We start from the raw sequence: 121,896 nt of genomic DNA, 5'->3' as shown, positions 1-121,896 counted from the left end.
AACAATCGCAACATTTTGAAATGAGTAGCTGTGAATGAGCAGGTAATGGGCGTCCTTTAAATAGGTATGTGATGATGTCAGGTGACATAGTAAAATGCAAGGTGTTACATTAACATAATAAAGTACTTCTGTGCCAAGCTGTGTGCAGTTGTTCTTAGAAGTATTTGTTGTGTGTATTCTGCAGGGAATGATGATATTTGCCAATGATGTGACGTGAAGCTTTGTACAAAGATTGCTTGAAAATAAATAGTTGAATGTGCAATGCATGTAACACTTGTGAACGCAACAGTCAGTCATGTAATTAGACAAAAAGGCTGAGATTGACGTGGGAAAAGTTTGCTGTCACATGTGTAATTAGCCATGTTATTGTCACATGTTGACAACAATGAATAGTCGTGTGCATATGCATGCATTTTTGTAATGAGGATAGTTGCTATAGAATGAGTTTACAAGGTGTCACAATGATTAATTACTGTACATGTGTGTATAAGTTAGGTTGAAGTGCTTGTAATGCAACGGTTATAATGTAAACATGCAATGTGATTGAGCGTCCAATAAGTGACGTCATGAAAATAGGGAGGACCCAAAACTAGATGTCAACATGAGAATAAAGATGTACATGAACGTTTAAAGATGCGTCACACATTACAAGCATTGTGTAATGTAAAGGAACATGAGTATACGGTGTATGTGTGACATGTGTGACATCATGTAAACAATTGTCGCTCAATTCAGTAAAATGTGTGATATGATGTGAGGTTCTCCTTTAAGAGTTGAGTATAGTATTTTCCCTTGACACATCATCACATGATGAGTAATGTGACACGCAAATGCTGAAAACATGTAAAAGTACAATGTTGTGCAAATAATACACGTCAGCTGTGACACAATGCAGGGAATGCCCCCACACTGTAATGCAAATGACATTTGTATTGTGAGCAATGAAACGTAAACAGTACTATACTGTTATACGTCCCCGCTCCATAGACTCCATTGATGTACAGAAGATTTTTTTTTTCTAAGTGCCGTTCCGGCAGCCTTAGCGATCGTTCTCCCCTCCAACTTGCCAACTTTAGTTGGCGGGAGAAATTGGCCATAACATCTCAATTTCGTAGTGCCGATCAGCCCCGATAAGCTGATTTTGGTACTTGAATCCAGCCGATTTAAAAAAGTGGCGATCAGTGGCGAAAACAGGCTTATCGGCAGCCGACTGGCCATAACAAAATTATCGGCTACGAAACCTGCCGAAATCAAGCACTTATCGGCGCTTACTGAATCTCAAACCCAATTTTGGCTATAAAATGCCGAAAAATACCTTATCAACGCTTACTGCATGAGGCCCTTAATCCAGAGGGGTATGCAATGCATTGCTTTGCAGTGCCAACAAAGAGCCTAAGGGACAAATGTGAGGTTCCAGCCATAACACGATTTGAGATCTCATGTTGTTTGTTGCTAGGGAGTCAATGCAAGACTTTTTCAAGATCTTTATGTGACTCATTTACTTGTATTCATGTCTTTGACGTTAGATCATTCCATGGCTCGGAACACTACAAGGAGCACACTCGGTGCACCCCGAGCTGCCAGTGATTCTAATGCCAGCTGTATGACTGCTCTGAGCTCCTGCACAGCGACTGTCAGCACTTCCAGAAAGCAATTATTCACCCAGACTGGAAGATAGTAGGTTCTAATTAATCTTGTTTTCCTTTTTCTACTTCTCTGCTCAATTTCTTAAATTCCTTTCTTGTTGTACAGTTATTAGGCTTATTAAATCTGCGATCCCCTTCCTTTGGGGAATTATTGAATGTTAATATCTCGTTATTCTCTAATATAATATTAGATTGGTACTGCAACACTCTGTCTTCCACTTCTGTCCTTCACCTTATGGGGATATAAAACATATCAATGATTACCGGCGTGGTACTAATACGTGCACCACTTAATAAGGTCCGGTGCACAGCCTAATACACGTGATTATATAGGACACACAAAAGAAATACAACAAAGACCTTCTTAATCTTTGATTGTTCTTCATTAATATTCTGGGTACATCACAATTGAGGAACAAGGGGACCTGCAGCAAATTGACATAAGAAGATTGTTAAACACTGCTAGCAAAAGTAAAGAATTTATTATGCAGAGCGATGTGATACAAGGAGAAAAGTGCTAACCACTGTAATTAACAATACACTGGTTATTGCACAACTGCCCTAGCTCTGAATATTACCAAAATAACATGTTTTTTAATGCACACATACTGTGATATTATTAATGTTTTTTTAATTGAGAATTAAAAATGCAGTTTTATTTTTATTGATGGTACTGAGTGCAAGGTGTAGAGCAGGCCTGCCCAACTCGTAAAGTGAGAAGGGCCGAACTGCTCCAAGGAAAAAAAATTTGGGCCGCACGGGTTAAATCATCATCATCATCATCATCATCATCATCATCATCATCATCATCTCTCCTCCAGCACCCCTCATTATCATCATCATCATCATCATCATCATCCTCATATCTCCCCTAGAACCCCTCACTATCAATCTTTACGATACTCCCTATCTATCTCTCATACCCCCATCTCTCCCCCTCACCCACACAATACCCCCCTCCACATCAAACACACAATACCCCCCTCCACATCAAACACACAATACCCCCTCCACATCAAACACACAATACCCCCCTCCACATCAAACATACAATAACCACCCTCCACATCCCCCAAGCCCATTCCATGTCAGCATCCCCCCCACAAGTCAGCATCCCCCCATGTCTCTCTTCCCTCAATATGACACTCTCTCCCCCTCCCCTTAATGACACTCTCTCCCCCTCCCCTCAATATGACACTCTCCCCCTCCCCTTAATATGACACTCTCCCCCTCCCCTCAATATGACTCTCCCCCTCCCCTCAATATGACACTCTCCCCCTCCCCTCAATATGACACTCTTTCCCCCTCCCCTCAATATGACACTATCCCCCTCTCCTCAATATGACACTCTTTCCCCCTCCCCTCAATATGACACTCTTTCCCCCTCCCCTCAATATGGCAATCTTTCCCCCTCCCCTCAATATGACACTCTCTCACCCCCCTGTAACTCACATCACACCCTCCCCCTGCAACTCACATCACTCACCCTCCCCCTGCAACTCACATCACTCTCTCCCCCCCCTGCAACTCACATCACTCTCTCCCCCCCTGCACCTCACATCACTCTCTCCCCTCCCTGCACCTCACATCACTCTCTCCCCCCCCTGCACCTCACATCACTCTCTCCCCCCCCTGCACCTCACATAACTCCCCCCTGCCCCTCACATGTCAGCAGCCCAGACCCCCCCTCACATGTCAGCAGCCCACCCCCCCTCACGTGTCAGCAGCCCACCCCCCCTCACGTGTCAGCAGCCCACCCCCCACCAGCCTGTTTTTCACACCCACCACACACACACACACACACACACACACTCTCTCTCTTAGATCAGTTCAGCACATCCTCTCTCCCCGGTACTAAGCCCCGCCCCGGCATGCTCTGACCTCCCCGGCATCCTGCTATTGAAGACAAAAAACCACACGGCTGCCGCATCCTCCTCATGCTGCTGCTGCCCCCGCGCACCGCAAAACCTGGGGGCTGGGAGGGAGGGAGGAGGGATGAATCGCCGCCATTTTTTTAAACTTTTTTTTTTAATTTATTTAATTAACTGGCGCCCGGCCAGAGTCATCGCGGGCCGCACAGAGAGGCCAGCGGGCCGTATGTTGTACAGGCCTGGTGTAGAGACTATTTTCTCTTTTGGGTTGATATAGATCTAACATAAATGTGCAGTTCCATATGTGAGGAGTGTATATATAATAGGGTGCATAAAACACACATTTTAAATAGTCCATATTTATTAAGGCTTCTCTCCCATTACTGATTGACCTGGTGACCTTCCAATCACAATCCAGGAGCATAACGTTCAAGATTGTAACTTACCTCCTACTCTAGAATCATCTCCTCCCCACAAATAAGGGATGTGGAGCTTCTATTGTATCTTTTTCTCCCACATTGAAAACTCTCATGTACAATCCCTCTACACTCCCAATGGCCAATGAAACTCCCCTGCCTGTGATCTGCATAAACCTTGCTTTGTTCTTATTACAGTTACAGCCATTAGAAAGTGCCTGTATGTCTCCAAGAAGCCTGTATCTTACAGTCAATTCTACATTTTCTGCAGAAAGTTCTAAAACTAAAGTCCCTCTTTTGTCTCCTATGTGTTGCCTTTTCTCTTTGCCACTTAGGCTTTCTTCTGACTTTTCCCTGCTCCACCATATTCCTCCATCATGCTCCATTTTCCTATATCCCTGTTCAGCCAATCCTTGTTTATCCTTTTCCTACCACCACTAACACTGTTAATCAGGAGCTAAGCCCCACAATGATTTCATAAACCATTGCAGGACCATTACTCGTAGTCTGAGCTGGTCATGAAGTTAGGACATAAAATGAAGAGTTCTGACTGATGATGCAAATATATATTGTCAAGTGAAAGACAGTGATGGAAGAAATAAACAAATGCATTGTAACTGCTACATTAAAATGAATCAAAGGAAAATAAAAATCAAAGGGAGCAATGCTTTTCAAAATCACTGTATTTTTTTTCTTAGTGATGGTAGAATAGTGGCCATTAAGAAAATACAAAAGAAGACATTCAACCTCTCCAAAAGCATACGCAAGGAAGTCAAGCAAATAAGGTAATTATGCATGCATTAGCCATCAATGCTACATATCATTTAACCCATGAAAGATTTTCGAAACCTACTATGTTAAGACAACAGTTTATATTTTCAGTCTTGTAGATAAATTAAACTGCAGAAAAGATCAGTGTCGTTGATTCTTTTACTCATTCGTTATCATACTGAAATGTCAAACAAGGGATTTCAGTGCACAGATGAGGGATTTAGAATGTATCTGCTAACATCGTTTGGGGGTATTTATCAAATCTACCAGCTGCAAAACTGGTGCATGAAACAAGCACCCCATTCATCAAAAAAAGACAATTGAAAGTAATTTCACTGTGATAAACCGGTTACTGTTTTTTTTCCAGAGCTATTCTCGGTTTTGCAGCTGAGAAACTTGGGAGATAATGTGTATTATGATTTCAAATTGAAGGTGTAATGATAATCTCCAGTTATTGAGCAAATAACAGCATCTTCTACATTAATAGGACCAGGTTTATGACACAAACCTGTACGCCCACTTATAGCCACGGACCTCACATCTTGGGACCACTTTATAAACATAGCCCATGGTCTCTCATTTAGGTTACGTTACTTAGAGCAAGTGGTATGAGCGTATACAATTAATGAGTTAGTGAAGGATTTACTGGAGACACATTTGATTCTTGGGATGTATCTGTATTTAAACATTCTGCTACCATTTGTCCAGTTGTAACTGAGCCTCTAGTCCTTAACAGTAAATGTGCCTCACAATCCGTAATCCACACGTGATCATGTATGGGATTAAAATATGTCTTATTTACAGTAGGTACTTGATTGTCCATTTCCTTTCAAACTGAATGCATGAATAGTGAGAAGTGCCAAAATGAAGTGACAACAACATGTCTATTCACTATTAATTTTCTGCTATATAAGTTTTCAACGGAGCTTCTGATAGCACAGCACAATCGATAGTTCCCAATACTGCAGTTGTGGGGACAGGGGATTAAGAGCCAAGTTTAGCCAAGTTTAGCTAAACTTAGTTTAGCCAAGCAGTCTTCTGCAATATTGCACATTCCAGTGCCAGAAAGTGTTATATGACAGAAGACAGCTTAGTAAATATGAGCCTAAATGTTTGAATTGAGACATTTTTCTGGTTTTACCATGCGATCATTTCTTCCTACTATGTTTAGCTAGAAAATCTAAACATTACATTGTCTTTCACCTCGACAGGGAACTTGACCATCCAAATCTCTGCAAATTCATGGGAGGTTGCACTGAAGTGCCCAATGTGGCCATCATTACAGAGTATTGTCCAAAGGGGAGTTTGAATGATGTGTTGCTGAACGAAGACATCCCTCTGAATTGGGGCTTCAGGTAAGCTAGGGGTGGCATGCTGATGGGGACAGGCTCCCTCCCCCCACATTAGTTTGTTGTTGATTGGCTAGCATTTTGTGTTATTGTTGCTGTCCAAACACCGAGCACATAGGAGCAGGGTTCGCTCTGTGTATGTGCTATACACGACTTTGAGATAGATAGAGACTCAGTAGCCAGGCAGCCTTTTGGGGCTGATTGGGACAGCTGTTGCTGGACACGTCTGGGAAGCTATTGGGAAGATAGGGGGTACGCAATGCTTTTGGGGGGAGGATGGGATTTAAAGAGGGAGAAAGCAGTGGAAGGGTCAGCCAGAAACAAAAGGAATCGTCGACCAAATACACAGACAGACATGTTTTATACATGTATTTGTTCTTAATTGCTTCCTAAAATAATGAATGTTTAGTTTTTTGTATATACATGCAACTATATTATATAATATATTAGATATTATTTTGTGGTAATAGTGTTTGTCACAGCAGTAGGGAACTTTTCCAGATTTGAACAAATAAAATAAAAAGGCAATCACTTTTGAATTTGTTTATTGTCAAAGTCATCGTTTTTTCCCCAAGAAATTTGTGCCGTGGTCTTACCTCCATATATGTGTGTTGTGTCTTTATTTTGGAGGCTGGCTGTGTCATACGGCAGTCTTGATATCGGCAACTGTAACTGCAGTAAATGCAGCTTAAAAGGTTTTGATCCTTTAAGATTAGCTACAATACATGTGGGATCACACCATTTATGATTTAAAAAATGAGCAAAAAAAATAACACATGACTACTGTATGATGGGGAAATGTATCCAGGCAAATTTAGAGCAAAATTGATGCAAATTGTATAATCCTTTTGTTTTTGTTAGGCCATCAAAGTCCAATTTTTGCCTCATGCATCAGCTTATGATTAAGAGAGTGTGTATAGGAGGAGCACGGAGGAGCCGTATAATGCATCGATTAAAGGAGATGTATCAAATTCTACATCTCTGCTTATTACGTTTTTATCTGTTATTGTTTTTTGTTTTTTAAATCACAAGGTCTGGAAGTGAGGTTAACTAATCTAGGCCAGTAGTTTTCAACTATTTTTTGGTTAAAGAACCCTGGAATTATTTCGTGAAATTCTGGTGAACCGCAGCCCTATCTGCCCTCATCTCTCTCTTCTCGCCTCTCTTCCCCTCTTACACTCCTCATCCTCTCTTCCCCTCTTACACTCCCCTCTCTCTTTCCCTCTCTCTCTCTCCCCCTCTCACTCCTCATCGCTCTTCACTCCTTACACTCCCCCATCTCTCTCTTCCACTCTTACAATCCCCCCTCTCTCTTCCCCTCTTATACTCACCCTCTCACTCTTCTCCTCTTACACTCCCCCATCTCTCGCATTCCCCCTATCTCCCTTCTCCTCTTACATTCCCCCCCTCTTTCTTCTCCTCTTATACTCACTATCTCGCTCTTCTCCTCTTATACTCATCCATCTCTCTCTACCCCTCTTACTCTCCCCCATCTCTTTCCCTCTCACATTCCCCCATCTCTCTTGTCCCCCTATATTCCCCCCTCTCTCTATTCCCCTCTTACATTTCCCCTCTCTCCCTTCTCCTCTTACATTCCCCCCTCTTTCTTCTCCTCTTATACTCACCATCTCGCTCTTCTCCTCTTATACTCATCCATCTCTCTCTTCCCCTCTTACTCTCCCCCATCTCTTTCCCTCTCACATTCCCCCATCTCTCTTGTCCCCCCTATATTCCCCCCTCTCTCTATTCCCCTCTTACATTCCCCCCTCTCTATTTTCCTCTGTTACATTCCCCCTCTCTATTTTCCTCTCTTACACTCCCCCATCTCTCTCTTCCCCTCTGACACTCCCCCTCTCTCATCCGCTCTTACATCCCCCTCCGCTCTTCCCTTCCTCTTATACTCCTCCCTCTCACACCTTTCTTACACTCCCCCTGTCACAGCTCACCTCCTCCCTCTCTTGCTTACACTCTCTCCCCCATCCTTTCACACTCAATGCTCCCTGTTTTCACTGAATCCCACTCCCTCAATCACCCTCCCTCTCAAATACACACACACACACCTCTTCCCGCCCTAACAAGCTTACCTTGTGACCAGGAGGGCCTTTGGGTGAAAGCTGGATCCGACTTCCAGGGCTGACCAAAGGAGGGATGGGATTGCAGTGAATGCTAGTCCACCTCTGCTGATGCTGGGAAGCTGCTGGGGAATTGCAGGCCTGGGAAAGTTGATACAGTAGTCCCAGCTCTCCCCCCCCCCCCCTCCCCCATCTCCCCATGCCACCTGCGGAAGCCTTTAGGGATGAGGCAGAATGCTGGTTGAAAATGACTGCTCTAGACTCTGGCTAACCATTTTAAACGTAGCAAACTCTTTCTAACATCTGATGCAAACTGAACAGCAATACATTAAAACAAACGTTTTATTACACTCTCTAAACATTGATACGTCACCCCCATTGTCTCTACAGAGAGACTTCCATTGCCTATTTAATACTCCAATAATGGCTTCTAGTTCAAATGGGGCCCAGCAACACCGTGCTTTACAGAAAAAAAGGAATAATGCTGGCAAGTTCAGCATCTAACTACTTCCAAAATGAGTAACTGTTTATATTTCATATATTCTAAGCTTTTTTTTACTTTAGAATTTCAAATGTTCTTGTTGTTTCTTCCTTTTTTCCTTGGGTTTGATAATTTATGAAGGATTTTTACATTTGGTTGATTTCATTTCTAAGTTTGTTATTTTGTGAAGGATCGAGGCCCCACCGTTATCATACTGTTTATAATAACAGTAAATATTGCACAGCTAGCCATGAATCTCAAATGCCAAGTTTGTCCCAAGCAAAAAAATATACTAATTATACTGCATAATATTGTGTGTTTTAGGTTTTCCTTTGCCAATGATATTGCACAAGGAATGACATATCTCCACCAGCATAAAATGTACCATTCACGTCTTAAATCAACCAACTGTGTAATTGATGACCGCTGGGTTTGTAAAATTACAGGTAGGAACAGTTCATTAGAACCCCAGAAGCTGCTATTTATGCAATATTTGACCGAAAATTCCCCATACAGTAGGTTTCAGTGGGGATTTCCGGCTATAGAATTACCCCCTTAACGTGTAAATAATTTAGTGACTACTATAAAAGCAAGTGGTTTACCACTAAAATATTTCTCTTGTGGGAGCACAGATATGTACAAAGGGAATGGATTAGAAACGAAACAGATTCAGACTAAATTAATTTTGTTCTTCAATGATTGCTGTTTATTCCATGGGATGAAGTTTAGTTGAATTTTGATTACATACAAAACTGCATCTGGCATAAGGTTACTAATGAATAGAGACATTTTCATGAGCTCGTGAACCATGCCAAATGTGCCCTTTTTGAGTCGTGAAGATAGCCGCAGCTGAATCAGAGTTTGCCACAAATTCGCTAAGCATTAAATCAATGTGCATTGCAATTTCATTTAATATGCTCCCTTTAAAATTCTCTAAAATCACTAGATTCAACTATGCTGAGACTATAAATATCGCACACACTTTGTTTTGCTCAACGTCTGGCCGTATTTCACTTAACGGAGACATTATTAGCCCTTTGAGACTTGGCAAAATGTTTCACAGAGAATAAAGTTTGGGTGGGAAAACACTTCAACCTTGTGGTGTAAAAATGCCCAGCGAACTGATTTTGGACAGTTTTGCACATCTCTATTAATGAATATTGTAGGAGATGTGTGCAGAGGTGAAAACATGAGACTTGTTTTGTGGAAAATAACGTAGGTTTTTATTCGGCCGCAGTTTCAGCAACATAAAGTATAGGCTTTTACTTAGGCCAAAGTAAAGATTTCCTTGTGAAGTAAAGTGCATGTATGTCTGTCTATAGACATCTACATAGTTACCGGGTGACCCTATGCATCTGAAACATGTACAGTACATATGGCCTGCCCGCCCCAGGAAGCAAGGACACGCATGTGTGGTCAGTGCGCAGACCAGGGAGAGACAGAAAAACCGTTCCCTTTCCTGCTGGGCTCCTTAGTAGTCCTTCCTTCCGCCAGGCAGGGGTAAACCACTACCTGGCCGACCCCCAACGGCTCTAGCAACTGTAATAGGCTGTTACAAAGACCTGCAAAGATTACATTTTTTATCATTGTGCTGTGCTACCAAGACTAAAGTTGCTATAACATTTTTAACGAATTACTTTTATTTTTTTAACGATGTACATATGTAAAGAAAGGTAAATAGTTATGACACACTATAGATCATAAGGAATAGATCGGTGTCACGGGAGACCAGAACTTTTAACACCTTTACCACTGGGATCACGGTCACCAAACAGGACACAATAATTGAATAAACTAAAGTTTATTCTGGCAAGCCAGCAAACACACAAAATACATAAACACAGGGAAACACTCACCAACTGGGAGCCTGGGGCAAGAAACTAGTCTCAACTAGGTGCCGGCTTCAGTCTACTTGCCCTGAGTGTTTTCTTCCCTGGCTTCTCAGGGCCTTCTCAGTGCTATTTCACACCAATCACTTTTGAAACTCCCACCAGCCATGTCTCCAAAGTTGGTCTGGCATCCCTGGCTTCTCTGGCACTTCTCCGTCAAGTGCTATATCCCACAGAGCACATTTGAAAAGCCCGCCAGTCTCCAATCGACTCCAGAGATGTTCTGGTTGTCTGATCGGCCGCGCTCCTTACATAGGCCTCGGTGGCTATACTTATGTAGCCCTTTTTCTGACACTCTAAGCCATTGCGGGTAACTGCGCGCACCTGCGGCTCCAGGAGATTTGAGCCTCCGCTAGCTGGGAGCCTGTGGTAACACTTATTAGCGCAGCGCCTCCACTTACCCAGGATCCCCGTCATGTAAGATTCCCCTGGGCAAGAAACACACCGATACAATGCGTGCAACCAACTTTACTATGTGCAATAATAAACTTATACTCTATATGAACCGTGGCAATAACCCAATATGCATACACTTATCTTATAACACTATACTTATACTCTATCATACCCTAACACCGCTAACTGATAATGTCCTTCTAACATCAGTGGCTCGGCCACACCCCTAGGGAATATTGTCCTGTACAATAGTGGCTCAGCCACGCTCTTATGAGTATGTCTCTATCCCGTCACCGCGTGCCCCACACACCGTGTCCGTGTAATAGAATAGAACGATAGCGGCGTGTACTTAGGCCTTGGCCACTCGCTAGTGTCTCCAAATAGTTATGCCTAAGGCGGGATCATCACCTGTTGACCGGTGTTGGTGCACTTGACGTTTCTACTACCTTCCGGTCACGGCGGTGACCGGTAATACTTCGAAAAGGATCAGCCGAATCCTTGCTTGTCTTGGATGTCCGCAGTGCAGCTGCCTGGTCCCAAGCAGCTCACCAGCAAACCTGCTCCGCACGCTTGTCCCTAACTGTCTCCACAGTAAGATGATTGATCGCTAGCACTATGGGCGTCCCTGCAGCACAGCAGCCTACTGTGACTCAGGGGTTTCTCCTAAGGGCCTGCGGGGTAAAGCTAGCCTATGCAGGTGGGTCACGGACCCCCTGCACGCATACACCCTCCTCCTTTACCTTCCAGATCCCCTCTGACAAGAGTGGCCTCTCCCCCATGCTTCCCTTTCCTCCTCCCGTAATTCTAGCCTTCCGATTGGCTCCTCAAGTCAGGTGACTGCCCAGGAGCTCATGAGAGTTGTAGTTCCTCAACGGAGCCTCTCTGCCTTGAGCTGCACAGACTCAAAGCTATTGCATCAGCCTCTGCAACACTGTTGCAGACCTCCACATGCCTCTCCTGAACAGAGTCAAAACACCAATTGAACATACACTGAACACACATATGAGGTTCCTACCACATCCCTACACTTAAGATGAAGCAGGAGCTGCCGGCCAATCAGAGTGCGGATTGTGATGGTGCAGCCAATCGGAGGATGAGGGTTCGCCCAGCTGTACCCATCAGAGGAGGGGGCCGTCTTTGACATCCTGGATGGCCCACCGGGGAGTGAGATGCCGGCGAGCGGGAGATTTGAACTAGCTAATGGGAATCGTGCCTACGGGGCTAAGTCCCGGCAACAGTTCCCTTTGCCAGCCCAATACTTCCTGTGGAGTAGGTGCCACAATGTCTAAGGGGAACAATGACTCTGCTCCACCGAGAATCAGTTCCCCGAGCCTGCATCTCAGCCCTTCTCCGCTCACCATTGTCCTGATCCTCCGGCTGCCCCGGCCTCTGCAACGAGCCGGCATTTCTCTGCGTGCAGCCCAGCTAAGTGAATTAATGGTGATGCACACAGAGAAATGCCACAAACACCACTGACATTTTCCTTGCTTGCTAACTGTATGGGGGAATACATTCACAGGGAATAAAGTGCTTTTATACATATACAATTCCCGTCTCCAAAACATACAGTTTTTCCCCATCCAGACATCACACAGTGATTAGCTCTTTTCTGGAAGGAGTTACACAAAACATTACATATACTGGTCAAAATGAGCCCACGGTATTGGGGTAGCCAGCCGGGCTTCACCTTTGTTATGGGAGGCTTGCTACCCCTACCGTCACAATCAGCACTCAAAAATAATAATGAAGGACTTATGTGTTGCTTCTGGTCTCACCACGTTGCTTTATAGTGAACGTATAACAGTGTGTGTCTGCTAGAATTTCCTCTCCCTGTGTGTGCTGATTTTTTCTGTATTGCTGCTTTTTTGATACATTAAAGAAAAAACTTGGTAAGACCAAAAGCAAAACGCAAGTCCTTCATTATTATTTTTGAGCGCTGATCCAGTTAGTTTTTTGTATAGTTGATGGATTAATAAAGGATTATTTTTATCTACTTTGCTCGGGACCCACTGTTTTTGGCTGTGCGCCATTCATTCCAATTTTGTGACTTCTACATAATAAAGAAACCCACTAGAATTGGAGGAGAGACCCTTAACAACTGGAGGCAAAAAATAGAGAAAAAGGCTGGAATTCATCTGTCAGCGATGCAGGGTATACCAGCTTAAGGCCATATTTAGTAAGTCCGCTATGTCATTCATCACCCTACCGTCTCTCTACAAGTGAATGTGCCCTAACGTGTCCACAGCAGTACCGCTCAGTCGTTATAGTTAAATGGACATTATTCATTGTGCTGTGAAGACATATTTAACCATACTGGAGAATATTTTAATCCCATTTATTTGAATGAAGCTGATCTCTTCTCTAGTACGGGGAAGATCTCATCGCAGCATACTGAATAAGGTAAGTGAAGATTATATCATTGGTTGATTTAGCTATAATATTACTCAGCCGTTACCTAATATCAACATAAAAAGGATTGGAACCAGCACTAAATGGAAAAAGACTCGCTTTTCAACTGCAAAGAAGCTCTGGGTTTAATGTGATAGGGCAAAGGCATACAGTATGACTAATTCTTCCCACACATTTCGGCTGGACAACTGAGAAGCGGAAGTACTACATTTCAGGAAGCATTACAAATGATGAGTGCAGAACAATATGTTGCCTAATAGTGATACTCTGAAATGTTTACTAATTTTTAGAAGAATTTTTTTCTCCAAGAATTAGTCATACTGTATGCCTTTGTCCTATCACATTAAACCCAGAGCTTCTTTGCACTTGAAAAGTGAGTCTTTTTATATATATATATATTTCCCAGAATCCCTTGCTGCAGTGGAAATGCTGTGTGCTGGGCGATAATGAGGAAAGACAGGGTTGCAGACCTGTCTAAGACATGCAAATGAGCATACAGTAATATTTACAGTTGCTATATGCTTTACTGTGGAGGGTTTTTGTCACTTTTTTTACCCACCATAACCTTAATAATTGTGGTGAATACCTAGTCTAGTCTCAAACCAGCTTAGCCAGCAACCAACCTCACACTGATGATACCCATCAAGGTTGAAACATGTCTGTGAGTGGGTTTACTGGGTTTGCATCTCATCCCAGCCTCTGTCTAAAAGCTGTGTTTAAAACAGTATGCATTGGCTTGAGGATTTGCTTGTGTAATATGAGCTTGAGACAAAAGGTGGCACTGTGTACTCATTTGCATGTAATTTCCCAGAATCCCTTGCTGCAGTGGAAACAATGTGTGCTGGGCGATAATGGGGAAAGACAGGGTTGCATGTCTAAGACATGCAAATGAGCATACAGTAATATTTACAGTTGCTATATGCTTTACTGTGGAGGGTTTTTGTCACTTTTTTACCCACCATAACCTTAATAATTATGATATATATATATATATATATATATATATATATATATATATATATATATATATATTGTGACAGAAACCAGGGGATGGTAATAAATTCCGTATATAGGGCTCCCAGGATACTAGACAGTTTCTATCCTGTTTGGCCTGGGAGTGCAGCCTTATAATACATACACTCCATCCCACAGTTTGGCAAGCGCTGGAACTGAGGGATGAGAGATCCAGACCAGAGTTTGTCTGCTGCCTGATTTCTGTCACCTGTCATGCTAATTAGGAATCAGGTATGAAAGACTGATTTCCTGTTTGCTCTGGTCTCCCCACAAGAGCCAGGAGGCTGGAAGGCTGCTGAACTACAGAGGGGAGAAGCCTCTTCCCCAAACAGGTTCAATCTTTCTGTTCATTTGTGTAAGACTGCAAAAGTACCGTGTTTTGTTGTTGGAAGTGGAAAAGCCACTTCCAACCCTGAGTCAGGGATATCTAAGTTAAGTTATCGCTCAGGTGAGCAGCTTTTGTTTTGATCTGTTTTCTGTTGTATGCACTGTGGCAGTCTCAGTGCCTGGGACTGAATAAACCAGGCATAGCCTGTTTAAAGGAACAGTACGTGACGCCTCATCATTTAACCTACCCTAAAAGACCGTGTTCTAAACAGTCCCGGACAAACGACGGAGCCCCGGAGTAAGCCGTTTGTCACATATGGTGGAGAATGCGGGCAGAGCACTAGGGGGTCTGCGGGTTGAAGAACTTTGAAAAAAAAAAAAAAAAAAAAGTTTTTTTTCATCCTCTGCAAACAAGATGGAAGACGTGGTGGGTGCGCTGGTACGCAATGTCGCTGCCCAGAAAGACGCGAATGAAATCCAGCAACAGCTGTTAATAGCCCAGCAAGAAATTAATGCAAACCAGCAGCAGACGAATGCAGCCCAGCAACAGCTGCTAATAGCCCAGCAAGAGATTAATGCAAACCAGCAACAGGCGAATGCAAACCAGCAACAGGCGAATGCAAACCAGCAACAGACGAATGAAGCCCTGCAAAACGCGAATGCAAACCAGCAAGAGACAAACCGCTTGCTGAGAGAGGAGCAACAGCGGTTCGCTCAGGGCTTACAGCAGGAACTCGAGATCCTGAGGGGGACTATCAGTAACCTTCCACTGGCAGCGGCAGCCCCAGTTCCGAAAATGACCAGGGCAAGCCACTACCTTCAGAAGATGGGACCCTCGGATGATGTGGAAGCCTATCTTCTCACGTTTGAACGCACGGCGCAGAGAGAGGGATGGCCAGAAGCTGAGTGGGCTGGTCTAATCGCACCCTTCCTAAGCGGCGAACCCCAGAAGGCTTACTTTGATCTAGAGCCAGCCGAAGCTAACGTCTATGCAAAATTGAAGTTCGAGATCCTCGCCCGCCTCGGCGTAACCACGGCTGTTCGCGCCCAAAGGTTTCACGCATGGTCCTTCACGATGGATAAAGCCACCCGAAGCCAGATGTATGACCTCATCCACCTCGCCCGGAAGTGGCTACAACCCGAGATCAACTCAGCCAGCCACATCGTGGAACGGTTGGTCATGGACCAGTTCTTGAGGAAACTTCCCTCTGCCTTACGCCGTTGGGTCAGTCGGAGTGACCCCCACAATGCGGATGAGCTTGTGGCCCTCGTAGAAAGGTACAATGCAGCAGAAGAGCACCCGCAACCCGCAGTCGTGGAGCAACCCCACTACCCGAGGTTCCAGGACTCTTCCAGAGACGGTAAAAGGGTACCGGGGTTAAGGGGCGCTGAAGAGTGGCGACCACCTTCACGCAGCACCAGCAACAGTGGTTCGCACACTAAGGGCAATAGCCAACATGGGGAGCCGGGAAAAGGCTCTAAGTGGGACACAGACTATGTACCTAAATGTGTAAATTGTCATGAGAGGGGCCACACAGCAAAAATCTGCCCACTAAATGATGAGCCCATGCAATGCAACAGCGTGGAACATTATTCGCTGTTGTCCCAATGTATGGGCCCTAGCCCAGAGGACCCCTTGAATAACCATCTGTGGGCATTTGTAAAGGTTAATGGTAAGAGGGTTCGGGCACTTCTTGACTCTGGGAGCATGGTCACACTAGTGTCCGAATACCTCTTGCCCATTAAGAAGAAACAGGGAAACAGTTCGCAAAGAGTGGCAATTTGTTGTATACATGGGGATAATCATGAATATTCCACTGTTGATGTTTTTTTTGAAACAGAGTTTGGTTCTTTAGATTTCAAGGTGGGTATTGTACCCAAACTGGCACATGATGTGTTAATAGGGACCGACTTTCCCCATTTTCTAAAAATGTGGTCCCCCGCTCAGAATAGCGCCCAGAGTTCAATAGCGGACCATAACAAAGTATTAGAAGAAACAAATCCTTTCCCTTTTTCAGAAATGGAGGTTGACGAGGGCCCAAATAAGAAGGGGGAAAAGGAGGAGTGCTGTAAAATTCCCTTCCCCATCACTACTTTGGTAGGGAATACCCCAAATCAAGATGTTGAGCAGACACTTACCACCCCAGAACCGGATAAGACCCTCGCTGACCTAGAGGTCAGTCCTGGGAGTTTTAAGAAGGCCCAGTGGGAGGACCCCACATTAGCGGTAGCAAGGGGAAATATACGGGACCAGAATAGTACTCCTGGCCAACCAGATAGGTCACTTGCTTACCCCTACTTCGAGGTAGAGAACGACCTAGTATATCGGGTTGATAAAAGGAAATCAGTTACAACTAAACAATTGTTGGTACCACGGACATTCCGTAATGTAGTATTACACCTCGCACATAGTCATCCATTGGGGGGACACCTAGGGGTGGAAAAGACAAAAGAAAAGGTTCTCCGAAGCTTCTATTGGCCTGGGGTTCTGGCAGAAATTACGAATTATTGTTCCTCATGCCCAGAATGTCAGATCACCGCCCCGTTCAAGGCGTACCGCAGCCCATTTATACCCCTTCCCATAATAGAGGTACCATTTGACCGGATTGCTATGGATCTAGTAGGACCCCTAATAAAGTCTGCTAGGGGACATCAGCATATATTGGTAATATTAGATTATGCCACCCGATATCCGGAGGCAGTTCCCCTACGTAGCACCTCTGCTAAAAACATAGCAAAAGAGTTAGTAGTTCTGTTTTCCCGGGTCGGGATTCCTAAAGAGATTCTATCTGACCAGGGAACACCATTTATGTCCCAAGTAACAAAAGAGCTATGTAAACTCCTAAAAATCAAGCATCTCAGAACCTCAGTCTATCATCCACAAACAGATGGTTTAGTGGAAAGGTTCAATAAAACCTTAAAGAGCATGTTACGGCGGGCGGTTGATAAAGATGGGAAAAACTGGGATTGTTTGTTACCGTACCTGTTATTTGCCATTAGGGAAGTTCCCCAATCATCCACAGGCTTCTCCCCGTTTGAACTATTGTATGGCCGACACCCAAGGGGCTTACTGGATATAGCCAAAGAGACTTGGGAACACGAGGTTACCCCTTACAGAAGTGTAATAGAGCATGTTGCCCAGATGCAGGACCGCATTGCTGCAGTCCTACCCATAGTGAGGGAACACATGGAGAAAGCTCAAGAAGCACAGAGGAATACGTATAATAAGGGTGCTAGGGTCAGAATTTTTTTTCCAGGTGATAGGGTACTAGTTCTGGTTCCCACCGTGGAGAGTAAATTCCTTGCTAAATGGCATGGGCCATATGAGGTCTTGGAAAGAGTGGGAGAAGTAAATTATAAGGTAAGACAGCCAGGTAGGAGGAAACCTGAGCAAATTTACCATATAAACCTACTCAAGCCCTGGAAAGATAGAGAAGTCTTGTTAACCCTAGTACCCCCAGGTCCGTCAGAGAATCAAGAAACTGACCCAGAGGTTAGCATAGCTGAAACCCTGTCTGTTCATCAGAAACGAGAGGTTCAGAATTTAGTGAGAAGAAACAAAGAAATCTTCTCTATACGGCCAGGTAGAACTAGCGTAATTGAACATGACCTAGTCTCTGAACCGGGGGTTCGAGTTAACCTTAAACCGTACCGAATCCCAGAGGCCAAAAGAAAGGCTATAAGTTTAGAGGTTAAAAAAATGCTAAAACTAGGTGTAATTGAGGAATCCCAAAGTGGGTGGAACAGCCCTATAGTCTTAGTCCCAAAGCCAGATGGTACAACAAGGTTTTGTAATGACTACCGTAAACTAAACGCGGTGTCAAAATTTGATACTTATCCTATGCCCAGGGTAGATGAACTTGTAGAGAGACTGGGCAAAGCCCGATATCTCACAACCCTAGACCTAACAAAAGGGTACTGGCAGGTTCCCCTCACAGAAAGGGCAAAAGAAAAGACAGCCTTCTCAACCCCAGACGGCCTCTTTCAGTATAAGGTGTTGCCTTTTGGCTTACATGGAGCTCCCGCCACATTCCAAAGAATGATGGATAAAATTTTAAAACCACATGCTCGGTATGCTGCCGCCTACCTGGATGATGTGGTAATCCATAGTGAAGATTGGCAATCCCACCTTCCAAAGGTCCAAGCTGTGCTTGACGCAGTCCGGTCTGCTGGACTAACTGCTTACCCCGCTAAATGCACTATTGGTCTGGAGGAGGCCAAGTATCTGGGATATTCTATTGGCAGAGGTTTACTCAAACCCCCAAACACTCAAAGTGGAGGCGATACAAAATTGGCCAAGGCCAGTTACAAAAAAACAAGTAAGGACCTTTTTGGGGTTAATTGGGTACTATAGAAGGTTTATTCCCAATTTTGCAACTAAGGCAACCCCACTAACTGACCTCACAAAAGCAAGAGGACCGCTAATGGTAAAGTGGTCCCCCGAAACCGAACAGGCCTTTAGAAGCCTGAAAGAAGCTCTCTGTGCCCAACCAGTGTTGGTCACACCTGACTTCTCCAAAGAGTTCGTAGTCCAAACCGACGCATCTGAGGTAGGGCTGGGGGCGGTACTCTCCCAGGAGTCTCAAGGTGAGGAGCACCCCATCCTTTATTTAAGTAGGAAACTAAATCCCCAGGAGAAAAATTACTCCATAGTAGAGAAAGAGTGTCTCGCAATAAAGTGGGCTGTAGAGACGCTCAAATACTACCTGTTGGGGAGAAAATTCCGGTTGGTCACAGATCATGCACCCCTTACCTGGATGTGTCAAAACAGGGAAAAGAATGCTAGAGTGACCAGGTGGTTCCTAAGCCTACAACCCTTTAAATTTTCTGTGGAACACAGGTCAGGGCACAAACATGGCAATGCTGACGGGTTGTCAAGGATGCACTCCCTAATATCCATGGTCGCTCATCCCTCGAGGTCTGAGCTGGGGGGGAGGATATGTGACAGAAACCAGGGGATGGTAATAAATTCCGTATATAGGGCTCCCAGGATACTAGACAGTTTCTATCCTGTTTGGCCTGGGAGTGCAGCCTTATAATACATACACTCCATCCCACAGTTTGGCAAGCGCTGGAACTGAGGGATGAGAGATCCAGACCAGAGTTTGTCTGCTGCCTGATTTCTGTCACCTGTCATGCTAATTAGGAATCAGGTATGAAAGACTGATTTCCTGTTTGCTCTGGTCTCCCCACAAGAGCCAGGAGGCTGGAAGGCTGCTGAACTACAGAGGGGAGAAGCCTCTTCCCCAAACAGGTTCAATCTTTCTGTTCATTTGTGTAAGACTGCAAAAGTACCGTGTTTTGTTGTTGGAAGTGGAAAAGCCACTTCCAACCCTGAGTCAGGGATATCTAAGTTAAGTTATCGCTCAGGTGAGCAGCTTTTGTTTTGATCTGTTTTCTGTTGTATGCACTGTGGCAGTCTCAGTGCCTGGGACTGAATAAACCAGGCATAGCCTGTTTAAAGGAACAGTACGTGACGCCTCATCATTTAACCTACCCTAAAAGACCGTGTTCTAAACAGTCCCGGACAAACGACGGAGCCCCGGAGTAAGCCGTTTGTCACATATGGTGGAGAATGCGGGCAGAGCACTAGGGGGTCTGCGGGTTGAAGAACTTTGAAAAAAAAAAAAAAAAGTTTTTTTTCATCCTCTGCAAACAAGATGGAAGACGTGGTGGGTGCGCTGGTACGCAATGTCGCTGCCCAGAAAGACGCGAATGAAATCCAGCAACAGCTGTTAATAGCCCAGCAAGAAATTAATGCAAACCAGCAGCAGACGAATGCAGCCCAGCAACAGCTGCTAATAGCCCAGCAAGAGATTAATGCAAACCAGCAACAGGCGAATGCAAACCAGCAACAGGCGAATGCAAACCAGCAACAGACGAATGAAGCCCTGCAAAACGCGAATGCAAACCAGCAAGAGACAAACCGCTTGCTGAGAGAGGAGCAACAGCGGTTCGCTCAGGGCTTACAGCAGGAACTCGAGATCCTGAGGGGGACTATCAGTAACCTTCCACTGGCAGCGGCAGCCCCAGTTCCGAAAATGACCAGGGCAAGCCACTACCTTCAGAAGATGGGACCCTCGGATGATGTGGAAGCCTATCTTCTCACGTTTGAACGCACGGCGCAGAGAGAGGGATGGCCAGAAGCTGAGTGGGCTGGTCTAATCGCACCCTTCCTAAGCGGCGAACCCCAGAAGGCTTACTTTGATCTAGAGCCAGCCGAAGCTAACGTCTATGCAAAATTGAAGTTCGAGATCCTCGCCCGCCTCGGCGTAACCACGGCTGTTCGCGCCCAAAGGTTTCACGCATGGTCCTTCACGATGGATAAAGCCACCCGAAGCCAGATGTATGACCTCATCCACCTCGCCCGGAAGTGGCTACAACCCGAGATCAACTCAGCCAGCCACATCGTGGAACGGTTGGTCATGGACCAGTTCTTGAGGAAACTTCCCTCTGCCTTACGCCGTTGGGTCAGTCGGAGTGACCCCCACAATGCGGATGAGCTTGTGGCCCTCGTAGAAAGGTACAATGCAGCAGAAGAGCACCCGCAACCCGCAGTCGTGGAGCAACCCCACTACCCGAGGTTCCAGGACTCTTCCAGAGACGGTAAAAGGGTACCGGGGTTAAGGGGCGCTGAAGAGTGGCGACCACCTTCACGCAGCACCAGCAACAGTGGTTCGCACACTAAGGGCAATAGCCAACATGGGGAGCCGGGAAAAGGCTCTAAGTGGGACACAGACTATGTACCTAAATGTGTAAATTGTCATGAGAGGGGCCACACAGCAAAAATCTGCCCACTAAATGATGAGCCCATGCAATGCAACAGCGTGGAACATTATTCGCTGTTGTCCCAATGTATGGGCCCTAGCCCAGAGGACCCCTTGAATAACCATCTGTGGGCATTTGTAAAGGTTAATGGTAAGAGGGTTCGGGCACTTCTTGACTCTGGGAGCATGGTCACACTAGTGTCCGAATACCTCTTGCCCATTAAGAAGAAACAGGGAAACAGTTCGCAAAGAGTGGCAATTTGTTGTATACATGGGGATAATCATGAATATTCCACTGTTGATGTTTTTTTTGAAACAGAGTTTGGTTCTTTAGATTTCAAGGTGGGTATTGTACCCAAACTGGCACATGATGTGTTAATAGGGACCGACTTTCCCCATTTTCTAAAAATGTGGTCCCCCGCTCAGAATAGCGCCCAGAGTTCAATAGCGGACCATAACAAAGTATTAGAAGAAACAAATCCTTTCCCTTTTTCAGAAATGGAGGTTGACGAGGGCCCAAATAAGAAGGGGGAAAAGGAGGAGTGCTGTAAAATTCCCTTCCCCATCACTACTTTGGTAGGGAATACCCCAAATCAAGATGTTGAGCAGACACTTACCACCCCAGAACCGGATAAGACCCTCGCTGACCTAGAGGTCAGTCCTGGGAGTTTTAAGAAGGCCCAGTGGGAGGACCCCACATTAGCGGTAGCAAGGGGAAATATACGGGACCAGAATAGTACTCCTGGCCAACCAGATAGGTCACTTGCTTACCCCTACTTCGAGGTAGAGAACGACCTAGTATATCGGGTTGATAAAAGGAAATCAGTTACAACTAAACAATTGTTGGTACCACGGACATTCCGTAATGTAGTATTACACCTCGCACATAGTCATCCATTGGGGGGACACCTAGGGGTGGAAAAGACAAAAGAAAAGGTTCTCCGAAGCTTCTATTGGCCTGGGGTTCTGGCAGAAATTACGAATTATTGTTCCTCATGCCCAGAATGTCAGATCACCGCCCCGTTCAAGGCGTACCGCAGCCCATTTATACCCCTTCCCATAATAGAGGTACCATTTGACCGGATTGCTATGGATCTAGTAGGACCCCTAATAAAGTCTGCTAGGGGACATCAGCATATATTGGTAATATTAGATTATGCCACCCGATATCCGGAGGCAGTTCCCCTACGTAGCACCTCTGCTAAAAACATAGCAAAAGAGTTAGTAGTTCTGTTTTCCCGGGTCGGGATTCCTAAAGAGATTCTATCTGACCAGGGAACACCATTTATGTCCCAAGTAACAAAAGAGCTATGTAAACTCCTAAAAATCAAGCATCTCAGAACCTCAGTCTATCATCCACAAACAGATGGTTTAGTGGAAAGGTTCAATAAAACCTTAAAGAGCATGTTACGGCGGGCGGTTGATAAAGATGGGAAAAACTGGGATTGTTTGTTACCGTACCTGTTATTTGCCATTAGGGAAGTTCCCCAATCATCCACAGGCTTCTCCCCGTTTGAACTATTGTATGGCCGACACCCAAGGGGCTTACTGGATATAGCCAAAGAGACTTGGGAACACGAGGTTACCCCTTACAGAAGTGTAATAGAGCATGTTGCCCAGATGCAGGACCGCATTGCTGCAGTCCTACCCATAGTGAGGGAACACATGGAGAAAGCTCAAGAAGCACAGAGGAATACGTATAATAAGGGTGCTAGGGTCAGAATTTTTTTTCCAGGTGATAGGGTACTAGTTCTGGTTCCCACCGTGGAGAGTAAATTCCTTGCTAAATGGCATGGGCCATATGAGGTCTTGGAAAGAGTGGGAGAAGTAAATTATAAGGTAAGACAGCCAGGTAGGAGGAAACCTGAGCAAATTTACCATATAAACCTACTCAAGCCCTGGAAAGATAGAGAAGTCTTGTTAACCCTAGTACCCCCAGGTCCGTCAGAGAATCAAGAAACTGACCCAGAGGTTAGCATAGCTGAAACCCTGTCTGTTCATCAGAAACGAGAGGTTCAGAATTTAGTGAGAAGAAACAAAGAAATCTTCTCTATACGGCCAGGTAGAACTAGCGTAATTGAACATGACCTAGTCTCTGAACCGGGGGTTCGAGTTAACCTTAAACCGTACCGAATCCCAGAGGCCAAAAGAAAGGCTATAAGTTTAGAGGTTAAAAAAATGCTAAAACTAGGTGTAATTGAGGAATCCCAAAGTGGGTGGAACAGCCCTATAGTCTTAGTCCCAAAGCCAGATGGTACAACAAGGTTTTGTAATGACTACCGTAAACTAAACGCGGTGTCAAAATTTGATACTTATCCTATGCCCAGGGTAGATGAACTTGTAGAGAGACTGGGCAAAGCCCGATATCTCACAACCCTAGACCTAACAAAAGGGTACTGGCAGGTTCCCCTCACAGAAAGGGCAAAAGAAAAGACAGCCTTCTCAACCCCAGACGGCCTCTTTCAGTATAAGGTGTTGCCTTTTGGCTTACATGGAGCTCCCGCCACATTCCAAAGAATGATGGATAAAATTTTAAAACCACATGCTCGGTATGCTGCCGCCTACCTGGATGATGTGGTAATCCATAGTGAAGATTGGCAATCCCACCTTCCAAAGGTCCAAGCTGTGCTTGACGCAGTCCGGTCTGCTGGACTAACTGCTTACCCCGCTAAATGCACTATTGGTCTGGAGGAGGCCAAGTATCTGGGATATTCTATTGGCAGAGGTTTACTCAAACCCCCAAACACTCAAAGTGGAGGCGATACAAAATTGGCCAAGGCCAGTTACAAAAAAACAAGTAAGGACCTTTTTGGGGTTAATTGGGTACTATAGAAGGTTTATTCCCAATTTTGCAACTAAGGCAACCCCACTAACTGACCTCACAAAAGCAAGAGGACCGCTAATGGTAAAGTGGTCCCCCGAAACCGAACAGGCCTTTAGAAGCCTGAAAGAAGCTCTCTGTGCCCAACCAGTGTTGGTCACACCTGACTTCTCCAAAGAGTTCGTAGTCCAAACCGACGCATCTGAGGTAGGGCTGGGGGCGGTACTCTCCCAGGAGTCTCAAGGTGAGGAGCACCCCATCCTTTATTTAAGTAGGAAACTAAATCCCCAGGAGAAAAATTACTCCATAGTAGAGAAAGAGTGTCTCGCAATAAAGTGGGCTGTAGAGACGCTCAAATACTACCTGTTGGGGAGAAAATTCCGGTTGGTCACAGATCATGCACCCCTTACCTGGATGTGTCAAAACAGGGAAAAGAATGCTAGAGTGACCAGGTGGTTCCTAAGCCTACAACCCTTTAAATTTTCTGTGGAACACAGGTCAGGGCACAAACATGGCAATGCTGACGGGTTGTCAAGGATGCACTCCCTAATATCCATGGTCGCTCATCCCTCGAGGTCTGAGCTGGGGGGGAGGATATGTGACAGAAACCAGGGGATGGTAATAAATTCCGTATATAGGGCTCCCAGGATACTAGACAGTTTCTATCCTGTTTGGCCTGGGAGTGCAGCCTTATAATACATACACTCCATCCCACAGTTTGGCAAGCGCTGGAACTGAGGGATGAGAGATCCAGACCAGAGTTTGTCTGCTGCCTGATTTCTGTCACCTGTCATGCTAATTAGGAATCAGGTATGAAAGACTGATTTCCTGTTTGCTCTGGTCTCCCCACAAGAGCCAGGAGGCTGGAAGGCTGCTGAACTACAGAGGGGAGAAGCCTCTTCCCCAAACAGGTTCAATCTTTCTGTTCATTTGTGTAAGACTGCAAAAGTACCGTGTTTTGTTGTTGGAAGTGGAAAAGCCACTTCCAACCCTGAGTCAGGGATATCTAAGTTAAGTTATCGCTCAGGTGAGCAGCTTTTGTTTTGATCTGTTTTCTGTTGTATGCACTGTGGCAGTCTCAGTGCCTGGGACTGAATAAACCAGGCATAGCCTGTTTAAAGGAACAGTACGTGACGCCTCATCATTTAACCTACCCTAAAAGACCGTGTTCTAAACAGTCCCGGACAAACGACGGAGCCCCGGAGTAAGCCGTTTGTCACATATGGTGGAGAATGCGGGCAGAGCACTAGGGGGTCTGCGGGTTGAAGAACTTTGAAAAAAAAAAAAAAAAGTTTTTTTTCATCCTCTGCAAACAAGATGGAAGACGTGGTGGGTGCGCTGGTACGCAATGTCGCTGCCCAGAAAGACGCGAATGAAATCCAGCAACAGCTGTTAATAGCCCAGCAAGAAATTAATGCAAACCAGCAGCAGACGAATGCAGCCCAGCAACAGCTGCTAATAGCCCAGCAAGAGATTAATGCAAACCAGCAACAGGCGAATGCAAACCAGCAACAGGCGAATGCAAACCAGCAACAGACGAATGAAGCCCTGCAAAACGCGAATGCAAACCAGCAAGAGACAAACCGCTTGCTGAGAGAGGAGCAACAGCGGTTCGCTCAGGGCTTACAGCAGGAACTCGAGATCCTGAGGGGGACTATCAGTAACCTTCCACTGGCAGCGGCAGCCCCAGTTCCGAAAATGACCAGGGCAAGCCACTACCTTCAGAAGATGGGACCCTCGGATGATGTGGAAGCCTATCTTCTCACGTTTGAACGCACGGCGCAGAGAGAGGGATGGCCAGAAGCTGAGTGGGCTGGTCTAATCGCACCCTTCCTAAGCGGCGAACCCCAGAAGGCTTACTTTGATCTAGAGCCAGCCGAAGCTAACGTCTATGCAAAATTGAAGTTCGAGATCCTCGCCCGCCTCGGCGTAACCACGGCTGTTCGCGCCCAAAGGTTTCACGCATGGTCCTTCACGATGGATAAAGCCACCCGAAGCCAGATGTATGACCTCATCCACCTCACCCGGAAGTGGCTACAACCCGAGATCAACTCAGCCAGCCACATCGTGGAACGGTTGGTCATGGACCAGTTCTTGAGGAAACTTCCCTCTGCCTTACGCCGTTGGGTCAGTCGGAGTGACCCCCACAATGCGGATGAGCTTGTGGCCCTCGTAGAAAGGTACAATGCAGCAGAAGAGCATCCGCAACCCGCAGTCGTGGAGCAACCCCACTACCCGAGGTTCCAGGACTCTTCCAGAGACGGTAAAAGGGTACCGGGGTTAAGGGGCGCTGAAGAGTGGCGACCACCTTCACGCAGCACCAGCAACAGTGGTTCGCACACTAAGGGCAATAGCCAACATGGGGAGCCGGGAAAAGGCTCTAAGTGGGACACAGACTATGTACCTAAATGTGTAAATTGTCATGAGAGGGGCCACACAGCAAAAATCTGCCCACTAAATGATGAGCCCATGCAATGCAACAGCGTGGAACATTATTCGCTGTTGTCCCAATGTATGGGCCCTAGCCCAGAGGACCCCTTGAATAACCATCTGTGGGCATTTGTAAAGGTTAATGGTAAGAGGGTTCGGGCACTTCTTGACTCTGGGAGCATGGTCACACTAGTGTCCGAATACCTCTTGCCCATTAAGAAGAAACAGGGAAACAGTTCGCAAAGAGTGGCAATTTGTTGTATACATGGGGATAATCATGAATATTCCACTGTTGATGTTTTTTTTGAAACAGAGTTTGGTTCTTTAGATTTCAAGGTGGGTATTGTACCCAAACTGGCACATGATGTGTTAATAGGGACCGACTTTCCCCATTTTCTAAAAATGTGGTCCCCCGCTCAGAATAGCGCCCAGAGTTCAATAGCGGACCATAACAAAGTATTAGAAGAAACAAATCCTTTCCCTTTTTCAGAAATGGAGGTTGACGAGGGCCCAAATAAGAAGGGGGAAAAGGAGGAGTGCTGTAAAATTCCCTTCCCCATCACTACTTTGGTAGGGAATACCCCAAATCAAGATGTTGAGCAGACACTTACCACCCCAGAACCGGATAAGACCCTCGCTGACCTAGAGGTCAGTCCTGGGAGTTTTAAGAAGGCCCAGTGGGAGGACCCCACATTAGCGGTAGCAAGGGGAAATATACGGGACCAGAATAGTACTCCTGGCCAACCAGATAGGTCACTTGCTTACCCCTACTTCGAGGTAGAGAACGACCTAGTATATCGGGTTGATAAAAGGAAATCAGTTACAACTAAACAATTGTTGGTACCACGGACATTCCGTAATGTAGTATTACACCTCGCACATAGTCATCCATTGGGGGGACACCTAGGGTGGAAAAGACAAAAGAAAAGGTTCTCCGAAGCTTCTATTGGCCTGGGGTTCTGGCAGAAATTACGAATTATTGTTCCTCATGCCCAGAATGTCAGATCACCGCCCCGTTCAAGGCGTACCGCAGCCCATTGGTACCCCTTCCCATAATAGAGGTACCATTTGACCGGATTGCTATGGATCTAGTAGGACCCCTAATAAAGTCTGCTAGGGGACATCAGCATATATTGGTAATATTAGATTATGCCACCCGATATCCGGAGGCAGTTCCCCTACGTAGCACCTCTGCTAAAAACATAGCAAAAGAGTTAGTAGTTCTGTTTTCCCGGGTCGGGATTCCTAAAGAGATTCTATCTGACCAGGGAACACCATTTATGTCCCAAGTAACAAAAGAGCTATGTAAACTCCTAAAAATCAAGCATCTCAGAACCTCAGTCTATCATCCACAAACAGATGGTTTAGTGGAAAGGTTCAATAAAACCTTAAAGAGCATGTTACGGCGGGCGGTTGATAAAGATGGGAAAAACTGGGATTGTTTGTTACCGTACCTGTTATTTGCCATTAGGGAAGTTCCCCAATCATCCACAGGCTTCTCCCCGTTTGAACTATTGTATGGCCGACACCCAAGGGGCTTACTGGATATAGCCAAAGAGACTTGGGAACACGAGGTTACCCCTTACAGAAGTGTAATAGAGCATGTTGCCCAGATGCAGGACCGCATTGCTGCAGTCCTACCCATAGTGAGGGAACACATGGAGAAAGCTCAAGAAGCACAGAGGAATACGTATAATAAGGGTGCTAGGGTCAGAATTTTTTTTCCAGGTGATAGGGTACTAGTTCTGGTTCCCACCGTGGAGAGTAAATTCCTTGCTAAATGGCATGGGCCATATGAGGTCTTGGAAAGAGTGGGAGAAGTAAATTATAAGGTAAGACAGCCAGGTAGGAGGAAACCTGAGCAAATTTACCATATAAACCTACTCAAGCCCTGGAAAGATAGAGAAGTCTTGTTAACCCTAGTACCCCCAGGTCCGTCAGAGAATCAAGAAACTGACCCAGAGGTTAGCATAGCTGAAACCCTGTCTGTTCATCAGAAACGAGAGGTTCAGAATTTAGTGAGAAGAAACAAAGAAATCTTCTCTATACGGCCAGGTAGAACTAGCGTAATTGAACATGACCTAGTCTCTGAACCGGGGGTTCGAGTTAACCTTAAACCGCACCGAATCCCAGAGGCCAAAAGAAAGGCTATAAGTTTAGAGGTTAAAAAAATGCTAAAACTAGGTGTAATTGAGGAATCCCAAAGTGGGTGGAACAGCCCTATAGTCTTAGTCCCAAAGCCAGATGGTACAACAAGGTTTTGTAATGACTACCGTAAACTAAACGCGGTGTCAAAATTTGATACTTATCCTATGCCCAGGGTAGATGAACTTGTAGAGAGACTGGGCAAAGCCCGATATCTCACAACCCTAGACCTAACAAAAGGGTACTGGCAGGTTCCCCTCACAGAAAGGGCAAAAGAAAAGACAGCCTTCTCAACCCCAGACGGCCTCTTTCAGTATAAGGTGTTGCCTTTTGGCTTACATGGAGCTCCCGCCACATTCCAAAGAATGATGGATAAAATTTTAAAACCACATGCTCGGTATGCTGCCGCCTACCTGGATGATGTGGTAATCCATAGTGAAGATTGGCAATCCCACCTTCCAAAGGTCCAAGCTGTGCTTGACGCAGTCCGGTCTGCTGGACTAACTGCTTACCCCGCTAAATGCACTATTGGTCTGGAGGAGGCCAAGTATCTGGGATATTCTATTGGCAGAGGTTTACTCAAACCCCAAACACTCAAAGTGGAGGCGATACAAAATTGGCCAAGGCCAGTTACAAAAAAACAAGTAAGGACCTTTTTGGGGTTAATTGGGTACTATAGAAGGTTTATTCCCAATTTTGCAACTAAGGCAACCCCACTAACTGACCTCACAAAAGCAAGAGGACCGCTAATGGTAAAGTGGTCCCCCGAAACCGAACAGGCCTTTAGAAGCCTGAAAGAAGCTCTCTGTGCCCAACCAGTGTTGGTCACACCTGACTTCTCCAAAGAGTTCGTAGTCCAAACCGACGCATCTGAGGTAGGGCTGGGGGCGGTACTCTCCCAGGAGTCTCAAGGTGAGGAGCACCCCATCCTTTATTTAAGTAGGAAACTAAATCCCCAGGAGAAAAATTACTCCATAGTAGAGAAAGAGTGTCTCGCAATAAAGTGGGCTGTAGAGACGCTCAAATACTACCTGTTGGGGAGAAAATTCCGGTTGGTCACAGATCATGCACCCCTTACCTGGATGTGTCAAAACAGGGAAAATAATGCTAGAGTTACCAGGTGGTTCCTAAGCCTACAACCCTTTAAATTTTCTGTGGAACACAGGTCAGGGCACAAACATGGCAATGCTGACGGGTTGTCAAGGATGCACTCCCTAATATCCATGGTCGCTCATCCCTCGAGGTCTGAGCTGGGGGGGAGGATATGTGACAGAAACCAGGGGATGGTAATAAATTCCGTATATAGGGCTCCCAGGATACTAGACAGTTTCTATCCTGTTTGGCCTGGGAGTGCAGCCTTATAATACATACACTCCATCCCACAGTTTGGCAAGCGCTGGAACTGAGGGATGAGAGATCCAGACCAGAGTTTGTCTGCTGCCTGATTTCTGTCACCTGTCATGCTAATTAGGAATCAGGTATGAAAGACTGATTTCCTGTTTGCTCTGGTCTCCCCTCAAGGGCCAGGAGGCTGGAAGGCTGCTGAACTACAGAGGGGAGAAGCCTCTTCCCCAAACAGGTTCAATCTTTCTGTTCATTTGTGTAAGACTGCAAAAGTACCGTGTTTTGTTGTTGGAAGTGGAAAAGCCACTTCCAACCCTGAGTCAGGGATATCTAAGTTAAGTTATCGCTCAGGTGAGCAGCTTTTGTTTTGATCTGTTTTCTGTTGTATGCACTGTGGCAGTCTCAGTGCCTGGGACTGAATAAACCAGGCATAGCCTGTTTAAAGGAACAGTACGTGACGCCTCATCATTTAACTTACCCTAAAAGACCGTGTTCTAAACAGTCCCGGACAAACGACGGAGCCCCGGAGTAAGCCGTTTGTCACAAAATATATATATATATATATATATATATATATATATATCGTAAAAGTGGCCTAATATATAATTCTATAGAAGGCACTTCTGCACAGCACTGAGTCACAATAGACTTACTTAATGAGATGGGACATTTACAGATGTTCTTGTAAAAGTACTTTGTATGAAGCAAGACATTTCAAACTTCAATACTACTCCTAACCTGGGATGGTTTACTAAACTTTCCTCAATATGTTATTCCTGTTTTATTTCAGATTATGGCTTGGATGCGTACCGAAAAGATTCCACTGATTCTAACGCCTATCAAGAGCGTCTCATGCAAGTCTACATGCCCCCAGAGGGTCATCCAGTGCCCAGTTCCGAGCCATCTTCAGCGGGGGATATGTATAGGTATTCTATGAGTTGTATTATATTGGGATTAAATAAATATGTCATCTTAAAGAAACACTCCGTGACCATTGATGGGAGTTTCCACATGATAGTACCCTGATCAACACTATTGCAGTTTAATTAATAAACCATATTGTTTGGTACATGTTTCTATCATTACGAACATTAAATAAATTAAAACTACATTAAAAAACTAAAAGTTTTCCCTTTAAAACTTAGAAACTGGAAAAAAAAGTGTCTCTAGTAAAGAAGTGTCAGCCATTAAGAGCATCAAAAACTGGTACAACCTATTATTTATTTTTTTAAACATCCAATAATATTTAGACCTGCAGCAAACATACCTATCACATTGTAAGTCAAACGTTATTGGTAATAGAAAAAAAGTATAGCACAACCTGGACGACGTGGTGGTATATTTTATACGTATTGGGGAGGTAGGAGTATATTTAATATATATGGGGGTAGTGGGGGTATATTTTATATGTATTGGGGAGGTAGGAGTATATTTAATATATATGGGGTGGTGGGGGTATATTTTATATGTATTGGGGTGGTAGGAATATATTTAATATATATGGGGGTGGTGGGGGTATATTTTATATGTATTGGGGTGGTGGGGGTATATTTTATATGTATTGGGGTGGTGGGGTATATTTTATATGTATTGGGGTGGTGAGGTATATTTTATATGTATTGGGGTGGTGGGGTATATTTTATATGAATTGAGGAGGTGGGGGGATATTTTATATGTTTTGGGTTGGTGGGGGGGATATTTTATATATATATATATATGGGGGTGGTGGGGGGATATTTAATATATATATGGGGGTAGCAGGGGTATATTTAATATATGGGGGTGGTAGGGGTATATTTTATATGTATTGGGGAGGTGGGGCTATATTTTATATGTATTCGGGAGCTTTTTTAAAAAAATGTATATATATATATATATATGTATTGGGGGCGTCGCAACTTTTACCATTGTGTCTAGTATTTTTGGACAAGCCATCTGGAAACCCTACCCACCAATGCTAAAAATGTAAAATCTCCATTCTAAGTCTAGCTAGGAGGGCTCGCTCTCCCCCCGCCACGGCGCCTGGCACCCCAGCTCGCTCTCCCCCCACCCGGCATCGCTCACTCTCCCCCGCCCGGACATGGAACCCCGGCTCCGCTCGCTCTACGCCCGCCCGGCACCCAGGCTTGCGTCACAACCGCTCGCAGCCTAGCAGTGCAGCACTTCCGGTGCCTGCTGCTGCTAGTGAGCGCGTGGGAGGCTGGGAGCGACAGTCTGCATAGGTTTGAACAGTGGTTCCCAAACTGTGCGCCGCGGTGCCCTGGTGCGTCGTGGCTTGGCTAGAGGGGCGCCGCGATCAGGGCCACCAGCAGCGGGGAACAAGGGCCAGTTAATTTAAAGAAAAAAAAAACGCTTCACCCGGCGCCGGGTCTTCCTGTTGGCAGCGCCGGAAGTAGGTTGGGTTAGCTTCCGGCGCGAGAGGGAGGCCCGGCGCACGCTGGATAAGCAGCATCGGGAGACAGATGTCTCCCAGCAGCACTGCCACCCCCCCTCCCCCGGGCCAAAACCGCCACCCCCCGGCAGCATCAGTGCACCATAACCCCCCTTCCCCCCCCCCCCCCCGCAGCCAACCGGCCGTCCCGCCACCCCCACCCCTCCCTTACATAGGGCTAGCACCGCCGCACCCGCAGCATCGGCCCTCCTCCCCCCCTCCCCCCCGCAGCACACCGCCCATCCCGCAGCACACGGGCCCTTGCCCCCTGCCCTCCGCAGCACACCGGCCCTCCCCCCACCCCCCGCAGCACACTGGCCTCCCCCCTCCCACCAGCCACAGCACACTGGCCCTCCCCCCCACGTGGCACAGGCCCCCGCAGCACTGACCCCTCCCCGTGCAAGGACCGGGCTGTTCAGCCACCCCACGCAGCACTGGAGGGGGTATTGGGGTCATTTTTAAATGTATTGGGGGTGTTGGGGTAATTTTTAAATGTATTGGGGGTATTGGGATCATTTTTAAATGTATTAGGGGTGTTTAGGTAATTTTTAAATGTTTGTGTGTATATATGTGTGTGTATATATATATATATATATATATATCTACACGTTTTTTTGTATGCATTTGGGGGGGTTTTATATATATTTGGGGGGTGGGGATTTTTTTGTATGTATTTGGGGGTGGGAAGTTTTTTGGTATATATCTTGTGGGGGGAATTGTGTGAGGGCAGGATGGAATGAGTGAGCGTGGGGTAATAGACTGAGGGAGACTAGAGAGGGGGTTTGTGAGAAGTAGGGGAGAGAAATACATGCAAGGTGGGAGGGTGGGACGGAAAGGAGAGAAATACATGGGAAGGGGGGGAAAGAGATGGGGGCTTGTGAGGTGTGAAATGGGGGGGGGGGGCGGCGGGCAATACCGCTTTCAAGGGGTGGGGCGGCCCTGCTAAAAATGTTTGTCCAGGGCCCCACGATTTCTGTTCGTGGCCCTGCCAGATGGTACTGGATTTAGTGCGCTTGCAATGCGCCAGGCAGCACGTGCGTCTCTGCAAAAGAAAAAAAAAACCTCCCCCCTCTCCTGATTGGCTGGCGCGTGTTGGTGCGCTGGCAGGATTTTTTTTGGCCCGCAGCAAGCTCTATACGAGCTTGCAAAGCGAGGCCCACCCCTTCCTGCATGGAGCACGTGGTGAGTACTGCTCCATGTCTTTCTTGCTTCCCCCTTACCCCCCTGCTCCGATCCCCCCCCTGCTCTGATTCCCCCCCCCCCCCCCCATCTCCGATTTCCACCCCTGGCTCCGATTCACCCCCCTTGCTGTATGTGAAAGTGTCTGAGTGTGTGTGTCTGAGTGTGTGTGTGTGTCTGTGTGTGTGTGTGTCTGTGTGTGTGTGTGTGTGTCTGTGTGTGTCTGAGTGTGTATGTGTCTGAGGGTGTGTGTGTGTCGGTGTGTGTGTGTCGGTGTGTGTGTGTCGGTGTGTGTGTGAGAGAGTGAGGTTGTGTGTCTGAAATAGTGAGAGTGTGTGTCTGAGAGAGAGTGAGGGTGTGTCTGAGAGAGAGTGAGGGTGTGTCTGAGAGAGTGAGGGTGTGTGTCTGAGAGAGTGCGGGTGTGTGTCTGAGAGAGTGAGGGTGTGTGTCTGAGAGAGTGAGGGTGTGTGTTTGAGAGAGTGAGGGTGTGTGTCTGAGAGAGTGAGGGTGTGTGTCTGAGAGAGTGAGGGTGTGTGTCAGAGAGTGAGTGAGAGTGTGTGTCAGAGTGAGTGAGAGTGTGTGTCTGAGAGAGAGCATGTGTGTCTGAGAGAGAGTGAGTGTGTGTCTGAGAGAGAGTGAGAGTGTGTGTCTGAGAGAGAGTGAGAGTGTGTGTCTGAGAGAGAGTGAGAGTGTGTGTCTGAGAGAGAGTGAGAGTGGGTGTCTGAGAGAGAGTGAGAGTGGGTGTCTGAGAGAGTCTGAGAGCGGGTGTCTGAGAGAGTCTGAGAGTGGGTGTCTGAGAGAGTCTGAGAGAGTGAGAGTGGGTGTCTGAGAGAGTGAGGGTGTGTGTTTGAGAGAGTGAGGGTGTGTGTCTGAGAGAGTGAGGGTGTGTGTCTGAGAGAGTGAGGGTGTGTGTCTGAGAGAGTGAGTGTGTGTCTGAGAGAGAGTGAGTGTGTGTGTCTGAGAGAGAGTGAGTGTGTGTGTCTGAGAGAGAGTGAGAGTGTGTGTCTGAGAGAGAGTGAGAGTGTGTGTCTGAGAGAGAGTGAGAGTGTGTGTCTGAGAGAGAGTGAGAGTGTGTGTCTGAGAGAGAGTGAGTGTGTATCTGAGAGAGAGTGAGAGTGGGTGTCTGAGAGAGAGTGAGAGTGGGTGTCTGAGAGAGAGTGAGAGTGGGTGTCTGAGATAGTCTGAGAGTGGGTGTCTGAGAGAGTCTGAGAGTGGGTGTCTGAGAGAGTCTGAGAGTGGGTGTCTGAGAGAGTCTGAGAGAATGAGAGTGGGTGTCTGAGAGAGTGAGAGTGAGTGTCTGAGGGAGTGAGAGAGGGTGTCTGAGAGAGTGAGTGGGTGTCTGAGAGAGTCTGAGAGAGTGAGAGTGGGTGTCTGAGAGAGTCTGATAGAGTGAGAGTGGGTGTTTTAGAGAGTCTGAGAGAGTGAGAGTGGGTATCTGAGAGAGTCTGAGAGTCTGAGAGAGTGAGAGATGGTGTCTGAGAGAGAGTGGGTGTCTGAGAGAGACACCAACTGCGCACTGCAACTGTTAGGTATGTATATACACCTTTGTTTTCACTTTGGGCGCCATGGAAAAATCCTGATCGCCTTGGGGAGCCTTGAACCGAAAAAGTTTGGGAACCACTGGGTTAGAAGTATATACCAGTGACTGTATATTTATTTTGATATTTCTTCAGATAAAAAAGGGGGTACAGGTTGACTTTTTTCACTGTACTGCAGTTATAGCTTGTAAAGTGATGTTTCTCCTGTGAGGTATTGTAAAAGATATATAAAAGATTGTTTTATGAATAACACTGTAACAGTAAGATGTTAGAATAAATTGTAAACTAGATATTCAGGGGATATTAACCATTCGTTAGCAAATCGTTAATTTACATTTTTATTCATGTGAGTGATTGTGTAGCAGGGCCCCGTGCACTGCTTTGCCCGGGGGCCCCTAATGTTGTTAAGATGGCCCTGCCCCCACCACCCCCATATATATTAAATATACTCCTACCACCCCAATACATATAAAATATACCCCCCACCACCCTCATATATATAAAATATACTCCTACCTCCCCAATACATATAAAATATACCCCCCCACATTGTACTTTACCTATCTCCTACAGGACACAGACAGCACAGGAATATGTTTCTGGCCCGCCGGGGTGTGGGCTCCGCCCCCGCTGTCCTCTGATTGGCTGTCCTCTAGTCCAATCAAGGACAGCACACTGGTCCTCCTTGCTCTGCCCAGCCACCGTCCCGGCCCTCCCTCTCTCTGCCTCCGCCCGCCCTCTCAGCACTTGACGCTCGCCTGCCCTTGCCACTGACCATGCCAGCCCTCGCACTGCCACTGCCGCAACAATTTTATACCGGATGACAGGCAGCAGAATTATCGGGTGAAAACCGGACATCTGGCAACTCTATGGTGGGCATGCATGGGCCGGGCGCGTGGGGCCACCCTCTGCTGTGGGGCCCCCGGGCAACTGCCCAGCGTGCCCATATGTTAAGACGGCCCTGGACGGAGGTGATGATTAGTGTAAAATAAACCAGAAATGGATCAATGCAATGAAAAAAGTGAATAAAATGCAAAAATAGGTGATCAAGTGCACCAAAATGGTGATGGATTGAACTCACATATGGTCTTTAGTGATCTGTGTACTGTATATGTATTGATAAATCAAGTATCTATTTCAATAAATTCACCAATTATACTCTGGTCTAATATATGTGTTTTTCAGCTTGCGCTCTTTTCTGTGTTGCAAAAGTTATGGGTATCTGAAAATGTAGCTTTATAAATACCCCAGAAGGCCCAAAGCCTGCATTAGAGTGTTTACATGGCAATACTGCAATTTACTATCGCTTACTTCCCCTCACCTTGCAGACTACAAAGGGCTTTATCAGAAAAAGAAAATATATCGTAATCTTCTCAAATAAGGTTCTTTGAGGTCTAGGCGTGTCACCAAGTGAGAGGGGATTAGCAGCAATATTAATTTAGGTTTTGGACAATGGCCAGTCAAAGCTGACATCCTAATTAACAATATTGTTAAGCAATAGCATTGCTAACAATTTGTCATAAAGTGCTGAGGTTCGACGTGTCGTATTCTTAAAATCCAAACTCGCTCATCTACATTAATACAAGTAATCGCACTGCCATTCCGCGCTAACTACCATTGACTGGAATGGACGTTAGCACGAGATCACAGTGCGATAAGCCATATCGGAGCTAATTGAATCTCCCCCTTAGAAATCTAACTGATACAAGGATTCCTGTGTTTTTGCAGATACGCCATTATTTTACTGGAAATAGCTACAAGAAATGATCTGATGCAGGTAAGCTATGATATTGAATATTCAATGGAACAAAATACTATCTCACATAATGAGACACCTGTAGTTTTGGCAAAAACATTATGCAACTTTTATCAAGGGTTCTAGGTTATTGCCACATTTGTTAAAAAAAATCAGACACATATTTTTTTTTTTAAAGTTAGTTTGTAAATTTACTTAATGAAGATAATAACATTGTTATGTTATTCACAAAATGCTGTTTCATAAACTAGTAGAATTGGTGACATTAATGAGTGTTCGGCTACAGTGGAACACTTTATCTCTACTGATAAAACCACTACAGATTATCCAGTGGTTCCTTTCTTTAATATGTTTGTATATGTCTGAGACTCTGCTCACTTGTTCTTTAAGGGGACAGTGCGTTTATGCAAATAAATGTTTGCACCAATTTTGCTTGTAGTTGCATCAAATAAGGTCTTGTTATATTTAGTTTCTTATTCCAGTGTAGACTGTTAATCAATGAGGTTTGTGCTAGCTCAAACCTGGCAAATATTTTGGTGCAAAAAAAAGGGAGACAGCATGATACCGGGACACATAATTTGATGCATACAGTAACTTTATAATATTTGAACCCAAAAACTCCTCCCTAGTTCACTTGATCCCCAAATTGCAAGTGGGAGTACAAAAGGTAAATTTGAAGCCAAGATTGCAGAGAAAAGGTAAAAAAAAAGCAAAAAGCCTCACTTAACCTGTGTTTAATTAAAAATGTCATTGATAAGTACAGAAGTGAATTTCCAGTGGTTTCTGCGAAGCCGAATTTGCTCTACAGCTGCAGCTCACAGGGATAGCACATACTTTGCTTCTGGCAAATCCCGGCTGCAAGGAAAGTAAGAAACATAGAAATTGACGGCAGATACAAAACATTTTGCACATTTAGTCAGACCATTAACTTGGGTAACATCGGTACATTACTAAAATAACACACAAAGTGTACCAATATAATGTATACCCTGTTCATTTATGTAACTGTATGTATTTGTAACCATGTGTTATTTGTCATTTTAACTCTATGCGCAGGACATACTTGAAAACGAGAGGTAACTCTCAATGTATTACTTCCTGGTAAAACATTAAATAAATAAATAAATAATATAGATAATACTATGGAAATGCTCTTGAATAAAATATGCAATTAATTTCCTGGTGAATGTGAACCCCACACATTTTGTTGATTTGTAGTCCTGGATTCATTTTCACATTCACAGCTGAAACAAAATACACAAGGGTTTTTTTTTATTAAGAAGTTTTCTGTCAAAATCTGTGATTTTTTTTTTTATCCTCCAAGTATAGGACAGCAGATTGGACTTTTCTGCTCTATATTAAGTATTTCAGGCTGTTAAACATCCACAACACGATTGCAGTTCAAAAGGTGTCCAGTCTAAATAAGAAGATTAGAGCATAAAGCAAGTTACAGCACATAAGATAGTGTATATGATGTCAGGTCACATTATACTGGAAGGTGCTGGGGAAATCCGCATACAATTCTTTACTGAAGAGTGACAAGGAATGAGCCAATGAGGAGGCACTGACCTTGAAACCATTTCAAGGTGTCACCAATCCCAAACATACATGCAAAAGCAGGGAGGGTTCTAAATATCAGAGCAAGAGAGTAATTGACACTGTGTCAAAGATGAAAGAAACTGAATGTGGTATTGATATGAAAGTTTGCAGAACGTTAGAAAGATAAGATGGGGATAGACTGGGTGATGACACACAAAAATAAAAACAAAGCCATGAGTCACGCAGCCGGTTACATGGAGATAAACTAATAATAGATGACCGAATATTGTTTTCCAATTTAAAGAATGTGTTATGAGCTCACCCGGGAAGTGTTTGAGGCGACTGGATTAAGAGGATATAATATGGGGTCTTGGGTATCCTTCAGATGATTAGAAGATGAAAAGAACAACATGTAATGAGTAATGAGTAATCGTGATAATTCAGCAGTGGTAAGTGGAGATGAGATACTGACAGCCTATCAGATTCAGTATGTTATATCCAATTATTCATACGTGCCACCAGAGACTTGCTCACAAAATCACAATTGACTCTAGGCTAATATTAGTACTCTTGCTTATAGTTAATACAGGGCGGAATGTAATAAAACTTGAAGAAATCAGTGCAAATCAGCGGTAAACAAAAGAAAACCCAGCAACCAGGAGTTTAAATAAATAAATAAATAATAATTTGCATTGAGTGAGATTAAATCACCAGTAATAGGCATAATGTGACCGCCTGCGATCCAACGCATTTCGCACCTGCCGTGGTATGTAATCAAAGATCAATGAATTACGATAACAAGTCTTCAAACTGATTATAACCTCTGTGTCACTGGTTTGCTTGCATATAATATATACAGTACGTATATGTATATACTCTTGATCATGTCAACGTAAAATAAAACTACAAATACCTAATGCTTTTTTTTTTATTCAAACCAAATTTTTTCCAATTTACTTTTATATGGTATTGTTCTTCTTTGTAGAAAGATGAAACCAGTTCGGCAGAACATTGCTGCCTCCCTTTGCCGGAGTTAATTAAAGGGAAATCAGACAATTCCTGTCCTTGCCCATCAGAGTATGTAGAGGTAAGTCACTGACAGCCCAATTTAATGAATGGTGTGGTGCCTTGGTGCACATTGAGATCCATCCATGTAACTAGGAAAAGTGATCACCATTGCAAATTTTCTAATAAGTGCCCTTATGATTGCAACTTTGAAATCCCTCAAACATTCTTAAGATATGAGAATCAAACAAAAAATGTATGCAAAGAAAGTGATTGCAAACAACAGACCTTTCTGGTGCTTGGACAGCAGAGAAGAAAAAGTTATTTCCAGTGTATCTAAATTCCTTTGGATCAACTGGAGACCTTGATACAACATGTAACTAGGACAAAAGCCTTGGTTTAGTGTTTAGCACTGTGCTTCTGGTTTGAGATCAGTCAGGGTTCTTAGCGTTCATCTGATAAGCCGCACAGCTCTGACTCATCCGATTCGCAGCCGACCGGCCTCTTCCAATGACATCACCACAATGTTCTTCCAGGTACGGTGTCTGCGCTGTGCCACCAATCCTGCGCGTTTCGAGACACTGAATTGCGGGTCTCTTCCTCGGGGTATAAAGAGAGTGATGATGCAGATGTAGCGCCCCCCCTTACCCCCCTACTGTTCGGACACTAAGAGGTTAATTATTGGTATGTCCCCAATTTTGTCTCCTTCCATCCTCCATAGCTAGTGTCATTAAGAAAGAGGGAGGTGTTTTGTCCTTCTATCTAAATACAGTAGCTCTAGCCCTTCTTCCATTTTTAGTTCTTAGGTTCTCAGTTCAGTTCAAAATATGTTTAAGTTTTAGTTTAAAAAAAACTGCTAATAGTCATAGGACAGGATGGGAAGTTATCCCACCCAGGAAGGTGCCAACGAGCAGGAAAGCACTATGCCTAGAAGGATCTCAGGCTTTCAGTGTCTAGGTAAAAAGGGTGCTGCCTCCGCCTGGCTGACTGTACAGCAATAGCTCCTGTCACGTTGAGCATATATACATAATATAATATATATATATATGTAGCCCTAAGAGCCCCCCCCCCCCCGGTCGCAGATCGGACCCCCTAGGGTGTACTAAGGTCTGGCTACATATGTCTAGGTGGTGCATACCTGTGGGCAACAGGAGGGCCTGAGTCTCCCGCGATGGTGTGGGGGAGTATAGGACCAGGTTTCTGGGGTTCTTGCCTTCATCTGATCTCAATGGTGCAACGCCTCCATCTCTGTGAAGCCCCAGGGATAAGGGGTGGAACCCTTACAGAGAATTCCAACTCAGGGATGAGAGAGTCCAGTCTCAGTCTTTGTTAAAAGTAGCAGCAGCTCTTTATTGTTCACAGCAGCACACAGCACACAGCAGCAGCAATCACAGCAACACGCTAGTATCAGGTACAGAGTCTTCTCTCCCCAGACTGCACACCCTCAGGATGGTCTCAGGGTGCTCACTGTATCCCTGCCACCACCCCAAGCTGCGGGCCCTCAGGGTGGGGCTAGCTCTTCCCTCACCCCCTAGGCAGGGTGAGAGGCATTGGTCCACCGTAGCTCTATCGGCTCTACTCAGGGCCTGCCTGATCTCCTCCAACTGTATCACACTGACAGGAACTCGCTCTCTCAGAACTGACACAGACTGACACTGACTCCCTAAATAGACTGTGCACTGCCCTTTATGACTTTGGCAGGCCCCTCCTCTATGTCTCTTGCCTTAGACACAGAGTCAGGTGGCCTACCTCCACCACTCAGGGCAGGGCTTGAAGTGGGGGAAACCCATGATAACTACTGGCAGCCTGCCCTTAGCAGGGCTTTACCAGTAGGAGGATAGACGTATAGCCCTATTTCTTACCAGGGCTACATATATATATATATATATATATATATATATATATATATATATCAGTTACTAGCTGCAATTGTGGTTAGTGGTTTCTAAACACCACATAGATTGAACCTGATCTGCTGTGAGTATCTCAATTTAGCAAGACAAGTTTAGGAGCCTGCAATTGATTTACTAGATTGGGAGCACCCTGAACCACTGCCTTTGTTATACAAGCAGTGTGGGGTCTGGATGTATATCTGATCTCCTATCCAGATACCTTTCCTGGATATTTTAGTGTGAATACCTGCATCATACCTGTACCTGTATTTTGTACTTGCATAGTATAATCACCTACAACAACTAGGGGTTATATTACCAAACCAGCACACATTATTTTGCTGCAAGCTCATAAGCTTATAAACCGATTACAGCAATTGACTTGTACGAGAAACACCTCACTTACTTTTGGCATTTACCTTTCAGTGGATTATAATGTAGGTATGACAGGGTTCCAATATACCTATACACACATTGCTATAGGGTGATATATATATATATATATATATATATATATATATATATATATATATATATATATATATATATATATATATATATATATATATATGTAGCCATGTGTAAAATTGGTGTACAGATCTCTCTCATGCTGGCAGTAATCCTGGTAAGAAGGCAGGGTTGCCAGTAACTATCATGGAGGTTTGCCCTCAAACCCTGGTGAAGTGTCATATGTGGCAAAGGAAGTGACAGCATGCTTTGTGTCCACTGTTAGTGACATAGAGGTGGGTCTTTCTGGAGTCTATATATTACAGAGCACTGCCTAAAGTTAGTGTGTTATGTTCATCCTGAGTGAAGTGTCTGCAGCAGTTCAAGTCTGTTTGTCAGAGAGTCAAGTGCAAGCTGATTACACACTGTGTCCAGGGACCTGGCACAGCTGGTGGTCTCCCTTAGGGGAGAGGTGGAGAGCAACTAAATTAAGAGAAGAGGAACCTTCTGCATGGAGTACCTCAACGAAATGAGCAGCTAAGTACGACCGCTATGATGGGCAGTCTGCCACGTAACATGCCCTGGTTCAAGAGATCCTTCCTGAGTGAGTCTGGAGTTATTCCCCAGGAAGATGCACCAAGGAGTTCCCTGTCAGATACTCTTCCCTGCTGCCGTAGGGATCCTGATGGGGTGGAGGCGCTGTACCAAATGTGAGTAGGACTCAGAACACTACCAACCAGCGGGAGACTCAGGAGTCCTGTTGCCAGCAGGTGCACCACAACACACATACATGTGATTGGGAGCAGATTACACCCACAGGGGACAATATGAGATTGGGTGGGGGTCTGACCATTATATTTTTGGAGGCGTTGCTGAGAGACCTTTCAACAGGACAGGCTTTTGCTAGGCACACTGGGAAACAGGAGAGTGTATGCTGCCAGTCAGTGCTGTTGGATGGGACGGGAGCCTAGGGGTAGTCAGGAAAGGTCTGGACGACTCGCAAAGCACACCCTAGGGCCTTGAAAGGAGTAAAGTGGGTCTGGAGACAGGGCTATAGCTGTTCTAGTCACCTTGAGGCAGCTAGTCGTAGGATGCCTGAGGGGATAGCCTGGTTAACATGGGTCAGGAATTCCTGAGAGGATCTGCGTTAGTGATAGCCAACAGTAGGTGGACGCCCTAGAACTGCATGGGAGAAGCCAGAGTACTCTAGCCAGTAGCCAGAACACTTACCACAGAGCACATACTGGAGGAAGGTAGACACAGCATACAGTGAGAGAGTGAGCCTAGCCTGAGGTAGTAACATGAGTCAGACATACATGGGATACATGTAGGGTGGTGCACTGGCATTCTTTATTGCATCGAAATGGTGGCTGCCAAGCAGAGAGGAGCACCATGTGCGATAGCAAGTATCAAGTAAAGATGGCGACCGCAAGTAGTGAAGTTCCGCGCGGTGCAGAGAATCTAAGATGGCGGCCAGCGCCTGATGGAGAGCGCGCACGTGGTGTGTGTACCACAGAAGAACAGACTACCGAAGTGACTTTGGCTAGTTTGCAGAGGTATTGCCAAATTGCGGATAGTGATGCCGCATCGCCAGCACAAGTCCCCTTTTGTTCTGCCCTCGCCCATAGCCCAAACCCCTGCCCCTGTCACCTCGTCATCCGGGTCCCTATCAAGCCAAGGATTGTCTGGGGAGTCCCGGGATACCTCCGAGGAACGGACTGGGGGGAATGTTTTACTTCTGATGAAGGATCGGGAAAGGAAACGATTGCTTCTGGGGTGTCGTCGAGAACTAATTTGATTGATTGCAATGCCAATGTGAGGGCTAGGCCGAGACGCTTAGGGTCAGCCTCTAGGTCCACAGGGATCAGGAATGTCTTCTGGGGGAAAACCGGAGGAAAGTGAGATAACAGTGGCAGTAAAAGAGCAGGCTGTGGAGAAAGAAACCAGATGGTGGGCTCCTATGTTTGAGGGGTATGAGGCCTGGTTGGATCGTACGCGATTCATATTAATAAGGAGTGACATAGTGGACCACTGGTGGGATGAGGGTCAGTACTCAGATGAGGAGCGCCTAGAAGAATTAAGGAAAAGATGGTACGATATTCAAAAGGGCCTAGTTACTCCCCGAGGGTCTTCCATACTATATGACGTGGTTGCTCCCGAAGAACCATTGTCGTTGGTGCTGCCAGGCAGGGCAGGTAATAAGAAGCTTATCCGCATCAGCAGGGCTGAGAGAGCAATAGTTGCCAGATACAAAAGGTCTCATGGTCTGGAATATCCGTATGTGCCTGGACCTCTCATGCAGGAGATAGAGGATAACAGGGATACGTGGCTGAGGGAGACTGTTGAGGATTACATTATGTCTAAATCGGGTGGTCATGCACCGTACAAGACTGAGGAGAGGATATCTTACCTTATGAGGGTATGGAGTGTTGGGCGCAACATCTTCATGCATAAGATGGAGTATAGGCCAAAGAATGGGCTGCCCAGATCTTACAGCATTACAGTGAAGGATGCCAATGGGAGGGAGGTGCAGAAACCAGACCCTAGGCAGTATTGCTAAATTAGATTCTCCTTAGGAGCAGTACAGTCTTGCAGGTCAGGATGTGTTCTGTGATAATGTATTCCTATTCTAACGTATACTGATGTGTGTTGCAGTGCTACCTGAAGGAAGGTTCCGCAAATTTAGATCCCAGCCGGGTCGTTGGGTTCCACCAGGGGGACATTGTAGCCATGTATAAAATTGGTGTACAGATCTCTCTCATGCTGGCAGTAATCCTGGTAAGAAGGCAGGGTTGCCAGTAACTATCATGGAGGTTTGCCCTCAAACCCTGGTGAAGTGTCATATGTGGCAAAGGAAGTGACAGCATGCTTTGTGTCCACTGTTAGTGACATAGAGGTGGGTCTTTCTGGAGTCTATTTATTACACAGCACTGCCTAAAGTTAGTGTGTTATGTTCATCCTGAGTGAAGTGTCTGCAGCAGTTCAAGTCTGTCTGTCAGAGAGTCAAGTGCAAGCTGATTACACACTGTGTCCAGGGACCTGGCACAGCTGGTGGTCTCCCTTAGGGGAGAGGTGGAGAGCAACTAAATTAAGAGAGGGGGAACCTTCTGCATGGAGTACCTCAATGAAATGAGCGGCTAAGTACGACCGCTATGATGGGCAGTCTGCCATGTAACATGCCCTGGTTCAAGAGATCCTTCCTGAGTGAGTCTGGAGTTATTCCCCAGGAAGATGCACCAAGGAGTTCCCTGTCAGATACTCTTCCCTGCTGCCGTAGGGATCCTGATGGGGTGGAGGCGCTGTACCAAATGTGAGTAGGACTCAGAACACTACCTCAGACGCCTGTCATGGTGATATTCCCCATTACCAACCAGCGGGAGACTCAGGAGTCCTGTTGCCAGCAGGTGCACCACAACACACATACATGTGATTGGGAGCAGATTACACCCACAGGGGCCAATATGAGATTGGGTGGGGGTCTGACCGTTACATAACAAAATAATAACTAAATGTTTCAGGACTTGATTGTAAAACTGCTCAATCTATGGCATCAGAACCATTACCAACAAGCGGGAGACTCAGGAGTCCTGTTGCCAGCAGGTGCACCACAACACACATACATGTGATTGGGAGCAGATTACACCCACAGGGGCCAATATGAGATTGGGTGGGGGTCTGACCGTTACATAACAAAATAATAACTAAATGTTTCAGGACTTGATTGTAAAACTGCTCAATCTATGGCATCAGAATTTAACAGCAGCTTTTGTCTATCCTTAATCATTAGACTGCATTTAATAAAGAAGGTTTTGGTTCGGTAAATAAAGTCTTTGCAAACCATTGCTCTGCATTTGACGCAGAGGAGCCAAGTTCAACTTTTGTGTGGTCATTTTTTTTAAAGAAATAAGTTATTAATAAAATATTAATTTCAACATGTATTTTTCCAAGACTTATCAAACAAGCGAACACATACATGTGAGGTGTATCTCTATGTATCTTTGCTTATCTGTTTAATATGCCAGAGTGTGTTAAGAACAAAGTGACACACATCTTGTGATATCCCAGTCAAGGATGAGAGACCGGTGTGTGCACAGTTGTTAGTAAAATGCAGCATGTACTTTGTACTGAATGTACAGTACAATTTGTGTTCACATCTCCCATGCTATCAAGAATGGTTCTGCAATTCCAGTCCGATTAAATTACTTCTCCTTAAATTATGAAGCCCTGAAATGTTATAGTTTGCATAAGGCTGCTAATTGCTCAGTTGATTCAATTGCCTTATAATACCTCTACATATCAACAGTGCAGGGTTCTAATGTAGATGAATGTTAAAAGTTAAAAGTCATTAGTGGTGAATATCAACACACAAATACATTTGGGAGACCTGGCAAGATCTGAATATGTGATTATTGCTCTGTGATCTGTGAGAATTAGAAGCTCTAGCTAAGTGTACATATAAAAATGTAGCAAGCGTTACTTTTTTCCCACATCCCCTGTTAACATGGGTTAATGCAAAAATAACGGCAATCGGCTGAGCAGAGGTTACCATTCCCTTCTCCCCCTTCCCTATCTGTATTCAGCCAAATATCGGCAGACAGTGACTAAAACTGCAGCTTAAAAGGTTCACTGAGCCAGATAGCGAATTGTCACGTAACTGCAACATTTCGATTAAAAAAAATAAGTATATAAGGGCTCATGTGGCCTGCTGCATTTGCTTCTAACTCTTGAGTATTGGTGTGTGCAGAAGCAGGAGGTCGAAAGGAAAGACGCAGAGCGATTCCGAGTAAGATTGTTTAGTGGTGCGATGAGTGTCAGTGTTAGATTGTGGGAGTGTATTGAGTGTTAGTGTGTGTTAATAGTAAGTGTGTGATTGTATTTGTATTGAGTGTTATTATATATACAGATACAGTGCTACTTAAGTTCCCTTTGGGTAAGAAGAAACTACTTTTGTATGGAGATTGAAAATAATATTAGTGAACCCTATAGCTCAGCGCAAACAATATATAAATGTGTAAATACAATAGGTGAATATTAAGCTTACTGCTAAGTCAAAGCTGCCAAGGGGGTCTCTGCCTAACAAGTTTCTCACAAACGCATTTACAGATAATAATACACAAAATGCAGTGACCCGGCGCTCCAGGCAACAACAACAATACCCCAGTCCAATGATTAGTCCAGATGGATGAGGAAAGTTCTTTACAATGTTCCAGCTGATGGGGAGATGATGATCCAATTTCTGGCTGTTGGTTCTAGACTCCTCCTAGTGTATAATAGACAAAAAGGGGAAAGACCATTGCGCAGCTACAAGAACCAATGAATTACTCCACAACAGAATAAAAGTATTGAACTTACAAACATTCTGTGTCGTTGTAACCTTTGAGACAATCTGTGCTTTAAACCTCTTCTCTTTCAGATATCACGAATCCCCCATGTTGTCTGTCATTCATCCAAGTTTTCTATCTGTTCACAGCATTACCACTTAGACATGGTTCCCCAGTGTTCCCAGAAAGGAGATGACATAAAAGATGCGCAATGGTCTTTTCCCTTTTTGTCTATTATACACTAGGAGGAGTCTAGAACCAACAGCCAGAAATTGGATCATCATCTCCCCATCAGCTGGAACATTGTAAAGAACTTTCCTCATCCATATGGACTAATCATTGGACTGGGGTATTGTTGTTGCCTGGAGCGCCGGGTCACTGCATTTTGTGTATTATTATCTGCTTTTGTATGGAGTCCGATCGCGGCCCGATCGCAGCTTCCCCGCGCACAAAAGCTTAGTAATGCTGGCTGCCCTGAAGGGATTAACGCAGTGGGGGATCCTGCTTCTGAATGGGACTTCCTCTGCGTTAATCCTACTGCTCCGCCACCATCTGTAAAATGTAAGTCCCCCTCTCTGTGTCTCCCCGAGCAGCTCTTACAGCAGATCGCACTATTTTTATTTTTAGTACACAGTATTGAAGCAGGGGGTCTCTGGAGCCGAACGGTATTCATTTCAGGTCTAGGAATCCCCTGCTTCCCGAAGTACAGTCCTCTGTATGGGGTGCCGGTATCGCCTGCAAGTTTATATAAATGCAGTTTGGCTCCTTAGACCTCCTGCTTCAAATCCTATGTACTTAAAATACAAATAAACTAAAAGCAGAGCTTCATTACTTCAGTGGCTAACGCTAAGGTAATGAAGAGGTTTAACCCTCTCGCAAAATCCCTCCCCCCCAGGTAGTCTAACCACTCACCAACCCCCCCTCCACTCTCTCTAGACTGATGCCCAATTTCCCTATTAGCCAGATGGGTTAAATCTGGCTAATAGTGTTTTTTCAGCATTAACAAAAATAAAATACACATACTGTAGTACAGTAATTACCCAAAAAAATTAATTATACATTTGACACATAAAACCATTGATTGTCACCAAGGATAACTAGAACCTCTTAATGGGAGAGTGTAGATAGCCACATTGGCAATCAATATTAAGCTTTTAATTAAAAACATACATTAACAGTTAAAATACATCAATAACACCCCTTCATTACCTTAGTGGCTAGCCGCTAAGGTAATGAAGGGGTTTACCCGCCCACTACATACACACCCCTTGGGAGGCCTAACCACCCTCCCACAGGCAACAAAACCCATCACCCATCCCCTCAACTCCCGTAAAACCACTTCTCCCCTCCCCCAACCACCACTACCACACGCAGTAATGTAGTAGTCAGATCTGGCTAATAGCACTTTTGCCAATTGAGAAGCGTAAAAAATACACATTACAAAATACAATAAAATATACATTACAATAAAATCAATGGACACCCTATATTACATAAAAGTAGTACTTGCCCCTGCCAGGATGAAGGTCGTCATCCTCCTCCTCCTCAGTGGCACCAACATCCAATAAAGGGCTGATGCTAAACCATTGAAACACTGTCTATTGGCCAGTAACACCTTGATCACCTTAGCGGGTAATAATCGCTATTATAATAAAGGGGTTAACCCCTCTAGCTACCCCCCTGGGAGGCCTAACCACCCTCCCCAGGGCAAATATCCCCCTCACCCACCGCCTCTACCCCCAACAAAACACCCGACCCCACCTCACACAGTAACGGGCAATAGCCAAATATGGCTTATAGCGCTTTTGCACGAGTAGCATAAAAAACCACAATAAAATAAAATACAAATTACAAAAGCACTAGCCATTAAATCCATTGACTGTCACTGTGGTTACCTATGCTCTCAACAATGGCACAGATAGAGACATTGGCAATGAATGGGTACCGTACAGGCAAAAAATGTGTTTCTTACCTTTGCCGGGATGAAGGCTCACCCACCTCATCCAACTGCGGCACCAATCACCTCACTTGACCCACAAAGCAATGAATCTCACTTGTCCCACGAAGTAATGATCCTCACTTGACACACAAACTTTTGTAAAACATAAAAGGTGCTTTATTTGACATCTGTCTATAAGGCTCCACAATTATTGGCATACATCTCGTCATGCACATAAAAGTGTGTCTTTCCTGGCTTATGGGAGACAGCTTCCCATGAGACTGCAGCACTGTTTGCAGCTGCTCCTTTTGGGTGGTATTGAGCTGTTCCCCCATGCCTATCTATTCTAGTTCCTCTGGCTCGGCCCCCCTGATTACATCTGGGAGAGCCTCACTCTCCTGATCTTCGGCTAGTGGGCTGCAAACGGCCAACAGTTCCGCTCCACGCTCGCGGTAGGCCTTCAACATGTTGAAATGGTAGATCTGCTGCTTCCTGCCCTTAGTTTTGCACATGTTTTTCATACAGTATCTCTCGGGGCTGAATGGGGCTACGCAGAATTCCCCTGTTGTGAGATATTTTAGTTTACTGTTCATTTGAACTGGTGTTAATGTGTACTAAGGCTTAGCACCATTTAGAAAAATCTGGCTAGGAGTCCTTTACTAAAGTCACCGTTTTTCAGAATAAACCCTGAACACTGAGGCACTTAATTAAAGCAGGAAATATATAATGGTACCATCCTAACCAAATAAAGGCAGTTTATAGCATGAACCACTTTGTATGCAGCTTTTGTCATTTGGTCATACCAGTTGATTAAAGTGTGCTTCAGTGATCAGAGAGCCAAGTTATAAAGCAGTTATTAGACAATGTACTATGGTGACCCTTTTAATAATCCATATATTATTTAGCAGAATTGAAATCTGCTGGATCACGTCATACTGTAAAATCATGATGGAAAATAAAAGCTAATATGGATGTGAAAATAGAATAGTATGCACTCGTTTTGTTTAAATGTACACTAACTATTACATACAAATATTTACTGTGGACTGAATACACATAAAGAAGTTAGTATATATGTGCACATGCTGTTTAATAAACCCTTTCAGTGCTAAAGATACCAGAAAGGCCCATCCAACATTAAAAAGATCACGTAGTTACACTCACAGTGAGGTTTTAACTGAAATAAATATATAGAAGAAAGCACAAATGGCTTGCTTAGATCATGCAGAATGCCTGACATTTCCTTAGAGCGGCACCCATGCACTGTCTAATACCTAGATCGCTTTATGCCAGCCAGTGTATTATATTAATCCAAGGTGACCTGTCTGAATAAAAACACACCAGACAGCTCAAGCTACACGTGGAAGTTGTAATATATCTGTGCTTTGCTGGTATTGCTACAAGTCAAGCAGGAAAAGGCCCTGGATTTTCTCTTTCTTTAATTTCAACCACAGCTGATCAGGAGGTGCAGGAGCCAAAACCCAACCCACAGGCCTACATTTGAGCAGGTCAAGAAACAGCTATACAAGATGAATCCTAACAAGGTCAGCCCTGTGGATATGATGATGACTCTGGTAAGTCCAACTTCTTCCTTCAATATTTCAGATTTATTAATTACAGAGTGATCCAAGTGGGTTTTTGTTTCCTTCTTTTTTTTTTAATACCAGGATTGAAGCAGGGAGTCTCCGGATCTGTACCCCATTAATTTCAGCTCCTGAGATCTCCTGCTTCCAGAGGTACTTAACTCCATAGTGGCTGTTGGTAGCCACTCCAGGGTTCACATCATTGCTGCTTTTCAACTCCCGGACCCTGCAGGCCAATCGGAAGCAGTGACATCATCCGGTGCGGCTTCCTATTGGCCCATGTGACCGGGAGCTTTAAACTGCAGAGGAGAAGGAGCGGCTCACTGAGTAAAGGCACTGACTGGCACTACGTTTGAAGCAGGGGAACCTGGTTCAATTCCTGGTGTCAGCTCCTTGGGCAAGTCACTTTATCTCCACAAAACATAGATTGTAAGGGACTGTGTCTGCAAAATGTCTCTGTAAAACTATTATTATTATACCGACAGCCCTTACGGAGATAAGTATCTCTGGAAGCAGTTTAAATTAATGGGGTTTAGCTTTGGAGACCCCCTGCTTCAAACCTGTATTAAAAATAAAAAGCTTGGAGTGCTCCTTTAAAATGTATTTTAATGGGGTGGCATACTCAGTGTGTTCACTTTAATATTCACACCTGGAATGGGAATATCTGTCGTTTATACACTATGATGTTTTAGGGAGACATGGATGTACTTTTGAGCATTGTCTGCATTTACAGTTGACTTTGCAATAATAGTTGCATGTATCTTAGGAACCAAGGGAGCCGAGAAAAGCCTTTTTCATATTATGTGTAGCCGGGCTCCCCTCTCTCGTAGTTGTTGTTGTCGGATGGGAGGGTTGCAGCAGGGCAGGAAACGCTCTGGTATATCGGAGGTTCCGCGACTTCAGGGCGCCGCCATGTTGATACTAGCGCAGGCGCAGAAGGTTGCGGCGCTGACTAGGGAGCAGAGGTCGCGCATGTGTGTGGAGTGATATACAAGTGTCCTGCGAGGAACCACTCCCCCTCTGGTGGGAGCCATCGCAGGTGGAGGCGCTGCACCACGTATAAGGTTATACATATTATTACGCGTGCCCCAGACTCTCCGTGGCGGAGGCTCAGGCCCTGCGAGCCCACAGGTTATACAGCATATGGTAGCGGACTGTGTTCAATAGGAAACAGGGCAATATTTGGAAGCGCTGCTGAGATCTTAGACCTGGGGTGCCCATTAACAGACATCTCACACTGCCTACCATGGCTCTTCCCTCGCGTCAGAGAGTGCGCGATTGGGCACGGCAAATGCAAACGCCCGCCGCGTGGTGGCAGTGAGCCAAGTTCCTATGGCCTTACCATTAGAGACATTGCAAACGGCCTTACGACAACTACCCGGTTTTGCCAAAGCCCGCCTGGTAGACGTGCTCATAGACCAAGACTCTAAGTGGAACACCTTGCTAGTTGATTGTCGCTGAGATTTGGTGGTCCTCGAGCCCGCCGTTCCCCAATACCTGCAGCTCCCTAACTCCCTGCCCGGGGGAAGCCCTTTTGTCTACCCACTTTGAGACCCCCCCCCCTGGAGGGACTGGGTGACGACTGCCCTACCCCCACTTCCGTTCCCTATCCGGCTAGTGAAGCGGGTAGCTGTCAATCGGAATTTAGTTATCAAGGGTCCAGCATATCCGAAGAAGCTGGACTGTGTAGGGAGATGCTGCAGAAGCTCAATGACAAGGTAGGCCAGCTAACCGCACCACCCAGTTTGCCCCCGTTAGTAGAAGCCCTCACGCTGGCCACCCACTCTCAAAATTACTGGAAATTGAAGGCCTTCTCCGGGACCCTCCCTGTCCCGATGGGGGAAGATGGGATAGACCCATGGAAGGAGCACACCCGAGGTGTGATGGAAGAATGGTCATGTACAGACACAGTGAAACGTCAACGCATCATGGAATGCCTGAGACCCCCAGCGTCCACTCTGGTCAGTATTCATCGAGAGCAGCATCCTGATCTCAGTTCTCGGATGATGGTCGAATTCTTAACAGAGGCCTATGTTGTAACCGAGGATGATGGAGCCCTGTGGGCCAAATATTACGCCATCAATCAAAGGGATGGAGAAGACTTATCTGCCTACATCCACTGGGTGCAAATAGCGTTAGGGCCCTTGCTTCACCATAAGTATGTGACAGCCTCGCAGATGGATGAATACCTCCGTAAGCAATACCTGCGAGGATCCTGCCCTAACCACCCTATTGCAAATATGATTTGCGATAACCTCACTCGAGGGAGCCCCCCCTCATTCACCAAGTTGTTACAACAAGTCAAGGAACATGAGGCGCATCTAATGCTTCATTCTCCCCAGAAAACTAAGGTACCTGCCACCCCCAAGAGTAAGGGGGGTAATGAGGAAAAGGAAGACCCCTCGGATAAACCCGGGCCCGAGCGACCAAAGTACGCGGAATGAAATTCGCCTCCGTACAATCGCTGCACTCCGCCGAGGGAGCTGTCCTGTTACAAGTGCGGGAAGGAAGGGCATATCTCCTATGATTGCCGGATGGGAGAATCTCGTGACCGGAGTCCCTCGCCCAAGAAGTTCACGCCTAACACTATAGTCTGTGGCGTCTACACTGCCAGCGAAGAAGACCCCGTTCCCAACCACAGTGGAGAAGGTCCCCGGGACGGGAATAATCGAGTGGGACCGGTAGCTCTTATACGGGTGCTGGTAGATGGCATCTACTCCTCTGCCTTACTGGACACGGGATCTCAGGTGACCATCATATATCGAGGGTTCTATGATCAACACCTCCAGAATCGGCCCCTGAAGTCGGCCGAACATATCAAAGTAAGAGGGCTCAGCAACGAAGACTACCCCATCGATGGCATAGTGACAGTGTCCCTGGAGATCCAACAGCTCAACACCGGGAAGTCCCATCCCATGAACGTAGAAGTCCTCGTGTGTCCAGAGCCCAAAGACCTACCTAAAAACCCGATCATTCTGGGCACTAATGCGGACATTGTACAAGCAGTTATCCGGGCCTATTTGCAAGAAACCAATGAATTGCCCATGTTCAGTCTCCAGCTGCAGCTTGTCCAGACGGACCTGGACCCCCCGCCTTCGGTCTCGGAAGACTATGGACTGTTGTTCTGCAGCAGAGGGGGTTTAACAAAAATTCCGCCAGGGGCAATACAGGGGATGCCTGCCTGGTGCGCATATGCTGAACGAGCGGACTCGGAACAGCTCTTTTCACTAGAGAGTACACCGGAGGAAGACGCTAACAGAGGATACCGGCTAGCACTCACTCACACAGACACACTCACTCACACAGACACACAGACACACTCACTCACACAGACACACACACTCACTCACATACACACACACACACACACATAGTCACTCAGTCTGTTACTCACACACACACACTCACCCACAACTCAGGGGGTCGCACATGGCAGCAGTGTGGCCTCCGCACGGCAGTGGGCCCTCTACACTGACAACGACAACAGTATCAGCTCCAGTTCCAATCCAGCGGTCTCTAGCACTCTTGTAGTGTTCTGCGATGTTGCCCAGGCCCCACACGTTAGTTCATGCCTCCCACCCGGAGTGCGTCTTCTCGCTAGAGCTGCTGGTGAATTATGTGCTGGTGGATCGTGCGGCGCTGGGGCTCGTGGACAAGCCTCTGCCCATGCTGGCCTTCCGTCTGCTGGACTTCCCCACCCTGCTGGTGTACCCAGGGCCCGAGAATGAAGAGGAGGGGGGAGGTGAAGAGGCTTCTGGGCTGACGGGGCTTCTGCACCTGCCCTTCAGCCGGGGCAAGTCGTGTCTGTTCCGCTTGTCCCTGCACTCCCTGCAGAGGCGGCTCTCTCAGTTCCCGCTGTACGTGCTGCTGCTGGACCTCCGGCTCCCTCTGCTGCTGGGGAGCTGCCTCCTTTCCATGTCCGAGGCAGCTCGGAGGGTAAGGGAGGAGGCGGAGAGGGGGCCCGGCTGCTTCCCAGTGCCCTGCTGGAGAGGAGCCAAGGGGGAGCACCCTCTGTACGACCTGATGGGGAGGAGGGTGGGCCGCCTTTCCCTCGGATACAGGCTGACACCCCCGGGCAGCAAGCGGGGATCGGGGGCAGGGGGGAGGAGATCAGGAGGGGGAGGAGAGCGGGGGAAGGGGCTAACCCAGAGCTGCCTGCTGGCCCTCTTCCCCGCGTTAACCCAATCAGGGAGGGGGATTATTTATTTATTTATTTTAAATTGTCGCGAGCAGGGGAATTCATAGAGCCGCAGCACGGCTTGCCACGGGCGTGTGGCTATAAGTAATTGTCGAACACTGTATATATATATATATATATATATATATATATATATATATATATATATATATATATATATATGATAAATAGTATAAGGGGTGTTACAATAGCATGATTTCATACTTCCTGAAGGGTATACTAAATTACTCTACTTATTTTATAAAATCAAAATTATGATTCTCATGTTAACTGTGTCCAGTTTATCACACAAAATACTTGACAAGTTATATATTGGAAATATGGGTCCATTTACAAAGAAGGAATTGGTAAAGGAAAGACTTTTGTGTAATTTTTTAGATGGAAAAATACAGTAAGCATTTGGAACTATTGGTAGCAGAAAGGACACAGGACTTAATGCATGAAAAGCAGAAGACGGACCGGTTATTATACAGTAAGTGAACCTGTTGGACTAAAGGATTTCTGAAGATTAAAATTGGGTTATTGTTGAAGATGTTAAATGACCCAGTTGCTCCAAGCATCACCAGGGAAAATGCTCATCAACCGAGATAAATGAACATGGTGCATTGAGTTTTGCTTTGATGATAATGATATACAGTACTCTGAGCTAAAACTAGGAGAACAGTCCTTCCGTACCTAAAGATACGGTGACCATATTTTGAAAGTGACAACCCGGGACAAAATTATTTATTAATCATCTCTCACTCACGCACCCCTCCACCCTCTTCTCTCTCACTTACCCAACCCTTCCCCCCCTCTCTCCTGCTTACTCCACTCACCTCCATCTCACGTTCCCCCCACTCCTCCACTTCTCTTACACCCCTTTTTCACACTGTAGGAGACAAGTGCCGAGCTACAACCAGGGAGACATAGATTGGGGAAATAAACAGTGGATTTTATTTAGTCCATATCTTCCAAAAACAACGCAGCTTTCCCTTTGTAAGGGACTGCTCACTTCCCAGACTATATCTGCAGGGCTGGGAGGCTAGGCCTCTTGTCAACCTCTGACCCCAAAGTCAAAAGAGGTACCTGTAGGCAGGAGGCTCTTTACATCAGTCTCCAGATCTGAGTTGGTGTCCATCATGTTGGTGTTGGTGCACCCTCTAGCGGGTTCCAGTGACCACTGGGTCCTGGAATAGAGGTTCTGGTTCCTTGGGATCTGGCTGGCAGCACAGTCCTTCTTAGCTCAAGACACCCCTGTGTAGATTGTGCAGCACACCTTTAAACCTGATTGATGAGCCAGGTGGAGACTGGTTAATTGACTCTAGCTGGCATTAACCAGCTCCTTGCTGGACTCATCAGTTACAGACAGGCTTTTGGTGTGCTGCCTTTTTAAACTAGGGAAAGGCCCAGTCACAATCACTCACTCAATTCCCCCCTCCAATGAATCAACCCCCAACAATGACACAGACCTCCCCCCCACAAGACACCCCCACCAATACACACACACACATAGCTCCCCCCAATAAACAGACTCGGCTCCCCCCTAAGACAGACATACAGCTACTCTCAAAGAAACACAGTTGTCGTCCCCAAGACACACATACAGCTCTCCCACCCAAGTCACACACCCCTGCCCCTCCAGAAAGACACAGCTCCCCTCAAGAACACACATACACTTTGCCCTTACTGGTAAGGCCTCGGGTCTTGCGCTGCTCCTGTGGGTGGATGTGGATGTTGGGCAGGGGACTAAAATGTCTCATACTGTATGTCCCAGTAATTAAATTGAATAGAAGAATGATAAATTGCTGCACAGTATTATAATCAGAAAAAGGGGGATACAACTACCGGTGCTCCTGGTTCAGGATTCTCTGTATCAATCCAGGGTATAACGAAGGGAAGAAAATCAGGGCTCCACGGATTTGCTCAATAAACTATTTTTTTTGCCAATAGACTTAACGTTTCGGCCACACAGGCCTCTCTCAAAAGCAGAAATGGCCAGTAATTAAATTGCCATTCCAAGAGATTTGGAGCGGCAATTTCAAATCGGATACAAATTACACATTTTACTCACCCTTTCGGGACACAGGGACAAGCACTGAAAAAGCGGTACTGTCCAAGTCAAACCGGTACATTTGGTCACCTTACCTAAAGACCATGCAGTATATGCTAAGCAGTGATGAGACATACGGCACCTAATGGGCCATTCAAGAGAGTGAGCAATATGGGTCTACTTAATAAAAGTCCCTCAACTGCAAAACTGAGGCAAAACCAGGGTAAAAAAAAGAGAACAATATTTTAAAAAAAGTAATCTCCTTTGTAGCAATAGATGTGCTTTTGATCAATCTATTTGCATTGGTTTTGCCCCAGTTTTGTAGGTGGCGGGATTGTAGTAAATAATATCTTGTATTGGTTTTCTGCTGGTCTTTAAAAGGTAGTGTTCATTTGTATTCCCGGTGTAATTTTGAATGGGGTACCCCAAAGTGGCAATGCTCCTTTAAAATCACTCTAGAGTCAGGGAATTTGAGTCGGTACCGTATTCTTACATACTGTACAGCCGGGCTCTTCAATCAGTTCTCCAAAGGGGCCAGATCACAAAACGTTTAGGAGTAGGAGGGCCACAAGCTTATTATAATGTTATTTTAAATACATTAAAAAACTTGCAATGTATATTTCAACATTTTGCAAGCATGTATGACATTTGTGAGTTTCAGTGTGGAAAATTGCACGTTGCCCTTGCTAATTCCATGCTAATTGCTTTCGTAGAAACTAGGCTTAATGCATGTGGTCTCCAGAGCTGAACCCCATTCATTTCTGCTCCAGGGACCCCCTGCTTCAGGAGATACTTACCACCATAGTAGGTGCCGGTAGCCACTCTGGCTGAGCTAGCTGGGGTTTATTAAAGTATAAAGCTCCCGCGCCATGTGGGCCAATAGGAAGCCAAACCTGATGACATCACAGCTTTCTATTGGCCTGCAGGACTCGGGAGATTTGAAACTCCATTATGTGATCCCTGGTAGACGAGTGGAGCTGCCAATTACAGCCCCTATGGAGGAAAGTATCTCCGGAAGCTAGGGTCCCTGGCGCTGAAATGAATGGGATACAGCTCAGGAGACCCCCTGCTCCAATCCAATGTAAAATGAATGTAAACCTGATCAATATTTCCTGACAAAGTAAATGACCCAGTTTATGTCATGTGGCTTGGTTTTTGACCAAGTCAGCTTTTTTTCCCTCCAGAAACAATAGTTTAAAAAGTACAAAAATATCTTATTTCATCTTACTTCGTCCTATACAACAATAGCATTGTACGCACTGTACAGAGCTGTAACAAACCTTGCGAATACACGTATAGAGAGGGCTGAGATTAGAGCTGCAGATGTCAACGCGGAAATGAGAAGGATAAATAATGCTAAAACAAACCGTGCACAGTAATACTACTTCACGTAAACATGATCAAGTCATTCTGCTATTCTTTTATGTCCTAAGGTATGTTACCAAAACAGGTTGCAGATGACCTGAGACAAGGCAAACCTTCACAAGCCCAAAGTTATACTAGTGCAACTATATTTTTCAGGTAAGATAATGTCAGTGAATGTACAGTGTGGTACTGCTAACATGAATGTGGGTACCGCAAAATGTGAATCTATTGCTGAATTTAAATACATACCCCCATTATCACAACACCGCAGAGAAATCATTTGTATAACTTTGTAATATGCCTTGTACACAACTTGTATTCCTTTGTAATGTTGCAGGACTTACATTTGAGAAGGAAGAGTAGTGGCCTGGTGATAACTGCATTGTTTATGGATAACCGTATACAGTATGAATCCCAGTGCCAGATCTTTGTGAACTTCATCACCTAAAGCAGTGGTGCTCAACTACTGTCTTCAAGACCCCCAACTCGTCTGAGCCACTGATTGAGCCACCTGTACTGAAGCTGGGATAACCTTAAAACCTGACTGTTGGGGGGTCTTGAGGACTGGAGTTGAGCACCCCTGAACTAAAGCATCATTCCATCTGAGACTCTCAATATTAAATTGTTATGAAGCAGGGGGCCACTGGAGCTGAACTGTGTTAATTTCAGCTCTGTAGACCCACTGTTCACCAAGTTAATTTTCTCCGTAGGTGCTGCTGGTTACTTACTCATGGCACGCTGACCAATAGAAAGCCGCGATGGATGACCTTGCAGCTTCCTATTGGCCCGCATGCCGAGGGAGATTTAAACCTCCATTTTGTTTCCCCAGCACATGATGGTACCGGGGCCTTCGGAAGTAATTATCTCGGAAACCAGTTGGTCCACAGAGCTGAAATGAACAGGGGTCTGCTTTGGAGAGCCCTGGCTGCTTCCCACCTATGTATAAAAATAACAAATAATAAAAAGGAATAAGTGGAACTACACCTTTAAGTTAGCAGTTACAGTCGATTGTAAGCAAAGGAGAAGAAACTGATCATGTTTGCAAACTCCTCTGTATAATGCTGCATGCACGGCAGTCCCCCTTTCTGTTTAGACCTGTTTTCATGCGCCTTTTGAATTGTAAAAGGAACTGGGCTAATATTCTGCTTTTTTTTTGGAGTAACTGCCAGGCAACATTTATTGTAGAGGAAAATGAAAGGGGCATATTTTGAGAAAAAAGTTGGTAAAAAGGGTACAGGCATACCCCACATTAACGTACACAATGGGACCGGAGCATGTATGTAAAGCGAAAATGTACTTAAAGTGAAGCACTGCCTTTTCCCCACTTATCGATGCATGTACTGTACTGCAATCGTCATATACGTGCATAACTGATGTAAATAACGCATTTGTAACAGGCTCTATAGTCTCCCCGCTTGCGCACAGCTTCAGTACAGGTAGGGAGCCGGTATTGCTGTTCAGGACGTGCTGACTGGCGCATGCGTGAGCTGCCGTTTGCCTATTGTGCGAGATGTACTTACTCGCGAGTGTACTTAAAGTGAGTGTACTTAAACCGGGGTATGCCTGTATAGTGGAGATTTTGTGCTCTTTTTTTTTCTTCTATTTGCCACTAGACAAATTTGGACAAGTTACAAAAAATTATAAAAACCCAGGCTGTGATGAAAAAGCTGCGTATTATGGCACGCATAAGCTTATAAGGGTCCATGTTCAAGTGGACAGGAAGCAAAAAGTGACACACTGGTAGTGCTCATTTGTATGCCATTACCCAGAATCCCTGGCTGCACTGGAAGCATTGTTTTCTAAGAGGTAATGGGGAAAGGCAGGGTTGCAGACCTGTCTGAGATGTGCGAATGTGCGCACAAGTGGTATTTTTATTTGTAATCAACATAACTCGCTAAATGAGTCTATACATACAGTATACTGTAGATGATATTTTTGTACAATTAAGTTATTGTTACAGTTTGTACGTACATAGAAATGTACTCTATGTCCCTGAGGACTTCATTTTCCTGAAGAAGTTTCTTAAAATATCCGTGATTCTTGCTGAATATACAAAAATAATGCACTGTGACACAAGTATCCTTAGGGGGGGATGAGTGGAAATAAGCATGATATAATGAAGCCTCTACAGGCTAACAAACAATAGGATGCCGTGTAAATAGTTGCATAATAAACTAGCCCTTAAAGATAAGAAGACATGCAAGAATTAAGCACATCCCAGCATTCGCTTCCTCATTCACTGATATACTGTACTTAACTTCCATTCATAACCTGCATGTCTGTGCTCAGCCACTACATCGTTAGGAATGTGGGTGATAGGTCAGTGCCAGACACATGCATCATGATAATTATAGGAAAGTAGGCAAAAAGATTCATCTTGCCACCTGCTGTAACAAGCACCATCAAGACTTACAATGTTGTACAACGCGTCCCCTCCACACACACATAATTCATCAATAGGAGATGAACATTTCAGTAGGACAGGATAGCTACAGCCAGTTTACTGTTACAAAACCCAAATAGGATTCCTCTGGTCAAGTTAGAATCTCTAGTGGGTTATTTTCCTATTCTGATACATGTATGTACTGTATGTAATGTAATATGCTGCTCTATACTGTAACTGCCTTTTCCGTTGTAGTTTTAATTTCTTTATCTTTCGTCATTTAAATAGTAAGCTCTGTTGAACAGAGACTCTCACACTCGCATTGTTTAACTTACTGGTTAACTCACTTGTGAAACTTTGTATATTATCAACTTGTACTGTCTTGCTACAGTAATTCTGTGGATCACTGGGAACATGGTCGTGCTATATAAATAAGCATATACATACATACAACACTGTGTTTGGGCAAACTCTAAGCATTTGTATAAACGTGTGTATTGGAATTGCATGATCTACATTGCAATATTGATTGTGTTTCCTGTGGTGTGTTTTCCTAGTGACATTGTTGGGTTCACTCATTTGTCAAGCACCAGTACCCCTTACCAGGTTGTAGATTTCCTCAACAAACTCTACACCACATTTGATGAAATCATCGACAATTATGATGTCTATAAAGTGGAGACTATAGGTGACGCTTGTAAGTACTGTAATTTACTCTGCTTAAAAGGGGCATACCCAACAGGTACCCAAATGCACTAATGGAGTTGACATGGTTAAGTTAAACGTGGGTAACTGGTGCCTTTTTTGGAAAACAAATGGAGAAATGTAAATATTTGTAATATTTTTATTTTTCATTACAATTGGTTCATACAATCTTTATCTAATCTCTTTTTGGTGGCGAAACTGTTGTTCAACCCTCAGATACACAGGTTAATTTTTCTCTTTTACAAGTACAGATAGGTGTCTTATGGAGAAACATTTCATAGTAAATATGGCCCTGAATCTTTCTAAGGAGGCCAGCTACACTGATTGTGTTATTTTGTTAAACTTTATTGGCCTAAGTCAGTGTTTCTCCCTTTTGCCTCCTCTTTCTCCTTTCACCAGTTACAGAACTTTCCATGTAATAACACCTAATGACATACCCGTTCATCCTAAAATGTTAATGTTTCATTCATCTTTCATTCTGCAAAACATTGCTCTCTACTATAACTATTTTTCAGTCTCACCCTAATTTGTAGAATATGAGTAGCTGGCAGTACCTAAACTACTCCCCCCACCCTACATGACATTCTCACCCTCTTCACCACCACCCATGTGTTATGAATGCGTATATCACTTGTGCTGTCTGGGAGACAGACCTGCTAGACAGAGGTGGGGAGTATAGACTGAAAGCTGCAGACAAAGATTCCAACAGGAACAAGGTACTGTATGGACAACCGGGAACTGGAACACAGGAAGACGGGGTACGGGGAGCAGGAACATAGGGGTATGGGAGCAGGAACACAGGGGTACAGGGAGCAGGAACACAGGTGTACAAGGAGCAGGAACACAGGGGTATGGGGAGCAGGAACACAGGGGTATGGGGAGCGGGACACGGGTACGGGGAGCAGGAACACAGGGGTATGGGGAGCAGGAACACAGGGGTATGGGGAGCGGGACACGGGTATGGGGAGCGGGAACACAGGGGTATGGGGAGCAGGAAGATGGGTACAGGGAGCAGGAACACAATGGTACAAGGAGCAGTAACAAAGGTACGGGAGCAGGAACTCAGGGGTATGGGGAGCAGGAACTCAGGGGTATGAGGAGCAGGAACACAGGGGTACAGGGAGCAGGAACACAGGGGTAAGAGGAGCAGGAACATGGGTACGGGGATCAGGAACATAGGGGCATGGGAAGCAGGAACACAGGGGTACGGGGAGAAAAAACACAGGGGTACAGGGAGCAGGAACACAGGGAACAGGAACACAGGGGAATGGGGAGCAGGAACACATGGGATACAAGGAGCAGAAACACTCAGGGTCCAGGAGCATAAGGGTAAGACTACCTTGCACAGGTAAGGAGAGAGGGAAATATAAATCTTATAAAGGGTAAGGACAGGTGACAGCCATGTTGTTTGAGTCAATGAAACCTGAGATATCAGACTTCCAGGGATTCGCCAGTGCCGAATGGGAGCAGCTGCAATGGCGGATCCTGACACTATGTCTGCAAATTCCATTGACTCGGATATACACTTTCTGCTATGTCCATGAAAGGTCTTAACAAAAACACCAGGATATATGTTACCATCTTTGAAATCTATCAACTCCACAGTCACAATCTGCTTTAATATCTCCTTTTTTCCTTCACGTCCACTAGCAGCACACACCATTGGACTTGTTCTGGTTTAAAAAGAAAACTCTCTCCCAGATCCCCAGTGTTGGGTATATCTAACCTCAAGTAAGAGGACTTCATCACCATTTTTTATTTTAAGTCAGGTTCCATCAGGGAGTTCAGGCACAATCAGGAACTACCTGATCGGTACTGTAGGTTACCCAAGGGAGCCAGAGTTTTCTTACCTCTCCTATATCCACCTCACGGGTAAAACAAGGGCTTGTGCCCCTGGTTATAGCAGCCTGCCACTTTCCTCTGACTAAGGGACTGGTAGCTGGGGATCAAACAGCATTCCCGGGTTTCCAAGTGCACAGCCCATAACGGCACCATTGGTGCTTCCTATTGGCCATGTGAATCCAGAGGCCGGGGGTGACAAAGGCACTAGTCTGGCATCCGGCAGAGTGACAACTTTCATGTCTCCTGTACAACAGCATTGGCACCTAACACCAGCAGACTGCATCGAACATTTGTGGCAGCTTCCTTCTTTCATAACAATCCCTTCAGCCCTCTTGGCTTCAGCGTTGAGACCTGACAGTATTTTTAAACAGTTCCTTCAGGCAGCTGGTAATGTACTATACTTTTTTTTTCTCCTCTGTTTTTTCCCCTGAACTATTGTTCTGGCTACATGTCCCATCCCCTCCCTCCCCCCAATGTTTAATCCTCATTTCCTCAGTTCAGGTGCCCCTCAATAATGGAGTACAGGGGGTACCTCTAAGGCAGGGGTGGTCAACTCAAGTACTCAAGCCCCCCCAACAGGTCAGTTTTTCAGGATACCTCAGCTTTAGAACAGGTGGCTCAATGAGAGAGTCGAAGACTGAAACACTAATTGAGCCACCTGTGCTGAAGCATGGACAGATTGAGCCACCTGTTCTGAAGCAGAGAGCCTGGAAACCTGACCTGTTGGGGGGCTTGAGGACTGGAGTTGAGCCCCCATGTCTAAGGCAAAGAATTTGATCTGTTCAGATTGTGATCCTACAAAGTATAAGAAAACGCTGTATTTCATCGCGCATCAAGCAGTGATCAATGATACGCCTTTTCAAATTCAGAATTTTCTGGGATGGTTCCAAGCAGCAATACGACAGACCTTTTTTCACTTTTAAAGCATGTAATGTACACGCCATTCAAATAGTTCCTTCTACTTCTCGGGATTATCATAAGCATGAGTCTGGATCTTTTCAAGAATCATATATATATTATTCTAACTAGAGAAGAACGCTCCGCGTTTCCTGTAGAAGAGATAGACAAATTACTTAAAGTAGGTCAGTCAGATCTGTGACAGAATTGGAAAAAAATTAAAATAAAGACTACATCCTGCAGTCAAGAAACTATGGCAGAATCCAGATAAAATGTTATCTAATACTACAGTATGTACTGTTTTAAACAGGAAGATTCCCAATTACATGACATTTCTCTCAAATCAGACCTGACAGTAGACAGACTGTTGACATTTACTGCTATTCTGTAAGATGATGGCTCACTGTTCCCTGATCCTATGGACAAAATGGCAGAATGAACATTGAGAAGGGCTTACGTGGCTGCAGGGGCACTTTATAATATAGTGTCAGTATGTGTATCCAGGTTCATGAAGCTTTGATTATGACAGGTTGAATAAGTTTTGTTCTCTGTCCACCTTGGACAATCTAGATCATGTAAACGTCATGACCCTGAGCTGGAATTTCAGGCTGGCCTATATCTTTTCTCCAGTACTGAAGATTAGGGGGAAAACAAGTCTCATGGGATAATTCCATATTGACCAAGTTCACAGACTTGCTGTAAATGTCTGTAGTCCCTCTTTGGGTGTTACCCATGGCAGAAGATCTCCTCTCTAAATGCCCAGTGTTGCTTCAGAATTTGGACAGGCTGAAACTGACTAGAAAGAAACTGAAAAGGAACTAATCCGGTGCCGAGGGTTATCTAATCCAGTGATAGAAACACTTTCCTCAGAGCAGAAAATCCTCAACCTCAAACATCTAAGTAAGAGTTTGGGATACATTTTAGGGATGATGCAACCACCACAATATGAAACAAGAAATAACACCAGTGACAGTAATCCTAAACTTCCTACAGGAAAGCTTTAAGAAGGGTCTCAAGCCAAACATTTTTAAGGTTCAAATTGCAGCCATTGGAGCACTTGGAACTTAAGCTGTGGCAGATCATTCACTTATCCGGCAATAAGCTAATATGAACCTAAAACCTAGTATTAGAGTACATACTGAAGGGTCTTTGCAGACGGTCCTTATCAGAGCACTTTATTATACCAGGGCAATCGCAGCATCTTATGCAGAGAAGGCCGAAGCATCACCAGACCAGCTTTGTAAAGCAGCATTTTGCAGGAAAGGTCTGCTTGCAGTTATAAATTATTTGTTTTTTATTTATCTTTCCCTCCCTGCTGTAATAGTTCCCAATGGTGTGTAATGTCAAGAGCAGTGAAGGAAACTGAACATTTGGCTCACTGGAAATGTATTTTCCTTCAGTCTTCCACTGCAGCGCGGGATTCTCTCCCTTTCAATGAAGTGTGTATGGTTCCAAATATTATGTATGCGCCTTTTTTTTTTTTTTAAAGTATTATTAAGAACACTAATGACCTGGGGGGAGGTCTCTTGTAACCGGAACAAGTTTTCTGTCCTACAATACCTCAGGAGATGGAGCTTAACCCAAATACAGTGTGTTGCCATGGAAGAGTGATGGAAAATATATTTTCAGTAAGCCGCATTTTCCCTATTTGTCTACACACAATTAGCATGGTTCAGCTCCATAGAACCTCCTGGTTCCAATAATGTAATAAAGGGGGTATATAAAAAAACTATTAGGTGGATTGCTGCTTTAGCATACATTAAAATAGATGTTTATAACCTGTCTTGACATGTATAAGATGCACAATCTTAGCAAGCTCAAAACCCAGTCCCACATTATTATACAGTATATGAATATATTTAATGATGCCACCTGGAGTGCTATTGGGAAACTGACCTCAAATAAACAACAGTAACAAAGAAGCCCCAAACCACACCCATTACGGAAAATGATTTGATTATTTTCTACAGTGTATATGTTCTTTCCTCTCATACATATAAAGAGTCTATCTTGAAGTGGTTGGAGGCTTAACATGTTTTGGCCAAAAGAATGAACTAACTAAATGACCACTAGTTATGAGAAGAAAAAACATATAGAAATTAATAAAGTATGCCATACTAGCTGTGCATTGGGACTTCTTTGTTTATGGTTGTACATTTATGCGATGCAATAAATACTATGGGGACCATCATTTAGCTTTGAAAAGTGGACTTCTCTGTAATTTGTAACTAATGCCCCCCCCCCCGTTAATTGTATAATGATTAACATCAGTTTGTTTTATGTTAAGATATGGTTGTTTCTGGAGTTCCCAATGAGAACGGTATCCTACATGTCAGTGAAATTGCAAGCATGGCTTTAGACCTAGTTGCTGTATGCAAGACGTTTCGGATCCCACACAAGCCGAACACCCAATTAAAGATTCGAGCAGGAATCCATTCAGGTATGATAGATGCACTTAGCAAAACCTTAGTTTTAATGATGAGGAAATAAATGCAACATGTATGTCAAAAGACAATTCATCATAATTAGTACATGATTCTAGAGATTCCATTGGTGCTTCATTGACTTGAGACTTTGTTTTGTTTTCATCACAAAAATTTCCACCACCCGCTGTAGACTTTGCAATATGTTCAATGGATTACTGCTTCAATATTTTGGGAGACAAGGGTGTCAGGAAAACTGAAAGTGATCAGTAGTCTAGACATAGAATGTAAAACAGGGTTCAGAATTTTCCTACTACAAGGAGACCTCAAGATCATTTGCTATACTTCTTTCATGTCCAAGAGATAAATCTCCATCAGCAGCACCCTACTGCCCAAGTAAATGAATTATGGGGATATTAAAGGGGAATGAACAGCATCCACTTGATTGATTGGCTGCCATGGTCTGTTTATCTTTGTGTCAGGAGGAATAGTGTTTTAAAAGAACTGAAAAACAAAGGAATAGTTATTAAAGTGACCTATTTACAGTAACATGGACTTCAGTCACAATGCTTTTACAATAACCATGACCACTGCAGTACTTCAAAACAGACCTCTCTGGATGATCAGGATAGAACCTGAGTTTATCCATCAAACACGAAGGAAAACAGAATCCATCTGTACTGTTATGATTACTATTATTATTGTTGTTACATATTGCTAAATATGAACACAGTGATGTATAACATGAGATGCACTTTGACTGGACAAGACAATACAAGGTCAATCTATTAGTGTATTACTAACCATTTAATTACAAGGTTCTATCATATTCTGCAACACAGTGGGAAATAAAAAATACCTAATAGCAACATAATGTAAAACATATAATTAAAATGTAGTGATAAAAACCCTCCATTGGAAAGCCTACAATCCAAAGAACTGTGAGTAGTAGAATTTAAAGCTTCCTTTAAAAGTTTATGTTCTTGGCGTCTTCAGGTCCAGTGGTGGCTGGAGTTGTTGGAACAAAAATGCCACGATACTGTTTGTTTGGAGATACAGTGAACACCGCTTCACGAATGGAATCAACGAGTGAAGGTAAAGTTACAGTATCTGTAAGAGCAATGGAAAAAAGAATACTAAACAATTTTATCAATTAAACTGAAAGTGAATTAAAAAATCCAGCTCATTTGTTGAAATGCCAAGCATTAATCACCTTGTAATTACCAGAATTTTATAAACTATGTAACATTGTTATTAGATATCAATGCCCACTTAAATAAAAAAAACAAAGGTGGCTGCATAAACAGGACGTAAATATTAAACACAGAAGAGCTTAAAGCACCATATTAAATTAAAAACTAGCTGATCCGACTACTATCTTGCTACTCCTCTTAAGGCCACATGTGTATGTAGCCATGCTTCACCCCTCAACCAGAGGCTGCTGAGACTGCAAGGTCAGCTCCATCCCTCACACAAAGTTCCCTGTATTTTCAAGGGATGTTAACTTCAACCACAGAGACCTTTGGAGGAGAGGGTTGGAACCACGACTTCAGCCTCCGAAGCCTTCTGTGAATTTGGTCCGATCTGTAAATTCTGTTATGAAGGCCTATGGAAGAGGGCATGAAACTGTAGCTTGAGCCACGGAGACCTCTGCAGGATGGACCTTTTAGTAGTTGAAGGCCAGATGCAAAGACACAGGCAGGCTATGTCCTGTCCTGAGGGAATTATTACTCGAAAACAACATATCTGATATAACAAACTCCGCTTTTGCAATGTGATAATTATCCAGACTACAGAGCTTAAGCAATATTTGTAACAACATTCAGGGCAACATTCAGTGGAATTTTGGTTGAAGTTTCAAATCTTGTGCTTTTTTTTTTGCACCAGATAATAAATACACCACGTGAAGGGAAAATAAAGGGTTAAAACAAGAGATGCAAATTTTGACAATTGTAGTCCACAATAGTTTTTTTCACGCATTTTACGGACGTTTTCTCACAGGTTCTTAAATTTGTGAAATTTTACCCTTTTGGCCGAAATTTCACAAAAATACCTCAACATTTCTCCAATTTTGGGACATTTTGCCGTATTTCCCCTAACCCAGCGGTGCGCAAACTGGGGGTCTCGACCCCCAGGGGGGGGCACGAGACTGAGTGCAGGGGGGCGCGGGGTTTACAGAGGCCCTGTGCGCTTCCCAAGGCACTTAAATTAAGTGCTGGGGGAGTTGCAGGGCCTCTGTAAACCTAATTTACTTTGGCTACAGCGGCTTCTCACACGCGTCGCCATGGCAACGCCACGAGGTCATGTGACGTCATGACGCCGATGCCGCAGCAGGGGTGAGGGGGGGCACGGAGGTGAGGGGACCGCCGGCAGGGGGTCGCAGGGAAAAAAGTTTGCGCCCCCCTGCCCTAACCAACCAATTTTTTTTAGCTAAACTTGCACCAGATTTGCATACGTACACTATGCAATATTTCACACATCGCTAGTTAAAACCCGGCTTGTAAATAAGCTGGTAAAGCTGGTTGCAGTACAACACAGAGATTTCAGGACTGTAATAAAAGGTTGACGCAAAGCAAGGAAAAAGCAGGCACTATTTCTCAAGGAAAAAGCAAAAAATTGAGTAAAGTCAAGGAGAGCGTTTGCCCTTAAAAAAATTATTTAATGGAACCAGCAAAAAGATACAGCTACATTACGGGGTACAAAGACCCCCACCAACGCGTTTCGAGCATGAGCTCTTTATCAAGGTGACTAACTAAGGTACTCACCAGCCTGCTTAAATATCCTTAAAACGTGCTGTCGTCCATTCGCAGTTCACTTCCTGAAACTCCTCAGGAGTGACGCATACGTAATGACGTCAGCACGTTTTGTACAAACTAACACAACTTTATTGACAAAAAACACTCAAATCTTAAAAACGCAATATTCACATAGGAAAAGACATATGAGCACTAGTGCTAATAGCGTTTTAAAGATTTGAGTGTTTTTTGTCAATAAAGTTGTGTTAGTTTGTACAAAACGTGCTGACGTCATTACGTATGCGTCACTCCTGAGGAGTTTCAGGAAGTGAACTGGGAATGGATGACAGCACGTTTTAAGGGTATTTAAGCAGACTGGTGAGTACCTTAGTTAGTCACCTTGATAAAGAGCTCACGCTCGAAATGCGTTGGTGGGGGTCTTTGTACCCCGTAATGTAGCTGTATGTTTTTGCTGATTCCATTAAATAATTTTTTTAAGGGCAAACGCTCTCCTTGACTTTACTCAATTTTTTGCTTTTTCCTTTAGAAACAGTGCCTGCTTTTTCTTTGCTTTTGCATTTATCTCTATCAGAAAAAACGGATGCACACCCCCCATTGGAAAAGAAGAATATTTGATATCTACAAGGACAACATCCACTCCAAATGTGAGTTATTTTATCACTGGCAAACACTCCATTCTGATGCTTTATGTTGGGACACTTTTATTTATTGTGTGGCCGCTTACTACAGTGCTTGTGGGGGTCCTAGCCCACTAGTCAGATTACAATGGAGAAGTGATTCATGTTGGATTGTTTACCACTTATTGATTACCGAGGAGTTTCATCTCAGGAATATCATATGAAATATTGAATGTTATAGTTTTCTGCAAATACATTTTGAGGCTTCTTTTAGAGCACCACTCATTTTTTCCAATTTTACTATGTAATAAAAGGTTGCCAATTAAACTGAATTACAAGCTACAGAGCTCTTACCGGCCAGAGCTGCCAAGTGAAGAGATGTTGCTTTGTCTGCTTTAAACTAAGGTCTTGTATGCCAGGAAAATGATCATGGTCAGAAGTTGCTGCAAAGAGCCCACAACATCAGCGGAGCAGCAAATTCAGTAAAGGAGACCTTCGGAGGAGGAGGATGGTGGAACCTTAGGGTTAACTTATAGTGTCAGGGACGTCACTCCAAAACAAATCAATTGAGTCTGTCGCAAGTGCTTATAGTAAGCTCGACAGCAACGGAGCAACCAAAAATTTGGAAACCAGGTAAATTTGATTTTTCCAGAGACTGTCGCCACATTTGACTGTCTCTGAATCAATGAATGACCCTGTCGCTCACAACGTCGCTGCAAATTGAATTACAACTTTCACCAGTGGCGACGTCATCGGTCGTGTCGCTGTTGCCGGCACTATAAGAGCGACCTTAATTTGAGCCGTGGAGACTTTCGAGGAGGAAACTTATTTTTATTATACAGTACATTGGCACAAAGACATAGTAACATTTCTCAAATAATAACATTTCTTATCCATCATTAAAAAAAAAGCTTCTAAATCAATCCAAACACACAAGATATAATAATAATAAATTAGCCTATAATAGTAATAATCCCCTCCGGACAGGGCATTCCCTGGAAATTAATGCCCATGGAGGTGGAATTGAAGGCAAGAGGTGAAGCCACAGACAGGTAATGAATGCCCTGTCCTGAGAGATTATTACCTACTTACTGTACATAAATAGAACACATCTGCTTACTTCGGCAATGTTATCCAAACCAATCTTTCTTTAGATTTGTTCCTTGTTCTTTAGCTGTCCCCATATAATGACAAAGTTACTAATAGAACAGCAAAAAAAGAAAAAATATACAGTAAGCTAGTCAGGATTATTATCCTAATGTGACCTCAATTTAGTTATGTGCATTACCAACATGATATGGACTCTGCAAATGGGAGGGTATTTTCCAGAACGACAGCACCAAAGCAATACTGGTACAAAAAATGTATACATCTTGTGCTGTTCCTTGCGCCAGTTGATGAATACATTCCTTGAATGGAAATTAAAGGGTTAAAATGTATGCATGTTTGCAATTTTTTTTTTTTTTTTGCAAATGTTATACAAATGTTGCCATTTTCACACAACTACGATGGAACTCAAATGTCGCCCTTTTCACAAAATGTCATACATTTCAAGAAATATTGCCATTTTTCTTCAGCTTTTGACGTTAATTGTCTTTATTTCACAAGGTAACCTAGCAGATTTGTTTAGCGACACATGCTACTATTTTTTCATGCATTTTGTTTGCAAAAGTTGGCCAATTTCACCAGATTTGCTAATTGATGCGAACTTTACACACATTGCTGGTTATCAATAAGTAAACTGGTGAACATTGTTGTAGCTCAACATAGAGATTTCAGCACCAATTTAATGTGGCCAAGTAAGCTTAATTCCAAGCTATAAAACTCTCACAGGCCAGAGCTACTGTATGTTGAGCTGAAGAGGTGTGTTACTTTATCTGCTTAATAGTAGTCTAAGGTCTTGTATGCCAGGGAGATGATCCTGAGTCAGACGTTGCTGCAAAGAACCTGCACATTTGCAGTAGTTGGTGTGAGCACATACCCTTTGTAGACACAATCTCCACATATTGCATGACGCTATAGAGATTAAAGGTGATTTGAACCAAAGGGAAGTAATCACAGCAGTGTGTTTATTAACCTAAAGCTAAGTTACTTTTTGTGAATTATTTTAAATCCTTTATCGTGCAGTCATCATTTGGTATGGAGTTGTTCGAAATTACGATGACCTGTAGTTTCAGGTGAGGTTTGTCTTATCTCTTGACCAATTGCCTTTGATTACCTGTCCTTTTACAGGACGTGGAGGATTTGGAATAAGGAAATGTAAAAATATAATCCCCCTTCCTCTCTCTTTTTTTTTTTTTTTACCATTTTTTTTTTAACTTAAATTTTTTATTAGTTTATAAAAGTATACAGTACAATACATTTCAAGATACATCATGTCGTGGTGATTCTTATTATATCCGGAGGTATAATGATACTAATAGCTATGGCATAGAACTTCAACTTGTGATCCAACCGGTGAGCCTAGAGGGGCATCGGTACATGGCCCGCAATCCGTAGTCATTAATACGGTATCTGACCCCCCCTCTAACCGGGGGGGATCAGGTGCACATGCTCTGCCACCGATTCACGAACAGCCCAACCGGCTAATCGGCAGACATACGACTCATCCAAACGACGTATACATCGACAAGTAGACAACTTCAAGGGTAGACAAACAAACGTGAAGACCGACAAACACTCAACCATACGGACAGACAAACCGGTAGACAAACATTGAACCAAGAGGGAGAGAGGGGGGGGGGGGAAGAGGGGGGTTGGAGGTAGGGGGGTAGGGATGGGTGCTTGTGATCGTGAGTGAGTCTCAGAGTTGTTACGCGGCCTCTCTAGTTATGTTGCCTGGCTGTGTTGTGGGCATCCGATGCATAGCATGGGTGTAGCACACCTCTCCCAAGGAGAACGGACCTGGAAACTATAATAGCCAGATTGATGTCCTTTCTATCCCTGGGATGTCTGTCTGTGCCAACCAAGGCGTCCAGACTTTTAGATCATTGTCGCCAGTGTCGTTAACCAGACTCGTTAACTTTTCCATCTGGCAGATAAACCAAATGCGATTCCGAATGTTTGGGATGGTTGGTATGTCCGAGCTTTTCCATAGTGCTGCGATCTCACACCGCGTTGCAATTGCAAAGTGAGCAATAAGTTTATTATGAGTTTTAGAGAGACCCGCTAGTGGTTTCTTCAGGAGAAACAGCCACGGATCCGGGGGAATAGTGAGATCAAACAGTCTCTTTATCCAAAGTCTAATTGTCTCCCAAAATGGGGAAATCCGCGGGCAAGACCACAGCATATGTAGCAGGTCTGCTGATCCTCCACACTGGCGTGGGCACAGCGGGGAGGATCCCGGCACGAACCTTGATAATTTTAGTGGGGTAAGGTACCATCGCATCAGGACCTTATATGCGTTCTCCTTGAGGGTGGTACATATGGAACACTTTGCTGTGGCTAGAAAAATAGCACTCCAGTCATCGTCTTCCAGACATTCTCCGATGTCTGTTTCCCATTGTGATCTAAATTAGGGTATCTCATGGGATTGATCGCTAGCACTGATCACTTCGCTGTATAGCTGCGAGGTAAGTCCCTTTGTGTCGGTCTCTGCCAGACAGAGCTTTTCGAAGGATGTCAATGGTGGGTACGGGGCATATTTGTTGTAAAACGCCCTGATCTGAAGGTATCTAAAGAATTCTGAGTGGGGGATCTCTTTTTCTAATCTGACGTGATCAAACGTCTTAACTTTTCTGTCATGGCCTTCCAGATATTTAATCCGATTATAACCTTTCTTTTTCCAAATTGATATATTACCGACCGATAGGCCCTGCACGAACTCGGAATTATTCCACAGGGGTGACATCATAGAGCGTGTCGTTGTGAGGGAATGCTTAAATTTTGTGGCCTCCCAGATTGACAATGAGTTGGTCATTGAGGATAGCGGCATATTGGCGCCTTTTCGCGCCATTTTGGGGAGCCAGATTAGATTATGTAATTCTAGAGGTTCACAGGCTGCGCTCTCTAATTCGACCCATCTCTTAGATCTCGGGTCAGACTGCCATTGTACAATTTGGCTCAACTGTGCCGCTTTGTAATATGATAGCAGGCAGGGTACCGCTAGACCCCCAGCCAAGACCGGTCTTTTCATATTAATTTTGCTGACTCTTGGTTTTTTACCTCCCCATATAAACTTGGAGATGTCGGATTGAAGTGAGTGTATGTCCTTCAATCTGAGTGGCACTGAGAGAGTTTGGAAGAGATATAAGATACGGGGGAGTAAGTTCATTTTGACACTATGGATTCTTCCTATCCAGGAGATCCTTTTAGATGTTCACTTTTGTAACTCTGATTTTAGGGTCCGGATTAGGTTGGGGTAATTTGCGTCATATATTTCTTTGACGTTTCTGGTGATGTGGACACCCAGATATTTTATAGAATTGTGTTGCCAGTGAAATTTAAAGTTTAATTTAGTATTTTTTCTATGTGTCTGGGGAGATTGACATTGAGAGCCTCAGACTTGGACTGATTGATTTTGAAGCCGGAAATTTTAGAAAACCGGTCCAGTAGGTCAAATAGGTTCGGGAGTGAAGTGAGGGGTTTAGTGATCATCAAGAGGATGTCATCTGCGTACAGGGCCGCTTTATGGGTTTGAGAATATGCGTTTAACCCTGAGATGTCAGGGTTTCCTCTGATTTGTGCCGCCAGGGATTCGATACATAGGGTGAATAGGAGGGGTGATAGTGGGCAGCCCTGTCTCGTACCACTCCTAATTTGGAAGGGCCGAGAGGGGTAGCCTTGGTGTACAACCCTGGCGGTGGGGTTAGAGTACAGCGATAAAATCGCATCACTCACCAGATCTCCAAAACCAAATGCCGCAAGCGTCACCTTCAGATAGGGCCAGTCTATCCTATCGAAAGCCTTTTCGGCGTCCAGACTTAACAACATACTTTGAGTGGAGTCAGTAGTGGTCAAATCGATCAGATCTATAAATCGACGGGTATTATCTGCGGCTTGTCGGCCCTTGATAAATCCGACCTGATCTGGATGTATAAGTCTGGGTAGGATAAGACATATTCTGTTGGCCAGTAACTTAGCATACAGCTTGATATCCGTATTGATTAGTGATATGGGCCTATAACTTTTGCAATCTAGTGGGTCTTTCCCTGGTTTAAGAATGATTGATATAGACGCCTGTAACATCTCTTTGGGGATGGGGGCTCCCGCTAAGATAGCGTTGAATACTTGGAGCAACCTCGGGGCAAGCAGCTCAATAAATTTCTTGTAGAATAACCCTGAGAAGCCGTCCGGCCCCGGTGTCTTCGAAGGTTTAAGTTCCTTAATGGCCTGTGTCAACTCTTCATATGTGAAGTCGGCATTTAGGGAGGCTATGTCTGATTCCATCAATCTCACCAGATTGGAGCTAGCCAGGAAATCTCTTAATTTACTGCTCGTGGAAGGATTATGTGCCACTTTCTCACCATTATAGAGTGTCTCATAAAAGGAGCTGAATTCATCTACTATTTTCTGGGGGTTGGATGTAGGGGTACCAGATTTTAAGCGTAAAGCTTGGATGTTGTATTTAGTTTGCCGGTCTTTCAGCATGCGGGCCAGCATCGTATCCGGCCTGTTTGCCTTTTCGTAAAATTTCCTCTTTGACCAACTCAATTAATTATCAGCCCTGGAGGTCAGTATCATGTTTAATTCAATTTTAGTGTCTTTTATCTCTTGTAGGGTTTGCAGATCTAGTTTCTTTTTATGCTTGGTGGAGAGAGCCTCTCATTTAGTTTGGAGCTTGACAATTTTTGCCTCTCTCTCTTTTTTTCGTCTAGCTGTGATATTTATGAGGGTACCTCGGAGAGTCGCTTTATGCGCCTCCCAGAGGACCAGATGTGAGGAGACAAAGCCAGCATTTACCTTGAAAAATTGGTCTATCTCATTACCCACAATATCACAGATCTCTGGAATTTTTAGAATGGATTCATTTAGCTTCCAGTTCGTTCCTGGTCTACCTGTTTGAATATTGTTGCACCGGAGCTCTATGGGTGCGTGGTCAGACCATGAAATATCATGGATCTCCGCTTGGGCGACCTTGGGGACCAGGTGACAGGATACTGCGAAGTAATCAATCCTACTGTATGAGCCATGTGGGTGCGAGAAGAATGTGTAATTCCTATCTGCTGGATGTAGCTCTCTCCATATGTCTATTAGTTGGTTACATTTGAGACCTCTGCATAGGGAAAGACCTTCTCCTTTATTGTGTAGGGTAACTCCACCTGATCTATCCATGTGAGGTTGTAGGACCATATTAAAGTCTCCTGCTAAAACAACGCTTCCCTGCGTAACCGAATTTAGGATTTTAAAGAATTTTTCGAAGAAGATTGCACTCCTTTCACAAGGGGCATATATACATGCGATTGTGATCTTTTGTCCCCTAATAGTACCTACTGTTATAATATATCTGCCCTCGTTATCTCGTTTGGTTAGTAGACCTTCGAATGGGATATTATTACGGAATAGGATGGCAACACCCCGCTTTTTGACTTCCACATAGGCAGAAAAAACCTGGGAAAAGTCTTTGTCAAGGTATTTGGGGGTATTGGTTTTACTGAATTGTGTCTCCTGTAGGAGCAACACGTCAGCATGTTTTCTTTTATAGTCAGTGAAGGCTAGTTTGCGTTTGGTGGGGTTGTTAAAGCCCTGCACATTGTGGGATATAAAAGTCAACGCCATTTATTACTGTGTGTGACTGCGTGTCGCGCTACACTGGCGACACACTTTATTCGAGCTCGGCTAGTCCCACGAATTCGGGTATACCCGGGTGTATTGAGGTTTGTGACTGTTTTCTGCCCGGGTGCATTGAGGTATTTTCCAGGCAGGGATTGAAGCATTTTATTCCCGCTGGCTGCAATACTGCACAGTATATATATATATACTGCATTACAATTCATGAATTTATGCCATCTGGTAGACACGCGAAGCATTGCAGCCTATTAAATTCTAATCATTATCATTTAACAGATCAGCCGCCCGTCAGCCAGGCATGAACCCAGGCTGGGAAGGCAAACGCAACGGGGCTTGTCAGAGGTGAGGAGCGGCGCATTCCAGGTATCTGCCAGGTACATACTGGGTATTTGCTCGAATAAAGTGTGTCGGTGCAGTATTTTGCTTGACTTACCCGTGGAATCCATGTGCAGGACCTGACGATCACTCACTTCAGGGCGCAACCTTTTAAGTTGGTAGTTGAGAGGAGGGTAAGGAGGAAGTGGGAGGAGGCGGGGGGGTGGGGAAGAGAGAGGGGAAGGGGGGGGACAAAAGGGAGCACATGGGGTTCACAACAAAGGGGATTGGGTTCACAACATCTAACGACGAATATACTAGCGTACAGAAAACAAATAGGAACATGAAGACAAGAGCCCACTCCGGGAGCCCCCGGAAGTGGCCCTTGCGCCCAAGGGATGGGTCCTTTGGCCCAGACTGACGACGGGATCTCCCCTGCCTGCTGGGTCCTGGCCTCCCTGGGACTTGTTTGCGACCCATGTTCTGTAGGGATCATAGCGGAGGACACATACACGCCGATCAGGGAACTGTCCCGCCGGCGCATCTCCTTTAAACAGACAACAGTTAAATAACAGTATAACTTATAACTTTAGCAATAAAAAATACTCAATCACATAACATCTACCAAATGGGTTTCTCCTTTAACTCCCTCTCTCCCTGCACCCCCTACTTTTGCCCTCTACGTGAATGTAGGTAGTAAGGAGTCCCGTGCCCCCCTCAGAGGGTTCTTTTTGTGCGGTCTTCGTAGCTCCAATCTCGGCCATTCTTGGAGGTGAGGAGCTCAGAAGAACGGCCACCTAATTTTCAATATCCATTCATACGTGAATGTCTACCCTTTATATGGCAGGGTGATGGGCTCCCCCCCGTTAAGTGCCTCTGTGTTTGAATGTGTGGGTGGTTAACTTTTAATATGTGGGTGATCTACACATATTGCGACCACCCAGCGGCCTCCAAGGTGGCGGAGGAACCACTAGCGCACGTGACGCTGACGATAGTCGACAGCATGCAGACCCTTCTCCTTATGATGGCCCATGTTCTTATGTGGGGACAAGCTGGAGACAGCCACTGACTCCCCAACCTTCTGATGGCCCGGGCATGTATTTATTGTACACTTTCCCTCCTCTGTCCATCAGCCCGCTGCATCAGCATTTCCTCCTGCCCCCCAGTCTGGCCCCCCCTAACGTTATTAACCCGCCCCCCCTGACGTCACTATCTCGCCCCCCTGACGTCACTATCCCGCCCCCTCTGTTCTCAGATGCGCCGCAGCTCCGAGGGCGCCGCCCGGTGAGTCTATCCTCTGGGTCCCGTCAGCTCGGCGACACATCCTGGCTTTAGGGGGGGGGTTTGTGTGCCGGCGTGACCCTGCTACCGCCGTCATGGGCTCCGGTGATGTCATCTGATGCGCTGCAGCTCCGAATGCGCCGCCCGGTGAGTCTATCCGCTGGGTCCCGCCAGCTCGGCAACACATCCTGGCTTTAGGGGGGGATTTGAGTGCCGGTGCGACCCTGCTACTGCCGTCATGGGCCCCAGTGACGTCAGCTCCCAGCACCGTCGCCGCTGGTTCTCTCTGCACCTGCACCCCACTCCAAATCTCGCGAGAGCCAGTGACATCACCGCGGCAGCCCGCGAAGAACAGGACTGCACCCGCGCGCCTCAGGGAAGGAGCAGGGGAAGATGGCCGCCCCGCAAAAAGAGTGAGTAGACCTGTGGGGGCTGAAAATCCTCTTGGTTCCAGTGGGGGGGTCGCTGGTGGCCACCGGATAGGCACCTCTCGGCTAGGGCTTTCCACAGGGTCTTGCTGGGGAGTTTGGGGGAGGATGTAGATGTTTATTGGGGTGGCAGAGCGGAGTCTATGTAGAGCTCGGCGGCTCCTCTTCAGCTCCAGCTACGGATCGTGAGCTCCCAGCTGCGCGCCATGAGGTTGAGGGGGCGCCATCTTTGTCAGCTACCAGGTGAGGGGGACTTTGCGGGGAGCCAAGTACCTTACGAAGGAATCTCTCTCCATCTTCTGCATGTTTCAGTGTGTGTGCAACACCATTTTTCAGAACCAGAACTGCACATGGGAACAGCCACCTGTAGCGCACCTCTTTATCCCGGAGAGCTCTAGTTATGGGGGCCATTGCCTTTCTTTTTGCCAGGGTAGCCGAGGACAGATCTTGATATACTTGGAATTTGATGTGTTCAAACTCCACTGTTTTCCTCTCTCTGGCGACTCGGCATGTTTGTTCTTTTGTCCGGTAGCAGTGGAACCGCATAACGATGTCCCTGGGGGGACCCCCCTGCTGAGGTCTTCCTCTTAGTGCCCTATGGCACCTGTCTAGCATTAAGTCCCTTTCTGTCAGATCTGGGAACAGATGCTCCAGCCACTTAGTGGCGAAGTCCTCCGGATCTGTGACCGATTCTGGCACCCCGCGCAGGCGGACATTGCAGCGACGATCTCGGTTCTCCCCATCCTCGATCTTGTCCTCCAGGGATCTGATTTGATATTTAAGGGTGGACACTTGCGTTTGTGTCTGGGATATGGCGCTGGTGTTCTCTGCTGCCCTAGACTCCAGGGTATCGGTACGCTCCCCCAGGGCATCCACATATTTCCGTAGTGCCCAGAGCTGTGCCTTGAAGAACTTTTTCATGGAGAAGCAAAACTCCTTCATGTCCTTTCGGCGCATCACTGCCATATCGTCCTGCTCCTCTGCAGGGCTGTCCATATCAGGGTCCGCTGCTGGCAGCTGCACAGGGGAATCGGGAGTCCCGGCCTTAGCTGTGTCTTTACTTTTAAAATATGTAGATACTGGCTGCGTTTTTCTGCGCAACACCTTGGTAGAAGCCATTCTTGTAGGTTGATGTATGTTGCGCTTATCTTTCGTAAGGAAACGATAGTGTTTTAACTGTTATTTTTCACTGTAATGCACCGGGGGGAATGGAGCTCTCACTCTAAGCTGCCATTCACCATCGGGGGGCGTGTCCTCTCTTTTTGTTTTTTACCATTTTATAGGTGAAAATTTAAACATATGTGTACATTTTTTCAAAAGGATTTTAAAACACTTAGGGCAGTATTCTATATACTCCAGAAAGACAGCTTTCATGGCTTTTTAGCATCAAATCTGCAAAAAGAATGGTGAGGCCTCTCTCAGGAGTGCTATATAAGGTGTAGAGATACCCCAAGTAGTCTCCAGGACAACATTCAGTGGAATTTTGGTTGAAGGCCAGAGCTCCATTGAAAGTTCCTGACTTCGGGGAAATATCTCTTCACTTTACATATACTCTAATGTAAGAAGGAAAAATGTGATATCTTGTATGAAGGGAGAAAGGTCTTGTTCCTAATGGAGAGCTGATGGTGGAACACATTAGCACCAGAGCAAACAAAAGGGGCATTGAAAGGTAGAAACGTATGTGCATTCTAACTCATTTGTTTTTTAACCATGATGATGGGTATTTGCAGTAATATTACAAATCATTTGAATAGACAGAGGCATTGATTGCATATTTATGTGTATCAACAGTACACACATTTTACATACCTGTCATATAATAACATACCTTCAGAGCTGGATAGATGGTGGAGTGAGACACAAAGCCGAAAGTGGTCTCTGAAGACTTTAGTGCTGGTCTCCCCTTTCAAAATTCACTTCAGGCATCTCTGTACATTTTCTACCACTACTAAAGGCTGGTTTTTATTCAGGCCCACTTCTTTAAATATATGTTATACTAATATGTAAATATATTGATGAACAGAGCATGGGAGCCCTCCAAAAAATGATTAACACAGAAGTGGTCCAAAATATGGCATTTGTTTTAGAACCACTGATATAGAAAGTAAGGAGTACTAAAAAATGAAGTGAGAGATTGTTCCATGTTTACTACAATGAATTGTCCATAACGTACAGTACCAGAGGAAGGGTAAAATATTGATCAGTGCTACCTATTTTATATCAATCTTAGTTGCAACTGTTACATGTGACCAAAGATGGACAGTTAAATTAAATTAAGTATTAGTACCCCCAAAAAGTACAATGCATCCAGCCTTGCTCTGGGTATTCATTGCTACTGTCATCGCAAAATGAAATGGTCTGTATATATTACTTTTGTTAATTGTTGAAGAAGGGCACATTACAGTTACATTCACATTTATGTTAGGAAAAATGCCTAACCCAGCTCTCTTTTCAACAATAAATTAGAAGTGATGGTTACGCCTCAGGAGTATGACTGTGACACATGTAAGTAGTTGGAGGAAGGAAGTCTTCAAGAAATGTAGACTATCCGGGACACTTTTTTTTTTAATGTTCCTTGACAACATTTATTGACACCATCCGGCTAAATTTAACTTTCAAACTTATCAAGTGTGAAATGAAAAGGGAGAAGGGTCTGTTGACAGTCTCTTGTGTAATCTGTAAAGATTTACAATAATACTGGGGCCCACCGTTTACATAAACCTACACATTTCTGGGAACACTCATGCTGGTCAACTCTACCTACTTATCATGGAGATTCTCTGATTATTTTTCTGAAATAAGTATTAATTGTCTACATTCAAACTGGTAAAAACACCTACAATACCATGCATGCCAATGAAAGACAGACAGAACGCATTCATTTCCCTCCTCCCTCCAATGGAAGGTTTCAAATGTTGGCATGTACAGTATTCCAAGTTTGAGAGATGTTTATTGTTTAATCATTTCTCACAACCGATTGTTTGATTCTCTTAACTCGTATTGCACCTTCATCTGAGTGGCTCGATATTGGTATTCCTGGGTCTATTGTATATGTGCAGATATTTCAGAAATACGTCTGTCTGCTTTTAGAACCTTGTTTCCTTTGTTTTGCTCCTTTCCTAAAACATGAAAATAAATGATACCTTTTTTGTCTTGAGAACAAATGAGTGTGTTTTTCTTCCAGCTCTCAAAATACAGTGCAGTTTCAGCACTCATGGCCTACTGAAACAGATCGGAGGTTATATATTGCATTGCCGTGGGACATTACAAGTCAAGGTATATCTGAAAAATCCCATCTGTTAAGTGTGTACTTTTCATTGCCTATTATGTTTGGTGTCTATGGAACAACTTTAAAAAACATTAAGAGCTATAGCTTGTATTAGTTTAGAAATGGTTATAAGAGGTTATAAGGTTTTCCATAGAAGCAATTAAGCCTGGAGTTACAGTAGGCCATACGTGTTACATGGGCATTTAGTGACATCTTGGTGCGTGATTGTTACCTGTGTATGGACAACCAAAATACAGATGTAGCCAATGTCATTAATCCCTCTGACAAGATTGTGCGGGTGAAATCGCATGTTAGCCCTGCCCCTTTTTCAAGCACGGTTTATTTAAAACAATGACCGCTTCTCCCACTGGTAACAACGTCGGATATATCTGTACCACTACATATCTCTACAACATAACACATATTGTCGTTGTAGAGGTAAAAGTCATTAACTAAATTCTTTGATTACTGAGGAAAACACATTAAATGTTCTTTTTGACAGGAAAACTTCTATATTTAAAAAGGTACTGTAGGTTTTATTTTATTATGGCAAATCAGGAAGAAATAGGTGTCTTAAATGAGTTCTTAGTTTTTTTCTTTACTAAGACTATTTTCATGAAAAAAGGTAAAAAAAAAAAAAAAATAGACGTAATGAGTTGATACATCCGAAATTCCATTGCGATTCAATGATACTGTCTGCACATGATTTCATAATATATCTCAACATCTTTACAGGAAAAGATTCAGGACCACCAATAAAGTTATTTATTGTCACAATTCAGTATACAAAATAGACTTCAAAAAGTCCTTATAAGAAATAAATGGGGGTGACATTTATGCAAGAAATAATGTGGAAGATAAATTGGCAATCTTTAAAATATTGTTAGATATGACCTGGCCCCAATGGCATGAACCCAAGGGATCTTAAGGAGGTACATTCTGTAATAGTCTTTAACTTTTTACTAAGTCATTACTTTTAATATTCAAGGACTCCATTTCCACAGGCCCAGTATCACAAGATTGGCATAAAGAAAACATGGGGTCTATATTTAAAGGGGGAGCTACTGTACATCACGTACCACGTGTATTACTACTGTGAAGCGCTATGTACATTAATGGCGCTATATAAATAAAGACATACAATACAATACAATACATCACAACCTGGGAATTACAGACCTGTAAGCACGACATTGATAGTGGGAAGCAACTTGAAGGTTTAGTATGGGATAATATTTAGAAATACCTAATGGAAAACAACATTATTAGTAATAGTCAGCATGGATTTATGAAGGATAGGTCGTGCTAAACTAACCTTATTAATAGTTTCTTTGAGGCGGTAAATTGGACTTTAGATTAGGGTAATGCAGTTGATATGGCCTACTTAGATTTTGAAAAATAGCTAAGAAAAGAAAAAGGTAGTCCCTTTTACATATAGTGCACCTTAAACAATGGTGTGTATATATATATATATATATATATATATATATATATATATATATATATATATACACATACATATATACACATATATATACATATACATACATATATATACATATATATATATATATACATATACATACATATATATACATATATATACATATACAAAAATAGAAACAAAGTATCCCACGTAAAGCACTCTGGTGTAAACAAGTATAACAAATTTATTAAAGACACATCACATAACATACAAACATAATAAAATCACTCTCTCACACCTCAAAAAGTATGGAAAAACAGACACATGCAACGTGTAATAATAGTGGGAACCAAAGCTAAAGCCAGAAATTTATAAGCAAAATAATAATCAAATGACACATAATATCAGACTGGTGAGGCTCAAATAAAGCCTCCCTTCTGTAGACCGGCCGGTCAACAAGGAAAAAGCTGCTCAATTGAGAATGCTGATACCAAGACCTAGCTAAGGCAAAGACCCATGACAACACATCCTGCTACAGCATGAATATGCAAACATAAGCTGTTGCTATACAGTTGAAAAAGACAGCACTATATCTAGATTCTGCTGTAATAATAACTAACAGGCAATGCCGAATAGCTGAATAATATATGCTGTAAAATAGAAAAACAGTGTAATGTGCATATAATGTTGAGGGCTGAAAAGGGATGATGATGAGCTGCAGCAGTGCAACAATCAGTGTCCCGTCTGAACTTCGCATAAGAATGAGATGCAGTCAGTGCAGAGGATACTTAGCTCCCACGGAGAATCTCCTTAACAGTACAGAGTCTGATGACTAGGAGCCCGAGTAGGAACAGCCTGGAGACCCGTGCCTTCGTCGTCGCCGTCTGATGACGCGAATGAGATGAATGAGATCCTAGCCCCCTAGGATCTTTGGAATGCACTTGAGCAAAATGACGAGGACACTGTGCGCCAATATTCCCTTGATAATAGCTCGTCTGTGCTCAAGGAATCTGCCGCACAGTGCGCCAGCTCGTGACAGAAGTTGGTTGTGGCTACGAGCTGTTCTGGTGCACCCTGCCTATCTTGGACTCCCCCACCCCCGTAGATGACCACACATACAGATTTCTCTCCCACATATGGTTGCTTTTTTTAATCCTGTAAATGCATTTCCTTTGGGCTGCAGTTTTTTAATAAATGTACTCTATTGTTTAAACAGTTACATGCTATGGAGCTTGCGCTTCTGTTTGTTTTTTGTTTTTTTATATATATATATATAATAGTGTTGTGATGATTTAAGTGATATTTAAATGGTACCACTGTAATGATAATCTACTTATTAAAATGTACCTTTTTAATATAGAATTATTTAAAAGAAATGAATGACCAGACTATGATAGACATACATTGGTCTACACATGTAAATGCAACTCCTCTACTGTACATACGGTAACTGCTCCAAGAGATGAAGCGAGTTGGGACATTTTGTGAGAGGGGTAGAAGTGAGGAAAACCTATGCAAAGTAGAGCAAGGCAGTGCCGAGACCTACTGAGTGTCAAACCGCTCCCCTAAAACCCATTGTTCTTGGAGCAGTTACATAGAAGAATTAGATTTATATCAATGTATTGCAGCACAGTACTGTATGTCTTGAAGAGCTAGTTGTTAATCAGTAAAGCTGGTTCATGGTAGCTGCAAAGCTTTACCAGCAACATACTTTGCTTGTTCATTAATAGATCAAACTACACAAAGTGTCTGTCCTTACAAAGTGCTGTTGCTACAAAAATAACATTATATCAGAGCATAGCAACCAAGCATCTTCTGAGGAGACGGTTGCTAATTTGTGGGGCTATTCATGCAGAGACATTATAGCTGCATGGCTTTAATAGCAACACACTTTGCTTGATTACTGACAAATCTAATCAGTGGCATAGCAAGACATGCACGGGGGCCCTGGGCAAAAAAAAAATTTCGGTGCCCTATTAATATTAATACTGACTGCAATTTTTTTCTTCCTCCCCCATTCCTTTCTCTCATCATCCCTCTTCATCTCTCCCCCTCATCACCATCATCAGATCTCCCCCTCATCACCATCATCAGATCTCCCCCTCATCACCATCATCAGATCTCTCGCTTATTATCATCATCAGATCTTGCCCAGTCACCCTTATTACCAGATCTCCCCCAATCCCCCTCATCATCATCATCATCATATCTCCCCCACATTTTCATCCGCCACTTCATACCATCTCACCCTGCCGGTCTCTACGGGGGGGGAAGGCAGAGCGGGCCCCCCCAAGAGTGCGGGCCCCCAGGCTTTGCACGGGCTCTAGCTACGCCACTGAATCTAATCATACTAAATAGATATTATATAAGGTATCTGTAATTACAAGTTGCTTTAGTTATATAATCTTTGTACCTCAGGGGTTAAAATCAATGTGCTTAAGAAGACTATCTGACTACCAAATTGTTTAATATGTTTTTAATACCTTTTTAGTTTGCCAACAGCCTGCACTGGGGTTCAAGGCTGCCAATTGTTATATTATTGTGAAGACCAGTGTCTCTCTTTCATAGCCGGGTCATCAATTTATTTTAAAGAATTCCATATTAAAGGGTACATTTTAATTAGTAGATCATTATATCATTACAGTGGTATCATTTAAATATCACTTCTCAATACAACACTGTATACATGTATATATTTTCACCATTGTTTGGCGTGCACTATATGAAAAAAGGACTATAGTCCTTAGCTATTTTTCTAGCACTCTATAATAACAAAGAGAAAACTATGTCCTAAAACATTCCAGCAGTCAGTTTGAGCAATGCACTTTTCTCCATTATTTGGTCTACTGAGATTTTGGGAATCAGTATAACAACTGAAATCTTCGGTAGCCGCACTTTGCAAAAAGTAGTTTTACAGCAAAACCTTGTTCTATAAAGCTGAGAAAGAGGTTTACCACCTGACACATTGTGCGTCCAGATTCCTACAATAAACGTGACAAAGAATAATGTCTTTCTGTGAGACTACGTTTTGCAAAGTGCGGCTGCCGAAGATTTCAGTTGTTCTACTGATTTCAAATGGCAGAGTGGAAGTCCTCCTAGTCATACTTCAAAGATGAGCACCAACTGAAAATAAAGAAGAATACTATCATCTAATAAGATGTGTAGTATGACTATATACTGTATTAATAGATTTTGCAAAGCCTCTTAATACACAATAGAGGAAATTGGGTAAAAATATCTGGGTAAAAATATTTGCACCTGGATTGAAAACTGGTTGAAGGATAGACAACAGAGCGTTGTCATAAATGGAACTTTTTCAGGTTGGACTAAATTTGTAAGTGGAGTACATTTGTAGCAATCAAAAAACACAAAGGAAAGTGCTTTTGGCGCTACAATCCCTTGAAAATGGGGATATATCAAGAAATAAAAAGGTATATAAAATAAAATACAAATGTTAACAGGGCAGCCAGGAACACTAGTAGAACAACACCAGAAATACAACAAGGAACAGATACAAACCAGCGCCCGTAAAGAAAATGTCCAATAAGTCCCAAATTGAAGTCCACACAGAGATGGGGGAAGGGATCCAAATAGTCCAATCCAGAGAAGATCTCCAATCAAAGGGTCCGTAGCATAGGGACAAAGACAAAAAGGAAAATCATAGTGTAACTTGTAATAGTTAAAAACAAACAAACAACACAGAACACACCACAAGAAACATAACACTTAACACTAAAGCTCAAAATGAATTAACTATTTATTAAAACAAAGGAGCCTGCTGCAGCGGGTCATCAAGGGGTTACTTGCAACAGGACCGGAGTTTGTAGGTGTGTAAAAACCATGCAGAAACGGATGCCAGCTGCAGAGAGGGTCCTCTGTGGGCTCTACGATGTGGGGTATGTGTCCCGTTTCCCTCCGACTTCCAGAAGATCTTCAAGATGGATACAGGGGAAGGGAAGATGCACACAGCTGCACTCGTTACACACAGCCTCTCTCGCGATGACGCTGTATCCTGCTGCAATGGTCTGACACGCTATAACATCCAGCTCTCTCCAAGGCGCCGTGACCTTTGACCCTCCGCATTTCGTGACTGGCGTCACTTCCTCAGGACATTTGTAGCAATGCTTTCTTCAGCTACGCTTATAGAACTTGCTGCAGTGACTGCAAGGTCGCACAGCACTGTAGTAAGTACTTGCGCACCCGCGACGGCGCTGCAGGGAGATGGAGCGGTTGCAATCACCGGTAGTCAAAGGATTTTTACTTTTTCGGCGATCAAGCGAACCGCTCACGGCCACGCCACCGCCACGCCCCAGGGTCACCCTCTGGTCTCCTGCACCAGAGTGCAGGAATCTCTATTAAGACAGCGACGGCTAACGTCACGCGGTCGCGTCGCCCTTGGTATATGCGTAGCCTTCAGTGCCGCTATCATCTGCGTCACACTACTAGGGTGGTAACAGCACTGGAGGATTAATGCTGAGGGGTCCCATTCGGACCCCTGCATTTGGCTAATAGGGCTGTAAGATACTCCTATATGGGTTGTGAGGTTAGATGTGTTGACAAGGGGTAGGGGCAATGGGGGTGGGTCCGGGCTGCCGACAAGAGGGAGAGCCAAGCCCATGCTGCTGCAGGGGGCCCTGGCCAGCAGGTACTAGAAGTTCGGCCTGGCCAGAGATCAAGCCCAACTTCTGCATCCAGCTTCCAGGCCCCAGTTGTCTTAGCTCCTGCTGCAGGCCTCTCTCTTGCGCTGGCCCCAGTTGTCTTAGCTCCTGCTGCAGGCCTCTCTCCTGCGCTAGCCCCAGTTCCCCCCAGCTGCCGCATGGCCTCAATCTCCCACCAGTGCACACTGGAAGCTGGGCCTGCCTGGAAGTCAGGCTCAATGACCGCGCTTGAACTGGAGCGGCACCAGAGGCCTGAGACCACCCCACGGTAAATCTGTGTATATTGTGTGTGTGGGGGGGGTATTATTGTGTGTATTTTGCGTGGGGGGGTGTATTATTGTGCATATTATGGAGGGGGTATTATTGTTTGTATTATGTGTAATCTTGGGGGAGTATTGTGGGTATTGTGGGGGAGGGTATTATTGTGAGGTATTATTGTGTGTATTGTGCGGTATTATTATGCATATTGTGTGGGGGAAAGTGTGTGTGTGTGTGTGTGTGTGTGTGTGTGTGTGTGTGTGTGTGTGTGTGTGTGTGTGTGTGTGTGTGTGTGTGTGTATTGTGTGGATGGGGGTATTATTGAATGGGGTATTATTCTGTGTGTATTGTGTGGGGGTAATTATTGTGGGTGGGATTGTGTGGGTATTGTATGGTTATTGCAGCTGATTGTGTGGAATGGTATGTGTGTGTGCGTGTGTGTGTGTGGGGGGGGGGATTGTGTGTGGCTAGGGGGGATAGGGGAATGAGTGTGATGAGGCAGCGAGATTGATTGAATGGGGAGGGTGTGTGAGAGGGAGATGGGGGAGAGAGGGAGAGGGAGTTTGAGGGGGGAGAATGAGTAAGGAAGAGAGAGGGATGAGTGAGAGTGAGGGGGGAAGAAGTAAATGGGGAGAGAAAGGGAATAGAGGGTGGTGAGAGAGAGAGAGACGAGATTTGAAAGAGGGGGCTGGGGCTTGCAAGACAGCCGACACAGGGAGTGGGAGAGGCCCTGGTGGAAACTCTAATCCTGGGCTCTGAGAAAATTGTTGGCGGCCATGGGGTATGTGATGGGATTATGTGCCTTGTGGAGGCCGCTTGGCTCCGTGTATACCAGTGGTTTGGAAGGCATTGGCTTGGCATGGGGTTGGGGTGAAATGTCTGTCTGTGTCCGCCCGGTATTGCAGCAAATCTGGCAAAAACGGAATGCAATTAAGATTTTCAACCGTGCAATTTCTTTTTCTGAATACCGCAAGTATGCCAAATTTAAATAGCGGCAAATTATATGCCACTTCCCCCTAATTTTGCACTGGCAATATCTGAGAGGTTTTTTTTTTTTTTTTAAATAGGCCCCAATGTGGCATTTGAAATGTAGACTTTACAACTACATTGATTTTCACGTGGTATCCTGGGGGCACAGCTGCTCACACCCTAGTTCACACAAAGGGCATGTGAGACACAGACAGACACAGACCTCTACGTCAAACAGTTTACAGTACTCAAACCAGTTTATGATGAAATTACAGACCTAAATTCCTGCAATATGTATAAATTGCACTGCAGAAAAAACACTACTCACTATAATTATTTACTTGTACTGTGTATGTTATACTTTTTTTTAACAGGGAAAGGGAGATATGGAAACCTATTGGCTAGAAGGCAAGACAGCTGCAGCAACAAAGACGGGCAGTCCAAATACTTCAGCAGCCATTCAAGAAATAGAGAGAGACACATTTAATTTGATACCTGGAGTCTTATCCAGTGAAGCACTATCAGCCTTGTTCTGAAGCACATTGGCCCTGGCTAATTGTATTTGTCCCTCTGTGTGTCCTATTACATGGTATAATAGGATGATGTTCTTGGCAAGCCATGCTCTTCATGAAGATCTGCAAGAGACTGGAATGGTTGGGAACATTTCCGTTGTTCAATGTCAGTGCTGGGAACAAACAGTGGTTATGACATCTGATTGCATCTCCACTTTGGAGCATTTAGGGACCAATGAAGACCATCAATTGCTGGTAACTCACAGTTTGAAGAAAAATGTCTGCAACTCACTGTTACTGACAGATGAAGAGACGTGTACATCCTTTTCATTGAGATGGATCAGCATCCCACGGAAAGAAACAGACTCCTTAATCTGACTGTATCTACTGTAGATGCTTCATCGTGTTAAAGTCAATTGTTTGACATAACATACAGTTCGCACTAATGCAATGGCTGATTTGTTATATAATATTATTAATACTAATATAAATAATAACTTTATTTCATATAGCACATTTCTCCCAAGCACCCAAAGGCTCAAAGCACTTCACAATTACAGTAGAGTGTGTGGCACACAGCACATAGACATTTTTTAACACGGCCCCTGCCCAGATGAGCTTACCATCTATGCCTGAGGCACAGGGAGATAAAGCAACTTGCCCAAGATCACATGGAGCTGACTCCGGAAATTGAACCAGGTCCCCCTGGTAAAATTTGGTGTCCACACTCCGTGTCTTTACTCACTGAGCCACTCCTTCTGCCCCATATACTTGTGTTTACTTTTTGATTTCTCAAATCGTTGTTCAATTATGAATGACTTTGCTTATACAGATGTTGTATGTGTGGTCTATGTACTAATTTATTTTGAAAAATGTGTGATTTCAGTGATCTTTGTTTTTCAAACATTAAAAAATGGTATCAAGGCTTCATACGTATGATGCGGAATTTGCTGCCCGTTATGGTTTTGTGATGCATTCTCTCATGTTGAATATAGAAATACAGAAATTGTGTGTATTTTTGTATTTATAACTAGTATCAGTTCTTAGTGAAATATTTTTTTATAATAGATACACATTGAAAATAATACATTTTGTTAACCTACAGCATATAATAACATATCCGTGCTGTGTCAAATACATTTTTTGTTGATCCTTACAGTAGCAACGTGGTGACAATTCTGCGTTAACACAATTAAGAGTCTTTTTAGGGTTTACGCCAAGTTGAACTGGGCGGACGATTTTGACGCACTTTTAATTGATTTTGTGGTGCCCTGAAATATCTATTTTTTTCGGTTCATACCATTTACATCTGTATCCCTTGCGAAGTCCATATTTGGGAGCCAAAGCAAATGAAAAAAACAAACCTTGGTGCTGCAGGCAGCAGCAGGCGCAGCTAGAGACATGTGAGGTTAGTAGTTAGGAGCACACCGTTTGTGATGCTTAGTACATAGGCCTTTACATCTTTCACATCAATGTGTGGGTTTTTCAGAAATAAATGCAGATGGGCATACGGGAAAGAAAATCCACAAAATATGTATTAAAGACAAAAACGTTGAAATCACATTTCTTTCATACATCTAGTACAGTTTTTTTGCCACAAAATGTTTCCACTTTTGTGTTATAATAGACTTCCTGCCCCAAGCAGCTAAAAATCCCACATTTCTTTTTGTTCTTTTTCCCACAAGCAGTGTCGGAGTTATGCTACATACAACCTGTGAGGAGGGGCAAAATAAATATTACAGCAAGTGTAGCAATTTAGCAAATAAGGCAGTTTTAGGACAATTATACCCCGGTACCATATGCTGTGACTCAGTCTTCCCTTGCTTAGGAGGATTTCAGCTGCATTCATTTAAATGGAGTGTAAATGTTCCAGAACAAACCTGAAGACCCCTTCACATCATACTTTAATAGGGACCTTTAAGGGTCAATTTTCAAAGTCTCCTGGCTGTAAAACCGAAGCAAAACTGGTGCAAACATACTTGACACATTTGGTGCAGTTTTTGAGCAACAGTTGCAAAGCCAGGATATTTTGGTACAAATGCCTTAGTATCAAGAGAGGTCGACATAAAAGTTAGCATTAGTGGAGTGGATACTCAAAGGCTCCCTTGAGGAGATATTATTTTATTGAGATATCAAGATGGTAAAAAGGGATGTCTACAAAACACTGATGTTAAAGGAGTTCAAAAGAGAACAGGCGACTGCAATGTTAGAGAACAGCAGACAAATGGAAAATATGGTAGGCTGAACTTGACATTTTAAAAAGGCATCACACAAGTTGGAAAGAATAATGAAATTTAAGATCTAGAGCACTTCAAGCTCTCATGCAAGGGGCATTTTGAAATCAGTGTGTGGTTTTAGAAGACTGCAAGGGATTCAGAATAGTGAATTATTCTTTCTCCATATACGCATATATTACAGCCATTTAATTAAGGAGGCAGGGATTTAACTATTAGTGAGCAAGGCGTTGCTGAGGTGGACATGTGCAGATCTTGTGAGTTCATCTTAGCTTTCTAGCATAAGACAAATATTGATGGAGTTATTTAGTGTGCGGTGATAACGGAGATGAAAATAATTAATGTTGTCTGTCACCTATAAAACATGTACATAAGATGAGGAACATCACAACAAAACCCTGTACATAACAAAATATAGCCTAATAGATTATGATAATTATCTGTGAAGAGGCTATTAAAGAATGTTAAAACTGGTTAGGGAAGAATAAAAACAATTGCAACCTCTTTAAGGGTTCTGTGAGAGTTAACAGTGAATTAAGTGGTTGACCAACCATATAAACGCCTACAGTTGTCGACCGAGAGAGATGGACCGAGTAGTGAATCTTAAACTTGAAAGCCTGAATGGTGACGCTTGGTAACAATAGGAATGGGAGACATTTAGCAAAAGAAAATTGTTGACTAATGGACGATACCTTTATTATAATTAAGAATTATTATCATGATAGACTTCTTGATGTAGATGGAAAAGACTTGTAGACAAGGAATTCCTTACTGCAATTCAGCCCTGGGCTTTGCATTCTGCCGTCATGGAAAAACACAATGTTGTCGTTTTATAATAATGAACGTCCAAAATAATCTTTGCTGATATTTGTTTCCATGTGTTGTATCGTGGTTTACTGTTACTGATATTTAATAAAGAATATTTTTTGTTAATGTTTTTGCCTTTTAACATGTATTTTTATACTCCTGATAGAAATTATTCCTTTTCTTTAGCGCCACAGAAATACATATTGCACTGTTAATGTGTGATGTACCTTTACACTGTTAGCTTTGTTTTGATAATGTTCAGGAAAATTGCTTATCACTGCTCATTGGCTCTAACCATTCTTCCTTAAAGGATACCTTGAAAACTATTGTGATAAATAAATTTGGGAAATTTGCTTTAGTTCATATTGACATGGGGGTTAGAGTGTCCCAAGTAGGGAGAGTTCAAGGTAATTCGTGAAGTTTTGGCAATACAACAACTGTATGACCCCTACATACTCTCCCCTCCCACACCCAAACCTGTCTGGACTCTGCTTTTGGCCTCACTTACCCCCCACCCTTCCTATTGTAACTCGCTGTCATGGGACGCCCATCTCCTCTGCCACCTTCCTAACCCCCACCCACAATGTCTCTAAGCAGGTCAGCCACTGGATGTTGTACCTGGTAGGCTATATATCTGGCACGTGACATCATACTGGTGACATGATAATGATTAGCAGATATCTTGTACAGCTGAACCTTTGTACATACCTAAGCCTTTTAGTTATAGATATAGATAGATGAAAGATAGATGTGTGTGTGTGTATACATATATATATATATACATATATATATATATATATGTATATATATATATACACACAGATGCAGCGGCCATTATTCGAACACTTCACACGTTGTATACCTCGGAATACCCATGTCATGGCGCGGGATTGCTTCCAACCGTACCGCCTTAAGACGCGAGTGCATAAAATGGCATTTTAGTGTTGCGGTTTTTAAACACCTGGAGTTGACACAGTAGCACAGTAGCACAGTACACATTACAATTCATTCCTTTTATTGCACACAAAGAAACAGAATCCATGAAATTCAAACAATGCAACCGCGATAAACACGTGCGCCTGGGGCGATTGGTCGCGTTAATGCCATGTGGAATACAGCAGCGCACACGAAAACGGCGCCGTGATTTGTTCGAATAACGTCCGCTGCATCTGTATATATATATATATATATATATATATATATATATATATATATATATATATACACACAGTATGATATATGAAGCTATGGGCCAAGCATACCAAAACCCCATTTATGCTCTTCCCTCTGATCCTATTAGATAGCATGTCAAGTTTGGTGGCTCTAGGATTAAGCATGTGGATTTGTATAGCCAGACAAACAAACAAACTTTATGAATTATAGATAAAAATACCACTTGTGCATTTGCATGTCTCAGACAAGTCTACCACTCTGTCTTTCCCCATTATCTCCCAGCATACAGTGCTTCCACTACAGCCAGGGATTCTGGGTAATAACAGGCAAATGGTCACAGTGTCACTCTTTACTTCTCATCCATTATAACATGAACTTCTGTAAGCTTATACCTGTCACATTACACAGCTTTTCAGCACAGCCTGGGTTAAAGAAGTGCATAGCCAGTAAACCTACTCACAAACAGCTGTTAATCAAGATTTTGGGTCTCATCAGTGCAAGGTTGGTTGCTGACAATTAAAATGTATATTATTGATGTTTAGACCCAGCCAGGTGATCTCAGTGTTAGCTTATGTATCAGGTATGTTTATTACTTGCTTTTTTTGCTCTGTGAGAGTAATGCATCAATTTAAACATTGGTGTTTGTGCGATAACATTGAAGTCAATAGGCATCTTATGGTCAAATGCATGGTGGCAAATCCGTTCAGTGGCACTAGTGTGATTGACACTACTTCCGTGACTCAGTCCATCACACTGAACGGAATTGCCACCGTGTAGCAGAGCTGCTTCATGGTTAATGTTAAGGTATCAGGGTATTTTCCTCTTTTTTGTTTTGCATGTACAGTATCAGCTTGGGATTTAGACACTAATTAACCGCAGCAAAGGTCCTTATTTAATATAATAAGAAGCTATGTCCTTGTGCTGGACAATATTTAAAATAGACTGATTAGTGAAGTGTTTAGCAAACCTCCTAAAATGTGTCCAATATATGGAGTTTTAGCTCTAATCGAGAATTCTACACAAGTTGTACAGGGGCATACTGTACGTTGGAGCTCAACGAAAATTCTATTAATACACCGTCTACAGAATAATAATAGCATCCATGTATCGCTTCTTTATTAAGTTTAGAGATGTTCAAACATGTTCGTCCAATTTTGCCAATCATTCAAAACTAGGCCATTTTTTGAGCGCAAAAGCTGTACCGAAAATATGACAGCTGCATCAAATTTCGCAAAGCAACATTAGGCAATTAAATCCAGACCCCACAATAGGGCTTTCGTGAGGGGGAGACGAAAGGAAATGGAGAGTGAGAAAGGAGAGAACCCCTTTACTTATATACCTTCAAATAGAGCCACCTACTGTACTACACATGGAGAGATATCTGGGATCACACCCAAAATATTGTACTGGGATAGGGAAATTAGATTGTTTACATATGCAAAGAAGCTTGTTTACTAAGTATATAAGTAAATGGGACTTCCACAATCTCCTCCTCTCTATAGCTCTCCCCTTCCTTCTCCCATCTCCTACAAAACCCCCTATTTTTAGGATTCGGAATAAATAATCTAACTTCGCTTGGCGAATCTAGCCCTACTTGCACAATAGTGTTAAACATTTTTCTCATTTTCAAGCAATGCCAAATTTCACAAACATTTCTAAATTTAAGGAAAAGAAATGAAAAATGTAGCACGATTAACCACTTTTGGAGACGTTCGCTTATCTCGAAGTACGTTACAGAGTTATGTTCTCAGACACAAGGAAGGACTTAAAGGTGACTTTGTAACTTGTTATAGATGTAAGATGTTCTACAGTATTTTTCACCTGACCTGCACATTTCACTGTTAGCTTTGAGATCAATGTGATCTCCAATTAGAGTTTATTTATTTTTTCTAATTGGAAGTAAATTGATAAAAAAAAATAGTTTTTACAAGTTATCCACATTATTCAATGTTATTCTTAATCAGTAATAGTATAATATAAAAAAGTATTATAAATGATCTTAATTATATATGAAGTAAATACTTATGTATAAATACAAAAGTATATAATTATGAACAGACTGACGATTATTATATGTTAATCAATTAAATTAATACATGGAAAGTGCTAATCATTTGGAATACAATTAGGAAATGGGTCCCACATACTTGAAAAATGAATCCTACTGTCATTAAATAATACATACATTTTCCTTTTATAAAAATATTCAAAATAGTATTAAGCCACTTAGTGACACATCTAATTAATGTTCTTTTCAACACTGATGCTCTAACCATTTTTACATCCATTTTAAAATGCTGTAAACATTTTTGTGACATTATTATGGATTAGGCATTGGAATACCTCAAGTTTTGGTACCGGGGTCCCTGCTTTTTAACTTATTTATTAATGACCCTAAGGTTGGCATAGAGAGCAAGGTCTCCATCTTTACACTAAATTGTGTAAGGTAGTAAAATCAGGGTAGGATGTAATTTATCTACAGAACATAAACTGGAAACTTGGGATGGTAAATGACAGATGAGATTTCATACAGATAAATGTAAGGTTATTCATTGGGGAAGCAAGACATTCTATGTGAGGAAAACCAAAGCCACAGCTTTATTTTTTAACCTGTGATTTACTAACTCTTTTCCAGCACCTGTCAGACAGCCTGGCTGTACTGTAGTTCAGAGTCCAATGGTATCTCCATGGCTTGTGACTCCCGCTGCTACACATACAAGGCGTCCAATGAGGGCCCCATTATCTCTGGTATCCACATAACGCTTGGACTTTCCCAGCCTGGCAGGCCAACCACCCCCCACCGCCAAGGTAATTTACCCCTAAATAGTCCTGGGCGCCTCCAGGGTGACAGCCTTCTCTACTCTCCATAGTTTCCAATATATGATCCAATCCTTCTCAAAACAATTCTTGTATGGCCTCCTGTAACTCTGAGTGCCTTACCGAGTTACCTCCCAAACCCTTTGCAAATGTAACCATGGCTTTGTCAATCCTATTCCTGCACTTTTCAATTGCGCCGGAATCCTTGGCCCCATGGCAAACCAAACGCGGGATAATTTCTGACCAAATTAAATAAATCTTGGGAAATGCTACCAAAATGCTCACCACATCCCTTTTTGTTTCTTGAACCAGCTGAACTGAGCACTTAAAACTTAGGTTGTTCAACCTGCATGTAGTATTAACATATCCGTCTGGCAACGCAACCGCTGTTGCCACAACAGTCCCAGCAACACCTGAATCGAGTGCGAACCTCTCTTGCCTGTCAATGTTATGTAGGCCTGGTCCAGGTGAAATCCAAGCCTCCAGCTGTATAGCCACTCCGGCGCTCGGTGACTGACCCAGAAGACTAGGGAATCTCATGATCCATATATGCTTGCTCCTAGAAACTAAGGACACAGCAGTTAACATACAATCCTCCCAATCGCCCCCTTACACCACGCGTTACAGTACACATACAGTTTATATCTCTTGGAAACACCAGCAACTTAGGCTGCGACCCCACTAGCACTAGACGCGCGTCGCTTGCCGCGGTTTCATACATATATCTATACAAGTCCCTGCTCACGCGGTGCATGCGCACGCTCGTGCACGGGTACACATGCTCACCGGCGCTCATGTAAACAAAAAAAAATTCTAACTTTCCAGCGCGCTCAATGAGGCGGGCCCACCTCACGGAGCACCCGCACTATATTCAATCCCCTCCCATGGTGCATCACTGATCCCCCCCCCCCCCGGCCTTAACTCCTCAGAAGTGTCGCAGAAGGAGAGAGGAGAACCAGAGCACGTCAGAGGAGGGGAGAGAGAGGGTGGGGGGGGGAGAGAGGGGGGGGGCAGGGAATAAGGGAGGGGGCACACCCTCCCGCCCACCAGGGGTCGACTTCTATGAAAGAGGAGTGTTGGTTTGTTTTGTGCTAGAGTTGTACATGCAGGGGCATCGGTGCCTGTGACTTGTACAGTATGGCCATCTGCTCTGTAAGGACAGTACAATAAACCCAAATGAAAAACGTGAAGATGTTACTCCAGCAGTCATTTCTTAACTTACAATGTTTGATTTTTTATTTTTTTTGTCAATTGTGTGCTTAATTACAGTATGCGGTTTATTTGTTTGGAAAAAAAACAAACTGATGCTGCTCTCTCTTCTATAAACATGCCCATGCTTTCACAATTGTTTTGGTTTGTATAAACAACATTTAATAATAACTTTATTTCACGTAGTGCTTTTCTCCCAATGGAACGCAAAGCACTTCACAATGACAGTATAGCACACGGTACGCAGCACATAGGATGTCTGCAGACACAAGCCCTGCCCAGATGAGCTTACAACCTACATTTTTGTTGCCTGAGACACATTGAGATAAAGTGACTTGCCCGAGGCTCAGTCGGTGTCTTTACTCACTGAGCCACTGCTTCGCTTTACAGAGCATGAAGCAACGAGAGAGAAGAAGCAGGCGTGTGGACAGCAATGTCGATTTTCGGAGAAAAACAATGTAACCTTAGCTTTTGTTTAACCCCTTGTATGCCAATATGCCTGCAGTACCCTGGGTCTATAGGATTGCTTGCATAGCGATCACACAATCATATGACAAAGGAATAACCCACTGACTTCTGTGTTAATCAACTCCAGGGCTCCCTGACGTCTCTAGTTAGGGGTGTGTAAGTCACAAGGGCCATGTGGGTGCCATGTTTCAAACCGTTACCAGAACAGGTTAATTTAGCTAGAAAATGTGTGATTTCTCCTGACAAATGGCTAATAAAATTGCACTCAATATGGCACATTTCCAGTAGGAGATGTGTAAGAGTGATTTTAGCACATATTTGTAAAAATAAATATACCTTTAAGTGTAACAATGAAATGTGCTGTTTGAAAATAAATTCATTTGAACTAAATCATGTTTGTAAAGCACTTAAGCTTCTCTGAATCTCAGTCGTAATTTAATTAGTGGACACATTAGTTCCATATTTCAGGATATCGTCCAGCTGTACTAAGCGGCACATCATTAAGGTAAACTGTACACAAATGTAATTCCCAGCCTTATTGAATTAAAACATCATTATACTCTTCCAACGAGGAAAGAAAATCATTTAGAAGTTGTTTTCAGTCACGACACCCTTGTGAGTATGCAGAAATGGATGGAACACATGAAGCATGATTATTAATGCTTGTCGGGCAATCCTTCTCATGTTACTGGGATCGCAGGAAATAGATTCTTAGGATTTCATTCAGGCAGCTATTTAAACTGTTGACAATAGACTATACAAAGTATGTAGGGAAGACAACAGTTGCTTCTTAGCCCTCACAAAACAATCCAAACATACGTGACGTAACTATGTAGTCCCCTGTTAAAACAAGGCCCTTTTATCATGCAAGGCTAGGGCAGCACTCTGGCAGTGTAGGGGTTAAACCCATTACGCATTATTTTATTTATTTATTATTATTATTTATAAAATATTTTACCAGGAAGTAATACATTGAGAGTTACCTCTCGTTTTCAAGTATGTCCTGGGCACAGAGTTAAGACAAATAATACATGGTTACAAGTACAGTTACATAAATGAACAGGGTATACATTATATACAAGACATTGCATGCACAGTTAAAGAAAATATAAATTATGAGCGTATGAAACAGTTACAGACCAGATTAAAGTGTGAGACAGCCTTAGATTTGAAAGAACTTAAGCTGGTGGGGGATATGAGAGTCTCTGGTAGGTTGTTCCAGTTTTGGGGTGCACGGAAGGAGAAGGAGGAACGTCCGGATACTTTGTTGAGCCTTGGGACCATGAATAGTCTTTTGGAGTCTGATCTCAGGTGATAGGTGCTGTATGTGGTAGGGGTGAGGAGCTTGTTCAGGTAGCTGGGTAGCTTGTCCAGAAAGTATTTGAGGGTGAGACAGGAAATGTGAACTTTGCGCCTAGACTCTAGTGATGACCAATCTAGTTCTTTGAGCATTTCGCAGTGATGTGTGTTATAATTGCATTGGAGAACAAAACGACAAATTGAATTGTAGAGGGTGTCAAGTTTGCTAAGGTGGGTTTGAGTAGCCGAGCCATATACTATGTCTCCATAGTCAATAATTGGCATTAGCATCTGCTGTGCAATACGCTTTCTGACCAGGAGACTTAGGGAGGATTTGTTCCTGTAAAGTACCCCTAGTTTGGCATAGGTCCTTGGTTGTCAGGGTATCAATGTGCATCCCGAATGTTAAGTGGGAGTCAAACCATAAGCCCAGGTATTTAAAACTAGTGACAGGTGTTAGGGTGGTGTTAGCGTTGGTTCTAATCAGGAGCTCAGTCACTGTAATCTTTACAAATTTAGTCTTGGTCCCAAATACCATTGTTACAGTCTTGTCAGTGTTTAAAAACAGTTTGTTTTGGGAAATCCAGTTTTCGAGTCTCAAAAAGTCAGACTGAAGTATGTGTTGAAGGTCAGAGAGGCTATGGCTGTGTGCATATAGGATTGTGTCATCTGCATACATGTGTATTGAAGCTTCCTTACAAGCTGTGGGAAGATCATTAATGAACACTGAGAAGAGTAGGAGCCCCAGAACAGAGCCTTGCGAGACACCACAGGTGATATCCAGGGGGTTGGAGTTAGAGCCTGAGATGGACAAATGTTGGGATCTTGCTGATAGGTAGGACTGAAACCAGTTTAAAGCATGTTTCCCTATTCCAGAGCTCTGGAGTTTGTTAAGCAGGATAACATGATCAACTGTGTCAAAAGCCTTTGCAAAATCTAGGAATACTGCACCAGTGAGTTGTCCCCGTTCCATTCCACACTGGATTTCATTGCAAACTTTTAGCAGGGTAGTTACGGTGGAGTGTTTGGGACGAAACCCAGACTGGAATTGGCTAGGGAAATTTGTCTTGGTGTAGAAATCGCTTAATTGGAAGTGGACACATTTTTCCATTACTTTGGATAGAATTGGGAGAAGTGAGACTGGCCTGTAGTTTGAGACAGTGTTTTTGTCCCCACTTTTGAAGATTGGGACAACTCTGGCAGTTTTCCAGGTCTTAGGGATATGGCCTGCAGACAGGATAGAGTTGACTATGGACGCAATTGGTTTGGCAATGGCTGGGGCACCAAGTCGTACGAACCTAGATTGTAGTAAGTCGGGTCCACATTGGCTGCTTAGTTTTAGTTTGAGGAGCGCTTGTGTAATCTCCTCTTCAGATACTGGGCTAAATTGAAAATTGTGGGCAGTGTTGGGAGGGGGTGGGACTGTAGGGATACTCCCAGGATGAGATTCATGTTTGGGGTTTGTGCTGCATGTGAGCTGGCTCAGAGATAAGATACAATGTTGCAGATTCCAGGCACATGTGGCATGACTCAGAGCTAGGAAAGTTCTAGTAGGCCATGTGACCGGTGGGTGACAGATTGCTACTGCATGTTTTGCCCAGAGACAGAGTAGGAAAAAGGTTGACACCACCTGGGTATAAGAGGTGAGGACCCACCCTAGAGAGAAAGAGTGTGCTGGGGCAGACTGTGTTGGGTGCCCGGTGCAACAGAGATTCCCATGCTGCAGGGAGCAGGGCTATAGCCAGATTTAAGTAGGGACCTGGGGCTGAACCCACTCCACTCTTATCCAGGGTTAAGTTGGGTCCTGGGAGGAGCTACAGGCAGAGGGAAACTGCTGCAAGAGGGAGAAACTTAAAACCTGTCCTGCTATGCTGTGTCTGTTGACAATATATCAAGCATTCTGTTTTAAAAGTTCCTGGCACCCTTTTCTACTTATGCTACTCCTCACTACAGCCTTGGCCTGGATCCACTGGAGAAGCCCTGAGACCAGAGGTAAAACTGACTGAGCTACACTACGCTGAATCAGGTAGAAACCCTGTTTGCAGTGCAAGAAAGAGTGATTGTGTGTACACCCTATCTTCTGCAGCCGGGTAGTGGTAGTGGTGTTACACGTACATAAAAATATAAAGCTCTGTCTATATGTATGTTACGCCGGAGTAGCCCGCAGACCAGACCTGTCCCTAGAACTGAGGTGGCAGGTATGAATACACACACCGACAAAGCGAGGGACGTGTCCGGGTTGTGGTATTAGATGGTGCCAGGCCAGATGGGGAGTATTGCGTGAATACTTGCTGGTACCGTTTTTTCCCAGAAGAATGGTCGTTGCCGTTGCGAGATCAGGGGTAGGAGAAGTATGGAAGGATCGAGATGAGTGCCGTGGTCGAAGGGAGCCAGAAAGTACGTAAACAGGAACAATCCGAAGTCGAGAGCCAAAGGGGGTAGTCTGCCAAGCCGCGTCAAAACTGAGAGAATCAAAGAACAAGCACTGTGAAACACCCATACAAAAACTATGACGAGCGAGGAAGCACAGGACAGAGAGGGTATATAAAGCTGGAACAGCCAACCAGGAGAGGATGCGTGCCTGGAAGAGCCCAGGGAGCTTCAGTGCATTGGATGCTGTTCTTAGAGCCCAGGTGACACTCAGCAAGAGCCAGATTGTAACCGTGCGGTGTTTGGGGGTGGAGCCTGAGTGGGGATAAGTTCAGGGGCTGTTGTGTGTGCACTGTAAGTCCGACATGCACATGAGAGGAAGGAATGTGGGGTGCGCACGTGCGCATGGGGCGGTGATTCCGCGCTGACGGCTGCGGCGCAGAGTGTGGAGGAAGTACCTCGTGGAGCGTCCCACCATGCCGAGGGGTAAGTGATGCAGTTGAAGGGGGCTTGCGTGGTTGTAGTGGAAGGGTCTGAGCAGTGTAAGGAGAGAGCCGTGAGCTCCGCCTGAGGCGCTGTGTGCTCACATTCCTAACAGTACCCCCTCTTCAGGATCGGCCTCAGGACGATCCAAGAACGGCTTGTCCGGAAATTTCCTCCTAAAAGTCTTCAGGAGGCTGGGCGCATGGATGTCTTTGAGCGGAACCCTAGACCTCTCCTCGGGTCCGAAACCCCTCCAATGGACCAAAAACTGAAGCTGCCCCCCTGGAGATGCGGGAGTCCAGTAAGGCTTGTACCTCGTATTCCTCGTTATTGAGTACCGTGACTGGATCTGGCTTGCTGGTCTGTTTAGAAAAGAAACGATTGGCAATGTGGGGTTTTAATAGCGAGGTATGAAAAACGTCTGGGATCCTCATGGAGGGTGGTAGTTTAAGGCGAAACGCCACTGGGTTAATCTGCTCCACGATGGGAAAGGGTCCCAAAAACCTAGGAGCCAGTTTAGGGGAAGGGACTCTCAAGCGGATGTTTCTTGACGAGAGCCATACTAAATCCCCTGGCTTGTAGTTGGGTGCCGGCCGACGGTGGCGATTGGCCTGAAGTCTAGCAGTATCAGCAACCTTGTGGAGAGATGATTGTACCTTGGACCAAATGTCTTGGAGAGTGGAAATCCATTCGTCTACCGCCGGTACCCCAGAAGCAACATTGGAAATAGGTAGGCAGGGAGGGTGAAACCCATAATTGACAAAAAATGGAGATTCTCTGGTGGATTCGCTTCGGGCCGAATTGACCACGTACTCAGCCCACGGGAGGAGTTGGGACCAATCGTCCTGGGAATCGGAGATGAAACATCTGAGGTATTTCTCCAGCGACTGGTTAGTTCTCTCTGTCTGTCCATTGGACTGGGGGTGGTATGCAGAGAAGGAAGAGACAATTCCCAGTCTTTTAGTGAAGGTCCTCCAGAACTTGGAGACGAACTGGGATCCTCTATCAGAGACAATGGAAGACGGAATGCCATGGATCCTAAAGATATGCTCGGAGAAAATATCTGCTAGGGCGGGAGAGGAGGGCAGCCCCTTGAGGGGGATGAAGTGAGCCATCTTCGAAAACCTATCTACGACAACTAAAATGGTGTTGAAGCCCCTAGACCTAGGGAGGTCGACTATGAAATCCACGGAGATATGGGACCATGGACGAGCAGGCACTGGCAATGGGAGGAGAAGTCCCTGAGGTCTCTGTGGAAGTGTCTTGTTCTCGGCGCTTACAGGACAAGTGCGAGTGTATTCCGCAATGTCTTTAGACATACTGGGCCACCAAAAGTTCCGACGAATTAAGTCTAACGTCCTTCTGAAGCCCGGGTGACCTGCGGGTTTAGAAGAGTGTCCCCAATCTAGGAACTCTGGAATGAATCTGGGCGAGACGAAGAGCCTGTTAGAGGGGATCGCCGTGTTTGAAGGAATCTGTTGCTGGTCCCTTTTGATCTTGTCTAGCGATTTGAAGGTGGAAGTAGCCAAAATTCTTTTGGGAGGTAGGATAGGTTCCAAAGTTGCCTCAGGTCCGTCTTCCGAGGAGTATTGTGTAATAGTGAAAGAGAGGCGCTAGCACTAATAGTGATCACTACAAATCTACAGTGAATAAACGTAATAATCCAGTGATTACAAAATATTAACTTATACAAAACGTGACAATAACGTGACAAATGTAAATTGAATTAAAAACCCCTGAACAAACCCAGCTGGCAGGGACTGGTTTCGCTGGTCCCTAAATTGTAGAATTCCGTTCGCAATCCCGGGGGAGCATAAAAGGGAAATAAAACAAAAGAACAATCTAAGTGTAGACAATAAAACAATTGTGAATTCGCTATGTGATGTGTCTTGGCTTATATGCACAGCCTACTCACAAGATGTAGATAAAAAACGGGCAATTGGGAACAATTTCTGGATGAGAAGAAGAACTCCTATTTCGGATGGGGTGAAGACCTCCAATCTCAGCAGAACAGTGGTATATGTAAAGAAGGAAAAGTATCCATAGTGCAGACCAATCTTAAAAACGTAACTTTTATAGGGCTTAAAAATGCACACTTAAAATAAAAACATTCAAATAATGCATGTATCACAATGTTGTGATGGAAGAGAGTATGCTGTGGACATCTGGCTCACCCCCCGCCTCTGGTCTGCAAACAATGCCTTAGTGGTCAGCTCTCTGCTTCCCAAGCTCTCTCCAAGGTATGCCGACACGTCACATCTGATTAGTCGCGACACGTCACTTCCGGATTTGGGTCTGCAATCTCTGTCACTGCTTCTCTCCTCCTATGGGCGGCTACCACTCTATGCGTTTTGCCAATCCAATACGTGGCTTCGTCAGGAGTGTACCGCCCCCTCCCACCTAACATCTTAATATACCCTACGTAATTAACATTAATAAAAAACATCTGCTACAATAGGTCTGCACTTGTTAATATATCAAATAATCAATTAGCATTTCTGTCTTTGTATAAAAAACTGGGACTTAAAAGGAAGCATCCGCGTGATAACTAAATCACAAAAAAGGATGCTATGTGTACAATTAATTCATAAAGGGGAATGATTAATGAAAAAGTGAAATGATCTATGAAAAAAGGAGGGGATGATCAATGTATAAAGGGAACGATATACAAAGCAATTACTCAAGATTCACCAAATTCTAAATAAAAATCATAAAATAAGATCTCTATTAATACATATATAAATGGTGTTCGGTTAGGTATATAATGGGGAATTAAAGGGACAGGCCAGTGAAAAATTATCTTAAAAAATTGTCTTAAAAAAGGGAAGGACAGCCCAGTGCAAAGAGGTACCAAAAAAGGGGGAAGAGCAATACTACATTGGTAGTCTCAAAAGAGTACAAAGATAAAAATGTCATGATTAAAAACCCTACACAAATATGTTTTACAATTCAATATAAAAGGTACACAAGAAGGGGTAAATGGCCGAGGGAGCAGAAATTAAAAGGGCCTAGTGATCAACACATGTTTGACTCATACTTCAACAAGGAACTGTAAAAACACAGAGAGAAACAAGGAAGAAACAAGAAAGACAAGATTAGCATCACAAAATAACTTTAATTACAAAAATGGTGCTATTTCTATTTCCATATTAAGGCCCCTGGGGGAGAGAATCCGCAACCTGTGTATCCAGAAAGACTCTCTCTTAATGAGTTCCAGATTGCAATCTCCCCCCCGCCAATGGCCCGGAATGTGTTCTATGGCCATGTAGGTCAGACCAGCAGTGTCCCCCTGGTGTTTCTCCATAAAATGTTTGGATAGACTGTGCGTGACAAGTTGTCTTTTTATGCTACTAAGATGTTCTATAATTCTGACCCTTATCAGTCTTTCAGTCTTCCCTGCATACTGTAGTTTGCAAGGACACTCCAGGAGGTACACTACATGGTCCGACCTACATTAAGTCTAACGTCCTTCTGAAGCCCAGGTGACCTGCGGGTTTAGAAGAGTGTCCCCAATCTAGGACCTCTGGAATGAATCTGGGTGAGACGAAGAGCCTGTTAGAGGGGATCGCCGTGTTTGAAGGGATCTGTTGCTGGTCCCTTTTGATCTTGTCTAGCGATTTGAAGGTGGAAGTAGCCAAAATTCTTTCGGGAGGTAGGATAGGTTCCAAAGTTGCCTCAGGCCTGTCTTCCGAGGAGTATTGTCTGAACAACGCATCTGCCTACACGTTCTTCGTTTCAGGGATATAGGATAGGTTATAGTTGAAGCGAGAGAAGAAGAGTGCCCAGCGAGCTTGTCGAGGACCGAGGCATTGTGCTCCTTCGATATACAGTAAATTTTTGTGGTCCGTTAAGATAGAAAATTACTCCCTTGACCCTTCCAACAGATGTCTCCACTCTTGTAGTGCCATTTTAACGGCCAATAACTCTCTGTTGCCGACGTCGTAATTCCTCTCGGCAAAGGAGAATTTCTTGGAGAAATACGCACAAGGGTGAAGTTTATCCTGGGACGGGAACCTCTGTGATAGTACAGCCCCTGCACCGCAGTCTGATGCGTCAACTTCTATTATAAAGGGAAGATCCGTGTTGGGGTGGCGCAGGATCGGTGCAGTGACAAATTCCTCTTTAAGGGCCTGGAAGGCGGAGATAGCTTCGGCGGACCAGGCAGAAGGGTCAGCCCATTTTCTTGTCAATGCCGTGATGGGGGCCACTAGAGTGGAGAAATTACGAATGAACTTCCGATAGTAGTTCGCAAATCCTAAAAAACGCTGGATAGCCTTGAGAGTTTCTGGTCTGGGCCATTCTGTAACTGCCTGGAGTTTACTTGGATCCATCAAAAAGCTTTCATCCGAAATAATGTAGCCCAGAAATTGGGTAGAGCGTTGATGGAAGGTACACTTCTCTAGTTTGGCGTACAGGTGATGTTTGAGTAGACGTGAGAGGACGTACGAGGTGTGACGAATGTGATCCTGGAGATTTTTGGAGAAGATCAAAATGTCATCTAAATAGACAATAACAAAGATGTTGAGCACCTCACGAAATACGTCATTAATAAAGTCCTGAAAGACAGCCGGGGCATTACATAAACCAAAGGCATGACGAGGTACTAATAATGCCCACAGTGGGTGTTGAAGGCCGTCTTCCACTCGTCGCCCTGCCTGATGCGGACCAAGTTGTAAGCCCCATGGAGATAAAATTTGGAAAATATCTTAGCCCCACGCAGTTTATCGAAGAGTTCCATGATCAAGGGGAGAGGATAGCAGTTCTTGATGGTGATACCGTTCAAGCCCCGGTAATCAATACATGGCCTCAGAGTACCATCCTTTTTCTTCACGAAGAAGAACCCTGCTCCCGCGGGAGAACTGGAGGGCAATATGAATCCTTTCTCAAGATTCTCCTTTATGTAGTCTTCCATGGCTTGAGACTCAGGTATCGACAATGGGTAAGTCTTGGACTTGGGCAAGGTGTATCCTGGGACCAAATCGATGGGGCAATCGTAGGACCGATGAGGAGGCAATTGTTGTTATTGAGTCATTGTGTTAGCCAAGAGTTTGGGAGAATTCCCTGACCTCGGTTTCCAGGTGATGGGGTAGGTGAGACCCAGTCAATTGGAGGGTTGTTCTTCTGCAACCAAGATAGGCCGAGGGTTACCGGCATACCTTGGGTCTGTATGGCGTCAAGGACCAGGGTCTCGCTATGGGAGTTGGTAGATAGGAGGAGAGGTACGGTCTGTAGTGAGATAAAGGCTGGAGACAGCGAATGTAGGTCAATCCCAACCAAGGCAATAGGTTAGGCCTTCTTCATCAAAGGTATCCGGTTCTGTTTGGTGAAATCGAGGTCTACAAAGTTTCCTCCAGCACCGGAGTCGATAAAGGCAGCAGTAGATGTGCAAAACTCAGCGCCTGCGAGAGAAATAGGAATCGTAAGTTTCTTGGGCAGTGCCTCCTTGGGGAGGGGACAAGAAGAGATAACACCCAGTGAGAGCCCCTCCACACTCACTGAGTGTTCCCATTTGCCGGACGCAAAGGGCATGCACGGACCAGATGTTCAGGGGATCCACAGTAGAAACAGTCCGCCGGCGTAGCGGTGTTGTCGTAGTGGATTCCGGATCTGTTGCACCCCTAATTGCATTGGCTCAGGAGGCTCCAGTGCCAGCTGCTGTGAAGGAGGCGGTCTAGGAACCAGAGGAGAGTTGGGGAAGGGTGCTTGGAAGGTTAGTGGCCGGGCATGCTGACGCTCCGAGCGTTGATCAATGCGTACGGCCAAGTCGATGAGCGCCTCCAATTGGTCTGGCCTGGGTTGCCGAGCAAGCTCGTCCTTGATGGACTCCGAGTGACCTTGCCAGAAGACGGAGACGAGTGGCTCTTGTCCCCGGTTCGTCTTGGCGGCGAGCGTGCGAAATTCCACCGCATACTGTGTCATTGATCTTCGCCCCTGAGTTATCTGGAGGAGGGAAACAGACGCCATCTCCCGACGTGCAGGGGAATCAAAGACTTGTCGGAACTCACCCTTGAAGGCTAGGTAGTCTTGTGTCAGGTCCGGGCGCAACTCTCAGACTGGCAAGGCCCATGCCAGCGCGCTGCCCGTCAGTAGGTTGTACACGTAGGCTACCTTCTTCCGGCCGGTGTCGTACTGAAGGGGTGCCATTTCAAATTGAACCTTGCACTGGTTAAGGAAACCTCTGCACTCCTGCGGGTTGCCGGCGTACGGCTTGGGAGACGGTATCTTCACGTCCTGACTGCTGGGTCTGACTGGTTCTGCAGCCTGTGGAGGAGAAAGAGGAACAGGTGCTAACGGTACCAGAGCCGAATGTTTGGCCATTTGGCGTGTTAGGGCCACAATCTTATTGGCCATGGCCTGGTTTTGCTGTATCAGCATAGAGATTGCTTGCCTCAGTTTGGCCTGGTCTGCGTCTTGTGCGCTCGTCATAATGTTACGCCGAAGTAGCCCGCAGACGAGACCTGTCCCTAGAACTGAGGTGGCAGGTATGAATACACACACCGACAGAGCGAGGGACGTGTCCGGGTTGTGGTATTAGATGGTGCCAGGCCAGATGGGGAGTATTGCGGTAAGTGATGCAGCTGAAGGGGCCTTGCGTGGTTGTAGTGGAAGGGTCTGAGCAGTGTAAGGAGAGAGCCGTGAGCTCCGCCTGAGGCTCTGTGTGCTCACATTCCTAACAATGTATGACCATTTGACTGAAACCTGATTGGATCTCAGTGTTCTAAGGTTTCAAAAACAAAGTAACTTTGAGCTGGTGTCAGACCCCATGCAGACTGAGAACAGAATCATACAGTATACTAAAACAGTTTTAAGGCCAGTCAAATGTAGGCCACTATTCAATATGCTACCGCCTTAATATTGATAGAAAACACCCTTTTAGAGATGTGGAGAAGACGACAGGCATAAACCCCCTCTGACGCGTTTCACGTCTACAGGCGCTTTATCGAAGAGTGATTTATACCACTCTGGTTACCTCATTAAGTAGAGATCTGTGCCGGAAGGTTCACCACATGTGCACCTCAGAAGTTTTCCCCACATCTGAAGTTCCTGTCGTACAGAGGCTGTTAGATTATATAGATGGATATCGTGACCACATCGGTAGAGGTCTGTACTATATAAATAGACATAACCTCCTTTTTTTTTTAAAAACATATTGATGAATATGTAAAAAGCAGAGACATAATAAAAAGATAAAACACATTTGGATAAAAACAATTTGACAGCTCTTTTTGCATATAGACAACACTATAATTAGCATGTTTCATGAATTTAGTTATAAAGTGCAGTATATTATTTCATAATATCGTATATGGTACATGTGAAGGACTATGGATAAAGAGTCCATAAGTATATGGATCAATCCTTAGATTGTATTGTATTGTATTGTATGTCTTTATTTATATAGCGCCATTAATGTACATAGCGCTTCCCAGTAGTAATACATGGGGTAATCAAATAAATAACAGATAATATAAATAACAGATCATGGGAATAAGTGCTTTAGACATAAAAGTAACATTTCGGAAGAGGAGTCCCTGCCCCGAGGAGCTTACAGTCTAATTGGTAGGTAGAACGTACAGAGACAGTAGGAGGGAGTTCTGGTAAGTGCGTCTGCAGGGGGCAAAGCTTTATGTATCGTGTTCAGAATATCCACAGTGCTATTCATATGCTTCTTTAAGCAAGTGTGTCTTAAGTTGGGTCTTAAAGGTGGATAGAGAGGGTGCTAGTCGGGTACTGAGGGGAAGGGCATTCCAGAGGTGGGGGGCAGATTGTGCAAAGAGACTGATGCAATTAGACTACAAGGGGTATGAACCTAGCTGTGTAACCAAGGACATAGTTCTATTGAGAGTACACACTTCCCACTCAACTCCTCATATATACCAAAAATATACATATTGGGATTTCCTTAATGACATATCAATGAATGAAAACTTTAACAACACACTTAAGGGATGAGCTTGTCCCTTATCTGAGAAAATGTTGAAGTTCCCAATCTATATTGATGCCTCTGGGGCAAAGGTTCCCAAGGTTAAGACCCAGATTTTATTTTTATATTCTGATCCCGCCCTCGTTTGCAAACTGCAGCGCACTGCTATTTTTACCCTCATGGGATTCTACAAACCGTATTCTTTACACAAGCAGAAAGCATGCAACCGCTCACCATGGTTCTATTGTTTTTGGTTAGAAGGAGATAGAACTGTATCTGTGATCGCGCCCAGAAAGATGCAACGCTGATTGTCCAGTCATCTTTGGAAATAGAAAGGGCACAGGACTATAGGCTTTCCAACTGCAAAAATAGAGAGACCACGGGTAATGGTTAGGTGTGAGGAGAACTACATCAGATTGATGTACTTGAAATTAAGGATCCAGAACCAGACGCAAATTAACTTTTTACTGATAAGGGGGTCGACATTTCTGTGGGTAAGCCCTTGATGGATGAGGAAGCTATAGGCCGGCATCCCCTGGTACTGGAGTAGCTTCAAGTCAGTGCTACAGCAGTAGAGATACCCAGCCAGACATCACTTGGGACTCCCCCGCACATTGAAGAAGCGGACAGGCTGGATAAATTAATGCATCAGGAAAGAGAGGCCCAAAACTATTAATCTGCTGGCTGCCAAAGAGGGATGCCACGGGTTTCAATCACACTTGATGAGAACTCCACCAAGTTTGAGATGCCCAAGATCCATTATGCTGAGCCAGACCTGGGAGGTCACCCTAGTGACAGGGAAGAGAAGATTGCACGACTGGTGAAAAAACTCGTTGTCAAGAGGGTAAAAGAGGAGTTGGTAAGATGGAAAAATTAGCTAGAGCGAGAAGTCCTCTACAAGGTTGAGGAAGCTAAGCACATCATGGAAAGGCTGTGCTTTGAAAAAGTTCTCCGCAAATGATTAAAGCATGCTGATTCAAGTGACTACTGGAAGAGAGACTGGTTATGTACACCGACTACAAGGATGAAGTCACCGGTGTCCACTTCTACCATTATCATATATCCTGGCCATGAACTGTTAAAGAATTAGTAAGTCTCTGTACTTCATGTCCTGAGTACCAGATTAAAGACGCGCTCTCTCCCTCCAGCCATTCTCTTTCAAGCTGCCTGTGCGGCTCAAGAGAGTGGAGGGATGGGCTTCCGCCATGGGTAGCCCTAGCTACCCACAAACAGGGGAGGAGTGTAACAGGGTGGATTTACCTGCCACGTAGTCATGCAGGCAACACAGTCTTTCTGAGCCTGAGACAGTACTGAGCAGGTTAAAGCCAGAGGCCTATCTTAATTAGCTGCTCAGCTGCCTCATTAAAGCCATTAAAAATCTGCAGTGGTGATTGCAGGGATCTCTCTGATCCAGAAAGCTTACTACACCTGGACCGCACAAGAGAGGCCACGCTGTACAAGACAGTCGAACCCCTTGGGCCGCTGGGGAGGGTACCCTGCCCTTTGACTTTCCAACTCCTATACCATCAGGAAGAAGATGGGGGCCCTGAAGGTAAACCTTGCCCTCACACTAAACTTTGTGTTATTGTTGGTAAGGGGCTTAGCCCTCTGACGCACAGATAGGGACTAAGGTATTGCGTTTGTCAGTACACGGAGATGGGGTATTTCTTTTGTCTGCTCCCTTTTTTGCTGGCAAATGCTGTATTTTTGTTGTAAAAAACCTCGGCTAATAAAAAGCCTGTGTAGCGCACTTTCCCCCACCCCCCTGGAGAAGGTGTGGCTACGGTGTGTGTGGTCCAATACCTGTGGCTCACAGGAGGTCTGAGCCTCCGCTGCAGGGAGCCTGGGGTGTATCCTGGTACGGTGTTCTTCAGCGCCTCTACCTGTAACGGATTCTACTGTGTGGAATTACCCGTTACAGGACCCATATACATATACTATTCAATAACCACACACTCATAGTAAAACATAAAATAACAGCTTTACTATGGAATGATATTACTCTATGGCTACTGGTTACAGCTACCTGCCAGGCCAGGCACGGCCTTAACCACCTGCCCAGTGTCCCACACACATGTTCACAGTCCCCACAGTACCTGATGGGGCCCTCGGGCACCCAACAACTCTAGTGTCCACAAGGAAATAACCTCTCACCCTTATATGTGGTCAGCGCTGCCACTATAGTGTATGTTAGTGCACTTGTGCATGGTGTATGCACACTGCTGGGTGTATCCGCACCCGGGCACGCTGCGTCCTGCGATGGGTTACACAGACCCAACGATGATCCGCGACTCCTGTGCTTCCGTGTGGGGTGGTCCCCGCGTGGGATGTCCACCTTAAGTATAGTCTCTTCTGAGGAGTGATCTGGTCCCAGACCACCAAGAGCCAGGATGCCACTGTGTCCTGGCTGTGTCCCTCACTACAAGATACAGGGGCAGTGTCCCTATCTAAGGGTCTGTCCCTGCAGCAACCACAATCTAGTGGGTCTCTGGGCATACCTGGGGCCAGAGGGGATAAAGCTAGACCTAGTACAGGGAAGCACAGCTCCATGGACACTACCTCTCAGCTTCAGCTCCCTCCGTAGACTGGCGTGGTCCAGGCGTGCGAATTGTATCAATATCAAGGAGCAGGGAGTTGCTGCAGCTCTATTGGCTGGTTCCTGGCACCTGACTGACTGCCCCTATGCCTGCTGGGGGCTGTCGTCCCTCATGGAGCCTACTCTAACTAATGCGCCTTGCGCACCTGTACTGCGCATGCGCTGCATCTTGCGCATGAGCAATGTAATACAAGATGGCGGTGCCCTGCACAGAGAGCCGCCAGAGCCCTCGGCGAACCCATCGCCCACCGCAAGTACCCACAGCCCTCCCCGCAGCACCGGCGCTCATCGGGTGCAAGCACCCTCCTCCTCTGGCAGCCACGCAGCCCCGCAGCACTCCCACCCGCAGCGGAGGTGAGAGGGACTAAGGGGAGCCCAGAGGGAGACCCTGCCACACCTGTATATTACTTTCCCTCTAAATACGTCTCCTGTTTTAAACCTCTGCATGCATCTCCTACAGGAAGAAAGGGGAGTGTGTCGGCTGGGGCAAGTTCCACAAACATACAAAAGGTCCACAAATTACAGGATAGTTTTGCCTTGGTTTTATAACTTGGAGGGTGGAGGGGGGGGCGCAGTTGGTGGAACTTGCCCCTGATGCAAAATAAACGTAGTTCCTCCTCTGAGCGCTATGTTGCGTTATTCATCCTCCTGATCAAACAGTTCACCCCCAGTAGTTTTCTGTTACGGAAAAATAGTGATGTAAAGAAATGACAATATATTTTAGATTCTCTTTACTCTACTGCTTTATTGCTCAGTAAAGCTTTTACAATTACTGCAGTATTATTTCTTCCTTTAGGTATGGACCCACACTACCCCTAACCAAAGGTGCAGCTATTGCAAGCTATTTAATATTTGGTACTCATATTTCACAGATCATGTTTCAGGTCTAAATTTGTTAGACTCTCAGGCTAAATAAAAAATAAAATAAAAACGCCTGTTAAAAGGTGGAGTTCATGTTCATGTATTATAACTCCAATGTATGTTGTACATAGCACTCGGGTTTTAAAGTCTAATATGCTCCTGGGTTTTTATTATTTACAGTGGTTCATTCTTAGGGGATATATTCAGTAAATTGATATTAGTAACACTTTTTTTTCTTTCTCATTCTTGTACCGGAAAATGAAAACCATTTCAACCCTGAAATGCTAAGTCAAGGTTTGTTTTCCCCAGTGCAACTGTAGGAAAACCACAAATACAAAAATAAATATTCAGGCTATCTGTAAAACTCCCAGAAAGACCTGTTCTCATTATTTTGCAGTTGGTTCTTGTGTCAGCAGCAGGGTTAACTCAAATAGCAGCAGGGAAACTTCATGAGTAAGGGCCAGCATGACTAACACCGTCACATTGCAGACATCCAAATGAGGTAGCAGTTGGGGGGCATGAATATAATTGGAGACTACGCAGCAGCCGCCACCTACAGAGATGCTCATATTTACTGGTGTAAATAAAGCAAACATCACCGTGCTGCCTTAAGCATGAAAGGCAAAGAGCAAGGACGAAATAGAAGAAAGTAAATGTCATTTAAGAAAGACATGAAACTGGGATAAAGAGAAAGAGGAGGGCGACGCAGGCAGAAATAGAATATGTACCGGTACCCTTAGACTGAGGAATGCACAAGAGCAGAAAGAACACCACCAGGAAGACGACGTGCGCAGGCGTAAAGAAAATGATTGTTGAGAGATGAGGCGAGACATTAGAGAACCCACTATGTGTTTACCATGTAAAGGCTTCTCTGCTACGTTTTGCCATGGGGTTTGAGACAATGTACTGTCAGAATCAGATTTCAGATCTAAAAGAGGACAAGCAGTTAAGAATTCAGGGGGGGGGGGGGAGCCGGGAAGAGAAGCTGTTCACGATTACCCATGTCCAAACATGGCGCTCAAAGCATGCGTGGCGGGTGTCCTGCGTCTGCTCGCGCACGGGGGGAGGGGGAGGGCGGCATTGCCGAATATTGGGCGAGCGGGAAAGTATAAAATATTTATTTACCTAAGCGCATCGCGTGTGTGCATGCGCATACCCGCGTGCGCATTGTGTGAGTGGGGACTTGCATATATATATATATGTATATATATATATATATATATATATATATATATATATGCAAGTCACCTCGCCAAGCCCCGCCCACTCAGCGCTAGTGGAGCCTAGCCTAAGGCCTCGTTCAGGGTGTCAGCTGCAGGACTCGGAGGGAGGGCGTGAGGGAGGCAGTGCTGCAGTTTGCTGGGCGATCTGTGTTTATCCCCCAGCAGACTTTTCAGCGTTGGGGAGGGGGTGGGGTTACACACAGCAGGGTAAGTATCCAAGTTGCAGTCATGAAATCATTCTGAAGAATGATTTCATTGGCTGCCTTGGTCCCTGTGACGCTGCTGCAGCTCCAAAAAACGAAATTTTCGTTTATTGAAACTGTAGTCAGCTTCAATTCCTGGCCTCGGAGACAGGGCAGTTGCTACCCTGAAAACCAGTATTCAAATTGAATACTTTGTTTCTCACGGCAGCACGCACGGCAGCACGCCCTCCCTCCGAAGCCAGCACCCTGAACGAGGCCTAAGGCTTGTTCTAGAGCAGGTGCGGGCGCGCACGCCTGTGTGAACGCGCGTGCACGTGACGCAAACTTTTTGTGTGTAAGGTCCGTGCTGCTGTGAGCGACAGGTTTGGAGTGGTGTGTGTGTGTGTGTGTGTGTGCGTGCGTGCGTGCGTGCGTGCGTGCGTGCGTGTGTGTGTGTGTGCGTGCGTATAGATTGTGTGAGTTATTAATTTATTATATATTTTTAAAATTTAAAAAAAAAGACACGTTGTGTAAAAAGAGTTTACAGAGTTTAGAGTTTACTCTACATCTTTTAAAGGTTCCAGTGCTGTCAGCTCCTGCTACTGTATGTGAACCTGCTCTTGCAAGGCACAGCGGTAAGAGGACGAGGTACGGGAGGAAGAGAGGTTAGGAACAGAGGGGGGAAGAAGAAAATGGAAAGGTATAGATATGTGTGAGGGAGGAATTATTTATTAACATTGTGCACACACATACACACACACACACACACATCACACACATCACACACACATTGCAGAATGAGCGGTAGCGGCGCGAAAACATAGTTTTCACAGTCTTCCCCCCTATAGGTCGGCTCCACGCTCACTGCTGTGCGCGCGGCCCTAGCATAGAAAGGCTGGCTAACCACAGACAATTATAAGTGCCCACAGCAAGCGCGCCCACTATATTACGGGCCAAAGTATACCATTGAAACAGTATCTGTAGCCTATACAGATAATCAGGACGTAATAGTTTCTCCAAATTAAGTTACTGCAATTTTGTGTATCCCCCTATCTGGGGGAGTCCATCGCTTCTTATGTGACCAAGAAAAAGTAATAAAGGCCAATTAGTAATTAACGTATTATATTCTGCATCAAATCAGGCAGCCAACAACAACATTTTTCCATCTTCTCTGGAGCGCACCGTACCAGGAGATGCCTGTATACCATTACCACATACTGTACTCTCTTGTTCCTTAATTACTATGGAATTGAGACATCCAATATACCCTCCCTTCCATATGGTGAGAAACAATTAACGTGGGATGCCATTCATTTGAATTGAAGTTAACATATTGACTATGCATTAGCAGCGTCTCACCATTTTGAATAAGCAGCATGGGTTCCTACAAGAGTAATGTTTCTGCTGGTACTTTGACTTACCCTTAGTTGTTCCAGGCAGAATCTTTCAGTAGCAAGAGTAAATTCATAGAAGGATATGGCTGTATTATAAACAAAAAATAATTTAATAATTTAAAAGCAATTAGAATAATTTTCTGTGTCAAACAGCAATGATTTTTATATTTTTATCATTCCTTTATATTTCTCATGCCATTTTATCCTTCCCTGCATGTATATTGTCAGCAACTGATATCTTTATAATAAAACCCCAACGTTGAAAAAAGTTGGCATTGATAAGACAGCAGGACCAGGATTTCACGATGGTATGAACAGAGGCAATGTGTATTTGTTGCGAGAAGAGTGGATTACTGCTTTAGGAATAGAGATGGGCGGATATGGATCCGCGGCGGAACGGCAGGTTCCTTTGGTCCGCGGATTCCAGCGGATCAAATCTCAAAAAAGGCGATTGGCGTTTTGCTGATTTTTTTTATTTATTTATTATTATTTCCAATACATTCTGTGGATTCCTCAACCCGTGGGCGGATTTGTGGAATCCAATCTGTGAATTCAGCAATTGCCGAATCCGCGGATTGGATTCTACAAATCCGTCCATGGGTTGTAACCAATGGTGGCTTTTTGTTGAATCCGTGCGGATTAAAACCGACCAAATCCATTTGCAGATTTTACACCGCAAAACGGATTTTGAGTTGAAAATGCGAAAAAATAATTCAGGAAACGGATCTGGGCGGATTCACCCATCTCTATTTAGGAACTCAAAACTATATGTAACGTGTTTCTTTAAAAAAACATGTGACGCAAAAAATAATACATACAGTACAGATATAGCCGGACTTATACCGGTGAGCTTTTCCCAAGCAGATTTTCAATTTTGATTTTGGCACGCGGCCGCCACATCACGCGAGCGGTTCAGCTAATGAGGGCGAACCACTCACGGCCATGCGTCCTTGGCTTCTCCTCTCCAGCATCTCCTCCTGCTCCTCATCTTTGCAACATAGTGGCGTCACATTGTCATGATAACATGATGCCACGACGACGCAGGAGGAGATGCCGAAGAAGGTGAGACGCCCCGCGCTCTCCCCCGGCACTGAGCCCCGCTAAATTCCAAGTCGGCCTTAGCAACAGTTTAGGCCCACACAATATGAAGGGGCCTCAAAAATAGAAAACAAATAATGCATTTCAAGTTTTAAAATTGGGTGATAAATAAAGAAGATATGTGTAGCATAGCCTCCGGCCGCTACCTTTTCCTTTGGCCCATACAGTATAAGTCCTGCTAGGGACAGGCACTGTAGGGGTTAAGTCCTCATGAAGGCCTAGTTTGCTATTGCAGTCTTGGAAACACTTACTGTATCCAAGGGCGGGCCTAGCAACAACCTGAGGGTGTCAGCCTGGGGGCGTATACTGGCTGGGTCACATGAGGTTGATGTGACTCCTGTATCAGACCTGTCCTGTTATGGGGCAGCGTTACAAGCCCAACCACCAGGAATATATACTGGCACTCTCCCAGAAATCAATGTGTCTTTTCCCTCCCCCTGTGGAGTGGACAACAACTACCTTGTATCCCACAAGGGGATACAGGAGGAGCACCAGAAGGGAACCTAGATGGGCCAGGTTACCTTAAGGTAGCCTTTCAGGGGAAGCAAAGTATGCTGTAACTCTGCTGAGTGCATTAAATACCGGTTGAATCATAACAAGGTGTGGTTTACTGCCTGGAAAGAACATAGTGTAATCATGGATCATCCTGCACAAGTTCCAGAATCCATGCTGACTGGAGGCGCTACCAAAGAATTAAGTATCCTAAAAACCTGTCCTGATTCTCCCCATGCCATCACGGAGCATCTCAGCTCCCTCCACTTGCCTCACAGGTATGCACAGCACCATGGAACACACATGTACTGTAGCGACCCAATCTCACGTAGGATGGGGATAAAGGTGCTGCATATGGGATAAAGAAGATTTTCTATACTGTAAATATGGACATTTTCATTTAAATATGACCCTAAGCATCATGTGCATCGTACAGTAAGTGACAAACTTCGTAGCTTATCATTTTGAAGACCTTTGTTCTCCAGAAATCAAGACAGAAAATGTTTTCATATTAAAATGAATGGGATGGGCAAACACATTTCATTTTAGCTTTACACCATTATCTTTGTACAGCATATAACAATGCTAGTATAATGCGTTTATATTTTTAATGGTCCCTTCAGTCAGAAAAATAAATCTATTCCCATTTTTGGGGCCTCTGAAAGGTGACATGGCTTAGGAGCTCAGAAGGCCAAAGTCCGGCCCCGTGCCGGTCTGCATATTTAGTATCGCTAAACTAAGGTTTCACACACTCCAAACGTATTTTTTTTTTATAAGAGTTCTGCAAATTTGAAAAACATTGCTCTCGAATGCTACAGTACAAAACAGAAAGGCATGGTTCAATGTAGACGTTTAAAAGGTGTCACCATTGAATATCCAAGATTGCACCTTTTAAAGTCTAGGAATAGAGTCACAACAATATTTTACCTTATTATTAGAGTAGCACTTTTTGCTAATGTTCTGTGTATTCTGGCAAGATTGACTAAAATTCTCCTCAATGTGAAATTTCCCAAAATGTAAGAAACAATTTTCAAACATTTCAAGAAGCTTACAATGTATAAACAATGTACAAACAATGGGGGAGGGATTATGCAAATAAATCCAAATACAATTAGAAAAATGTTTCCCCTTTTTTGTTTTTAAACCATAAATATTGTGTAACATTTTCTAAAATGGGGTACACCAATACTTTGACCCAACGTGTAACCCCTTGAGTACCAAACGAACCTGCGATATTAGAGTTTGCAATAGAAACACATTTCGATATCACATTTCCGGGATGCCACTGCTTTTTCCTTTTTTTAAGCCACTTGAACCACTGATACATACCAAGGGAAAAGGAGAGAGAGAGAGACGTAATCACACACTTACAATGCCAGAGTCTGTGGCTGCCTGTGAAGAGACCTCCAACCATGCAGCAACTAAACTGCAACACGCAATTGCAAATAAACAGGGAATCAACCCAAATGAGAACCTACAGTATATGGTGGTTTATTTGTAGAAAGTATAAATCCCAACATTTCTGGAGAAACTTTAGTGCTAAGTTTATTAAATAGACCACTCAGGAGTCATATATACCGTTACTCCATAAGACACCGTAGTAAACATGGCCCTTTACAGCCCAATGCCAGGGGAAAGGCTGTAACTTGTTTTCGGGCACGAATGCTATTTTATGGAGTAACACCACTTGGTAAATATGGCGCTAATGGGACCCCATTTTGTTGGGTTTCCGACATCTTCGAGATGTGCCTGTGCAGCACATACAGTAATAATGTAGGTCAGTCAAGTAGAGGGAGAGAGGTTTTATGAGAATTGGCAGGGGGGATCATCTTAAAATGAATAGCATCTTAACAATTGTTTACCTAACGCTGTTTTTGTCTGTATTATTTTAGCCTGCCATCAGTAAAAATGCTAAGCGAGAGGCCACGCTCCAGCATACAAGCTGACTTGGATGAAACATTTAGATCTGAATGGGTTGTTTGTGTTTCCTTAGCACAGGCTTGGCTATAAGAGCAGTGTAACGCACAATGCTGACGCTTTAGGCATGTTTTCAATTGCTAGAAGCCTAAAGCAGCAATCCCCCCTACTTGGTTAGTTTTAGCCACCTATTTTTTTTTTTAATGGATGGGAACTAGAGGCTCCCCCAGAGCTAAACTACACCAATTTTTTTTTAGCTTTGGGGATCCCTCTGTTCCCGAGACACTTGCATGTGAAGTTACAGGATTTAAATCTGCCTCCAGGGGAAACCAATCTCAGGCCAATAGGAAGTGACATCTTCTGCCATTTAAACCCCCTTTAAAACTAGAAAGTAATCCCATTCATTTCGCTGGTTAGTATCTCTGTAGCTGGCATGGGCCCTGGCGCAGATGAGGCCATTCATCTGTGGAGGACCCTCCAATCCGTTAAAAGAGGAGTTTTAACGGGAATTGTTACTGAAAGTTTAACACGCAATGTGCACACTTGCATGCTGGATGATATCCTAGACCAGGGGTGTGCGAACTTTGTTGTCTGCTGCCACCTGCCTCTCTCACCCCACCACCCCCCACCTTTTCTCATGTGTATTCTGACATCACAATGTCATGTGACGTCGCGTTGCCGTGGCGATGTGTCGCCGGAAGCCGCCAGAGACAAGGTAACGCATGCTCCTCCGGTATTTCATTTAACTGTTGTGGGGGAAGAGCGTGGAGCATCTGTAAGCACCGCGCCCCCCAGAGAATCTCTCACACCCCACCTCCCCCCCCCCAGTTTGTGCACTTCTGCCCTAGACACTGAGACCCTGGATGAGACAGATTGATACACTCCTGAGCTATTCTTGACAATATTTAATAAAATAAAATCAATTATCCTTTTAGTTTGTACTTTAAAAAGGGTACTTTAGGTTTGTGGATCATAAAAAAAATGGTATAAATAAGTCACTTGTGTAGTATTGCACTACATGAAAGTTTGAATTGAACACCGTGGTATTTTTGTGGGGAAAAAAAAAAAGATACTGGAACCTTAAGGACACAGAAATTAATTTATGTGTAAACTAAAATGAATAATACATCTTTAACTACCGAAATGTGGCAGAAAAAGCCCGAAGTCCATCTCCATCAGTATTCTTGCACCATAAAAATGTCCAGCGTTTCCCCTCAGGAATAGCTCAGACTTGATGGTTTTCACCTTCCACTATCAAATGATTCTTTCCTGCCATCTCGTAATCGAGAACAGTGACACTACTTTTTAATTACACCTAGAGAATTGTTTATACCGGCAACAAAACAGGTACAAAAAACACCCAAAGATTTCATGAGAACACCCCACTTGATAAATAGCACCAGTTGTTTTTTTATTATTGGTGTGCTCTGCCCATTGTTGAATCCTGTGAGCAACGATCTCTTTATCTTGTGTATTGTCATGTTACACTGTTGCTTGTTATTGCTTTAC

General features: G+C 44.3%; 1 protein-coding gene across 1 annotated transcript; it reads left to right on the top strand.

The window, feature by feature from the left end:
* Window positions 1-5,928: 5,928 nt before the first annotated feature.
* Window positions 5,929-92,960, top strand: LOC142492444 (atrial natriuretic peptide receptor 1-like). Its single transcript, XM_075595084.1, has 13 exons — window positions 5,929-6,059; window positions 8,931-9,052; window positions 30,939-31,074; window positions 37,025-37,073; window positions 39,577-39,678; window positions 50,650-50,769; window positions 55,355-55,448; window positions 58,442-58,529; window positions 61,314-61,453; window positions 66,488-66,640; window positions 67,620-67,718; window positions 81,934-82,025; window positions 89,703-92,960. Exons 1-13 carry the CDS (start codon window positions 5,947-5,949, stop codon window positions 89,862-89,864), a joined length of 1,470 nt encoding a protein of 489 aa, XP_075451199.1. The 5' UTR covers window positions 5,929-5,946; the 3' UTR covers window positions 89,865-92,960.
* Window positions 92,961-121,896: the final 28,936 nt, after the last annotated feature.

Source organism: Ascaphus truei, chromosome 1, assembly GCF_040206685.1.
Source record: "Ascaphus truei isolate aAscTru1 chromosome 1, aAscTru1.hap1, whole genome shotgun sequence".
Lineage (NCBI taxonomy): Eukaryota > Metazoa > Chordata > Amphibia > Anura > Ascaphidae > Ascaphus > Ascaphus truei.
Note: the sequence above shows the minus strand (reverse complement) of the source record. Positions and strands in the feature narration are given on the sequence as shown.

What these genes read in the sequence shown, in the direction of transcription:
- LOC142492444 (XM_075595084.1), top strand. Translation starts at nt 5,947, where the DNA reads ATGGGAGGTTGCACTGAAGTGCCCAATGTGGCCATCATTACAGAGTAT. An exon ending in CCTCTGAATTGGGGCTTCAG is followed by an intron (nt 6,060 to 8,930) that starts GTAAGCTAGGGG and finishes TGTGTGTTTTAG; the next exon opens with GTTTTCCTTTGCCAATGATA. An exon ending in AGTGCAACTATATTTTTCAG is followed by an intron (nt 58,530 to 61,313) that starts GTAAGATAATGT and finishes GTGTTTTCCTAG; the next exon opens with TGACATTGTTGGGTTCACTC.